This window comes from Anomaloglossus baeobatrachus, chromosome 5 (genome assembly GCF_048569485.1).
Source record: "Anomaloglossus baeobatrachus isolate aAnoBae1 chromosome 5, aAnoBae1.hap1, whole genome shotgun sequence".
Lineage (NCBI taxonomy): Eukaryota > Metazoa > Chordata > Amphibia > Anura > Aromobatidae > Anomaloglossus > Anomaloglossus baeobatrachus.
The window spans coordinates 293,957,190-294,101,368 of NC_134357.1; the positions used below are offsets into that span (position 1 = coordinate 293,957,190).

The window sequence follows — 144,179 nt, forward strand, 5'->3', positions numbered from 1 at the left end:
TATTAAATTACATTCTGACAACTAAAGAACTTTTAATATCGCCTGACAACCACATACATTTTGGTATGCTCTGTGCTGACAAAGGAGCAGACATGTAAATGTCTACAAAGGTGTACAGTATGCATAGTAGTAAATTTGCAAATGTATATACAACTGTGTATACAGCCTATGTGTAGATGTAGAGCTATATTTTCACACTGTACATACTGCTATAAGTCTGATAGACGCGTCTCTGTAGGCGACCATGATACTGATGTCTTGTGAATCCTTGTCCCTCCAGTATATCCATGTATAAGGGGGACCTGGGCAATAATCTACAGGGCTATGCTATTCACCGTGGTGTTTTCATGTATATTGTACATAGTATGCTATGTAAAGCTCTGCCAGGGTGAATCCGTTTACCAAGCTTGGCTTCCTTCTGTAGGAATTGACCTGTTCTAGGCAGTTTTCTGTATTTTACTTCTTCTTCTTTTAAATAACGTACAATAATATCATTTTGTGGACAATATTTTAATTTTAGGGTTTTTTTATGATTTAGTAAGGTTGAAAAAACGTGTACTCCAGGATTATAACTTGCGATTTGTTCCAGTGCTATGTTTTGGGGTATTTTGTTGCTGGTTCGGGTGAGGTTGTTGTGGTCGCATAAAGGATCATTCGCAGACACTTGTAAAATATGTGTTTTTCCGAAGTTGGATGCTACAGAAATTGTGTATGATTTTCCTGTTATGCAGGCCGTAGTGAAGGCACTACCACTTAGGACATATGGACACTATTGGGATATCATTAGACATTAAAAGGAGCTTGTCCAGGCGTGCAGAGAGTGTCTTGATTTTTTTTTCAGAAACAGCACCCCTCTTGTCCATGGTTGTGCCTGGTATTGCATTGCAGGCGTGTTCACTTGAATGAGGCTGAGATGTAATATCTTACTCATTCTCAGTCTTGATCATCAGTTGTGTATGTCGAGAAGGTATATCATGAATCCTGGACAGTCCCTTTAAACTCACAATACAAATTCCTTATTTGCTAGCTGATTCTGGTGGCATGCACCAGCTTTTGATATATGTGGGCAGATGCTCTCAATTGTTTTCAATGTACAGAGGATGAAAAGACGCGGCTGCAGTGCGGATCCTTCTTTGCCATGTAGGGAGATCTTGTACGTTGCACAGACTGGAAGAGCGGCCATGCGTGGGATATACCGTATGCATGCAATGGTGCGGGAATGACAGAGGTCATTTGATTTTTACACATAATTCCAGCCTATACATAAAATAACATCAGGGGAAAGCATGGATTATAATCTTCTACATTACACTGGGAATCTATGTTTTATTCACAAAGTATGTTCTAGCAGAGCTGCAGTGTAAAGCATGGGGGAGACACTGATGGAGAGCAACACCCTGAGCCTTTGATATCAATAGATAAGAGAGGGAAAAAAAATGAATTACACTGATTACTGTATCTGACCTGGAACAGAAAACCAGAGTTAAGATACCGTCACACTTAGCGATGCTCCAGCGATCCCACCAGCGATCTGACCTGGCAGGGATCGTTGGTGCGTCGCTACATGGTCGCTGGTGAGCTGTCAATCAGGCAGATCTCCACAGCGATCAGAGATCAGCCACCAGCAGCCCGTGTAACGACGCTGTGCTTTGTATCCATAGTACACATCGGGTTACTAAGCAAAGCACTTTGCTTATAGTTACCTGATGTGTACCTTGGCTACGTGTGCAGGGAGCCGGCTTCTAGAAGCTGCGGACGCTGGTAACCAAGGTAAATATCTGGTAACCAAGCAAGCTCTTTGCTTGGTTACCCAATGTGTACCTTGGTTACCAGCGTCCGCAGAAGCCGGCTCCCTGCACATTCAGATCGTTGCTCTCTCGCTATCAAACACAGCGATGTGTGCTTCACAGCGGGAGAGCAACGTCCAAAAAATGGTCCAGGACATTCAGCAACAACCAACGACCTCACAGCAGGGGCTAGGTCGTTGCTGGATGTCACACACAGTGACATCACTAGCAAGATCGCTGTTGCGTCACAAAAACCGTGACTCGGCAGCGATGGCGCTTAGTGAGACGTGGCCTTTACACTGCTGTTTAAAGGGAGTTTCTTATCTGTACAGGCCCCAGTGTATACATAGGGTCAGATGCAGTTTCCTGCACAGCTGGGTGACCTAGGTGCTGCACAAGGAAAACTTAGCAGAGGACATAGAGATAAATCAGCATGGCCGCCTTCTTCTTCTTAGGACCGGTGCAGGGTTCCACAGGCTCCGTCACAAAAGTGATTTGGACAACCTCTTTAAATGGGATATTGAGCATTTCTCCCTTCCATACTGGGAGGGTAGAGTGCTGGCTGCTCAGCAGGAATGGTGCACCCCCCTATTTATATTAATATGAGATCTGAAAGGTAGGCAGATGTCATGGCAGTAGCACCTCTCACCTCCTGATGCAATTACATGTTATGGTACATATTTACTATATGCATTACTATACACACACAAATAAAAGAATATTCCGGATTGTATAACTCCTTCTCTGGATGTGCCCCCCGCATCAGCTGATCCAGGAGAGCCTGTTTTATCCTCACTGCTAATGAAAAACTATATACAGTACACCTATAGATTTCAATAGGTAAATTGAGTTGCCCATGCACTGGCTCTGGCTAATTTAATCAATGAACACTGAAATCTGTACAATTCTGTGATCTGTAGAATATGAACGATTCCTGTGATCCTCTATAGAAGAAGACCAATATATAGGTTAAAAAAATAATGCTGATTCTGCTAGAAAATAGTTTAAAAGAACTGAAGTCCTCAGTGGTTGATACCTTTTTATTGGCTAACTGAAAAGATGGTAATAATTGCAAGCTTTCCAGACTACTCAGGTCTCTTCATCAGGCTCAATATCTATAACTATAACTATCTATATCAATATTGAGCCTGATGAAGAGACCTGAGTAGTCTGGAAAGCTTGCAATTATTACCATCTTTTCAGTTAGCCATTAAAAGGTATCAACCACTGAGGACTTCAGTTCTTTTAAACAATGTTCTATCTCTACTGGCTAACACGGGACAAAGATATATTTTGCTGATTCTGCTGTCATTTCTCCTGTGCTTGTCATAGAAGTGCCAACAGTGACACCTACTGTTTTTCCAGAGGTACTACATGGAATTGTAAATTGCATCTCGAATCACAAATGAACTGGATGTTTTCTTATTTGTTGCACATTGTATAGCCTTTATCTACATGCTGAGCATCATGGTATGCTGTCTACTTTGTAGCATTTTCTTTTTAATAAGATGAGTTATGTGAAAACTGTGTACTCATATTTTAGCTTCAGGCTAGAGAGCATTAAATACAAAAAAACTAAACTGGAAATGATGCAGCAAGTGCAATAGCCAAATAAAAGGAATAAATTCCGTATCCATTGTACAGTACCAGGCCCCATCATCAATGTCTTAAAGAAGCCATTCCCTTATATTTTGTTTTGTATTTGTTTTTTCATTAAATCAGTGTATATATGCATGTAATGTGGTGTCAGTGTGTTAATACAGTATACTCACCTACCGCCACCTTCTTCATGATCCAGCTCCGCTCTTCTTCTCGATGACGTCACTGCTCTTCAGACAATCCGGATCACTTTGCATGTGAGTCTCTTTTAGGCCACAGCTCCACTTGCGTTTTGTAGGGGTGAGTGCAATCCGATAAAACATTGGATTGCACTCTCGCACCAGTGCAAAACTAGGAGGCAGTGTCCATCTGCGATTTTTTTTCATGCCATATCAGCATGAGAAATGAAGCGCAGTATGCTGCATTTGGTAACCATTCTCGGCTCACACACCCATACTAGTCTATGGGTGCATGTGAAACATCCCACTGCACTCACATGTCATCTGATTGCAGTGCGATGTACAAAGAGACAGGCAGGGGAGGAGATGGGGAGAAAGTGTTCCCTCCCTCTCCGCAGCTGTGATACAATCGCAAGATCACATCACAGTCGCATGACCCTTGGCTCATACTGGCAGCAGAGGTTCATTGGCATATCGCTTCCGATGCTCTCACATCGAAAGCTATGCGCAAAGTGGTACCGAGGCCTCATTTTGACGTTCCATAGACTTACATTGTAAAATCCACTTCTGGGTCACGCAGAGAACAGTGTGACTCGGAGAGTCTGAAGAGTGGTGACATCACTAAGAAGAGGAGCAGAACGGCGCTGGACACTAGTGAGTATATTCATACACTTCCAAGTTACATATATACAAACCTAATTAAAAAAAAAAACTTAATGGGAGGGCTTCTTTAAGAGTATTGTAACGACTAGAGCTTTTCTCTATAAATTGCCCAAAATTAGAGAAAGGAGACTGGTTATTTGTTCTTCCTGAAAACCTCAATTGTGGGTTGTGTGTTATTGCAGCTCATCTGTATTAATTTCTTACCTGCAATACCAGACGCAGCCACTTGGACAAGAGTGGCGCTGGTTCTAAAGAACAAATAGACTCTTTTTGTAATTAGTGTGACAGCAAGCTAACGGGATAGTGAAGGTTACACATATGGCACATAGGATGGATTGAATCATAATGCCATAAATGTCCAGCCTAAAGAGACTTTCATCCTCCACATAACTGTGCATTCAGTGCTGCCAATGCATGGCTGGTACCCTGACAGTGGCGATAATGTGAGATTGATCACAGAACAGACAGAGTCTTTAGATTTGCTTAATAAAAAAGCCCATACAAGCCGAAGTTTAAGAAAGATATTAAATATTTTATTAAAGTGCTGTTGGGTACAAAAATACATAGATATACATATCCCCCGACGAAGCATACCTAAACGCGAAACATGTGTTGGGACGCCGGTCCCCCCGTGTTTATCCCGGTCTTTCAGTGATCTGAGTAGGTGAGTAGTGCTGCCCTTACTATATGGTGCATGGAAGGCTTTTTTCACTCTATGTGGATTCCTCCCTTTTAGGTTATGATGCAGCTCTGCTTATGGTATTTTAAGATCACGGCTGAGGAATAATCTTCCCATTCCACTCTCCGGGACACGTGGGGTTCTTTCCCCTTCAGCACCGTTTCCTCTGGTCCATATGTATATCTATGTATTTTTGTACTCAACAGCACTTTAATAAAATATTTAATATCTTTCTTAAACTTCGGCTTGTATGGGCTTTTTTATTAAGCAAATCTAAAGACTCTGTCTGTTCTGTGATCATTATTCATGAGTTGTTGCTTGAAATTTGTGATTTTTCTGTGACTTTTCTGTGCGTCCTGCATGTCTCAGATAATGTGAGATTGCTTTATAGCTGCCCCTGAAGATTTGGCCACAATTGGAAACCCAATAGCCAGCACCGGGAAGCTACGAATGGTCTGTAGTCATTGGGAGAAGGGGGGCTTGGAAGTGAAGATGTTTAGATGTCTGAGTGATGGGAAATCTGACCACGATGGGAATTGTTACAGATGAACTTTTCATTTTACTGCAGAATAAATGGCAATGCGAGATTTATTTTAATAAATATTACAATGTGTTACCAAAACTATAATGTGTCGTCATTTCTGGAATCGATAGTTCTTGATTTACAGATGCTGAAAATCGAGGATGACGACCTTCTCATATGGACCAGTAAAGAAGTAGTGATAAGCGAGTGTGTTCAGCACTACTCGATAGAGCACCGGGGTGCTTGGGCATGCTCGTTACTCGGACGCCTTGCTTGACTCCCCACCCCACATGTGGGGATTGCCTGCCATACACAATAAGGCTGTTGCCATGTTAGCTACTGGCATCACTGTAATTGGCCGGCCATATCGTATCATCGGGTCTTATATGATATCAGGTGTGCATTGCTCGGCATGCTGTCCTCTGGAAGCAGTTCAGGGAAATTTGATTTGGGATGGAGAGCTTAGATTAGAGCAGAGTTTGTACATTTGCTTTTTATGTGGCATTAAAGGGTGTTTTTAGCTTTGGAAAGAATTTTAAAAAATGGGTCCCCCAATTTTTGATAATTAGCTAAGGTAAAGCAGACAGCTGAGGGGTGAACGGCTGGGACGTTCCATGGACATTGACCTCTTTCCAGTCTAAAAATACCAGCGATGGAGCTGCCCCAGAATTGGCAAATTACATTATATGCGCCAATTCTGGCACTTTGCCCATCTCGTCTGACTGCCTTGGTACGGTTGCAATCGGGGTAATATTTTTGGAGTTGATGTCAGTAGTGTAATGTCAGCTGGCCTCAAACCCAGGCATCTATCAGACACCACATTACTAACCCAGTCATAAAAAAGACCCTCAAATAGCTTATTTCAATAAAGACTCCCTCAAACTATCCCTCATTCACTAATCTATTATCAAAAATGTTTCCACAAATCTCCTCCGTCGTAGTCCAGGATCCCCGAATGCAGCTCCAGCGACTATGGATAACAAAGTACAGCTATTTCCAGGCACCAGGTAGTAACATCAACTCTCCTCAGAGTCGCCGGATCAACGTTGCGCTCAGTGAGTCACTATCGGGTGCCTGGGAATAGCTGTACTTATTGTTATTCATAGTCACTGGAGCTGCATTCAGGGATTGTGGACTACGACAGGGGAGCTTTGTGGAAACATTTTAGATAATAGATTGGTGAATTAGGGATAGTTTGAGGGAGTCTTTATTGAAATAAACTATTTTTTCCATAAATGTCTAAAGCTCAACTCTAGTCATATTGGCAGAAGAAAAACTTACCCCCTCCTCTACGAGGAGTATAAGACATGAAAATAGACAAAACGGTGGTGCTAGACTGGGTTTTGCAGGACCAAACAGGAACAGATGGGACTGAAAGTGTGTCTGAGCATGTCCTCTATTGCTGAAAGATGCTGGAAGCTACAAGTGAATCTCAATAAATTAGAATATCATCAAAAAGTTAATTTTATTTCTGTAATTCTATACAAAAAGGGAAACACCCATATTATATAGAGTCATTACACACAGAGTGATCTATTTCAAGTGTTTATTTCTGTTAATGTTGGTGATTATGGCTTACAGCCAATGACAACTCAAAAGTCATTATCTCAGAAAATTAGAATCTATATATATAATTGCCTTATTCTGTCTGTCTGTCTGTCTTGCTCCAAAATTGTGTCCTTACGGTGACAAACAGCAGATTGGCCGCTGGGCTCGCCATGGCCCCGCCCCCCGCACGGATTGGCCGCTCGGCTCCGCCCCCTCGCACGGATTGGCCTCTCGCCCCGACCCCCTGCACGCATTGGCAACTCGGCCACGCCCCACCCCCCTCACGCATTGCACGCTCGCTCTGGCCCGGCCCCCCGCACGCATTTCCCGAACCGACTCCCAGGTGAGTGCTGTACCCCCGGGAGCCCACATCAGCGTACGCCGGTGTACGCTGGTGTGGGCTCCCGTGCGAGCAGGGGGCGGGGTACGCTGGTAACCATGGAACACCGAGTAATATTGTAGCATGGTTACCAGCGTACACCGGCTCCCAGGTGAGCGCATCAAGGTCCTGCGGCGGCGGAACACACACACACACACACACACACGCACACACATAAGAACAGACACACACACACACATCAGATCACACTCACTCTCACACACACCTCAGATCGCATCCACACACTCACAACATCCCGTGATATTGCTTGCTTCTCGGCGGCGACACTGTGCGTGCAGTGACCTTCCAGGACCTGCCGGAGGATCACATGGCCGGAAGCATGTGGTATCTCCGGATGTTGTGATTGTGTGAGCGCGTATGTGCGATATCGTCAGTGTGTGTGTGCGTGTATGCGATCGGATGTGTGTGAGTGTGTTCTGATGTGTGAGTGTATGCGATCGGATTTGTGAGTGTCGGCAGAGGAGCACGGCGTGCAGCACAGCTGCTGGGACCGCCCACCGGTGGGCACAGGGAGAAGTGGGGTGTGTGTGTGAGTGTATGCGATCAGATGTGTGCGTGTATACTGTCTGATGTGTGACTGTGGAGCACGATGGGGGGTGCACAGCATGGGGGATGGAGCACGATGGGGAGTGCGCAGCATGGGGGATGGAGCACGATGGGGAGTGCGCAGCATGGGGGATGGAGCACGATGGGGAGTGCGCAGCATGGGGATGGAGCACGTTTGGGAGTGCGCAGCATGGGGGATGGAGCACGATGGGGAATGCGCAGCATGGGGGATGGAGCACGATAGGGAGTGCGTAGCATGGGGGATGGAGCACGTTTGGGAGTGCGCAGCATGGGGGATGGAGCACGATAGGGAGTGCGTAGCATGGGGGATGGAGCACGATGGGGAGTGCGCAGCATGGGGGATGGAGCACGATGGGCAGTGCGCAGCATGGGGGATGGAGCACGATAGGGAGTGCGTAGCATGGGGGATGGAGCACGATGGGGAGTGCGCAGCATGGGGGATGGAGCACGATGGGCAGTGCGCAGCATGGGGGATGGAGCACGTTTGGGAGTGCGCAGCATGGGGGATGGAGCACGATGGGGGGTGCACAGCATGGGGGATGGAGCACGATGGGGAGTGCGCAGCATGGGGGATGGAGCACGATGGGGAGTGCGCAGCATGGGGGATGGAGCACGATGGGGAGTGCGCAGCATGGGGATGGAGCACGTTTGGGAGTGCGCAGCATGGGGGATGGAGCACGATGGGGAATGCGCAGCATGGGGGATGGAGCACGATAGGGAGTGCGTAGCATGGGGGATGGAGCACGTTTGGGAGTGCGCAGCATGGGGGATGGAGCACGATAGGGAGTGCGTAGCATGGGGGATGGAGCACGATGGGGAGTGCGCAGCATGGGGGATGGAGCACGATGGGCAGTGCGCAGCATGGGGGATGGAGCACGTTTGGGAGTGCGCAGCATGGGGGATGGAGCACGATAGGGAGTGCGTAGCATGGGGGATGGAGCACGATGGGGAGTGCGCAGCATGGGGGATGGAGCACGATGGGCAGTGCGCAGCATGGGGGATGGAGCACGATGGGGGGTGCGCAGCATGGGGGATGGAGCACGATGGGGGGTGTGCAGCATGGGGGATGGAGCACGATGGGGGGTGCACACCTTCCCCCCCCCCCCAAAACACACACACACACACACATACACCGCCACACACGCACTGCACAACACACCACACACACACTGGGAACCACAAACACTGCCCTACACAGACACCCACACACACAGACAACGCCCCACACACACAACACCCAACACACAAACACCGCGGCACACACAAATATACGCACATACCGCACAACACACACATTGCACAAAACATACCTCCCCCCAAAACACACACCCCACACCCACACAAACCGCGCAACACACACACACAACGCTACAGACACACAGCGCTCTACAAACAACGCAACACACAAACAACACCGCTCTCACCCCACCACACCCAGACAACACCCAGAACATGTACAGCGCCCTACACAAACACTTGGTAACTACACACAACAACATCTATATATATATATATATATATATATATATAACAAAAATCATACATTAACTACACAATACGTAAATTCTAGAATACCCGATGCGTAGAATCGGGCCACCTTCTAGCCTATATATATATATATATATATATATATATATATATATATATATAAATATAATTGCCTTATTCTGTCTGTCTGTCTGTCTTGCTCCAAAATTCTGTCGCTACTGCGACAAGCTTCTCATTGGCCGCTCGCCTCGCCTCGGCTCTTCCCCCCCCCCCCCGCACGGATTGGCCGCTCACCCAGGCTCCGCCCCCCACACGGATTGGCCTCTCGCCCTGGCCCCCTGCACGCATTGGCAACTCGACCACGCCCCGCCCCCCTCACGCATTGCATGCCTGCCCTGGCCCCGCCCCCCGCACGCATTCCCCGAACCGACACGGAGCCCCGACTCCCAGGTGAGTGCTGTACCCCCGGGAGCCCACACCAGCGTACGCCGGCGTACACTGGTGTGGGCTCCCGTGCGTGCGGGGGGCGGGGTACGCTGGTAACCATGGTACACATCGGGTAATATTGTGTAGCATGGTTACCAGCGTACACCGGCTCCCGGTACACATGTGCAGAAGAGAGAAGAAAGAAGACCCCCGATCATACTCACCAGAAGCCGACCGGGAGCAGGTGAGCGCATCAAGGTCCTGCAGCGGCGGAACACACACACACACATATAAGAACAGACACACACACATCAGATCACACTCATCAGATCACACTCACTCTCACACACACATCAGATCGCATCCACACACTCACAACATCCAGTGATATCGCTTGCTTCTAGGCGGCGATACTGTGCGTGCAGTGACCTTCCAGGACCTGCCGGAGGCATGTGGTATCTCCGGATGTTGTGAGTCTGTGAGTGCGTATGTGCGATATCATCAATGTGTGTGTGCGTGTATGCGATTGGATGTGTGCGTATATGCGATCGGATGTGTGCGTGTATGCGATCGGGTGTGTGCGTGTATGCGATCGGGTGTGTGCGTGTATGCGATCGGATGTGTGTGTGTATGCGATCGGATGTGTGCGTGTATGCGATCGGATGTGTGCGTGTATGCGATTGGATGTGTGTGTGTCGGTAGAAGGCAGAGGAGTACGGCGTGCAGCACAGCTGCTGGGACCGCCCACAGGAGGGCACAGGCAGAAGTGGGGTGTGAATGTATGCGATCAGATGTGTGCGTGTATACTGTCTGATGTGTGACTGTACAGCACGATGGGAGGTGCGCAGCATGGGGGATGGAGCACGATGGGGAGTGCGCAGCATGGGGGATGGAGCACGATGGGGAGTGTGCAGCATGGGGGATGGAGCACGATGGGGAGTGCGCAGCATGGGGGATGGAGCGCGACGGGGGGTGCGCAGCATGGGGGATGGAGCGCGACGGGGGGTGCGCAGCATGGGGGATGGAGCGAGACGGGGGGTGCGCAGCATGGGGGATGGAGCACGACGGGGGGTGCGCAGCATGGGGAATGGAGCGCGACGGGGGGTGCGCAGCATGGGGGATGGAGCGCGACGGGGGGTGCGCAGCATGGGGGATGGAGCGCGACGGGGGTGCGCAGCATGGGGGATGGAGCGCAACGGGGGGTGCGCAGCATCGGGGATGGAGCGAGACGGGGGGTGCGCAGCATGGGGGATGGAGCGAGACGGGGGGTGCGCAGCATGGGGGATGGAGCGAGACGGGGGGTGCGCAGCATGGGGGATGGAGCGAGACGGGGGGTGCGCAGCATGGGGGATGGAGCACGACGGGGGTGCGCAGCATGGGGGATGGAGCACGACGGGGGGTGCGCAGCATGGGGGATGGAGCACGACGGGGGGTGCGCAGCATGGGGGATGGAGCACGACGGGGGGTGCGCAGCATGGGGGATGGAGCACGACGGGGGGTGCGCAGCATGGGGGATGGAGCACGACGGGGAGTGCGCAGCATGGGGGATGGAGCACGACGGGGGGTGCGCAGCATGGGGGATGGAGCACGACGGGGGGTGCGCAGCATGGGGGATGGAGCACGACGGGGGGTGCGCAGCATGGGGGATGGAGCATGATGGGGGTGCGCAGCATGGGGGATGGAGCACGACGGGGGGTGCGCAGCATGGGGGATGGAGCACGACGGGGGGTGCGCAGCATGGGGGATGGAGCACTATGGGGGGTGCGCAGCATGGGGGATGGAGCACGATGGGGGTGCACACCTCCCCCCAAAACACACACACACACTGCCACACGCGCACTGCACAACACACCACACACACTGGGAACCACAAACACCGCCCTACACAGACACCCACACACACAGACAACGCCGCACACACACAACACCCAACACACAAACACCGCAGCATACACAAATATATGCACATACCGCGCAACACACACACATTGCACAAAACATACCTCCCCCCAAAACACACACACGCACCCCACACCCACACCAACCGCGCAACACACACACAGCACCACACACAGACAACACTGCAGACACACAGCGCTCCACAAACAACGCAACACACACACAGCGCTCCACACAAACAACACCGCTCTCACACATCCCCACCCAGACAACACCCAGAACATTTACAGCCCTAGACAAACACTTGGCAACTACACACAACAACATCTATATATATAACAAAAATCATACATTAACTACACAATAAATTCTAGAATACCCGATGCGTTAGAATCGGGCCACCTTCTAGTATTATATAAGACCAACTGAAAAAATTATTTTAAACTCAGAAATGTTGGACTGAAAACTCTGTACAGTAAATGCCTCAATACTTGGTCCAGGCTCCTTTTGCATGAATTACTGCATCAATACGGCGTGGCATGGAGGCGATCAGCCTGTGGCACTTCTGAGGTGTTATGGAAGCCCAGGGTGCTTTGATAGCAGCCTTCAGCTCATCTGCATTGTTGGGTCTGGTGTCTCTCATCTTCCTCTTGACAATACCCCATAGGTTCTCTATGGGGTTTAGGTCAGACGAGTTTGCTGGCCAATCAAGCGCAGTGATACTGTGGTTATTAAACCAGGTATTGGTACTTTTGGCAGTGTGGACAGGTGCGAAGTCCTGCTGTAAATCAAATTTTCATCTCCGAAAATCTTGTCGGCAGAGGGAAGCATGAAGTGCTCTAAAACAACCTGGTAGATGACTGCGCTGACTTTGGTCTTGATAAAACACAGTGGACCTACACCAGTAAATGACATGGCTCCACAAACCATCACTGATTATGGAAACTTCACACTAGACCTCAGCAGCTTGGATTGTGGCCTCCACTCTTCCTCCAGGCTCTGGGACCGCGATTTCCAAATGAAATGCAAACTTTCATCTAAAAACAACGCCTTGGACCACTGAGCAACAGTCCCGTTCTTTTTCTCCTTGGCCCAGGTAAGACGCTTCTGGCGTCATGAGTGGCTTGACACAAGGAATGCGACACTTGTAGCCCATGTCCTGGATACGTGTGTATGTGGTGGCTCTTGAAGCACTGACTCCAGCAGCAATCCACTCCTTGTGAATCTCCCCCAAATTTTTGAATGGCCTTTTCTTAACAATCCTATCAAGGCTGTGGTTATCCCGGTTGCTTGTGCACCTTTTTCTATCACACTTTTTTCCTTCCACTTAACTTGCCATTAATATGCTTAGATACAGTACTCTGTGAACAACCAGCTTCTTTAGAAATCACCTTTTGTGGCTTACCCTCCTTGTGGAGTGTGTCAGTGACTGTCTAATAGGACATCTGTCATGTCAGCAGTCTTCCCCATGATTGTGTAGCCTACTGAATCAGACTAAGGGACCATTTTAAACACTTAGGAAGCCTTTGCACGTGTTTGTGGTAATTATTCTAATTTTCTGAGAAAATGACTTTTGGGGTTTCATTGGCTGTAAGCCAGAATTATTAATATTAACAGAAATAACCACTTGAAATAGATCATTCTGTTTGTATTTGTAAAGACTCTATATAATATATGCGTTTCCCTTTTTGTATTGAATTACTGAAATAAATTAACTTTTTGATAATCTAATTTATTAAGATGCACTTGTATGTACCCGCTTTTTTGTGTATAAGGTTGTTGAGGGATTATTAAGGAAGGCTTTGTCATTTGAACTGAACTGATGATCTTCTTGGTGGATTGAGTCGTCATCCGGTGCTGTCCTGCCAAAGCTATCAGTATCGTGAGGTCTGCATGGGCGTACGGCCCACACTACACAAGTCCACCCATTGAAGCACACGGAGGTGCAAAACGGCCGTCGTCTATGGGGGCCTGCACCCACCTCTTTCCCCGCTATTTTAACTGTTCTATTTGAATGAAATAAAGCAGTTTGGAATATTAGATGGACTGTGCCACAGCTTTCTCTCTTTTTGGATTGGACTAGGATCATGTTTTTGATGTAGCATGTCAGGGAGGAACACCTCGCCCGCAACTATTGACCTACGCCACTCTACAAAGCCATGGACGGAGCAGCTCCGGAACTGAGTATTTCTGTCCGCCTGTTGTCTCTGCACCACACAGCTGATCGGTGGGGGTCTCAGGTGTCAGACCCCGGCGGATCAGACATTGATGACTTATCTCTGAGGCTAGGTTCACATTTCCGTTGTTTTAAATCCGTCAGGTCCGTCAACAACGGATCAGTTGTTTTTTAGATGTCAACTGACGCAACGGATGTGTTTTTCACAGGATTCCTTTCACAGGAATCCTGTGGAAAAAAACTGATCCGTCGCATCCGTTACATCCGCTGTGCGTCCGTTTTTTGACGGATCAGTCATGACCCCAGTGGGTGTGCCAAACATGCTGGGCATGCTCAGTAGAGCATGACGGAAACCAGCACCATAGACATACATTACAAGCGTGACGGACTGCGGCGGATTCCTTAACGGTGCGTTAATTTTGACAGCCTGAAAAACGTTACATTCTGCGTTGTTTCCACCCGGCGGTCAGTCCAAAAACGACTGACTGCAGCGGATTCAACGCAAAGTAATCAGTCGCATTCCGCCACTAATACAAGTCTATAGGACACAACGGAATCTGCTAAACGGATTGCGTTGTTTACCATAGCCGCGGATTGTGACTGATACATTTTAACGGAAATGTGAACCTAGCCTAAGGCCATCAATGTTAAAATAGTGGCCAACCTCTTTAAAATAATCATCCCTTCATCTTATTCGAGTGCCCAGTTTTGAATACTCTAATTTACAAGTTCCCCATAAGGCCTAAAATATAAAGTGAAACGGAAAAAAATAAAAACAATAAGCGCACGTTGTGTAGCTGCGTCAAGAAAAGTCGAATCTAGGAAAATCTAAAACTATTTGACCCAATAATGAATGCTGTAAAAAAAAAAGTTCTAAAATAAGCCCTCCAGTAGCTCCATGGACAAAAAGACTGAAAATAGTGACAAAGTTATTCACAAATGTCCCCAATATGTTTACAAGCTTCTTCCCACGTGCGACACTGTGGTCGGAGGTGTGGTCGGACAGGGCGGGGCTGTGGACAATTAGCCAATCAACTGTGCGGGAGACGCTGAGCCCCGCCTCTTTTCTGCTGCTCCAAAATAAACCAGAAACTTTTGCGCCGGTGGAATATTAGCTGCCCCGGGGCAGTATGGGAGCGTGCTCCGGAGCCATTGGAGCCGTATAGTGCATGTGGTCGGCAGGAGGTAGTCACACCTGTACTGCGCTTCTGTCACCCGGCTGTAGAGGGCGCCATGCACTGCGGGAGGTGGGAGAAGGTGTGGCGTCCTGCAAGGTGCGGAGTGCTCTCACCCCAGCAGCGCTCACAATCACATGTGCATGTGGAGGATGGAGCCGGGGAGGATCTGTCTGCAAGACTTGGCCAGACTGGCCATCGGGACTCCAGAAGTCGGGGCAGTGAATTTCACGGCACTGCACACTCTCCTTCATGCCATCATCAAGCACCTACAGATCCAGGATATTACCGTCCAGCTCCCAGGGGGCACCGGGCAGCACCCACCATCAGGAGTCATCCCGGAGAAGAAAGAGGAGAATGTGGACAGGATGGAGCGCAGGATCCTGCACATGGAGAAGCAGCTGGAGGCATTAAACACCTTGCCCTCTGGGTTACATCTTATTGAAAGGAGCAAATCTGGCCAGGAGGGGGGAAGCAGCGCTGTGGAGGACATGTGGCAGATAATGCAGCTGAAGAGGAGACTGGAGGTGAATGAGGAAGGAGTGAGCAAGGTAATGGATGTGCATCACCTCATTGGGTCCTGGATGAAGGTGGAATCTCTGTGTAATCATCAGTGTAGACCACACATCACTGATCAGGTCCTGGAGGTCCTAAATGAAGATGATACAGACCCAATTATGTCATCTCCATGTAATCCCCACTGTAGACCACACATCACTGATCAGGTCCCAGGGTCCAGTGTGAAGATGATGCAGACCCAAATATGTCATCTCCATGTAATCCCCACTGTAGACCACAAATCACTGATCAGGTCCTGGGGGTCCTGAAGGAAGAAGATGACACAGACCCAATTATGTCATCTCCATGTAATCCCCACTGTAGACCACACATCACTGATCAGGTCCCAGGGTCCAGTGTGAAGATGATGTAGACCCAAATATGTCATCTCCATGTATTCCCCACTGTAGACCACACATCACTGATCAGGTCCTGGAGGTCCTAAATGAAGATGATACAGACCCAATTATGTCATCTCCATGTAGTCCCCACTGTAGACCACACATCACTGATCAGGTACCAGGGTCCAGTGTGAAGATGATGCAGACCCAAATATGTCATCTCCATGTAATCCCCAGTGTAGACCACACATCGCTGATCAGGTCCCAGGGTCCAGTGTGAAGATGATGCAGACCCAAATATGTCATCTCCATGTAATCCCCACTGTAGACCACAAATCACTGATCAGGTCCTGAAGGAAGAAGATGACACAAACCCAAATATGTCATCTCTATGTAATCCCCAGTGTAGACCACACATCACTGATCAGGTCCCAGGGTCCAGTGTGAAGATGATGCAGACCCAAATATGTCATCTCCATGTAATCTCCAGTGTAGACCACACATCACTGATCAAGTCCTGGGGTCCTGAATGAAGAAGACAATTCTGATTATGTCATCTCCATGTAATCCCAAGTGTAGAAAACACATCACTGCTCAGGTTCCAGAATGAAGATTATATAGACCACCCAAATATGTAATCTCCATGTAATCACCCTAGATCACACATCACTGATCAGGTCCTGGAGGTCCAGTATGAAGAAGATGATATAGACCCAAATATGACATCTCCATGTAATCCCCAGTGTAGACCACATATCACTGATCAGGTCCTGAATGAAGAAGATAATATAGACCGGAATATGTCATCTCCATGTAATCCCCAGTGTAGACCACATATCACTGATCAGGTCCTATATGAAGAAAACAATACGGACCCAAATATGTCATCTCTATGTAATCCATATTGTGTAAACCACACATCACTGATCATGTCCTGTGGACCCTTTATGAAGAAGATGAGATAGACCCAAATTTGTCATCTTCATATAATCCCAGTGTAGACCACACATCACTGATCAGGTCCTGGGGGTCCTTTGTGAAGAAGATGATATAAATTTGAATATGTAATCTCCATGTAATCCCCAATGTAGACCACATATCACTGATAAGAGGAGAGCAGCGGCACTCACAGCTGAAGCACAAGCAATCAGACTGTACAGTCATAAAGTCCTCTAGGGACTAGATGGGACTAGTAAAGTAAATAAAAAATGTGAAAGTGTTTTAGATATTAAAAAACCTAAACGTTCAAATCACCTCCCTTTTGCCCCATTGGGAATCAAACAATAATAATACTAAAAAAAAAAATACATATTCGGTATCGCCACACTCAAAAATGCTCGATCTATCAAAATATAAAATCAATTGATCGGTAAAGAGCATAGTGAGAAAAAAAATCCAAACGCCAAAATTATTTTTTTGGGTCGTCACAACATTGCATTAAAATGCAATAACAGGTGATCAAATCATCGCATCTACGCAAAAGTGGTATAATTAAAAACATCAGCTTAAGATGCAAAACATAAGCCATCAATGAGCCCCAAATCCTGAAAAATTAGAACGCTACGGTCTCGGAAAATGGTGACAAAAGTGCAATTTTTTTTAAAAATTGTTTTTATAAACTTCTGGAATTTTTTTCACCAGTTAGATAAAGTAAAACGATACATGTTTGCGATTTACAAACTCGTACTCACCTGGAGAATCATATTACCAGGTCAGTTTTACCATATGGGGTTTATGTCCATATTTGGGAATTTCCTCTTCTGCATAACATGGAGTCCTTATCACGCAGCTGCGCAGATGAATCAGAGCTTGCAAAGATGTAGTCAGTCATCATTATTATCAATCTCTTCATTGTGTTTCCTTATATCAGACATCAGCTGCAGGCTTTTAGGCTCCATTTTGCTCCTCACATACAAAAGCTTGGTTATAGAAAAGCATATAGAAAAATATTTTTTATTCTCACATAGTGAATATACGGTAAATTAAAAACCCAAAAAACAATTGTGCAATTGCACTTTAATTTTGAAATTTGAAGGCACTTGGAATTTTTTTTCACATTTTTTTTAGTACACTATATGGTAAAACTAATGGTTTCATTCAAAAGTAAAACTCGTCCCACAAAACAACAGGCTCCCATATGGCAATATTAAAGGAAAAATAAAAAAGTTATGGATCTTGGAAGAAAGGGAGGAAAAATTAAAAAAAACCCCAAAAAACGGAAAATCGTCGAGGGGTGAAGGGGTTAACAAGCATGCAGCTTAAGAAAGTGAGAGCCATGATTTGGACAACTGTTCTTGGAAAAATCATGCTGGTTACTGGTGATTTTGCAGAATTTATAACTGCATTTTTCTCAGGAGCTGAGAGTGAGAAAAAGGGAACTAAGCAGCTAAGGGCACAGACACATCAGTGTTTTCCTGCCGCACTGCCGGATCCGGCACAAGGGCAGTACAGTACAATACAGTTCACAGACAGTGCGGAAAGCCCCGGTCACATGCTGTCACATGCTCCGGTCACATGACCGTATGTGCCCGGAGCTTGCCAGTGAACTGTATTGTACTGTACTGTCCTTGTGCCGGATCTGCGAGTGCGGCAGGAAAACGCTGATGTGAAACCAGCCTAACTGCTGTATAGAAATCAATGGGCTGGAGAGAGGTGGCTGGATCCTTGGAATCTTGGAATGTAACTACTGTGCACTCTGTTCAGTGGTTAAGGTCCATGGAAACCAGCTGTACAGCTTGAAAGATAAAGGTTTTCATTGCAGGAGAATGAAAGCAGATAGAAAAAGCAAGTCAATTGCAAACTTGCTTATTTTTTAAACTCCCTAATTAAAAAAATGTATTAACTTGAGAACAACCTTTTAACTGGTTATTGAAATGATACAGACCAGTATTGTCCAATGTAATAACCAGAGACCAGCATTATGATAATAGACCACATACCACTATAACAGATGAGTTCTGTTTGTCTGTTCATGCGACGGAACAAGCAAACGGTATTCTCAAAGGCAGATGTAAATCCAGCCAGCCTTAGGGTTAAGTCAGGCGATCTGTTTATGAGATGCTGGAGAATAGCAACTAAGCAACATTGTAATACAAGAATGAAGTGCAGCTATAAGTAGTAACACTGGCTCTTGTCATTCTTCATAGGAATGTAAAGCACCACTCCAGTGTTTTTGTTTGTCTTTTTATTTCACCGCTAGAGTGGTATCACTAATGTACAGTGGATACGGAAAGTATTCAGACCCCTTTACATTTTTCATTCTTTGTTTCATTGCAGCCATTTGGTAAATTCAAAAAAAGTTCATTTTTTTCCCATTAATGTCCACTCTGCACCCCATCTTGTCGGAAAAAACCCAGAAATGTAGACATTTTTGAAAATTTTTTAAACAAGAAAAACTGAAATATCACATGGTCATAAGTATTCACACCCTTTGCTCAGACATTCGTATTTTAATCATATGCTGTCCAGTTCCTTGTGATCCTCCTTGAGATGGTTCTTCTCCTTCATTGGAGTCCAGCTGTGTTTAATTAAACTGATAGGACTTGATTTGTAAAGGCACACACCTGTCTATATAAGACCTCACAACTCACAGTGCACGTCAGACCAAATGAGAATCATGAGGTCAGAAGGAACTGCCCAAGGAGCTCAGAGACAGAATTGTGTCAAGGCACAGATCTGGACAAGGTTATAAAAGAATTTCTGCAGTACTCAAGGTTCCTAAGGGCACAGTGGCCTCCATAAACCTTAAATGGAATAAGTTTGGTACCACTAGAACTCTTCATAGACCTGGCCGTCCAGCCAAACTGAGCAATAATGGGAGAAGAGCCTTGGTGAGAGAGGTAAAAAAGAACCCCAAGATCACTGTGGCTGAGTTCCAGAGATGCAGTAGGGAGATGGGAGAAAGTTCCACAAAGTCAACTATCACTGCAGCCATCCACCAGATGGGCCTTTATGGCAGAGTGGCCCGATGGAAGGCTCTCCTCAGTAAAAGGCATATGAAAGCCCGCATAGAGTTTGCAAAAATACACATGAAGGACTCCCAGGCTTTGAGACATAACATTCTCTGGTCTGAGATGAAGGTAGAACTTTTTGGTGATAATTCAAAGTGAAATGTATGGAGAAAACCAGGCACTGATTATCACCTGCCCAATACAATCCCAACAGTGAAACATGGTGGTGGCAGCATCATGTTATGGGGGTGTTTTTCAGCTGCAGGGACAGGATGACTGGTTGTAATTGAAGGAAAGATGAATACTGCCAAGTACAGAGATATCCTGGAAGAAGACCTCTTCCAGAGTGCTCTGGACCTCAGACTTGGCTGAAGGTTCACCTTCCAACAAGACAATGACCCTAAGCACACAGCTAAAATAACAAAGAAGTGGCTTCAGAACAACTCTGTGACCATTCTTGACTGGCCCAGCCAGAGCCCTGACCTAAACCAAATTGAGCATCTCTGGAGAGACCTGAAAATGGCTGTCCACCAACGTTCACCATCCAACCTGACGGAATTATAGAGGATCTGGAAGGAAGAATGGCAGAGGATCCCCAAATCCAGGTGTGAAAAACTTGTTGCCTCATTCCCAACAAGACTCATGGCTGTATTATCTCAAAAGGGTGCTTCTACTCAATACTGAGCAAAGGGTGTGAATACTTATGACCATGTGATGTTTCAGGTTTTCTTGTTTAATAACTTTGCAAAAATTTCTACATTTCTGTACGTTCCCTACATATTCAAACTTAAATGATCTGGGCTACTACCATTGGCCCAGGAATCTGAGGAGGCCCATGGCCAGATTGCCCTTGCTTTAATATTTTGTACTCCACCATCAGCAGCACACAGAAGCTGCTGTCAGAGGACAGCGGAACGGGACCGAGGCAGCGCCGCAAATAGTGATACTACTGTACTCCAGGGGTACAACAACATTTCACCAATGGAGTGGTTTTAATAACTCTGCTAGCAGAAAGCAGAAACCTCAGAATCTGCAGGTGCTGTTTATGGCAGCCTGTATTTTCTATTTGGGACACTCATCCACACATGGCAGCGGCCTATCAAACTTTCTATTCCCCAAGAGAGCAGGAGGGTCTATGGTCCCTTTGTTCTCAGGGTTGGAAGGCCCCAGTGGTTGGACCCCCATGAATCGAGCTGTTCTCGGTTATGAGGAGCTGTAGTGGAGCGTTCAGCTGTGTAGATGAATCCCTCATACTTCATATGTGGATTTTGCTGCTTAGAAACCAGGCAGGAAAAAAGGAGAGCATATAAAGGAATGTACTGGAGAGGAGATCTGAACCACAGGGACACTAGATAATAATTTACCAACCAGAACACTTTACATGGTAACAAGATTGTTGTCTGTGCCTCCGTAGACTTCCCTAGCACTCATAGTTGTCCCGTTTCAACTAACTTTAGTCAATAGGCTTAGTAATGGGTCAAAAAGGCAAATTGAGATATTTTCACCCTCCCCGGGTGCAGCACTGTGTCTCTTCCACTGCCTCTGTATTTTTTAATCGGCTGCAAAGATGACGTCAGTTTGACAACGCTGCAGCCAGTCACTGAGCTCAGCGATTCGTGCTGTTTACTTCTATGGGCTAGTTCCCCAATGCTTCCCCCCCCCCCCTTCCCCCCACTTCCCCAAAAAAAACCAATGCAGTATGTAATACTTGCCTCTGTCTTTCAGATGAGACAGGACATAGAATTCCAAGCGTGCGTAAAAAACATACCATACTAACTTCTAAAAGAATGTTTTTATATATATATATATATTATTATTATTATTATTATTATTGTGCTCCCACTATGTAATGACCGTGTCTGACCGTTCAGAAACATAGTCTGACCATACCACAGCTCCTGGGCAGGGGAGGAAAAAGAAATATTTACAGACAGGAAAGTATGGGATGGCAGCTTCTGCTTTCTGTGAGGTAAAACATTTCCTTCCTGATTTTTAAACCATGTTTTACCTCATAAAAAGAATTAGCTGCAAGCCCCTGCAGTGTCATCTGTAAATTCTGTTTCTTCAGGCTGTCACTAATTTAAGATCCCTGGATTTAGTCTTCTATTCACCAGCCACCGTCTCGCAAATCCAGTCTTCAACAGTTTGTGACCTGCTGGATCACTCCAATGTTTACTGGGTATCCAAAAGTCACATTTAAATGTAAATCTGTGAGAGACAGCTTGTGATCCTTGGCTGTAACATCTGGTCAGGCAGAAGTTAAAGTCATAAGATGGCAACGTGGACATATATGCCAGGATGGGAGACATATATAGCAGGATGGGCCCAAGATGAGGACATATATACCAGGATGGGCCCCGGATGAGGACATATATACCAGGATGGGCCCTGGTTGAGGACATATATACCAGGGTGGGGACATATATCCTCATCCGGGGCCCAGGGTAGAGACATAGATACTAGGATAGGGTACATACATACTAGGATGGGGACCATATATACCAGGATGGGGCCCAGAATGAGGACCATCTATACCAGGATGAGGACATATATACCAGGATGGGCCCAAGGCGAGGACTATATAAACCAGGAGGGGGCACTGGATGGTGAAAATATATACCAGGATAAGGACATATACGGTATAGAAGGATGGGTCCAGGATGAGGACATATATACCAGGATGGGGGACATATTTCCCAGGAAATGGCCCAGGATGGGGGGGGCATTAGTAAAGATGGGGGATATTACTACATAATGAAGGGGGGGCAACTCGTACAGTCATATGAAAAAGTTTGGGCACCCCTATTAATGTTAACCTTTTTTCTTTATAACAATTTGGGTTTTTGCAACAGCTATTTCAGTTTCATATATCTAATAACTGATGGACTGAGTAATATTTCTGGATTGAAATGAGGTTTATTGTACTAACAGAAAATGTGCAATCCGCATTTAAACAAAATTTGACCGGTGCAAAAGTATGGGCACCTCAACATAAAAGTGACATTAATATTTTGTAGATCCTCCTTTTGCAGAAATAACAGCCTCTAGTCGCTTCCTGTAGCTTTTAATGAGTTCCTGGATCCTGGATGAAGGTATATTTGACCATTCCTGTTTACAAAACAATTCCAGTTCAGTTAAGTTTGATGGTCGCCAAGCATGGACCGCACGCTTCAAATCATCCCACAGATTTTCAATGATATTCAGGTCTGGGGACTGGGATGGCCATTCCAGAACATTCTAATTGTTCCTCTGCATGAATGCCTGAGTAGATTTGGAGCGGTGTTTTGGATCATTGTCTTGCTGAAATATCCATCCCCTGTGTAACTTCAACTTCGTCACTGATTCTTGCACATTATTGTCAAGAATCTGCTGATACTGAGTTGAATCCATGCGACCCTCAACTTTAACAAGATTCCCGGTGCCGGCATTGGCCATACAGCCCCAAATCATGATGGAACCTCCACCAAATTTTACTGTGGGTAGCAAGTGCTTTTCTTGGAATGCCGTGTTTTTTTGCCTCCATTCATAATGCCTTTTTGTATGACCAAACAACTCAATCTTTGTTTCATCAGTCCACAGGACCTTCTTCCAAAATGTAACTGGCTTGTCCAAATGTGCTTTTGCATACCTCAGGCGACTGTTTGGCGTGCTTGCAGAAACGGCTTCTTTCGCATCATTCTCCCATACTGCTTCTCCTTGTGCAACGTGCGCTGTATTGTTGACCGATGCACATTGACACCATCTGCAGCAAGATGAAGCTGCAGGTCTTTGGAGGTGGTCTGTAGATTGTCCTTGACTGTTCTCACCATTCTTCTTCTCTGCCTTCTGATATTTTACTAGGCCTGCCACTTCTGGGCTTAAGAAGAACTGTACCTGTGTTCTTCCATTTCCTTACTATGTTCCTCACAGTGGAAACTGACAGTTTAAATCTCTGAGACAACTTTTTGTATCCTTCCCCTGAACAACTATGTTGAATAATCTTTGTTTTCAGATCATTTCAGAGTTGTTTTGAGGAGCCCATGATGCCACTCTTCATAGGAGATTCAAATAAGACAACAACTTGCAAGTGGCCACCTTAAATACCTTTTCTCATGATTGGATACACCTGCCTATGAAGTTCAAAGCTCAATGAGGTTACAAAACCAATTTAGTGCTTTAGTAAGTCAGTAAAAAGTAGTTAGGAGTGTTCAAATCAAGAAATTGATAAGGGTGCCCATACTTTTGCACCGGTCAAATTTTGTTGAAATGCAGATTGCACATTTTCTGTTAGTACAATATACCTCATTTCAATCCAGAAATATTACTCAGTCCATCAGTTATTAGATATATGAAACTGAAATAGCTGTTGCAAAAACCCAAATTGTTATAAAGAAAAAAGGTTACTAGGGGTGCCCAAACCTTTTCATATGACTGTATGCAGGGGCGTAACTAGAGTTTGATGGGCTCCGGTGCAAAGTTCAGACCTGGGCCCCCCCTCCACGTACATCGACATTTAGGGTACAGGATAATGACACTGACACTCGGGGTACAGGATAATGATGCTGACACTTGGCTCTTACCCACAGCACCCAGATTTCCCATGATCTGAAATCCCTCTATCAGCACCCAGCTTTCCTATGTTCTGATATCCATCTTGTCCTCGGCACACTGCTTCCCCATGCTCTGCTATACATCTTTCCCTCAGCACCCAGCTTTCCCATATCAGAGCATGGGAAAGCTGGGTGCTGAGACATGATGTATAGCAGAGCATGGGAAAGCTGGGTACTGAGGGAAAGAGCCTTTTTCCCTCAGCACAAAACGTTCCCATCTCCTGCTTGTATCTTTGTCCCCCCTTGTATATAGTTCTCCAAATACAATAATGGCACCCACATAGCCTTCCAAATAGTATAAAGGGTCCCACATAACCCTTCATATATTAGAATACACTTCCATAGTCCTCCATGTATTATAATGCATTTCCCATAGTTCTCCATGCATTATAATTCACCCCATAGTACTCAATATATAATACTGCACCACATAGTCCTCCATATATTATAATGCACCCCCATAATCCTCCATGTATTATCTTGAATTTCTCATAGTTCTCCATATATTATAATTCACCCCATAGTTCTCCATATATTATACTGCACCACATAGTCCCCAATGTTTTATAATGCACCCCCATAGTCCATGTATAAGGTAGCCTCCATACTCCTCCATATATTATAATGTAGCCCCCATAGTCCTATATGTATTATAACGCAACCCCATAAAACTTCATATTGCATTATGCAGCCCCATACTCCTCCATGCATAAGGCACCCCTATATTCCATGTATAAGGTGTCCTTCATTTTGTATTATGCAGCCCTCCCAGACCTCCATATATAATAATGCAGCCAGCCTCTCCAGGCCTCCATGTATAATAATGCAGCCAGCCTCCTCAGGCCTCCATGTATAATGTAGCAGCCAGCTTCTCCAGGCCTCCATGTATAACAATGCACCCAGCCTCCTCAGGCCTCCATATATAATGCAGTATCTCCAGGCCTCCATGTATAATGCAGTATCTCCAGGCCTCCATGTATAATAATGCAGCTTCCCCAGACCTCCATGTATAAAGCAGCCTCTTCAGGCCTCCATGTATAATAATGCAGCCACCCCAGACCTCCATATATAATGCAGCCTCCCCAGACCTCCATGTATAAAGCAGCCTCTACAGGCCTCCATGTATAAAGCAGCCTCTCCAGGTCTCCATATATAATGCAGCCTCCTCAGACCTCCATGTGTAAAGCAGCCTCTCCAGGCCTCCATGTATAATAATGCAGCTACCCCAGACCTCCACATATAATGCAGCCTCCTCAGACCTCCATGTATAAAGCAGCCTCTCCAGGCTTCCATGTACAATAATGCAGCTTCCCCAGAACTGCCTTCCCAAGCCTCTGGCCACCGTTTACTCACTTATATTAAAAAAAACCCAAGTACTCACCTTCTCTCTTCCTTCCACCGCTGCTGTCTTCCCCGCTGCTCGTTCTCCCGGTGCTGCGGTCGGCGTCCTCCCGTCCTGCACTCTGTGCACTCAGCACAGCAGTCGCTCGGGAGTGACGTCATCGCACAGGGGGAGAATGGTGATGCATAGCGCGGCACCGGCTGCGCTATGCTTCATCATTACTGTGCGCGGTGACGGGGGAGGCCCCGATGCCGTCGCTGACATCAGGCAGGGGGGCCCGGTGTCGGCGGCGGCAGCGGGTCAAAAAGCGGCCGCGAGGTCTGTGACAGATCAGCACAGCTCCTCTCACACTGACAAGAGCTGGCTGCTGATCTGCCTGGCGGCCGCCAGGCCCCTACCCTCCCAGGCCCGGTCGCGATCGCGACCGCGGTAGTTACGCCACTGACTGTATGTCTTTATAGGATTAAGAACTCCACACGGGCCCACACACCTGACCAACAAGCAATGGGGGGATTCCGGTCCAACTACTTACATTGTATGGCCACAGTAGACAAGGCTGGCCGCATCTGGCATTAATGACGTCAGACGCTGCTTGCCCACCCTTTGTTCCTAAGCTGCCGGCGCGCTCCAGGCCCATGCGGCATATGGCACATTATATGCAGGAGTTGAGAGCCCGAAGTGATGAGGTACATGCGCCTGTCCACTTACAGTGGGTAGTGTCACAGCTCACCTCTTCCCCCTTCCTGCATAATGACATCTGCTTGTCCCTAAACATGAGTACATGTATAGAAAACTCTTACAAGGCAATAGAGTCCCCTATAAAGACTTGTGATATATATACATGCATATGACCATTGTCCATATCGCCAAACAGGCAAGAGAGCAGTTTAGATACATTTTCAGAATATAATAATCTGTGATCAGAAATGCAGATTATAAAAAAAATTATCACAATCTGGTTTCAATTAGTTTAAAAAAATGTATGTGATACATTCCCTTATAGGAAAATAAAGAAAAATATACCTAAGAAGAGTATTGTGTATTTTAAGAATGTTTTTAATAGGTTAGAGTAGGGTCCTGTGAAAAGAGTCTGCCTTGTCGTGGTGGTTGGATAAAGCTGATGGCTCTGTATGTGACATGGCGTTCGATGGGAAATGGGAACTTTTAATGTTGATGGGTGAAAACATGGTGCAGAAGTGAAGTTTTTCCATGAGTGGGAATGGGACTGTGGAAGATTCGAGGGGTGGAGGCAGAGTGATGTCCAAATCTGCATTGCAGCTTCATTTTATGGTCCATCCTTCCCAACAGGAAGAATTGCCCAGTTTACTCCAAAGTTAGGAACAATATGAAAGATCTAAGAGGAATCCTAGAGGTCAGTGAGGCTCCTCTGAATGGAAACCATGCCAGAGATGAAATAATAAAAATTATATTTTAATATAAAAACATAAAAGGGGTTCTCCGGTGACAATTTATTGATTTGTTGGTGTTCGACCGCCAGGGTTGCCAACTTGACTTTTGATTTTTTTTTTTTCCTGAAAATGTATCAAAAAAATCGCAGACAGACAATATTTTTATGGACACATTAGAAAACAATGCTAAATTATTATTACGATTATAAGTAGAGCTGGGAGGACTCGCAGAAAACCGGGACCGGCGACTCCCTGTTCATTTTTTTTTTTAAAATCCGGTTGCATTCAGGAATCCGGTACCCATATATGTGTATGGGAACCAGAATCCGGAGATTAAAATAGTTGGTGGAAGGGATAGGAGCGCGCGCGTTGTACTCACCAAAGCTCCATGTCATGGCGGCAAGCTGCATCCAGGTCACACATTCACTTCCGGGGCTGCATGCACTAAATATAAAGGTAGATGCTAGAATGTATGGGCTTCTTTCAGGTATGATGTAATTTGTCACGTGATGGAGATGTTGCGGGCGGGGAGGACGCCGCTGCGCTCGCTAACGCTCAGGTCCGGCTCTGCTGCGATGGCTGCTCGGTGGCTCGAGCGGTGGGCCGGATCCGGGGACTCGAGTGGCGCTCCTCGCCCGTGAGTGAAAGGGGGGGGGCGTTGGTTTGGGGGAGTTAGTCCGTGATGCCACCCACGGGTTGTGGTGAAATTGGGCACCACCGCTGCTGGTGACGGGGATCTCGGGAGTGATGGTAGGGAGCAGCTGGGATGTTGTTGTCCCCCCTCCGTGGGTAGGGGTTGGTGGTCCCGGGGCCCGTTGAGGTGACGGGGAGGCAGGGCTGGCAAGGTGCAGGGTCGCCTGGACTGTGCAGCGCGGTGCCGGATGGCACGGTTGTACTCACTCAGCCACAAATGTACGCAAAGTCTCTGGTAAACCAAACGGCTGGATGGACGGGTCCTGCAGCCGGCTGCTGTGGTTTCTCCCGGACGGTTGGTGGTAGCTGCCTTTCCCTGCACCTTTTGTCTATGTTCGGTCCCGATGGCTTCCCAATGGTAACCCGCTCCCCAGCGTGTATATGTGCCGGAGGAGCCCTTTTGCCCGCAGGCTCTGACCCTTGGAACTCTAGCTGTGGCGGTAGCTGTATTTCCTTCTACTGGTTGGACGGTTGCCTTCTATTGGGTCTTGGCTGTTAGGAAACCCCTGTAGTTCCGGTCACTGACGGATTTGACCTCTTAACGGCGACTCCAAACCTGGTCGGGGTCCGCAGGCCCTGCCGGTGTGTGCTGGCTTCACTTCGCTCCCCGGTTCGGTACCGGCGGGCCACCGCCCGACCCCGGTCCTACGGTTCCGCGTTGATTTGCCTCTCCTGCAGACGGCCACAACCGTCTGCCAACCTTGCTCTTAGTGCCCGGGCCACACACCCGGACACGATCAGTTTACTCCTCCACCACTACTTCACTCCTCTCTCTTGCACTTCCCTAACTGATCTGCCTTCCTTTTCCCGCCTCCAGGACTGTGAACTCCTCAGTGGGTGGGGCCAACCGCCTGGCTCCACCCCACCTGGTGTGGACATCAGCCCCTGGAGGGAGGCAACAAGGATTTTGTGTCTGGCTGATGTGCCTGTCTCGGGGTGGGGGTGTGTGTTGCAGTACCTGTGACGACCTGGCTAGTCCAGGGCGCCACATTGGGCGTGTTCAAAATGCAGCCCGGTTTAGAATGAATATGGGGGGGCAGCGATGTGCCCCCCCATACCCACCCTGAGCCGCCTGCTTCATGCAGCAGGAAGCTCAGGATGAACTGTGCCTTCAATGTGCCCCTCTCTGCCCAGCCTGAGCCGCCTGCTTCATGCAGCAACAAGCTCAGGATGAGCTGCGCCAGCGATGTGCCCCCCACTGCCCAGTTTGAGCCGCCTGCTTTGTTGCAGACAGCTCAGGAGAAGTTGCATCCGCTATGTGCCCCCCCTCTGCCCAGCCTGAGCCGCCTGCTTCATGTAACAGGAAGCTCAGGATGAGCTGCGTTTGTGATGTGCCCTCCTCTGCCCAGCCTGAGCCTCCTGCTTCATACTTCATGCAGCAGGCAGCTTAAAATTAATTGCGCCCACGATGTGCCCCCCTCTGCCCAGCCTGAGCCATCTGCTTCATGCAGCAGGAAGCTCAGGATGGCAACCACTCACACGGGCTGGGGGCACATCTCAACCAATCACAGACACCAGGCTGGCAGGTGGTGGGGAAAGCATGGAAAGCCGTGTTTATGCAATGAGCAATGATGAGCAGCCCAGGGAGGCAGCAGGAGCAGCGTGTAGCCGCACAGGAGCAGTTTTCAGCTGCGCCGGACCCTTGGTAAGTATGACGTGCTCACTTCATTCTTATTTTCTTCGTTTTTTTTTTTTAATTTCTCGAGTACAGGATCTGGATCAAACACCCACAATCCCGGGCCAGGCACCCGGGCACTTTTGAAACCTCGCGGATCCGGACTTTTACAGTCAGAGTCTCCCAAGCCCTAATTATAAGTGATACTTGTATACCGTCCATAGTTCTGACATGAAGCCATCAGCTGCATTCACTGTAAAATGATGATAATTACAGTCAAAATAATCTGTATAAGTTTCTTCAGCTTAAAAATTTTTTGGATGCGTGAAATTTTTCTTACAGACGATAACAAAGTTCCGACCACCTGAAGCCACAATGATCAACAAAATGAGGAACTTTTATCCTTGAGGGGCACTTTTATCTTTGTGCCACTCCATTTATTCTTAATGTAGGTCTTGACCTCTGTTCTACAGAGAATGAATGGAGTGACGGTCGAGCATGTGCACTGCCGCTTCATTCTAACACAAAAAAGTGATCAGCGGGGGTCCCAGTGTTCGGGCCACCACGTTTTAATTACTCATCACTGGTAAATCCCTTTTAAGTGTGTGATCTTTTAATTTCTTGCAAAATTACCAGCATAGCCGGGGCATGTTTAGAGTTGTGGTTTTGCACTGGCTGGACACAGGTTGGGACCACTGATTTGGGTCAATACCAAATACATTTTAGATAAATACAAACTACCATTAAAATCAGTTGTGGAGCAAAAGCCATTCCAGTGTGAACCCAATCTAAAGGCCGCTTTACACGCTGCGATATCGTGACCGATATCGCTAGCGTGCGTACCCGCCCCCATCGGTTGTGCCACACGGGCCAATCGCTGCCCGTGGCGCACAACATCGCGCGGACCCGTCACACTACTTACGTGCCTAGCGACGTCGCTGTGACCGGCGAACCACCAGCTTTCTAAGGGGGCGGTTTGTTCAGCGTCACAGCAGCGTCACCGAACCGCCGCCCAATAGAAGCGGAGGGGTGGAGATGAGAGGGACGTAACACCCCGCCCACCTCCTTCCTTCCTCATTGCGGGTGGGACGCAGGTAAGGTGAGGTTCCTCGTTTCTGCGGTGTCGCACATAGCGATGTGTGCTGCCGCAGGAGCGACGAACTACTTCGTACACCGAGCAGCAGCGATATTCGAGAATAGGGGGGCATGTCACCGATGAGCGATTATGACCGTTTTTGCGACGATTCAAAATCGCACATAGGTGTCACATGCAACGACATCGCTAAAGCGGCCGGATGTGCGTAACAAATTCTGTAACCCCCAAAGAGATCGCTTGAGCGATGTCGCAGCGTGTAAAGCGGCCTTAAGGCTAGTATTTTTTAGTTGTTTTGTTTTAGTTTTTTTTTTTTCATGTCCACAGGCCATCATTATTTTCAGCCATTTTCTTCTGCAGTGTATGACTGTGTGTTTTCTTCTAGTATAACCTATATATAATTTCACGGGTACATTGTAACCTGACCGTCTCCACTGAAGGCATTTTCTTTCAGGACATGAAAGCTTCTCCCGTAGAGATGACGTCTCGTTAGCAGGCAGTAAGTGCAGGTTATACGGCCTCAGGAGACTGCCTGTTTTGTACAGGTTCTCCCCGTGGATGTCATTTGTCTGGTTAGAATTGTGTTTTGTAAAAACATTATAAATGTGTTAACGTGTATGTCCATACAGTGTAATGTCTGCACCCAGGACCTGGACCGGCAGCAGTTCAGGAGGCAGAGATTAGAGCTGTTTTTATGGCGCTTTTACTTCAGACTGACAAACCCTACATATAAATTATATTCACTATTAATTATATTATCAGGTACAGCTCAGTCACATAGACATTAAAGAGGTTGTCCATTGCTTTAACATTGATGGTCTATCTTTAGGATAACTTATCAATGTCTGCCCGGCCGGAGTCCAACACCTCGCACCCCCACCGATCAGCTGTTCTTGGTCCTGGCGATGGCAGCAGGCAGCCGGAAATGCTCAGTTCCGGAGCTGCTCTGTCTTCTGTTAGCGGCTGCAGTTGGATACTACACATCCGCCTCCTGCTCAGATCAATGGGAGGCCGATGTGCAGTATACGGCCAGTATCAGAAGACGGGGCAGCTCCAGAACTGAACATTACAGGCCACAGGCTGCTGCCGCCAGGACCGAGAACAGCTGATCAGCGGGGGTGCGGAGTGTTGGACCCCGGCTGATCTGACATTGATGACCTATCCTAAGGATAAGCCATCAGTGTTAAAGTAAAGGCCAACCTCTTTAAAGCCACGTGCACATGTTGAGTATTTTGTGAGTTTTTTTACGTTAGTATTTGTAAGCCAAAACCAGGAGTGGGTGAAAAATGCAAAATTGGTGCCTTTGTTTCTATTACGGTACGTGCCCACAATCGGGGCTATGTAGCATATGTTGTATTTTCGCTGTGTTTTCCCGCGCAGGAGACTCAAGCGTCTCCAGAGCAGAAATTGACACACTGCAAATTGGAAACCCGCACCGCAGGTCAGTTTACGAAGCATTAAAAAGTCGCATAGGGGCATGAGATTTCTATTAATCCCATTCACTATACCTGTACAGCACTGGGAAATGCTGGAGGCACCAAGAGCATTGGGGGAGGCTGGAGGCACGAGTCACCAAAAGTACTACTGGAGGCTGGAGACACCGAGGGCACTGAGAGTGCTGGAGGGCAGGGCACAGACAGACCTGGGGGAGGCTGAAGGCACAGGGAGGCTGTGGGCACAGAGAGCACTGTGGGAGGCTGGGATTACAGAGAGCGCTGAGAGAGGCTGGGAGTACAGACAGACCTGTGGGAGGCTTTTGGCACAGACAAACCTGGGGGAGGCTTTTGGCACAGACAAACCTGGGGGAGGCTTTTGGCACAGACAGACCTGGGGGAGGCTTGGGGCACAGACAGACCTGGGGGAGGCTTGGGGCACAGACAGACCTGGGGGAGGCTTGGGGCACAGACAGACCTGGGGGAGGCTTGGGGCACAAACAGACCTGGGGGAGACTGGGAGCACAGACAGACCTGGGGGAGACTGGGAGCACAGACAGACCTGGGGGAGGCTTTTGGCACAGACAAACCTGGGGGAGGCTTGGGGCACAGACAGACCTGGGGAGGTTTGGGGAACAGACAGACCTGGGGGAGGCTTGGGGCACAGACAGACCTGAGGGAGGTTTGGGGCACAGACAGACCTGGGGGAGGCTTGGGGCACAAACAGACCTGGGGGAGACTGGGAGCACAGACAGACCTGGGGGAGGCTTTTGGCACAGACAAACCTGGGGGAGGCTTGGGGCACAGACAAACCTGGGGGAGGCTTAGGGCACAGACAGACCTGGGGGAGGCTTGGGGCACAGACAGACCTGGGGGAGGCTTGGGGCACAGACAGACCTGGGGGAGGCTTGGGGCACAGACAGACCTGGGGGAGGCTTGGGGCACAGACAGACCTGGGGGAGGCTTGGGGCACAGACAGACCTGGGGGAGGCTTGGGGCACAGACAGACCTGGGGGAGGCTTGGGGCACAGACAGACCTGGGGGAGGCTTGGGGCACAGACAGACCTGGGGGAGGCTTGGGGCACAGACAGACCTGGGGGAGGCTTGGGGCACAGACAGACCTGGGGGAGGCTTGGGGCACAGACAGACCTGGGGGAGGCTTGGGGCACAGACAGACCTGGGGGAGGCTTGGGGCACAGACAGACCTGGGGGAGGCTTGGGGCACAGACAGACCTGGGGGAGGCTTGGGGCACAGACAGACCTGGGGGAGGCTTGGGGCACAGACAGACCTGGGGGAGGCTTGGGGCACAGACAGACCTGGGGGAGGCTTGGGGCACAGACAGACCTGGGGGAGGCTTGGGGCACAGACAGACCTGGGGGAGGCTTGGGGCACAGACAGACCTGGGGGAGGCTTGGGGCACAAACAGACCTGGGGGAGACTGGGAGCACAGACAGACCTGGGGGAGGCTTTTGGCACAGACAAACCTGGGGGAGACTGGGAGCACAGACAGACCTGGGGGAGGCTTTTGGCACAGACAAACCTGGGGGAGGCTTTTGGCACAGACAAACCTGGGGGAGGCTTTTGGCACAGACAAACCTGGGGGAGGCTTGGGGCACAGACAAACCTGGGGGAGGCTGGGGGCACAGACAGGCCTGGGGGAGGCTTGGGGCACAGACAGGCCTGGGGGAGGCTTGGGGCACAGACAGGCCTGGGGGAGGCTTGGGGCACAGACAGGCCTGGGGGAGGCTTGGGGCACAGACAGGCCTGGGGGAGGCTTGGGGCACAGACAGGCCTGGGGGAGGCTTGGGGCACAGACAGGCCTGGGGGAGGCTTGGGGCACAGACAGGCCTGGGGGAGGCTTGGGGCACAGACAGGCCTGGGGGAGGCTTGGGGCACAGACAGGCCTGGGGGAGGCTGGGGGCACAGACAGGCCTGGGGGAGGCTGGGGGCACAGACAGGCCTGGGGGAGGCTGGGGGCACAGACAGGCCTGGGGGAGGCTGGGGGCACAGACAGGCCTGGGGGAGGCTGGGAGCACAGACAGGCCTGGGGGTGGCTGAGGGCACAGAAAGACCTGGGGGCACTGAGAGCGCTGGGGTAGCCTAGGGGCACTGAGGGGGTTGGGGGAGACTGGGAGCACAGACAGACCTGCGGTAGCTGCTCCTCTTCTGTGGGATTGGAGCGCATCTTGTCTACCCCGCCCACAAAGTACGTCTTCACGCTGGCACTTTAAAAAATTCCGAATAAAGTTCCAAGTTTTATTATTACCGCATTGGTGCTGAGTCCCAAACGCTTCTTTTCTACATCTATTCTGAATTACGGACCGGCCTGTCCAGGGACTGCGGGCATCCGCCTTCGCCTTGAAGACTGCATATGGGTGAGCTGAAATTTCTACCATTTACTGGCCAGCATGAGTATGTAATCCTTTGGTGCAGGATCGCAGCGTAATGCTGCGTGCGAAGTTTACAGGGTCAGCAGCCAGCAAGATCGGTCTGCCGCCCCAGCACTGCGCTCCCTGGAAATCTGCCTGGGAGGTGCAGAAAAAGTAATTGCGAGCTGTATACGGCCTGCAGGCCGGAGGTTCCCCACCCCTGTTTTAAAGCCGTGCAGTAAAAAACATTTATGGCATATCCATAGGATGCACAGCTCCATAAATGGCTGGTGGAGGTCCAGCTTCTTGTACAAAGACAACAGGGCACTGCATCCATTATTGCTGCTCTAAAGCTGGGCCAGCATGGAATATGTGTCATTTTTCTATAGGCACAGATTTCTATATTTGTATTTTTCTTATGAAATTCCTATAGAATGTATAGACGTCTCCTGACTTCAGAGGAGCAGAAGGGAACATGGGACCTTCATTCTTCTAATTCATACCCCTTCTCTCATAGATATGCCAAAAATGTCATCAGATCTACAACTTTAATGTTTCGATTTATTCAATGGACAAGATTTCTGAAAAAAATAAAAGTGGAGTAGCTGCCCATAAAACTCATTGAAGTATAATGCAACCAATGAAATATAAAGTGCTGTCACTATAGGTAACTGATCTAATTTCCTTGCATTAGCTTTAATAAACTGGAGCAATTTTTTAGGCTGTCTTAAAAAGCATCTTGTCGCCATGAGCCGAGAGGCACTCAAAGAGCCACTCGAACTCTGTAGAGCCCAACATTTCCATGTATCACATACTCAGCCATTCATTTAAATAGATGGCTAGTGACATGACAAATAAATAAAATTTATGCCACAAAAGTGGTATATATTATGACAGAAATTCACGCCAGGCCATACATTTCTTGTGGCAGTGTACAGCAGCTGAAAGAGTCCAAATCCAGATGCACAACTATTAAAGGGAATCTGTCACCAGGTTTTTGCTATGAAATCTTAGCGTACCATGATGTAAGGAAAGAGAGCCTGATTTCTGTGATGTGTCAATTACTAGTCTGTGTTTTGTTGTTTCAATACAACTAGTGTTTTATTAGTAGAAAATTATAACAAAAGGACAAACTACCTCATGTCTGCTAGTCTAGCCTTGCTCCCAGCACTGATTAGCATCTCTCCGTCACTATACAATGTACACAGAAAACTATGGTGTGGGCGGGTTATACACAGCCCAACATCTTAGCTAGATCTGCAGCTGAGAAAACTGACTTTGTCATAACTGCTGCACCCAGTTAACTAAGGGTAGTGCTGCATCCCTGCACTCCTTACTCTCCCCTCCTGCAAGGACGCGCTGTCACTCACTGCCAAGGCCGTCTCTCTCTATGCTGCTCGGTGTCCCTGCGCTCCTCTACATGGGTACCTTCTTCTTTCCACCGCGCGGAGTCTGTGCGCATGTCACAGGACCTCCGGGAGCACTCCTAGGGAATCCACACGCTCCACTGCCCCTTTCTCAAAGGGCTAGTGCGCTAGAAAGTGCTTTGCACTGGGTATTAAAGGCACACTCCCAATATGGGAGGTGTCTGTTCAGCACCATCAGTTTAGTCAGTTGACTTCTGTCTAGTTAGTTGTCAGGTCACCCTGCCCGTCCTGTCTGGTACCGTCCTTTCCTTGCCTGCACCTGGTCCCAACCCGCCCTGCCCATTGGCACCTGGTTTTACTCCTATTCCTGTCTGTACCTGGTCTTAACCCGTCCTGTCTATTGGCACCTGGTTCCAGTCCGGTCCCTGCCTGTACCTGCTACTAGTCTGTCCTGTCCTGCTGGTGCTTGAGACTCTGCCTGTCCGTCTTGCCTGTGCTGTCTGCCTTGAACCACCCTGGTGGTCCCTGTCTGGTCCTGTGTCCGCCCCTGTCCTGGGGTCAGCTGCCATAGTTCCAGTCCTCTACCCATGTTAGGGTAGGCCCGGGGTTCCCCTGTGGTCCAGTGGGTCCACTTCAGCTCCCCAAATCACCATCCACCCCCGGGTGAGCGTTACACTAAGTGATAGATCACTGGAATCAGGGTCTCTGTCCCTACCGCATCCTGCTGTGAGATTACATAGCAAAAACCTTCTGACAGATTCCCTTTAATGAATTTGGTGCTTTTTACACTATATTAGCCTGAATATTGATGAATAATGAATGGCTTCACCCAGATGAGAAGTATGTATGAGATATGTTCTTTTCTCTATGCAATGAACGTTTCTTTATATTGCTTTTATATTGTTCATCATCCTGACGTTCCCTCTTCTAATTTCAGGCAATGGAAGTACTGCAGGATCTCATGCTGGAGGTCAACACCATAAAAAGTTCACAGCGTGGGATAGAAGATCAGGTAGAGGACATGGCTAGGACTGCAGCGTTGGTAAGTGGCACATGCAGTGGCAGAGGAGACATTAGCTAATGGGGAAGCAATAGATAAATGAACTCGACACATGATTCGAAGGCTTTTAGCTTGCAGTGATGAGAATATTTTATGGCCTATAGATCTTTCAGAAGTGCTGATCCCTCTTAGACTGTGCGTCATTATTCTCTATGAGCACCCATAGGGGATTTCTCTGTAGTACACCAATACAATGTGGGATTTCTTGGGAATATAACCCATTTTTAGTAATTGGGTCATGGTTTGTCCCAGCTCACAAAGGAGCACCCAGGTGTGACTGGTAAAAATCCTAATTATCATCCGATATCATTTTGGAAGCTCTCGGTGTGCACAGATTTACAGAAATACAGATTTAGGGGACAGAAAGTTACATGTCCTTCTCCCTTGGTTAATTATACTGTAATGTCGTCCTAGCAGACATTGGAGCAGAAGCACAACGATGGAGAAAACAAGTCGGAGAAGGAAAGCTTACCAGAAGAGCTGGAATTGTTGCAGAGTCAGATGGTGGGTACAAAGGTGGTGACACTAGGCCAATGTGACACCTATTTTATAATTGTAAAGATTTAACCATAGTCATGTAGGTAGATCCTACACACGGTGAAGATGGTCAGTGTATGGACTATTTTTTTAATTTCGTTTCATTGAAGGGTAGACAAATATACAAAAATACTTTGTGTCAAATATAAAAGAAACATAGGATTAAGTCATAGATATCAATCATTACAGTTTGAAAGAATACATATCAGAACATATACCGTATATCTTAATATACTCAAAACAAGTTAAATTGTTTGTCACAAACTCTTTAAACAGTCCCCGGAGTTCAAGTCAACTCAAGTGTCAACTTAAGGAAACCAGAGATAAACCCAACCTTAAAACTAGCTGGTGTGTGTAAGGGCCCAGATGTTCCCTGCTATCCACCCCCACACAGTATCCACAGCTGATGGACAGTCCACAGACACTGTCTTGGGGATAACAGTTGCTTTAATATAGCAGGAACAAAGCAAATCAATACGGAATATATGTTTCACAGTCTCTCGTGGGTAGGCCACGGCAAATACAGCTTGGAGTTGAATGCTGAAGTGCAATTAGGGTACTGGAGCTTTAAGTGCACGATTTGTTTCAGAATTAATACTGGTATGCTTTAGGTTCAGAGTCTCTTGAGTTTAGAGGGTAGATATGATAAAATTGTACAGACCTGGAGTCCTGGGGTTAATTTCACTGCTAGTTCAGACACGTGCAGTACTTGTAAGCAAATGAAGACAGTTGCCCAGCGTGCTACGGGGAGCGGACGGCTGGTGCGTGGACAATGGCATGAAAGCCACTAATATTGCAGTGGGGCGGGAGATCCTCAAACTTCCCCAATCTGCGTGCAGTAGGGTCTGGTATATAGTCAGTATGCCCTACTGTCTGAAGAGATGCACAATGTCAGGATAGGAAGCCTTCAGCATATTGGCTGTAAAAATCAGGAAATGATGAAATTCTAGGCCTCGGGCCTAGGAGGAGTCTTGTGGTGAAGAGATTCTCCACATAATGTCTTCCCTCAGAGGAGACTCAGCCAGAACCAGCTCATTCCAGTTGTTTCTAGACAGAGGCTGGAGAATAGCTCCACCTATTGAGCCATGTGACCAAGAACTAGCCAATAGGATAACACCCAATGAACACTTCAGATTCTTACAGTTTTCACCAGTAGATGGTGCTAGAATACAACAAATGAAAAATGCTTTACTTATAACATATAGCATAATATTACATATAAGTAAATGTACTTAAAGAAACAGACACAATCTGGACCGGGCCACTACATACTCCCCCTCTGAAGGTGAGCTGTCCTCGGCGATTGTGCGAGTGGAGGACTGCTAAGAAAGGAAGGAAATATATATTTAAGGCACAGTGACAATAAGGCAATGAACAAATGCAAAACATGAATGTGGTAGTGCCAATATGAGATATTCTCTTTCCGCAATATACTATCGTCCATATGAAAGGCTCTGGAAAGGCACTTTAGTGGTCCAGTCTATAAGTCCATGGCTGTATACAGAAAATTGTGCAAATAATAAACAAGGTGCTTGGTATTACTCAGGTGCAGAGGCTTAAACATTACTAAACTGACCATCCAGCTAAATAAATAAACACAAGATTATATACTCATGGAAGAGGATATGACCTTTTAGTCTCTGTAGCGGGCTGGAAGTGTTCCTTTTGTGCTTCGCTCTGAACGCCTCAACACTTGATCTTCCTCTTGAGCAGGAAAGATATTGTTTGCTGGCTCAGGTGAAGTTGGCAGAGGAGCAACAACTGGAGCAGGAACCGAGACTGGGACATATTGATAGCATGGAAGGATACATTGAGTGTTGTAGAGGGACTCTTCCACAGTAGGTTGTCTGGCTGGTGTTTCCATTGCAGGAATTGGTGTGTAGACCGGCAAGACTTGTGGAGGAGGTGATGACATCACCAGTAGATCCTCTTTGGTGCATAGCTTCATGCGGTTCCTGTGCACTGTCTGTGGGGCCATTCCGGGTTTATTCACTTCATAGACATATGACTCAGGATATGGGATAGCTGTAACTGTGTATGGCTCTGTTTCCCAGAGTGAGTCGAGTTTTCCTGTACGGTGGTACTTCTTTAGCCATACCTTGTCTCCAACTTGAAGTGGGGAAGCATTAGCTCTTTGATTGTAGCTCTCTTCTTGTTGACGGTGAGCTTCACCCATGCGGTAATCAACAATCTGTTGGGCTTCGTGTATTCTTCGCTGATACTCTGAGACCCAATCCGTTTTTGGCAGGGGATTGATCACGTCAGGGACTTGGATTCCAAGAGAACGATCTTTTGGGAGCTGACCTGGTCTTCCAAACATCAGATAATATGGCGAGTAGCCTGTAGAACAGTGGACAGTATTGTTGTAGATTTCCACTAACTCGTCAAGCAATTGAGGCCATTCATCCGCATCCCAATCCAATAGAAGCGTTGGCGTATGGTGGCTTCAGTTTTGTGCACGTCAAAGTGCCCAGACTGGTCGTGGTAGGCATCAAGAACAATTCTGGCATCTCGCCGTGGGATTAGAATCTGATGTAGCCTTTCACCTGAAACCGGGTCTAAGGTATTGCGCAGGATCAAGCCCTTTTGAATGAAGAGTCTTTTGCGCTGTCTCCAGAGACGATTAAGCTCAACATCAGGACATCTTCTGCGTCATCTGAAAGGTATTCTCCCAGTAGTCAGGTAATCATAGATCTCACCTAGGACACGAGACTCATTTTGAAGAGTTTTCCATCTCGATTGATCTTGGAATAGGTCAGGTTTCTGTGGAGAAACATCATCAGTTTGTGAAGCAGCAACAGCATTTTGTGTAGCAAACCTTTGATAGAAGTGAGGCATCTCAAAATCTTTACACAGATCTTCCTCAGGAGCGTCTTCTCCTTCGGGCAAACTGGATAAGATATCAGCATTGATGTTGATCTTGCCACTGCGATACTTAATATCAAAGCAGAAATTCGCTAATCTTGAAGCCCATCTCTGTTCAAGAGCACCTAGCCCTGCAGTATTGAAATGAGCGAGAGGATTATTGTCCGTGTAAACGGTGAAGGGTGTAGCAGTGAGGTAATCTTTGAACTTCTCTGTGACTGCCCACACAAGAGCTAGCAGCTCTAACTTGAACGAACTGTAATTGCTATCGTTTTTCTCTGCACCTCTCAAGCTTCGGCTGGCATATATGCAATGACTCTTTGTCACCCTGGACTTGTGATAGTACCGCTCCGAGGCCTTGGTGGCTGGCATCCGTGTAGACACGGAAAGGATGATGGTAGTCAGGGTATGCCAGAATTGGAGGTGAAGTCAATAGACTTTTCAACATCTGAAAGGCAGTTTCTTGTCGCTCAGACCAATTAATTGGAAGTCTTCTGTCGTAGTTTTCTCTAGGGCAACCTCGTAGGAGCTCTGTAAGGGGTTCTGCTATTTGCGCAAAATGAGGTATGAAGCGGCGGTAGTAGCCCGCAAAACCTAGGAAACTTCTGATTTCTTTGACGGTTCTTGGGGTGTTCCAGTTGTTCACAGCTGAGATCTTTTTAGAGTCAGGCTGGATACCTTCGGCACTTACAACATGACCCAGGTAGTTGACTTTCGACTTGAGCAGATGACACTTTGACGGTTTTAGTTTCAGGCCATGTTCAATAAGTACCTGGAATACTTCTGCAAGGTGGCATAGGTGGTCTTCATAGGTGTGAGAGTATACGACAACATCATCAAGATATAACAGAACGCTCTGGAAGTTGAGGTGACCAAGACATCTTTCCATGAGTCGCTGAAATGTAGCAGGGGCGTTGCATAACCCAAACGGCATACCGTTATTAAACTCAAAGAGTCCCATTGGGGTGGTGAAAGCTGTCTTCTCTCTATCCTCAGGAGCCATGGGTACTTGCCAGTAACCGCTGGTTAAATCAAGAGTGGAGAAGTATGCAGCTGAGCCAAGAGCGGTGATGGATTCTTCAATCCGTGGAAGAGGATAGGCATCTTTGTGTGTAACATTATTCAACTTTCGGTAGTCGACACAAAATCTGATGTAACCATCCTTTTTCTTCACCAGGACGATGGGTGCAGCCCATGGGCTTTGACTTTCTCGGATGACTTCAAAATCTTTCATCTCTTTTAACAGCTTTTTAACTTGTTGATAGTTAGCAGGAGGTACTGGACGATATCTTTCTTTGATAGGAGGATGATCACCTGTGTTTGATCTTGTGCTGGATCAGAGTAGTCTTGCCGAAGTCAAGGGGGTGTTTGCTGAAAGCTTGGCTGTGTCGCTTAGCAAGTTTAGTTACACCATTGATGTATTCGATAGGAGTGTTAGCATCTCCAACATTAAGTTCATTCCACCAGAAGGTAGTGGGTGTATTAGAGCCTTTGGGAGTGGCTTTTAGTGACTTTTGATGAGCAAGTGTCTCTTCATCTATGATGTCTTCTGGATCAAGACTATACAGTTGAGCAACTGAATTAAACTTGTATAGCTCGATAGGAATATCACTTAGGTTGACTAGCCGTACTGGTACTCTACCGTTTGAGACGGTGACAATACTTCTGGCAGCTTTTACCAGGGGCTGTCCTTCAATCTGGATGGAGTCAAGAAGAACTACATAGTCCTCATTGTCAATTCCTGGTCGAGCTCGACACCAGACTAGAGTTTCGCTGTTGGCTGAGAGGGTAACTGGTCGTGCGTCGGTGATTCGAACACGGCAGATCTCACCTTTACTGTTGGCAAACTTCTGTTGGGCGCAAAGCACTTTGATAGTCCGCTGAACAGCTTGCCTGTAAGGGGAAGAAGCAGAAAGGAGAGAAGCATGCAAGGCAGCGAGCAATTCAGTAAACACATGGCGAATGACATTCATGCCTAACACTACTGCTGTTGTATCTCCCTCAGCCTCAGTAACAATTACAGCTTGACCTGGTAACTTGCGATCACCAATTTGGATTGTGGGTTCCCAGTAGCCTAGCTGGGAAATAGGTTGACCATTACTTGCAATTAAGTCTAACTTTGCTTTACCCACTGGATTCAGAAGATCAAAGTCCCAATCCTTTTCAAAGGCTCGTCGCTCAATTGTGGTGACTTGTGAATCAGTGTCCACTAAAGCTTCTAGAGGTATACCATCGATCCATATGGTTATATACAGGCATTTGGAGATGAACCGGGAAATCCATTGTGATTGTCCCTTTGGGCCCTTGTATTCACCTCCAGAGGGATGGCCCTTGGCCTCGGGGGTGTTCCGTTTAACTTATAACATTGATACTTGTAGTGTCCAAGACGCTCACAATAAATACAGTACACACAATCACCAGATGGAGGCCTTCCAGGAGGGGGCCTATCAGGACTTTACCTACTAGAATGTGGCTCTTGAGACAATGTCCGATTTTACAGATGATTCACATGATGCAGGGGGTTGGCCTTTTAGCTCCTTTAAGGCTTGGCATACGGATTCAAGGACTTGGACAAGTGCATCCGTGGTAGAAGGTGCATGAATGAGAGTAGGGGCTTGCACAGACTGTGTGGCCTGCATAGGAGAAACAGGTGAAAGAGGAGATACAGTAGAAGTTCCAGCAGCAAGGTCTGAGGAACGAGGCGCAAGAGTATAGCTGGTACAAGGTGAGTCAGTACCCACTACTCGCAGGGCTAGAGCTTTAAAGTCTAAGAAAGTCATGTTTGGATTTTGTGCTGCTAGCATGTGGAGTTGACTTTGTACTAGCCTGGAGTTTACACCTTCTATGAATCTGTCGGTGATTATGTTTTCTGCAGCAGCAGGATCTATAGTGTCTATTTGCTGTAAGGCCCTGTATTCAGACTGAAGGGCTAGTGCGTAGTCCCTAAGAGTCTCACCTGGTCCCTGACGTCTGTTGTAAAATTTGAGACGAACCTCGGTGGGTGATTGGCGTTCATATTCTTTTCTCAGGTGGGTAAGGATCTGTTCTACATTGGTTTTCTCAGTAGATGGCCAGGAACGGACTTCCTCAGCAGCTGGTCCATCAAGCTGTCCCAGGAGAAGTTGCACCTGCTGATGGGGAGAAAGTGAGAAAAGCTCAAGAGTATGCATCATCTTTTCTTTGAACCCAGCAAGTGTATGAAGATCTCCTCTGTAGCTTGGGAGACTAGAGGTTCCAATGAAGAATGGCATGCTGGTAGCCATGACAGGGGCTGGAACTGGGTTGGCGGCATTAGCCCGTTCCACTGGAGCACTAGCTGATGAGGATGATGATACAGAGTTAACAGACTCTGCCTGGCCATTATGAAGAGGTTCAGACATTTTGGTGATGATGCAAGTACTGTCTCTTTAAGAATAATGATGACACTGTAGCTTTAAGGGATGCACTGTTATTCACCAACACAGTCTCTGAGATGGAAGGCTCCCCCTCTTGAAAATAGCACTGCGGTGAATGAGGATTTGCACTTATTTGAGTAACTTGAAAGGCAGCAGAGTAGAACAGCTGGTGCAGGTGCTGTTAACCCCAGCATGAAACAGGAAACAGTCTTTGGCAGTATTCACTGGCAAGATAGAGGTTAATGAGCAATTCTGAGACTTGTAGTGCAGTAAGAGAAGATAGGCACAGAGGAATGATGCTGTTCGTGATGCCAAATTCGACCTTTGTAAGGGCCCAGATGTTCCCTGCTATCCACCCCCACACAGTATCCACAGCTGATGGACAGTCCACAGACACGGTCTTGGGGAAAACAGTTGCTTTAATATAGCAGGAACAAAGCAAATCAATACGGAATATATGTTTCACAGTCTCTCGTGGGTAGGCCACGGCAAATACAGCTTTGAGTTGAATGCTGAAGTGCAATTAGGGTACTGGAGCTTTAAGTGCACGATTTGTTTCAGAATTAATACTGGTATGCTTTAGGTTCAGAGTCTCTTGAGTTTAGAGGGTAGATATGATAAAATTGTACAGACCTGGAGTCCTGAGGTTAATTTCACTGCTAGTTCAGACACGTGCAGTACTTGTAAGCAAATGAAGACAGTTGCCCAGCGTGCTATGGGGAGCGGACGGCTGGTGCGTGGACAATGGCATGAAAGCCACTAATATTGCAGTGGGGCGGGAGATCCTCAAACTTCCCCAATCTGCGTGTTGTAGGGTCTGGTATATAGTCAGTATGCCCTACTGTCTGAAGAGATGCACAATGTCAGGATAGGAAGCCTTCAGCATATTGGCTGTAAAAATCAGGAAATGATGAAATTCTAGGCCTCGGGCCTAGGAGGAGTCTTGTGGTGAAGAGATTCTCCACATAATGTCTTCCCTCAGAGGAGACTCAGCCAGAACCAGCTCATTCCAGTTGTTTCTAGACAGAGGCTGGAGAATAGCTCCACCTATTGAGCCATGTGACCAAGAACTAGCCAATAGGATAACACCCAATGAACACTTCAGATTCTTACAGTTTTCACCAGTAGATGGTGCTAGAACACAACAAATGAAAAATGCTTTACTTATAACATATAGCATAATATTACATATAAGTAAATGTACTTAAAGAAACAGACACAATATGGACCGGGCCACTACAGTGTGGACCACAGGGACACCATTACTAAATAACTATGAAGGATTCAGGGTGAAAATGCGATCATCATATCAAGGGCATATTAGGTCCCTCATCTGAGACCTGAAGCCCGATATAGTCCCCCCAGTCAGGGGTGAGTTCAGCCATCCTCCCCCTACCCTGTCAAACGTCTGCCTCTATTTTTGTAAATGAAATGTTCGAAGGACGATGTGATGTTAACTAGCTGTATCCAGTTAGATATGCTAGGAAGGAGTCTGTTCATCCATCTTAAGACTATTCCCTTACGTGCCAAGAATAGTGTCTTCTTCAAGAAAATATTATTATACCATGACCATTCCTCAGCATCAAGGATTCCAGAAATACATAATAAGGGGTCCAGAGGGACTTCGACATCCAGGATCTCTGATAAGAAGACTACCACCTCCCTCCAATACTGTTGAAGGTCTCTGCAGGCCCAAATCGGTCAGTGTATGGACTTAAGCCTGTGAAGGCAACTGTATTGTACTATTAATGTAAATGGTCATCATAGAAGGGAACCTTTACCCCCTTCCCCGCATCACCTCGAGGCCTCTCGGTGACAACCACTACTTGTGATGAGACAGCCCCATAAGCGTCAAATTAAAATCTTGAAGTGGTATTCGCAACTCAGACATTTATGTGATATCTCTTATGGCTATATTCACACAATGCCTTTTTAGTTGCGCGTTTCCAATAGTATGGTACAAATGCAGTGATTTTACCATGTTTTCATTCATTGTGCCTAAAAAATGCATCGCAAACTCATAGTGTGAACACGGCCTGTGTCTGATAGATGTAGAATCCACCTCGAGGACCTGCACGTATCTCTACAACTTGGATCCCTTGACCCTGGACCTCCTTCCTTGTTTCTGCATCCAGAGGTATATTGAATAAGATAGGTAGTGTATTCATCTAATCTAAACCACACCTATTCCCATCCTGCTCCGATGCGTGTTATAGCAGAACACATTCATGAGTCCTTTAAATTTGGATGAGGCTGTTAGCGAATGGATTGCAGATGTAATTTACTTGCCAGAAACACGTTGTTATTGTAGTCAAGTGTGTGTTTTGGTGTGAATTGTAGATTGATTACGCACTAAGGTAACTGGATGTGGCACCAATCAACTCAGTTTACATTCTCCGTGTGTAACCCAAACTGTTATAATTAATTGCATTGTGTGCTGCAATAGAATAGTCTCCTACTGTACTGTAGGTTTACTGATACTCGCAGGGACTTCTTGCTTTTAAGGGCGAGTGCCAAAGAAACCAGAATGATTGTGGGTGAAGATTCTGTGGCCCTGTTCTCACTATCATTGTGGCTTACGCCATATTCTTTAGGATGAACAGACTTGCCATGTTCATGGGTAACATTATGAGGTACAAACTTTGGGGTAAAACTTTTTGATTTCTTTTTGCTCTTGTTTTTGTAAGGCAAAATAAATAGAAAATAGCTCCCCTATGCATTTAAATAACATGTTAATTTTCAATTATAGGTCGTTGCAAGCAGCAATAACATATATGCTTAGTTTTTAGGGGGAACAAAGTCAGGTTATTTTATGTTTTAACTTTGGATTTAATTTTTTTTTTTTTAAATACTGTAGGTGCTGATTAAGGCATCTGAGTGGGAAATTGGCTGGGATTCAAAGAGTATGGGAAAAATTTAAGATCAGATCAAGTGGAGTTTAAAGGAATCTGGAGTAATAGAACTGTGGGAAAATGTGGTTGGACATTGGTCACCGCTAGTTCGGTGTGATGTAATATGGAACTGTGACATATCGTTCACCTTTTGGTTTTATTGTAGATGGAACTGGAAGAAACGTTTAAAGTTTTCCGTGAGACTTCAGCAAGAGGCGTAGAGATTAAGGTAACCATAGGGGGATATCACATGGAGAACCCTCCCGAGTGTCATGGTAGCATCGGACACTGCTCACACTGCAGATTCTGCACTCCACACTATGGTTTCTCTGGTGCTTCTGAGTTGCACAGTCAGACTATGGCGACGACCAGCTCTGTGTTCATTAATAGGTGGGCTAGCAAGAGTTCATTTCTGCTAGCCTGCTGGTTACCTCTAGGATCACAAGTTGTGGGAAACCTATCACAGTTTCTGGCTGCCTTTTTAAGTTGGTGGAATCTGTCTTCCCATGCCAACTATAGCTTCTGCTAAACTGGTCTGTGTGCTGTGTGTCCCAGTATGCCGGTGTTTATACTGCGTGCTGCTTGAGGTGTAGTGGAATTCTCTCGTTGTCTCATTGTTTCCTCCCTGCTCTTATTTTCCTCCTTATCACTTGTTGTCTAATACTTCTGTGTGAGCGTGCTGTGTGATCGAGTTTTGGTTTCCCCTGTTTGTCTATTTCCATGGGTTTAACCACTCCTGTCTTCCTGGGGAAGGGGAGAGGGAGTATTAGATCAGTGATGGCCAAAAGCAGCACCCGGAAGGCGGTCCAGACATCCTCACCTTCAGAGGTATCTCTGGGAACAGGGATAGTTAGTGCCCCCCAAGCCTGAGGGCCAGTCTAGTAGCCCTGGTCCCTGTTATCTCCATACCATCCATGACATAGGAAATGACCACAACAAACTGTGGGAGGTAGTAGTGGTTACTCATGACTCCCTTGTTCAAAAATCAAAAGTAGAACAGTCTGGTTTGGATATTGAGTTAATCCCATTGTACTTAACCAATGGTACATAAGGGGTTGTTTTCTTGTTCATGATTGGTGGGCACCTACACAATTTCTAAGAACGAAGGGGATACAATGGTGGTTTAGCACTGCAATCCACAGTGTGGCTCTATTCAAGGCAATAGAGCTAGCCAAAGTTCCCTACATAGTCGGGTGGCCAAGACATACTCAGAGTTGGACAGTTTTGAAGAAGAAAGAAAAAACAAAACTATTTTCAGTGGGTTTTTTTTTTTTTTTTTTAAATTGATATGTGCTCGATTTTGCATTTTTTCTTCAAAGCTGAAGGAGGTGGTGCAGATTACGGTCATTGTAATTATCATCATTTTACAGATAATAAAGTTAATAATACATTTTATTTATATAACGCCAACATATTCCGCAGCACTTTACAATTAAGCAGGAGCACTGTACAATTCACTTTAAGTGTTACAAATGTCTTCTAAAATAAATCGAAAAAATGGTCCAGCACATATGTTGGTATAAGTTGAATGTTTAGGTAACCGTCCTGCTTTGCCACTAGTCTATTTTAAGTATGGTCCAGAGGCGTCTAATGGACCATATGGCACTGAGAGCATACGATGTGGAACAATTGTAAAAGGCACACTCCTAGGTATGCAGGGCAGCTGGGCTCTTTTGAAGAGGTCGCTGTTAAGGATAAGTGAAAGGTGATGGATATAGGTCATGGAGAGAAAACCTGGTGACAGGTTCCTTTTGAAAGGGGTACTCTCAAGTTGCCTCTTGAGCAACTCACAACTATGTAGTCTCCTTAAAGGAAATCTGTCACCCATTAGTTTTTTTAGTTATTAATATGGGCATACAGGTAGCATAGTGGTAAAATTAGCCATACCTGTATGCCTCCTGGATGATGGGTCGTTTTGCTAAAATCCTTTTATATCTTCTATCTTCCGGGCTATGGGGCGTGCGCTGTCTGGAAGGAAAGATTGGCTCTGGACTTCATTATACGGGATTTCTCCTCCTCTTCTCTTCAGTGTCCCTGTGACATCAGGTGCGCGGCCAGAAGTCCCGTGCATGCGCGCATTCTGCCTGCTGTCTCTCCCCTGCACTGTGAAGTAGCAGTTACTCGCCGACATCTGTGCACATCAAAATTGAAGACTGTGCCCACACAAGGACCGAATAGTTCAGGGAGGGATGGCAGACAGAATGCGTAGGCACAAGTACACCAGGGAAGAGAAGGGGAGGAGGAATCCTGTATAATGAAGACTGGAGGCAGGCTTATCTTCTGGGCAAGGCACACCCCATAACCCAGAAGATATAAAAGATGATTTTTGCAAAACGAGCCCTCATCCAGGAGTAATACAGGTATGGCCAATTTCACCTCTATGCTACCTGTATGCCCAGATAAATAACTAAAAAAAACTAAAAATGTTGACAGATTCCCTTTAATTTTCTTACTTTTTGGTTTGTAGCAGGGTGGGCTCTTCTCCTTGAGTCACTGCTATGGTGAGTAGTTGAGCTTTAGCATTAGTTAAATTATAAAGCTCAGCACAGTCTTTGTGGTAATACATTCAGCTATCAATGGTTTATTCTGGAGTTTACACCACTATCACTGTATTGAAAATAGTGATAGCAAGGCATTTGAACAAGCACACAGCTCAGGAAAGTAAGGGTACCGTCACACTTTAGCGATGCTCCAGCGATCCCACCAGCGAGCTGACCTGGTCAGGATCGCTGGTGCGTTGCTACATGGTCGCTGGTGAGCTGTCATGCAGATCTCACCAGCGACCAGTGACCAGCCCCCAGCCAGCAGTGACGCGTGGAAGCGATGCTGCGCTTGGTAACTAAGGTAAATATCGGGTAACCAAGCGCTTGGTTACCCCATATTTACCTTGGTTACCAGCGCCCACCCTTAGCGCTGGCTCCCTGCACTCCTAGCCAGAGTACACATCGGGTTAATAAGCAAACCGCTTTGCTTATTTACCCAATGTGTACTCTAGCTACGTGTGCAGGGAGCCGCAACTGACAGCCTGAGAGCGGTGGACGCTAGTAACCAAGGTAAATATCGGGTAACCAAGCAAAGCACTTCGCTCGGTTACCCAATATTTACCTTGGTTACAGCTTACCGCAGGCTGCCAGACGCCGGCTCCCTGCTTCCTGCACATTCAGATCGTTGCTCTCTCGCTGTCAAACACAGCGATGTGTGCTTCACAGCGGGAGAGTAACGTCCAAAAAATGAACCAGCACTGTGTGTAACAGGCAGCTATTTCACAGCAGGGGCCAGATCGCTGCTCCGTGTCACACACAGCGAGATCGCTAATGAGGTCACTGGTGCGTCACAAAAACCGTGACTCAGCAGCGATCTCGCTATCGATCTCGCTATGTGAGAAGTACCCCTAAGAGCACAGATTAGCAGACCTGTTGTGAAACCTGCTAGGCTTGTGATTTATAAACGCATCTCTTCAGAAGATGAGAGGGGGAGTGCGGTGAGCAGCTAATGTTGTATAGAAATCAATGGATAGGGAGTACTGAACGTGATGTTAGACGTTAACTCTTTTTTTGGTGTGTAACTATGGTGTGTAACTGGGAAGGAGTCTTGCGAGGATAATTTGCATATTCCCAGTGCCTTCTGGGATAAGTGAAAAGTCACCGCGAGCTCAAGGAGAACCGGGTTTTGGCCGTTACAGCCGGAAGGAAGACTTCTGAAAACCGCGCGCCTAGCGGCGCGCGAATTTTAGCCTGTCTTCTTCATTGTGAGCGTGAGTGAGCAAAGTGTGAGCAAAAGTAAGTGTGAGTAGAATTGTTTGTATTTAGTTGTTTAATTACTTAACATTTGTTTAGTGCTATCCCCATTAGAAAATGTGCGCCACTATTGCTAATGCGATCCAGTGTACATCTTGTCTCATGTATGCAGTCCTTGAAAAGCCGTTCGAGGGTGCATACTGTTGTTCGAGATGTGAGCAAGTTGCACATTTGGAAGCCCAGATACTGGATCTAAATGAGCAGCTGGCAACTCTGAGATGCATTAGCAATATGGAAAGGAGTTTGCTGCTCACTGAGCAGCAGCTTGCTGGGTCAGATGTGGGGGGGGATCGTAGTAGGGAGCGGCAGGACGGTGAGGTAGGTAGCTGGGTGACAGTTAGAAAGGGGGGTAAAGGGAAAAGTGCTAGGAAGGCTAGTCCTGAACTGACACACCCCAATAGGTTTGCAAACTTGGCAGATGAGGGGGATGTCATTACAGGGGTAGCATTGCTGCAGCAAGGCATGACCTCTGAACGCCAGAGGAGTGTCTGCTCCAGTAAGGGGGGGAATAGGAGTGCAGGACAGGTACTGGTAGTGGGGGACTCAATTATTAGGGGGACAGATAGGGCAATCTGTCACAAAGACAGGGATCGCCGAACAGTGTGTTGTCTTTTTGGCGCTCGAGTTCGGCACATCGCTGATCGGGTTGACAGATTACTGGGAGGGGCTGGGGAGGACCCAGCGGTCATTGTACACATTGGCACAAATGACAAAGTTAGAGGTAGGTGGAAGGTCCTTAAAGATGATTTCAGGGAATTAGGTTGTAAGCTTAAAGCATGGACCTCAAAGGTGGTATTTTCGGAAATACTACCTGTGCCACGAGCCACACCAGAGAGGCAAAGAGAGATCAGGGAGGTTAACAGGTGGCTCAGGAATTGGTGTAGGAAAGAGGGTTTTGGGTTCCTGGAGAATTGGGCCGACTTTTCAGTTGGCTACAGATTCTATGCTAGGGATGGGCTGCATCTTAATGGGGAAGGTGCAGCTCTGCTGGGGCAGAAAATGGCTAGAAGGTTGGAGGAGTGTTTAAACTAGGAATGGGGGGCGAGGGTATTCACTTTATAGAAGGGGAATGTAGTGCAGATAGTGACAAGGGCACAAGTAATGAAATTGGGGGTGGTACGGGGGGAAGGGTTAGGACAGTTAATACAGTAAGCAGGAATACAGGTACAGAGTCATACGTAACGTGCATGTACACTAATGCTCGAAGCCTCACAAATAAGGTGGAGGAATTAGAATTAATATTGTTGGAAGAAAATTATGATATAGTGGGGATATCAGAGACATGGCTGGATGAGAGCTATGACTGGGCTGTTAATTTACAGGGTTATAGCCTATTCAGGAATGACCGTACAAATAAGCGAGGGGGAGGTGTGTGTCTATATGTAAAATCAGCCTTAAAACCCATCCTGCGTGACAACATATGTGAGGGTACTGAGAATGTAGAGTCCCTATGGGTGGAGATAAGGGGGGGGAGAATGAATAATAAAATACTGATAGGGGTGTGTTATAAGACGCCGAATATTATGGAAGAGGTAGAGAATCTCCTCATAAAGCAAATTGATAAAGCAGCGAGTCTCGGAGAGGTAATTATTATGGGGGACTTTAACTATCCTGATATAAATTGGGGAACAGAAACTTGCAGTTCCAGCAAAGGAAATAGATTTTTGATAACAATGAAAGATAATTACCTTTCACAAATGGTACAGGACCCCACAAGAGGGGGAGCACTACTAGACCTTGTACTAACCAATAGGCCAGACCGCATATCAAATATACAAGTTGGGGGTTACTTGGGGAATAGTGATCACAAAATAATAAGTTTTCATGTATTCTTTAGTAAGATGTCTAGTAGAGGGGCTACAAGGACACTAAACTTCAGGAAAGCAAATTTTAAACGGTTGAGAGATGATCTTAGTGCAATAAACTGGGATGATGTACTAAGTAATAAAAGTACACAAAGCAAATGGGAGACTTTTATGAGCATCCTGAATAGGGCTTGTGCAGAAAATATACCCTATGGGAACAAACATGCTAGAAATAGGAGGAAACCCCTATGGCTAAATAGAGCTGTAAGGGAAGCAATAAAAGAAAAACAGAAAGCCTTAAAAGAATTAAAGAGGGTAGGTAGTGATGAGGCATTATATAATTATAGAAAATTAAATAAAATATGTAAAGAGCAAATTAAGTTAGCTAAGTTTGAGACAGAGAGACTCATTGCGAGAGAAAGTAAAAATAATCCTAAAATATTCTTTAACTACATAAACAGTAAAAAACTGAAAAGCGATAGTGTTGGCCCCCTTAAAAATAGTCTTGGTGAAATGGTGGAAGGGGATGAGGGTAAAGCCAACCTGCTGAATGACTTTTTTTCTACGGTTTTTATACAAGAAAATGCCATGGCAGATGACATGACCAGTGATACCATAAATTCACCCTTGAATATTACCTGCTTAACCCAGCAGGAAGTACGCCGCCGCCTCGAAATCACTAAGGTTGACAAATCTCCGGGCCCGGATGGCATACACCCCAGAGTACTACAGGAATTGAGTTCTGTGATAGATAGACCATTATTTTTAATCTTCTCAGATTCCTTAATAACAGGGTCGGTACCGCAGGACTGGCGCATAGCAAATGTGGTGCCAATATTCAAAAAGGGGACAAAAACTGAGCCGGGAAATTATAGGCCGGTAAGTTTAACCTCTATGGTTGGTAAAATCCTTGAGGGTTTCTTGAGAGATGGTATACTGGAGTATCTCAAGAAAAATAACCTTATGACAGAGTATCAACATGGGTTTATGAGGGATCGATCCTGTCAAACTAATTTGATCAGCTTCTATGAAGAGGTAAGTTCAAGCCTGGACCAGGGAAATGCAGTGGATGTTGTGTATATGGACTTTTCAAAAGCTTTTGATACGGTGCCACACAAAAGGTTGGTACATAAAATGAGAATAATGGGGATAGGGGAAAATATGTGTAACTGGGTTAAAAACTGGCTCAGTGATAGGAAACAAAGGGTGGTTATTAATGGTACGTACTCGGACTGGGTCTCAGTTCATAGTGGGGTACCACAGGGGTCAGTATTGGGTCCGCTTCTTTTCAACATATTTATAAATGACCTTGTTGGGGGCATGCGGAGTAGAATTTCAATATTTGCAGATGATACTAAACTCTGCAGGGTAATCAATACAGAGGAGGATAATTTTATATTACAGGGAGATTTATGTAAATTGGAGGATTGGGCTGAGAAGTGGCAATTGAAGTTTAATGTAGATAAATGTAAGGTCATGCACTTGGGTAGAGGAAATAACATTTATGATTATGTACTTAATTGTAGAACACTGGGTAAAACAGACACAGAAAAAGACTTGGGTGTATGGGGGGATGGTAAACTTCACTTTAGTGGACAGTGTCAGGCAGCTGCTGCCAGGGCTAATAAAATAATGGGATGTATTAAAAGAGGTATAAGTGTTCATGAAAAAAATATAGTTCTACCTGTGTACAAGTCACTAGTGCGACCGCACTTAGAATACTGTGTACAATTCTGGTCACCGATATATAAGAAGGACATAGCTGAACTGGAGAGGGTGCAGAGAAGAGCGACCAAGATTATTAGAGGAATGGGTGGGCTGCAATACCAAGACAGGTTATTAAACTTGGGGTTATTTAGTCTGGAAAAACGAAGGCTTAGGGGGGATCTAATCACAATGTATAAATATGAGGGGACAGTACAGAGACCTTTCCAAAGATCTTTTTACACCTAGGCCTGCGACTGGAACACGGGGGCATCCGCTACGTCTTGAGGAAAGAAGGTTTAATCATAATCACAGACGAGGATTCTTTACTGAACGAGCAGTGAGACTATGGAACTCTCTGCCGCATGATGTTGTAATGAGTGATTCACTACTAACATTTAAGCATAGCCTGGATGCCTTTCTTGAAAAATTTAAAATTACCAGTTATGTATATTAGATTTTATGACAGGGTATTGATCCAGGGAACTAGTCTGATTGCCGGATGTGGAGTCAGGAAGGAAATTTTTTCCCCATTGGAACTTGTTTGCCACATTGGGGTTTTTTTTGCCTTCCTCTGGATCAACATGTTAGGCTATGGGTTGAACTAGATGGACTTAGAGTCTCCCTTCAACCTTAAAAACTATGATACTATTGTGCACTCTCAGCCTTGATCTGGAAGGCTGTCATTTGAGTAGAATGACCACAGATGGAAAAAGCAAGTTAGTTGCAAACTTACTTATTTTACTGCTATCTAACTAATTAAAACAATTTAATAAATTTATAAAATCCCTTTAACTCTGAAATTAAATCTGTAGAGGTATTAAAGATGTAGTTAGTAGTTGTTCAAACATGACATTCTTTCTTCTGGCTTTATTTACTTCACAGATAAGTGACGATGACAACAGTGGCATATATAAACCTATACAAGGTAGTGAATTATCACAAGATGGACCCATGTTGACCACTTCCCAAATGACTCTGACTCAAGGGTCCAGCCATGCTGAAGACTCAGGTCAGCAGCATGAGAGAGACCTAACCCATGCTGACCCTGCGGTCTCTACACCTCACATTACTGGGAATAACCATACGGTGATCAGCATGAATAGTACTGCTGTCCCTGGGTCACCTAGAGCCACATCCCAGGACTATACAATGCTTCATTCAAGAGTGGACGCACTGGAGAGAGACAAGGCGGACCGTAGTGAACTGGGACTTATACAGAAAAATACAGGTAATGCTTCTCAGGCACATTTCTGGAGCCACCTTATGTCTACTAGAAGTCTGTCATAGGCAGAAGTGAGTCCAACATAAGTTTAAGAACCCAAATACCATTCACAAGACATGCATTGAATCACCCTGAGAATGGGTTATAGAGCCTATAAACATGTGGCGCCTGAGACTGCATTATATGATCGACCTCGTGTAGTAACTTATTCTAAACCCTGATCAGGACATTAGCAGGAGGATGTCTAGACAATGAGGTAAAAGTTTGCAACACTGCATCATTTTTATTATGGGTTATATGAAATCTTGTTGAGATCGGAGAAGACGTCTAAAGCACCACTCCAGCATTTGTTTGTTTTTTCATTGCACCGCTGGAGTGGTGATTTAAATGTAAATCCCCTGCCCACTGTATTATTCTTCTTGTCTTCATCTTTTATCGTCGCCTCTTCGGTTGGTCTCCTGTACACGCCGCCTGCTTTGGGAGCGCCCTTAGGGCGCTCTTGTTTTAGTCTGCCTCTTTAAAGGGCAGCGTACTCAATTAGGTCATGCCTCCAGCCTATCGCTGGGAGTCATTATGTATTTAGGGCACCCTCCCCCTTAGAGAGGTGCCATTGCCACAAGGTTCCTGACCATGTACTACTGTTCTTTTACCTGTTCTTGTATCCTGTCCTGTATCCTCTACCCATGTCCTGTGCCGGTGCCCAGTACCAGTATCCATTGTTTGTGTCCTATGGCCGTTTCCACTTCCCTGCCGTCCTTCCTGTGTCGGTGCCTAGTACTAGTGTTTGTGTCCTATGGCTTATCCCGCTCCATGTCGTCCCTGTGCCTACACCTGTACCCAAACCAGTTCTGTTCTTGATCCAGAACTAGAACCTACCTAGCCTACTGTCGGTACCAGTAACCGACTCCTCTCCAGTCTGTGGTTCTGCTCTGCCTGCCTCCTGAATCCATACCAGCGTCCTTTACCCTTTAGTATCAGCTGCTATTGTACCGGGGACACCACTGGAGCGGCACCTGGCGGCTATCTGCAGCGGCAAGCCTATCCTCATCATCAGAGGCTCTAGTGAAGAACCTGGTAGCTGCTTCGTTACACCCCATCAGGGTGAGCCCGGCCCGGTCCTGTGGCGCAGTGGGTCTGCACCCAAGTGCGTGACAAGTATGATTACCTTACATAGTACCGTATGTTGTCTGCTCACACAGAATGAAGTACTCACAAAGTCAGCCACACTGTATGATGTCCTCACACAGGCCCTTAGTGCACAGTATGGGGTCTCCACAATGTAATGTGAATTGTAAAATAAATAAATAAAAGCTACTCACCTAATCCCATTCCCCTTTGCTCTGGTCTGCACTATGTACTGAGGCACAGCTGACATGTAGTGACGTATTTGCGGCCTGCTTCACTGTCACACGCACAGGCTCCAAGATGGAATACGGAGCTGAAGGTTCCCTGTTCCATCACGGTGTTCACCTGTATGTGCACCCGATCTTGCAGATACTAGTGAAAGTGAGACACTGGGCCGGCCTCGGCTGTGTGGTGCGGAACGCCACTGTATCCTACCCTTTGGCTGTCCCGGTTTGCAGATGGCACCGGAACAGCCATATGGTTGCATGTGGGCCGCACTTTGCCCAGGTCTGTTGTAGACTTTCCCGTTTTGCAGGGCTCACCCTCCACAGCCATTGAGCCCTCTGTGAAAAGTCTCTGCCACATTACTGCTCCACAGGTGAATACAGGCCTTTTCTTTAATGTGGACTTACTGCTTTTGCTATTTTTACCACATTTACAGTAAAATCAATAGAAAAAATAAAAAAATACACATGTATTTTTTCTGTGGTTGTAGTTTTACACTTGAGACATGAAATGTTTATTGCCTGGAAAAAGCACATTTAAGATTGGTAAAAATGCCCATTTTTTTTTAACCGCAACAGTTAAATATACCCTGATTCTATATTCCTGTGCTGCCACGTCTTGTAAATGGACACCCAGCTAATATAAGGGTTTCTAATTACTTATTGAGAAACCCTCTTGATAAATAGTCCGCCTTTTCAATGACCAGAGTCTGCTAGAATAGAACCCAAGTCATGCGAGCAATAAAGAAGCTGTTTTGTGGCTGTTGTGCATCACCCGATTGTGAAACAGTTTTCCGTTAGAAGTTTGAGTCACCCTTGGCTCTGTAACCGTATACATAACATGATGTTTCCCTCTTCTAGATGAGCTTGCTATGACTCTGCAGGACCTGCAGGAGAAGCTCAGCAACCTGAATGGAGAAATGCAGGACCTCAAAGCAGATGCTGATAAGGTAAGACAGGGCCCTTTTATGTCAGGTCAGTTGGTGGCTATACAGATGCAAGGCCAAAAGCACGTTTTTTAAGACAGGGCACATATTTGATGGTGCTCATGAAACGCACGCGCCGGGGCTTGCAGGGCTCGCACGGCCACCGGGCCGGTGGTATTCGGGGTCAGGCTGTGATTGGCCCGACCTGGCTTCCGTCACTCTGGCGGGTTTCAATAAAAGGGAAAAGTCCAACAGTCAGTCTGGTGTGACAAGGGAGGAAGGAAGGAGGGTGACTGGGTTCCTGGGGAGCACGCCATTGTTCACAGCGGCCACTGAGGTCTCGGCCTCCTCTGCCACCGCTCAGGAAACAGTATGGGGCGGGGATGGGGGATGCAAGCAGCACCACCCGTGGTATGCGGCCAGGTGTTCAGCCGCCGCTGCACAGTCTCTCTCCGGGGCAGGTGTTACAGGCAGCAAGATGGAATCGCTCCCCACGGGTGGAGTGGGGGAGCCCCGGGAGGTTAAGGAGACCCAGGGCAACAGTCCTCAGGGACACCGAGGGCGCAGGGCGGTGGCATTACTCACACCAGTCACAGAGTGCGGGTTCCAGTTTCTCTTTATTTTAAAGTCCGTTCCACATCGCACCCGGATGCTGGTCCTCGCCGCCTGTAGCCTCTGGTCGGTCCCGGGCAGGTAGGAGGAAGGGGTCCGGTGAGGTGATCTGGGGTTCCCTCTCATTCGGTGCGTTAGTGCCGTCCTTGTGGCATAGAGCATCTTGGGAACTCGCCGCCTCTCTGTCTCTCTCTTGCCCGGTAGCGTAAAAACCAACCGCCACCGGGTACAACACTCTCCAAAGATCCCCAGTCCTCAGCTCCATTCCCTTCCTCAGATGTTATCAGCCCTGGTCTCGTAGCATCTCCTCAGCAAGAGCTGTTCTGTGGAGGTCTGCACTCTCCTGCAGCCTCTGATGTTCTGCTAAACTTTCTGTGTGTTCTGCACTAAACTAACTCCTATTCAGGCCCCCCTCCCCTTGGGTTGTCATGGAAACCTGCCTGTGTGCAGCCACCTGCTCATTAAGGAGACAGGATGAGTCATGAGGCTCAAAACTACATGCTACAAAAGCTATTAACTCCTTCGTGCCAGTGTGATGTGAGTGTGTGTGTGGACTTCACTTCTCCTGTGCGGGAAAAAATGAGGTAACATTTAATACCCTGTAACGACCCAGTTGCAGGGGCTTTACACTCATGTATCAGGTAAGGGTTTACCAGTAACCTCTATGGTGCTCTTGGGTGGCAATGGGTTTGTTGGAGTTATGGTTGTGTTAGATGCCTAACATTCCCGGTGTTTTAGAGGATAACTGTATGATCTGCAATGATTTACGAAGTGATATTTTTAATTTTAGAACTTTTAATTTTACTATAATTATTCCAAATGATATTCTAGTTATTCTATGATAGTGTCATGAGTGTATATGGTGAGACCTCTGGCGAGTCTGGGATCAGAAGCTCACAACGCCTTATTGTCCGCAGATCTACAACTGGTATTTGAATGTATCTACTTTCTTTTAGTGCTGCAGGCGTTAAGGACTCTGTCCTGTCCGGCTGTTCTTTGTAGCCTTAATCTAAGGTGCATCTCTTTTGTGACCACTCACCTTCGCTATAATAACTCACATGTTTTATCATCTAATGCTGGTTATAGATTCTCATTCTATTGATGACCACTTTAGAAGGAGCCCGTCTATAGAAGAAGCTGAGGAGTCGTGACTACTTCAGCTGCAGTGTTTTGCTACATTGAAGAAACTTGGAGTTTTCCTCTTTATGTCTTTTTCCTTCTTTCTGTCTCCCTTACCGTTTTTATGTTGGATTATTTCAGTGGTGAGACTAGTGCTCTCGCCATCCTTCTCACTAGACAGGGTAAGTTTATAGCAAGTGAGGGCATAGGCACATGACTGTGACGGGGGGGGGAGAAAGGACCCATATAGGGACGTCAGGGAGCTTAGGGTACAGACTCGGTTGAGTTGCAGAAGGTGTCTTCTCTCCCCTTTCCCTATCGCCAGGGCCTTCCTTCTATACCATCCCCGTTGTCACCCTTGTGTTGCGCTGCATGATGAGCATTGGTATGCTCAAGCATGACAAATAGGCATGTAAAATTAATATTGGAGTTTGTTTCTTTGTAGGAAACAATGTTGCAATTTACTTTGTTAGTGGGAAAACAAGGGGTGAATTGAGTCTCGGAGTTTTTGCTTTGTTTCTCCATATGTCCAGTAACTCTAGTGGCAGGCATTGAGAAAAGCCGGACATGGGTGTTTTGTAGTCTCCTCTCAGTGCTATCATGCAATCTGTTACATTGTTGAAATTATAGAGCACAATGCTATAAAGAATTTATGAATTAAGTGTCTGCGTCTAATGAAAGCATATAAAAGCCTTCATAGTGTAAGCTCCTGGACAGTGATCACTGAACCCACATACTAAATGTCTGGATGCTATTGTCATGGGTGCCAGACAGTCTTGTGGTTTCTGGCCATAGAAGGTCACAGGGGTTTGCTGTACAAAATGCTCCCTGACTTTCCATTGTTTCTGCTGTTAGTATTCATTGGTATATGTAGCTTTCCTGCTGGATTCATCTCTCCCCTTTGAAACCAGCAGGAACTCACCTTCCACCCAGCTGCTGATCATCAGCATTCTCTTGGTGCTTAGATTCCCCTTCCTCAGTTCATACAAGCCTTGGTTGCAAGCAGGTGGCTTGTACTCTTTTGTGGTGTAGTTGCTGAAAACCTTGCTGAACTTCTACCTGTGTCATCTGTAGATAAGTAGTTCATGCATTTCCCCCCCTGTGTGTCCTCCTTGTATCATCTAGAGTGTTTAGTGGGGTTAACAAAGCTCATCTCATCTGTTCCCTACTTAGGGCCCAGCACTTAGGTTCTGCACCTATGCGCCGAGCCAGATACCTGACCCCAAGGTATCCTATCTAGGGTTGTGAGGGACCCAAGGGACCAGCAGTAGGTTTGGTCAGTGGTCACCATCTTCCCTTTCTTTAGACACAGGGTTTCCCTTCTTTTCCCTTTCGCTGTTCGGTTAGTAATTCCCCATACCTAGCATGACAACTACTCACATGGATGGTGTTGGTATTGTCATGTTACTGTATAATGGATGGACATCTGACGTGCAGAATTTAAGATGACTGTTAAGCAAATGCATGCTCTGAAAACTGCTATTCTTCCTGACTCCCCTATACCTATGCACGCTTGGCTTCTGTGTACTCAACATGGGGTACTTAACATGGGGTTTCAGGTAAGCCCCCACCATACATCACAGGCAGCAACTTATTTCCTTAGGAATATAATTGAGAATCATGAATCCTAACAGCTTTGATCCTTCTATTCCTGTCATCTGTTTTGGGCAAAAGTTGGGTCACTACAATACCTATTAGGTGGCCAGATGGTCTCCCCAAAATCAGTGTAAGAGCCTGCTGGAGCTTCAAAATCCTTATTTGTCTTTGCACACCCTTAAAGGGGTGGTTCACCCATATTTTTTATTGTCCAGATCGATATTATATTGAGAAACAATGTTTCTCTCAAATACCTTCTGTTGTCAATAGTGCCTGTGAGAGGCGCTATTGCAGACCGCTGCTCCCCGTCCAGTGACGTACCCGTCCAATGCTGCCACGTCACATCCATGCAGCCGGCTACAGTCTTCCAGATTCTGAGCTGTGAGCGGTGTTTCACTGCTGTCACAGCCCATCTGCTCCCTCCTCCTCCTCCTCCCTCCTAGCACGGCGCGTCTCCTGCTCCCCCCTCCCTCCTCCCTCCTCGCACAGCACGGCGCGTCTCCTGCTGCCCCCTCCCTCCTCCCTCCTCGCACAGCACGGCGCGTCTCCTGCTCCCCCCCCTCCCTCCTCCCTCCTCGCACAGCACGGCGCGTCTCCTGCTCCCCCCCCTCCCTCCTCCCTCCTCGCACAGCACGGCGCGTCTCCTGCTCCCCCCTCCCTCCTCCCTCCTCGCACAGCACGGCGCGTCTCCTGCTCCCCCCTCCCTCCTCCCTCCTCGCAGAACGCTGCAAGCAAGAGACGTGCTAGGAGGGAGGGGGGAGCAGGGAGCAGATGGGCTCAGAATGCAGCCGGCTGCACGGATGTGACGAGGCAGCATTGGACGGGTACGTCACTGGACGGGGAGCAGCGGTCTGCAATAGCGCCTCTCACAGGCACTATTGACAACAGAAGGTATTTGAGAGAAACATTGTTTCTCAATATAATATCGATCTAGACAATAAAAAATATGGGTGAACCACCCCTTTAATTCATCCTGTTTTCAATATGACTTACATTTCTCTTTCTGCCATGGAGCAGTATGCTACTAATCATCTTTTATTGTTAGCTGGACCAACTACAGAGAAGAAATGACCAGACAAGAACTTCAGACCAGACACTGGAGGACACTAGCCTTCGGTAAGTGAGCAGACTGCTTCATAATGAAGAAAAGGAGAGAAACATCAGAATAAGTGATCTACAATTGTTTCCTCTGAATGTCTCTTCTTTTTCCTAAGTACTACTATCCAAGAAATTGAAAATAAATTAAAGGAACTGAGTAAAATTCAGAAGCTGGAGGAAACCATCATGGAGCAGTCAGTGGGTGATAAAGCACTATACCTGCAAGACCAGGTTAGCGGATTGCAGAAATTGTGCAACATTTGTGTACTCATCTTCTATAGATAGATATACCCATAACCCAGATATCTTCTGCAGACTCTGTCCCTATGGACATAGGTGGAAGGTTAGTTCCACATTCATGTAAAGGTTTTTCTTGAGGTTATGGGGAAGTACCAAGCGAAAGCGGAAAGGAAGGGAAACCCTGTGTGTTGGGAAAGAGAAGATGGTGACACCTGACCAAACCTACCACTGGTCCCTGGAGTCCCTCAACACCCTAGATAGGTTCCACACCTATGCGCCGAGCCGAATACCTGACCCTAGGTATTCCTAATTCTGGTTCTTAAATAGGGAAAGGATGGGATGAGCTCTTCGTCAACTCCACTAGGCACTATAGACTACACAAGGAGAAAACACATGTGGGAAATGCATGAACTACTTATCTGCAGATGACACAAGTAGAAGTTCAGCAAAGTTTTTGGCAATGATACCACAGAGGAGTACAAGTTTAAATGAACTGAAAATATCACCTGCACCAGTCCAAGGAAAGAAGGGGTATTTAAGCAACAAGTTAATGCTGATGATCAGCAGCTGGGTGGAGTGTGAGCTCCTGGTGTGTCCAAAAGGGGGAGAGATAAATCCAGCAGGAAAGCTTCCGATACCAATGAATACTGACAGCAGTAACAATGGAAAGTCAGGCACCAGTCTGCGCAGCCAAACACTGTGACGCTCTATGGCCAGAGATGACATTACTGTCAGTCACCCGTGACAGGTTGTTAAAGTTAGTGAAAAACATAAAGAACCAATGCAGTAGCTTGAAATATAATGGTGTTGTACTGTCATCTGTCACTGGGCGTACATACGGATTTCCAGTGGAAAAGTAAGAAAATATGTACTGTTTGAAGAAAGGCAGAGAACAACCTAAATATGAGGAGGAAAACAGGTAAAGATGAAATAACTGCAGGATAGAAGTTGTGCTGAAGAATACAGGATACACACTGCTGAAATCCAGCCTGTATTACTGGGAGAGACACTCGCTGAAGATGAAAATCTGAAATGGATCAGGCTTTAAACTGCTTATCAGAGGTGTGAAAACGAATAAAGGAATGATGATTGCAGACTATAAAACTTAGTCCAATTAAATTAATTAAAGGTAATTACTTACATATTTGTAAAAATTATTATTTTTCATGTAAAAAATATCCATAGCCTCTAAGTATAAACCAAGATATTCAGTAAGTAACAATCATGGTAGTCAGTATAACGGTAGGTAGGCACCAAATCTCGCTGTAAAATCCACAAATGTTTGCACTCCAAGTGAAATGAATTTTATGGGTTTTTTGTTTTTTTTTCCATTTACATTTTAGAGAGAAATTGCTTGTTGCTCCTTTCACTTACTTTTATAAATGAGCAAGAAAAAGTGGTATTTATTGTGTAATTTGGGATATTTCTCATGTAGCCCAACCATATCCTTTTCCTGGTGTTTATCGGTTTCTGACAATGGTTCTGACTGTTATGCTCCTCTTTTAGGATGGAAAGCTGTTTGCTCACATCCAGAAAACCATGAAGCAGCTGCAGGAGGAGTGTGAGCGGCTGGACAGAACCACAGGGTCTTTACTTCAGGACCATGAGAAGAACCAGCAGCACATTGATGTGAGAACCACTGGGCTGCCTAATTGTCCTTCCATTCCAAACCAAACCTTGTAGCCATTTTCTACATTGTATTAAAGGTTGTCAGTAATTTTCTATTTCCCAGCTACCCAGTACCAAAATTGCTCTTTTCAGCAATACATAATATGGATATTAGAAAAACACAGCTACGTAGGACCAGAATAGCCTTCCCTGTTACAGAGGCAATGCCAACAAATTCCAGTCATGCAAATTAATTAAATCATTATTTTACTTTATATTGGTTAATTGCTAATGATACATATCCATAATTTAAAGTGGATTCAATACAAACCAATCACAGACAAACAACTGTTACATACCATCATAATGTGACTGTTGGATAACGAGGGATAAGGGCCCCTAGGCTGTCCCTCACGCTAGGGGGCTCTATGCTATCCCTAGCCTCAGGAATACTCCTAATGGTGGAGACACCTGAGTCCCCTTCCTGGCCCTGCTCCTGACCAGACCTCATCTGATATCCCCCCATGAGGAAAGGAGGGGCAGGAGTGTGATTTAAACCACAGATTAAGACGGACAAGAGAAAACCAAACCTCAGACACTGCACACATATGGGGATTAGACAATAAGAGATTCAGGAGGAAAACAAGAGAAGGAAGGTAGCTACAAAAGACAACAGGGGTAAACTTCACGACTGCACAAAGCAATAAGGACTACTTCCACCAGATATTATGGAACACCACACCTCAGCAGACCAACTAAGATAAACTATAGCTGACATACAGTGCCTTGCGAAAGTACTCGGCCCCCTTGAATTTTTCAACTTTTTCCCACATTTCAGGCTTCAAACATAAAGATAAATAATTTAAATTTTATGGTGAAGAATCAACAACAAGTGGGACACATTTGTGAAGTTGAACAAAATGTATTACTTATTTTAAACTTTTGTAAAAAATAATAAACTGAAAATTGGTGCGTGCAATATTATTCGTCCCCTTTACTTTCAGTGCAGCAAACTCACTCCAGAAGTTCATTGAGGATCTCTGAATGATCCAATGTTGTCCTAAATGATTGATGATGATAAATATAATCCACCTGTGTGTAATCAAGTCTCCGTATAAATGCACCTGCTCTGTGATAGTCTCAATGTTCTGTTTAAAGCGCAGAAAGCATCATGAAGACCAAGGAACACAACAGGCAGGTCCGTGATACTGTTGTGGAGACGTTTAAAGCCGGATTTGGTTACAAAAAGATTTCCACAATTTAAAACATCCCAAGAAGCACTGTGCAAGTGATCATATTGAAATGCAAGGAGTATCATACCACTGCAAATCTACCAAGACCTGGCCATCCCTCAAAAATTTCATCTCAAACAAGGAGAAGACTGATCAGAGCTGCAGCCAAGAGGCCCATGATCACTCTGGATGAACTGCAAAGATCTACAGCTGAGGAGGGAGAGTCTGTCCATAGGACAACAATCAGTCGTACACTGCACAAATCTGGCCTTTATGGAAGAATGGCAAGAACAAAGCCATTTCTCAAAGATATCCATAAAAAGTGTTGTTTAACGTTTGCCACAAGCCACCTGGGAGACACACCAAACGTGGAAGAAGGTGCTCTGGTCAGATGAAGCCAAAATCAAACTCTTTGGGCACAATGCCAAACGATATGTTTGGCGTAAAAGCAACACAGCTCATCACCCTGAACACACCATCCCTACTGTCAAACATGGTGGTGACAGCATCATGGTTTGGGCCTGCTTTTCTTCAGCAGGGATAGGGAAGATGGTTAAAATTGATGGGAAGATGGATGGAGCCAAATACAGGACCATTCTTGAAGAAAACCTGTTGGAGTCTGCAAAAGACCTGAGACTGGGACGGAGATTTGTCTTTCAACAAGACAATGATCCCAAACATAAAGCAAAATCTACAATGGAATGGTTCACAAATAAACGTAACCAGGTGTTAGAATGGCCAAGTCAAAGTCCAGACCTGAATCCAATCGAGAATCTGTGGAAAGAGCTGAAAACTGCTGTTCACAAACACTCTCCATCCAACCTCACTGAGCTCGAGCTATTTGCAAAGGAAGAATGGGCAAGAATTTTAGTCTCTCGATGTGCAAAAACTGATAGAGACATACCCCAAGCGACTTGCAGCTGTAATCGCAGCAAAAGGTGGCACTACAAAGTATTAACTTAAAGGGACCGAATAATATTGCACACCCCAATTTTCAGTTTATTATTTTTTATAAAAGTTAAAACTAAGCAATACATTTTGTTCAACTTCACAATTGTGTCCCTCTTGTTGTTGATTCTTCACCATAAAATTTTAATTTTTTATCTTTATGTTTGAAGCTTGAAATGTGGGAAAAGGTTGAAAAATTCAAGAAGGCCTAATACTTTTGCAAGGCACTGTAGGTGGAAGGATTCAGACAGCATAAATAGGAGGGGAGCAGATGTGATTGGCTTCCCCACAACATGTGATCAAAGGAGACTAACAAGCAAACTAGCAGAGATTAACTGACGTCGGCAAAGTTTGTGGAAATCTCCGTGTGACATACATTTACCCACCTTGCCCCCCCCCACCAAAAAACAAAACAGTTTGTCTATGATTGGTTTGTATTGAAACAATGTAAATGAGTATTAAACTTAAAAGAAAAAAAATTGCTATGGTCATGGGCTTTACTTGAATCTCCATTTGCACTACATTACTGTATTGATCACATTCCCTACAGGTCCTTTACCAGACAGTGGCAAACCTGGACAAGAGCAAATTAGACAAAGAACCCGTTGGACTGGAGATTGATATGGTGAGGTTGTAGTCACTGTATCTCTATGGGGTATTATTTTCTTATCTTCTTTGTTGATATGTCAGTTATATCACCACTCCATCTTGTTTGTTTTTTTTTATTTCACTTCTGGAGTGGTGCTTTAAATTTAAGTACCCTGCCCCCTGTCTTATACTCTCCTTCCGCCATCTTCATCTGCTTTCACTGATGCCCCCATTGGTGTCAGGCAGTTTGTTACCTGTCATCTGCTCCAGTATTTCATGGAGCGCGCCGGAGGTCACAACTCAATGTAACTCTATGAGATCCTCTTTCTGGCTCTCATACTCATCGCACTGCTAGAGATGAGGAAACAAAAGGCGCAAATAGGGTCTTACCCGGCAATAACCGTTTAGAAAGTAAAGATGAAACACTCACCTGATGAGGTTGTGCCAGTCACAACTCCTTGTAAAGCATGTGAGTGTCAGCGTGGTTCCAAGCAGCGGCCCCGTAATGATCGTGGTGAAGGGATTTTTTATATATGTATATACATATATGGGAAACGGGTTTAAGCCGCGCTAAAGAAACAATATTTCCAAGGTATTAAATTTAGATCTCTTTTTTATTACAGTTCCAACGCGTTTCAGAGACATAAACCGTCTCCTTCTTCAGGGAAAAGAGAAAATGTACACACAGTATGCAGACCAGTTGGTTATATAGGAGTCCATTAAAAGCCACGTTGATCACAGTGACGTCAATGCTCTCATGGTAACAGAATGACTCATGAGCACGTGAAGACTGCAACGAAATTGTGTTAGCTTTTTTTAAAAAAAAAAAAAAATATATAAAAAAGCTAACACAATTTCGTTGCAGTCTTCACGTGCTCATGAGTCATTCTGTTACCATGAGAGCATTGACGTCACTGTGATCAACGTGGCTTTTAATGGACTCCTATATAACCAACTGGTCTGCATACTGTGTGTACATTTTCTCTTTTCCCTGAAGAAGGAGACGGTTTATGTCTCTGAAACGCGTTGGAACTGTAATAAAAAAGAGATCTAAATTTAATACCTTGGAAATATTGTTTCTTTAGCGCGGCTTAAACCCGTTTCCCATATATGTATATACATCTATAAAAAATCCCTTCCATACTCATCGCACTGAAAGCTTGTGACATATCTTCTGACTTCCAACCAGTCAGAAGTTACAGTCACAAGAGGGTACTGAAAAAAGATGAAAATGTGTAGAAGAGTAGGGGCAGGGGACTTAGCCTTAAAGCACCTCCAGCGCTGAAAAAAAACAACCCTAAATGCTGGAATGGTGCTTTAATGTCTGCCACAGTTGTTTGATGATTTACCTTTGTTCTTCTACCACAATTTAATGATCTCTAACCTTTCACCTTTATAATACGTGGATTATTCCTTGCTATGGTTGAGCAGAAGGCAGACACATATGCACTAGAAAGTAAAGTGAGCCGCACACATTTTGATGCCACCACAGAACATCTGAGCAGAATGATACAGGAGCTGCTTGGCAAAATGAGCGCCAAGGAGCAAGACTGGCAGCGACTAATGGAGACAATCAATGTGGAGATGCAGAATAAAGTGAGTAGATTTATAGAAATATTTGATTTTTTTTTTTTAAATCAGATCTTTTTTTATTAAATCATTAGGGATCAATACAGAGAGTATTTCACTTTTCATATAACTGATAACAATAAACAGATAAACACATATGATTTATAAATCAGGTTCTTTCTCTGCATATATGTAAATATAATAATAGAGTTCTCAAATCATAATTATATTATATAACTTGAGCCTACAAACCTCGTGGCTCTACAAATAAACAAAACTTAAATTATGCAATAATGCCTCAGACTAACAGGAACACCTCCTCCATCAGCCGTGTCGCTCCACATCATATTGCTATACTCTCCTGCTCCTCCCTCTCCGCGCAGTCATCCATGAAACCATTCCAGTCCTCTCTCACCTCTTCATTCAAAGTCCATTTCGCCACAGAAAAAACTAGTTTTAATTCCCTTCCTCACACATGCCATCACTGCAGGCACAACAGTAACCGGTCCAGCATTGCATCCCGAACCAGTGCACTAGAGGGTAGGCCCGGCAACTCCATCCATGGCCGCCAAATGTTGTAAAACTTTTTCAATGTTTTTCTTTTTAAATAAACTCCCCTTTCCAATCTTATGACGTTATTTAATTTGTTTTTGAGCTCTGGTAATGTTGGTGGTAGAGGGTCTAACCAGTGATATGCAAGTAGCTTTCTTGCTTGGTACAAGATACGTGCTATTCCCAGGGCTGTTGGAGAATCCGGATCCACTTCTCCTTCCCATAGGCTCAACAGGCACAGGCGGGGCGACGGTTGTATTGTGATATGATATATTTGACCTATAAGTCCCAGGGTTTGGTTCCAGAAATCACCAATGTGTCCACACTCCCACATAACATGCATCAAATGGGCATCATCCTGTCCACACCTAACACACTGTGTGTTTGGTCTGAGTCCCATCTTAAATAGTAGACTGGGAGTTTTATATACCCTGTGGATGAGATATATTTGAGACAGCTTTTGGCACTCCGATACCGCCAGTTTAGGAACTTGTTCCAATATATCAGACCACTGGCCTTCCGTCAGGGGACCGACGTCTCGTTCCCATTTGCTTTTAACAAGCAATGGATGTGTTTCCAGATGGGCAGGTAGTAATTTTTTATATAGTTCCAAAATAAGACCCTTAGAGGCAGGGCCGTATTTACCATTAGGCACCCGTGGTCCGGTGCCTAGGGCGGCAGATTGTGAGGGGCGGCACCTTCTGGCAGCAAAAAAAAAAAAAAAAAAAAAAAAATTTTTTTTTTTTTTTTTTTTTTTTTTTTACATTTTTTTTTTTTTTTTTTGTGGCCGCCGAGCACAGGAAGCTGATTGACCCCGGAACTGCCGGCGCCTGCACTTCCGGGGTCACAGGCGCGCGCCAATCAGCTCCTTCCTCTGTGCTGCGTCCACTGCTGTGTGGACGTCACATGCAGAGCTCACAGCAGGACGCCGCGGAGGACGTGATGGAAGCCGGTGTCAGAAGAGGATACTCACGTGAGCCAGGAAGATGGCGGCGGGCACTGGAGCAGGTAAGTGGATTCATAAGGAGCGTGGGAGTGTCTCTAATGCAGACCGGAGATCTGCGCATGCGGGGGGGGGGGAGGCGGCAAAGGCAGATACTGGAGGGAGGCAGAGGCTGAGACTGGGGGGAGGCTGGAGGGAGGCAGAGGCTGAGACTGGGGGGAGGCTGGAGGGAGGCAGAGGCTGAGACTGGAGGGAGGCAGTGGCTGAGACTGGGGGGAGGCTGGAGGGAGGCAGAGGCTGAGACTGGAGAGAGGCAGAGGCTGAGACTAGGGGGAGGCTGGAGGGAGGCAGAGGCTGAGACTGGAGGGAGGCAGAGGCTGAGACTGTGGGGAGGCTGGAGGGAGGCAGAGGCTGAGACTGGGGGAGGCTGGATGGAGGCAGAGGCAGAGACTGGGGGGAGGCTGGAGGGAGGCAGAGACTGGGGGAGGCTGGAGGGAGGCAGAGACTGGGGGAGGCTGGAGGGAGGCAGAGGCTGAGACTGGGGGGAGGCTGGAGGGAGGCAGAGGCTGAGACTGGGGGGAGGCTGGAGAGAGGCAGAGGCAGAGACTGGGGGGAGGCTGGAGGGAGGCAGAGGAAGAGACTGGGGGAGGCTGGAGGGAGGCAGAGACTGGGGGGAGGCTGGAGGGAGGCAGAGGCAGAGACTGGGGGGAGGCTGGAGGGAGGCAGAGGCAGAGACTGGGGGGAGGCTGGAGGGAGGCAGAGACTGGGGGGAGGCTGGAGGGAGGCAGAGGCTGAGACTGGGGGGAGGTTGGAGGGAGGCAGAGGCTGAGACTGGAGGGAGGCAGAGGCTGAGACTGTGGGGAGGCTGGAGGGAGGCAGAGGCTGAGACTGGGGGAGGCTGGAGGGAGGCTGAGACTGGAGGGAGGCTGAGGCTGAGACTGGGGGGAGGCTGGAGGGAGGCAGAGGCAGAGACTGGGGGAGGCTGGAGGGAGGCAGAGGCAGAGACTGGGGGGAGGCTGGAGGGAGGCTGAGACTGGAGGGAGGCTGAGGCTGAGACTGGAGGGAGGCTGAGGCTGAGACTGGAGGGGGCTGAGGCTGAGACTGGAGGGGGCTGAGGCTGAGACTGGAGGGGGCTGAGGCTGAGACTGGAGGGAGGCTGAGGCCGAGACTGGAGGGAGGCTGAGGCGGAGACTGGGGCAGGCTGAGGCTGGGGGGAGGCAAAGGCTGAGACTGGGGAAGAGAGGCTGATGCTGAGGGAAGATAGAGGCTGATGCTGGGGGAGAGAGGCTGATGTTGGGGGAGTGGGAGAGAGGGGCTAATGCTAGAGACAGAGGACAAGGGATGAGGGATAGTGCAATGACAAAATCGATTGGGTGGGGGGAGTGTAAGGACTCAGAATAAGAGGGGGCAGCATTGGGAGCTCATTGTGAAGAAGGGGCAGCATGTGTGGGATCAGTATGGAGTGGAGCAATGTAGGGGAGTCAATATCAAGAGTGAGGTAGTGTGTGTGGGGGGGGTCTCAGCATAAGCGTTAGTGTGGTGGTCTTAGCATGAGTGGGGCAACATGAAGGTCTCATTATGGAAAAGAGGAAGGCAGCATTAGGAGCTCATGGAGAGGGACAGCATGCATGGGACATTGTGAGAAGGGGGCAGCATGCATGGGACACTGAGGAGGGGGCAGCATGCATGAGACATTGTGAGGAGGGGGCAGCATGCATGGGACATTGTGAGAAGGGGGCAGCATGCATGGGACACTGAGGAGGGGGCAGCATGCATGAGACATTGTGAGGAGGGAGCAGCATGCATGGGACATTGTGAGGAAGGAGCAGCATGCATGGGACATTGTGAGGAGGGAGCATCAAGCATGAGACATTGTGCGGAGGGAGCAGCATGCATGGGACATTGTGAGGAGGGAGCAGCATGCATGGGACATTGTGAGGCGGGAGCAGCATACATGAGACATTGTGAGGAGGGGGCAGCATGCATGAGACATTGTGAGGAGGGAGCAGCATTCATGTGACATTGTGAGGAGGGAGCAGCATGCATGGGACATTGTGAGGAGGGGCAGCATGCATGGGACATTGTGAGGAGGGAGCAGCATGCATGGGACATTGTGAAGAGGGGGCAGCATGCATGGGACATTGTGAGGAGAGAGAAGCATGCATGGGACATTGTGAGGAGGGGGCAGCATGCATGGGACATTGTGAGGAGGGGGCAGCATGCATGGGACATTGTGAGGAGGGGGCAGCATGCATGGGACATTGTGAGGAGGGGGCAGCATGCAAGGGACATTGTGAGGAGGGGGCAGCATGCAAGGGACATTGTGAGGAGGGAGCAGCATGCATGGGACATTGTGAGGAGGGGGCAGCATGCATGGGACATTGTGAGGAGGGGGCAGCATTCATGGGACATTGTGAGGAGGGGGCAGCATTCATGGGACATTGTGAGGAGGGGGCAGCATGCATGGGACATTGTGAGGAGGGGGCAGCAAGCATGGGACATTGTGAGGAGGGAGCAGCATGCATGGGACATTGTGACGAGGGAGCAGCATGCATGGGACATTGTGAGGAGGGAGCAGCATGCATGGGACATTGTGAGGAGGGGGCAGCATGCATGGGACATTGTGAGGAGGGAGCAGCATGCATGGGACATTGTGAGGAAGGAGCAGCATGCATGGGACATTGTGAGGAGGGAGCATCAAGCATGAGACATTGTGCGGAGGGAGCAGCATGCATGGGACATTGTGAGGAGGGAGCAGCATGCATGGGACATTGTGAGGCGGGAGCAGCATACATGAGACATTGTGAGGAGGGGGCAGCATGCATGAGACATTGTGAGGAGGGAGCAGCATTCATGGGACATTGTGAGGAGGGAGCAGCATGCATGGGACATTGTGAGGAGGGGCAGCATGCATGGGACATTGTGAGGAGGGAGCAGCATGCATGGGACATTGTGAAGAGGGGGCAGCATGCATGGGACATTGTGAGGAGGGGGCAGCATGCATGGGACATTGTGAGGAGGGGGCAGCATGCATGGGACATTGTGAGGAGGGGGCAGCATGCATGGGACATTGTGAGGAGGGGGCAGCATGCATGGGACATTGTGAGGAGGGGGCAGCATGCATGGGACATTGTGAGGAGGGGGCAGCATGCATGGGACATTGTGAGGAGGGGGCAGCATTCATGGGACATTGTGAGGAGGGGGCAGCATTCATGGGACATTGTGAGGAGGGGGCAGCATTCATGGGACATTGTGAGGAGGGGGCAGCATGCATGGGACATTGTGAGGAGGGGGCAGCAAGCATGGGACATTGTGAGGAGGGAGCAGCATGCATGGGACATTGTGACGAGGGAGCAGCATGCATGGGACATTGTGAGGAGGGGGCAGCATGCATGGGACATTGTGAGGAGGGGGCAGCATGCATGGGACATTGTGAGGAGGGGGCAGCATGCATGGGACATTGTCCTCACATCATGCTGCTCCCTCCTCACAATGTACAGATCATATTTCATAATCGAGGAAGGTGTGGTGCATATACAGTAGTTTATAAGGGAGGGCAGTGTGGTGTTTATTAGGGGCAGTGTCACAGTCACAGTATATAAGTGGGGACGGTGTGGTGGGAATATTTTATACTCATGCTATGTTTTGATGTGCCTGTGGTGATTCCCATGGGGGGGGGTTCGTTTCTTATTGATACTTTTTAAAGTGTTTTACAGAGTAGATCTGCCTTAAACAGATGTCGTGTGCGAAAACTCAGTTTTACGTTGTCACTAAGGGGCGCGACCACTTAAAGTGCCTAGGGCAGCATGAAGGCAAAATACAGCCCTGCTTAGAGGACTCAGATGTAAGCAGCCTATGTAATGTTTGATTATGTGTCACTGTGACCGGGTTTGTCCTCCCCTGTCTTTCCAGTGCGTGTCTCAGCTGCAAATACTGATAAAAGAAGACATGCGGAAGGTGAAACTCCGTTCTCAATTGTTCAAAGCTTTTAAGAGTATTATTTTGTAGTACTTGTGACACTAAATGGATCCCTTTATCCTCCCATCCTCTGAACCCTACTAATTTTTTAATTTCTGGCAAGTCGGGGTTCTGCCACAGTGGCCAGAGCTCTGTAGGTCCGCTTATCCCCAAAAGAGACTTACCCCTGTCCCACACCCGGAATATCATAGCCAGTGTGGGATATCGTGCCCCATTTATCTGTCTTTGTCCCACATCCAACCGGCAACCTGGGTACTTCCATACTGATCCCTCTCTCACTATATCACCACTGGTATCATACCCTCCTTCTTTGCCCCAACCCCTCAGATGTTGCATCTGGGAGGCTATATAGTATATATATGGGTTTGGTACCGCCAGTCCTCCCTCCTCCTTTCCCCGCTGTAGCACTTCCAGTCGAATCCTAGCTTGCTTTTTCTTCCAAATAAGTTCCCGGAATATTGTATTAATTTTTACAAAAAATTCCCTACATATCCACACTGGAGAATTATGTATAAGGTATAGTAATTGTGGCATCATTACCATTTTAATTAAATTGGATCTGCCGACATTTGATAGCGGCAAACGGCACCAGGTATGCACTTTTGCTCTGAATCGCTGTAACAGGGGTTCCAGATTTAGGGCCTGGAAATCCTTCGGGATTGGGCTGACAATTACTCCCAGATATTTAAACTCCCGGACCACAGGAACTGGAATCTGTAAGTCCGAAAAGTCCCCCGGAAGGGGGTCCAACGGCATTAAAGCCGACTTGGACCAGTTGATTAGTAGACCAGACCTCTGTCCAAATTCCCGAATGATATTCATTGCCGGCAAAATCGAGGAACGTACCCTGTCTAAATATAAGAGTAGATCGTCTGCGTATAATGATATCTTTTGTTCCACGGCTCCACACCGAAATCCCTCTACCTCCCTGGATTTCCGTATTGCCACTGCCAACGGCTCCACTGCAGTTGCGAATAGCAAGGGTGAAAGCGGGCACCCCTGTCTAGTACCTCTTCCAAGAGGAAAAGACTCGGAGACCCTGCCATTAACCCTAACCTTTGCCACCGGTGAGTCATATAGCAGTTTTACCCAATTTATGAATCTATGTCCAAAGCCCATTTTCCGAAGTACAGCCCACATATATTCCCATTCAAGGCTATCGAACGCCTTAGCGGCGTCTAATGACAAAATTGCCCTTTCCCCCGGTACCTCAGAACTATGTTGAATTCCCAAATATAATTTCCTGAGATTCATAGATGTGGCTCTGCATGGAATGAAGCCCGTCTGATCACTCTGCACTATAGATGAGATGACTCGGGACATCCTATTGGCGAGCACCTTGGCCAGCAATTTAATGTCTGTTTGTAGGAGAGAGATTGGGCGATACGAATCCGGGATCTCTGGATCTTTTCCAGGTTTTAATATTAAGACTATTAAGGCTTCCCTCATAGAGGGCGGGAGGACCCTCTGCCTTTCAGCCTCTTCAAATACCTTAAGTAGTTTGGGTAGCAGTAAGGGTGCATATGCTTTATAAAACTCTCCAGGCAGGCCATCCGTTCCCGGAGCTTTTTCATTTTGTGTCTGGCCAAGCGCTTCCTCCAGTTCTTCCAATGAGATGTCCCGGTCCAGCAATTCCCTGTTTACATCACTCAGTGAAGGAAGAGAGAGAGCATCCAAATACTGCTCAATCTCAGTCTCCGTGAGGTCACAGTCTGATGTGTATAGCCGCATATAATACCTCTTTATTTCTCTTATTATATCCTCGCTTTCTGTTACAAAGTCACCTGATTCCGTCTTTAACCTATTTATATAAGAAGATCCTTCCTGTGCTCTAATGACTGTGGCCAGTAGGTGTCCCACGCCCTCCCCTGCCATAAAATAATTTTGTTTAAGGAAATAGCGTTTATTTTCTGCCACCGACATGAGATTTTCTTTGAGTGACATCTGTGCCTTCTCTAGAGTGTTTTTAGTTTCTACTGTTGGGTTGAGCACCACCGCAGCCTCCGCATCAGATACCTCCTGAATCAGACTCTGGGTGTAACATTTGGTTTGATTTTTGCGTATGCATATTTCTCTAATATATATGCCCCTTACCACAGCTTTCATAGAGTCCCAAACTATGTGTGGCGGTGCAGAGCACTCATTAACATGGAAGTATTCTAGAATGTTATCATGTAAAGATCCCCCAATAAGCTGGATCCAGAAGGGATTAAGTTTCCAGATAGGCCTGGGCAGAGTGACGGGGTTTCCCCATGCAAGCGTAACATGTAATGGTGAGTGATCAGATACGCTTCTAGGTAGGTAGGCCACCTTTTGTGTATATGAGGCCATAAGTGCGTTTCCAATAGCCAGGTCTATCCGTGACATGGTGTGGTGGGAGCTAGAGTAACAGGAGAATTGTTTGGTTGTGGGGTGTTGGGCACGCCAAAGATCTACAAAACCCAGCTCCGTTAGCATTCTAGCAAATGAAGTCGGGGCGGCGTTCTCCGATATGTTTCCCGAGTGTAATTTATCTAGATAGGGATGTAAGTAATTATTAAAATCCCCTATCAAAAGCGTCGGCACAGATGGAAGGGAATCTAAAATAGACAATATCCTTTTTACCGGTTCGACTGAATATGGTGGAGGGATATATATCGCAACCAGAATAAATTGTATACTATACAGCGTGCAAAGCAAACATACAAATCTGCCCCCCGGGTCAATCACTGATTTGGTACATGAGAACGGGATGGATTTGTGCACCAACACACTCACACCCCGTGCATGGGTCGAGTATGTGGAATGATATTCATGCGCGATCCATCCCTTCCTCAGCCAATGAACATTATCCCTGACCATGTGGGTCTCGGAGAGACATAAAATAGCCGGTAAAAGTTTCTGTAGGTGAGTAAATATAGCACATCTTTTGTTCGCATCTCCGAGCCCTCTAACATTCCACGCTACAATATTTAAAGATGTCGCCATAAGCGTAGACTAAGATATGATCCGGACGGATACTTCATACCTGGAGGAGAGAGGCGTTCTCCACCGATTCTCAAAAACATTAGGTTGAGCGACACGACTGAGGCACACCACACTTCCCAAACAGATTGCATCATACAACAATAAACAAGAAAAACAAGGAGAGAGATAGGGCTCCGCACACCAGTGCGCAGTGCCCCTGCCCTCAAAATCAAGTGTATCTTACACATTTCTCCCAAATAGAGAGAATCAGGGCTAAAAACACGCCCCAAGTCCATGCAGGGAGAGGGGTCCACAACTCGCTAGTGCAGCGGGTGTCCACAATGAACCGGCCGTCTCCCAACCTGGATCCTAGATGAATTTAACTGTAATGAGCTCACCAGCATAGCGTCCCAAACAAAAACAACGCCTGGCGGCAGAAAGGGAAATCTCAGGTATTCTTCCTCCTCAGGGATCTCTCATTGATATCCAGCCAAGACAATGCCGCCCCAGCCGTATCAAAAAAATGAGTCTCTCCGTTCGCAGCAATCCGCAGCTTAGCAGGGTACATCATGGAGTATGGCACTTGCAGGTTGCGCAGTCGTTTTTTTATCTCAATAAATTGCACTCTTTTACGTTGCACTTCCATGGAGAAATCAGGAAATATTGATATCTTCCTCCCATCAATTGCAAGTTCTTTGATATCTCTGGCTCTGCGCAGGATAGTGTCCCTATCTTTATAGTGCAGTAGTTTAATCAGAATAGGACGTGGGGGTGCTCCCGGCTGTGGGGCACGCGCAGGGACCCTGTGCGCCCTTTCAATGGTGAAGAAAGGGGACAGTATGTCTTTTCCCATGGTGTCTTTAAGCCATTTTTCAAAGAAATTCAGTGGGTCATTGCCCTCTATCCTCTCTGGGACCCCCACCAGTCGCAAATTACTTCTGCGGGAGCGATTTTCTAAATCATCCACCTTGTTTAGCAGTGTGGAGATATTTTGCGTGGCCTTTCCCAGCTCTCGTGACATTGGGGGCAATTTATCCTCTGTTGTACTCACTCTTTCCTCCAACTCCCCCATTCTGACAGTCACCCCTTGCAGCTCACGTTTAATACAGGCCATATCTGAGGTGACAGTTCCCATCTGGCTGCTTAGAGTGGCCAATGTGGTATTGCAAGAGTTAATTGCTGCCAGAATGTCTCTCAGTATGGCCTCAGTGAAAACAGGTGTTGTTTGCTCCACATCTCCCCCTCCTCCCTCTGCCAGCACAGGCCTGTGTGTCTGCATACCTTGTGCTGCTGAACATGCAGGGCCCAGGGTACTCAGTCTCACTGTCGGGTATGTTTTCTCCCTGCTCCAGGGCCCGTTCAGCGCTGCCATCGGGTGCCTCGTTGCAGGTAGGCTCTGTGCCAGGGGCCACTCTGGCAAACCGCTCCAACCTGCTTGCTACTCCCACTGCTCCAGCTCGGGATGGTGTGGATGCCGGCGGCGCCATATTGGATTCTTCAGAGGCACGCTCCTGCGCGTCTCTGTCCCTTTTATTGCTACTGCGGGTCGGAATATCCTGGCTGTGCTCGCTTCCCTGGGTGTTATAAGTTGTGTTGCAGCCCTCCAGGGTCGGTAGTGCCTGTCAGCAAGGCCGGTGTGCAGGATAATTCAGGATCCAGGCAGGAGATCACCCACGCTGCTTCCTCTCTACATGAGGTCCAGGCCACACCCCCCAGAAATATTTGATTTACTCTCTGATTTCCACACATTGCCAACAGATGCTAAGAACCTATGGTATAATAAAAGAAAAATTAATATCCCAATGGTATCTCATTAATATTTAAGACAGCAACTTTGTCTGATTGGTGCGGATATGAATGCGGTAACTCATGGCAGTTACTATATTGGAGTTACAGTGACATTGGGAAGCTTCATCTCTGAACACGGAGGCTGGAAACCACTGAGATGATGAACTGGTACCAGCACCACTGTCATTTCTCATTAGTAATTGGTGTCTGGACCTCTTCTATTTGGACTATTAATTTTTATCCTGAAATGTTTCCTTTTATACAAAGTACTACCCTGTTTTTCCAAAAATAAGACCTCCCCCAAAAATAAGCCCTAGCAGGGATTTTCAGAATTTTCAGAGCAAGACTTAAATATAAGCCCTCCCCCGAAAAAAGCCATAGTCGCGGTTCAATAATGAAGTGTCCGTGCAGCTAAAAAATTTAGATACTGCAGGACACTTCATTATAGAGAGTGGACACCCCATAACCACACCCACCAGACGCCGAGCAGGATGACCTGCAGTGGATCACACACCCACGCACATCAGATTTCTCACACACAATCAGATCACACACACAAACATCAGATCACACACACAACGGCTCGCACACACTCCCCACATTCAGCGACACCGATTTCTTCTCGCTGGCAGAATCCTGAGAGGCTGCGCAGGGGAGCGCAAGGACCTGCCGCAATGCTAGCTTAAAGGACCTGTGGACACACGTGATTTCCTCCCATCATTCTCTGCAGCTGGAAGCATTCTTAAACTCTGGATGTGATGAATGTGTGTGTGTTTTGTGTGTGTGTTTTGTGTGATCTGCTATGTGTGAGTGTGTCAGCGATCTGTGTGCGTGCGTGTCAGCCAGAAGCAGGGGAGGACGGCGTGCAGCACCCACCGGAGATCACAGGGAGGACTTGGGAGCCACGCACATGTCCGGGTCTGATAAGTATGAGTCTCCTGGGAAGGGGGGGTCTGCTTTTTTGGGGGGTAAACTTACCCCCCAAACTGTGTTTCTCCAAGAATAAGACCTCCTCCAAGAATAAGCCCTAGTGCTTTTTCTGGGGTAAAAAAAGTATAAGACAGTGTCTTATTTTTGGAAAAACATGGTATAATGCGCAGGTGTGAGGAAAGTTCAAAAACCGCCCGCACATGCGCACAACAATATTTTGATCTGCCCTCAGCAAGACAGATAGAAGCGTGCCTGTACAGGACCACAATGGAAGCCTCTGTGTGGATGACATAGGATGCGTCATGCACACGGGGCTCAAAAGGAGGGTTGTCGCAGAAGAGAGGAGGCGCCAGACCCATGAGCAGCGACGCACATCAGACTGGACTGCCCCACATGGGTGTATAATAAAGCTGGGTTTTTTTTGTTATACAGAGCGGTCTGGGCTCTTATATACAGTATTCTAGAATGCAGTATATAAGAGCTTAGTGGTTGTGGCTGCAGCTTAGAAGGGACAAAACTGGTTCCCTTTCAAGGGCTTGCACCATAATTTTAAATTAATCACCTATGCTTTGCTGATCGCTGAGAATTTGTTATTCTCACAGAGTGAGCCCAGGATTAGCAGACCCATTAGACCACAGCATACAGAAAACCCAGAGGGGCTTGACTATGGAACCACACCTGGTGTTCCCCAGAGCGTCTAATGGTGAGGGTGTTGGGCTGCAAGTGTGAGACCGGGTGCCACTCTGGAAGACTGAAGCTGTGACAGCTGGGCCCAGGGGTACGAACATGGACAGTCCCAGATGATAGGAATAGCAGCAGCAGCCAGTGTCGTAGATTCGGCCATCATAGAAGGATGCGTTAGCAATGGTCAATGTGGATACTTGCAGCAGCGAATATCGTGGTAGCCAGCCAGCGTGAATCGTTGCAGCAGCGGACTTGTAATGCACTGAAATACAGATACGAATCAGAAGCAGAATACAGCACAATGACAACAGCACAAAGGAGCCTGAGAAGTAGCAACGTTAGGAACTCATTGCCCAGGCCCTTCCCTTAAGGGTTAGCTGCCTTAAATACCTGCAGCCTCTCAGTTGAGCTGAGAGGTCACTTCCGGGTCAGGGCATACTGGCCTTTTAAGAAAAGGGGTGTGTCCGTGAACGCACCCTACAGGCATTCCCAGGAGGCTTGTGCGGCATGCGCAGGCCCTAGGAGACAGCAGCATGGACTGGGCAGCCACCACAGGACAGCCGGGCAGTTGAGAGTACCGAAGTTCCTGCCGGGGGAGGCGGGCAGGACACTGCGGAGTCGCTGGTATGGGTGATACAGAATCCCACTGCTGAAACCCCCAAGATCGGTGCTCTAGAGTCTGCTATTTGAATGGAGTACCATAAACCATGAGTGGAGAGGCGGCGCTTTTGCGGAATTATTACTGCATTGGACCGGAGCACGTCCGAGCAACATTCTTTTCTATCAGAAACTTATTAGCTTCTATGTAGATAGGTGATACAGTAACATATATTTTTACAACTTCTTTAAGGCTGAATAAACAGACAGACTGGATTCTGTAGGAGAAGAGTTCTGCGATTGCTTTAGTATCATCTAACTCATTCTGCACGTTAAACATATTGCCAGAACAAGGGAAAGGCCTGAATTTTGCTGAAGTGTGACTGAATCACTGAGCAGCTGGGTGGCTCAGTGGTTAGCACTGCAGTCTTGCAGCGCTGGGGTCCTGGGTTCAAATCCCACCAAGGACACCATCTGCAAGGAGTTTGTGTGTTCTCTTTTTGTTTACATGGGTTTCCTCTAGATTGTGAGCCCCAATGGGGACAGTGATGCCAATGTATGTAAAGCGCTGTGGAATTAATGTTGCTATATAAATGAATAAATATTATTATAATCATACTGTACCCACATAGCATAATAAACACAATGGCTTGGGCTGAGGTCAGTAATATCGTAGTTCCTAACATGAGCACATCATTTACAGCTGGACCGTATAGAACTTGAGCCAATGAAGAACATCTTGGAACAATGCTGGAGAAACCTACGGCGACAACTGCAAGAACATCCACCACAGTATGAGGGTGATGAGGCTGCGGGTATCCGCAAGTAAGTGGAAAGAATCGGGCAAAAGAGCCTGCAAATAACAGCAATAACGCATCGTGTACCTAACATAGGACTGTACATGGGTATTAGGGAGCAGGATTTTAGGGGGAGGTATTTATTGTGGCTTCTGGCTCTTGGGGGGCATTGTATGTGATGCAAGGTGGCTGCAACTAAAATCCAAGGAGCATCTGGATAAGGTATACTGGGTAACACTGGGGCACTATGGGGGCATTGACGGAGGAATATCCAGGAATACATTTTGTCTTTACAACCTGTTCTATCCTTTCATTTAGCATGGCGCACACTGCATCTTAGCTTGATTGATGGTGCTCGCATCCCCAGAGCGAGCGCTGTCTTCACTGTATTGCATGTGTGCACTGACACTGCTGGAGCCCAGCAGCACACAGATGGTGTTTGCTCCTGACTGTGGTGAACATTCGTTACACTAATACACCCATCATTATAGCTAGTGGCCAGTGCTATGCCGACAACGTACGCAAGCGAGCGCTGGTACACCAGTTAGTGTAGTGAGCGGCCACTAGAGTCAGGGGCAAGCAAGGCGAGTGTGCATATGACTGTATTAGCAAATTTGGGAGTGACAGACTCCCTTAGGCTGCTTTCACACATCCGTTTTTGCCGTCGGGCACAATCCGGCGAAATGCGGATAAAACGGATCCGGTGCCGGATCCGTTTTATTCCCCATTGACTTGTATTAGCGCCGGATGGCCTTGCGTTGCTTGCGGCGTCCGCCGTATCCGGCAAAATGTCTTCATCCGGCTGCCGGAAAAGACGCAGCATGCAGCGTTTTTTGTCTCCGGCAAAAAAACGGACCATGCTGGCACCGTCCGGCATGTTGTATAATGGAAGCCTATGGGCGCTGGATCCGTCGTCATCCGGCAGATGACGGAATCCAACGACGGATGTGTTTTTTTGAACTGAGATGGATCCGTCAAAAAATGGAAGGAATGTATTGAAAAAACTGATGCGATGGAATCGTTTTTTCGCCGGATCCACCGCATGAGTTTTTTCCCCGGATCGTGCCTGATGGTGAAAAACAGATGTGTGAAACCAGCCTTAACGATATCATCATAGTAATAAAGTCTGGCCAGAACAGAAGCAGTGATATAAAGCTGCCAGCAGAGGGCACCAGTACTTTGTTTCTAAATTGTCATATAGAAATTCGTTTACTAAAATTGCCATCCTCCAGTCCTCACAGACCCATGACATCACATGTTTTCAGGGTTTCCCAAGTAAAGCACAGGTAATGGAATTATTATCAGAAGTTGCCACAGGTTCTCTCACCTGTATAATACTAAGGAAGTCCTGAAAATATAATCTGTCGAAGGCCGCGAGGACAGACGTTTGGGAAAGACTGGTTCCATGTACAATAGGTGTTTCTATTGTATGGATTCGGAATAATGATTATCTATAATTATCATTTACATTCAGGCAGCTGATACAGAGATTTCACTGCATCTCCTGTAACCGTATGGTGGATATGGTGGTGCCTGGGCCGTAAGTCGTGTTTTATTTGATAGTTTCGATCGCTAGTGTATCACAGTTTAGATCATTATGTGTTGTTCCTTTTGCTCTATTTTTTGTTTCTCAGGGAAATGTTGACCATCCCAAACATTCCTGGCCTACCACCACGTGGATCCAACCGACCGTACACTGTGTTTGAACTCGACCAAGTCCGTCAGCAGAGCCGCAGGTGAGCAAAAGTGGCACAGAATGAATGGGCAACTAGTGATGAGCGAGCACTACCATGCTTGGGTGCTTGGTCCTAGGGATGAGTGGACACTACTATGCTTGGGTGCTTTGAACTAGTAATGAGCGAGCACTACCATGCTTGGGTGCTTGGTACTAGTGATGAGTGGGCACTACCATGCTCAGGACTAGTGATGAGTGGGCACTTCCATATGCAGGACTACTGATGAGTGGGCACTACCATAGTCGGGACTACTGATGAGTGGGCATTATCATGGTTGGGTGCTTGGTACTAGTGATGAGCGAGCACTATCATGCTTTGGTACTCGATACTCGTAACCAGTAGTTGATGGGCTCATTCGAGCATCAACATCTCGTTATGAGTACTGAGCACCCAACCATGGTAGTGCTCGCTCATCACTAGTACCAAGCACCCAACCATGGTAGTGCTCAATCATTACTAGTACAAAGCACCCGAGCATGGTAGTGCTCACTCATCACTAGTACCAAGCACCCAACCATGATAGTGCTCGCTCATTGCAAGTACAAAGCACCCAAGCATGGTAGTGCTCGCTTATCACTAGTACCGAGACCCCGAGTATGATAGTGTTCACTCATCATTAGTGCCAAGCACCTGAGCATGTTAATGACCACTCCTTTCTAGTACTGAGCACCCGAGCATGGTAGTGTTCGGTTATCACTACTTGTTCCGAGTACCGAGCATGGTAGTGCTTGCTCATCACTATTCGTTATGAGCACCCGAGCATGGTAGTTGTCACTCATCACTATGAGCAATCCGTGACCCAAAGACTGAACTCTACACCAGCTAAAAGCTTCCAGAAATAAGAATTATAGTCCATTATGTTAAGACTTTTTTTTTTTTTTTTTACAAACAAGGGTGGAAAAATGTGCAAAAAGTCTCGTGTGCAAGCATGACTTGCTAAAAATGTGACTTTACGACAATACATTTGTAGCACCTAGCCTTCCATAACTTTCCTCCCTAATGCTGTTAAATTTAGTATAATTTCTGTACATAATCTCTACATAGATTGTGATGTGACGTCACATACCAATATTGCCTCATATAGTAACGAGCTTTCTATCACTGTCGTATGCAAGAAGGTGGGATCCAGTAGGATTGCACCATGATAAGGTGATCCCCTTGAGGGGATATTTCTAGCTGTTTTGTGGTTTGAGGAAGAAAGTCAGACTCGGCAATGGCATCAGAGATGGTTTAGGGATAGGGTGTCACCAGTTTAGACTCCAGAAGGTGATAATGGCGCAAACGTTGGGTTAAGGAGCTAAAACTCTGAATCTATGCTTGTTTCTTACTGAAAACATCAAAGAAATTGAGGCTGGGCCAGTACTGGAGACAGAAGAGAAATGTAGACTGGTTGAGCAAGATTACTTCTGACAGCAGGTATGAGTGTACTTAATAATGGCAGTGACTAGGTAGGAGCATGTCTTCTGAAGAAGAGAAACAGAACAACCCTGACATCCTAAACGTTACAGGGAAAGCAATCATTGGCCAAGACCTCATTCTCATCCAGGTAAAGCTGGCCACACCACTGAGGCTTCAGTCACCCATCTTTCAGTTTTCCATCTGTTCACCGTAGATTTGAATGGCCGAGTCTGATCCACAGTACGGATGAGAATAGGATATTCTGAGTCTCACTGATTGGACACTGTCATCCATGTTTCATACGGATGTATGTATGGATCAGTGTAACTCTATGGGTCCATGTTCTGCGAATGCCGTCTAAAGCTGGTCATGTATAATGGATTAAAGTTAGATTTCCACGGGATCCGCCAAAAATCTAATACGTATTAAGGCCGTGCCACAATCCAGAAGGTTTGGGCTTAAGACCAGACATTTTGAACTTCTATACCGTATATGTAATTCTGTGGTTTTCCCTGAAAGTTAGCTACTGCTAGAGACGGTCGGCAGCTCCTTATTCCCCTTTTTTAAAATAAATCTGCTTACTTGACCAATCTAAGAGTGTTTGTGTATAAGGGAATGAGGAAAGAAAAAGCTGTGCATGTTCAGCTAATGTGAATAGTCCGTTCAAGAGACCCTTTCTTAGGAACAAAAGAAGCAAAAAAGAGACAATATGCCACTGGGTAGGCCCCAGCGGCTGGAGGAAAGGCAAATTGGGGTCCTTACACAGGTATGGGAGAGTCAGTCACGGAGCTGGGCATGGAAGGTTTTACAGCTTTATCATCTTGAGACTCCAAGCGTAGATATATTTGGATCTCCACTGAGGCTATGAAAAGGAGTGTAGTGCAATTTGGTAGTTGTTGGCCATTTGCTTGCATGGATATTTTGCATGTCTGCTATATCTGCATGAATTGATTAAACCGGGCTTATTTTATATTCTCATCAGTGATCGCTTACCACAACTTAGTGATTTCGGATATATGTCTAGCTCCCGCAACTGTGGAGGAAGTCACACTCTGACCTTCCCTCAAAGACGTTATTCTAGGCTGCAGTCCAGTACCCCATGTACTGTGGAGAAGGAAGACTTTATGGGCGATTTAAAGGTAAGAAGAGTGAGACATACATAGAGCAAAAGAGGCAGAAATCATAAAGTAGTCAATAGTGGTGAATGTTTCTTCTATAAATTCCACCTACTGTGGAAACCTTCAAAAGGAACCTGAAGACTTACCTCTTCCAACAATCCTACAACCTGCAATAACCCTGAGTCCACTATACCGCTGCACAACCAGCTGTATCCTCACCTACTGTATCCTCACCTATCCTCCTCAGTCCACTATACCGCTGCACGACCAGCTGTACCCTCACCTACTGTATCCTCACCTTTCCTCCTCAGTCCACTATACCACTGCAAGACCAGCTCTACCCTCACCTACTGTATACTCACCTATCCTCAGTCCACTATACTGCTGCATGACCAGCTCTACCCTCACCTACTGTATCCTCACCCATCCCCCTCATTCCACTATACCGCTGTACCACTATACCACTGCAAGACCAGCTCTACCCTCACCTACTGTATACTCACCTATCCTCAGTCCACTATACTGCTGCATGATCAGCTGTACCCTCACCTACTGTATCCTCACCTTTCCTCCTCAGTCCACTATACCGCTGCAAGACCAGCTCTACCCTCACCTACTGTATCCTCACCTATCCTCCTCAGTCCACTATACTGCTGCACGACCAGCTCTACCCTCACCTACTGTATCCTCACCCATCCCCCTCAGTCCACTATACTGCTGCATGACCAGCACTACCCTCACCTACTGTATCCTCACCCATCCTCCTCAGTCCGCTATACTGCTGCATGACCAGCACTACCCTCACCTACTGTATCCTCACCCATCCTCCTCAGTCCACTGTGCCACTGCACGACCAGCTATACCCTCACCTACTGTATCCTCATCCATTCCCCTCAGTCCACAATACCGCTACGCAACCAGCTTTACCCTCACCAACTGTATTGTCACCCATCATCTGTAGACTGTGAGCCTTCGCAAGCCGAGTCCTCTCTAATTCTGTACCAGCCTGTGTCTTGTATTGTTCATGATTATTGTACTTGTACTTGTTTTTATTACATATACCCCTTTTCAATTCTAAAGCGCCATGGAATAAATGGCGCTATATTAACAATAATAAATTACATATTCGGTTCGGCAACATAACTTTATACACCTGCCCCATAAGGGGACATTTTTTTTTTTGTTTTTTTTCTTCATTTTATAAGTTGATCCGCTCTGAAATTTGCCTGAAGGAGCATCCTAAAAATGCTCAGAAGACTGAAAATATGCATTTCTATGTTAAAACCACATGCTGTTCATATTTTCAGGCTTCTGATCATCTTTTAACTGCTTAAGGTTTCAAAAAACACAATGTAATTAAAACAAGTGACCTGAGCATTCTTCTGGTGCTTTTAAGACGTCAGAATCTAAATAAAGAAGCCTATGGCCAAAAAGACAGACTGAAGTCGCCAGACGTCTCTTTGGAGTGTATTAAAAACACCTCAACATTGCCAGTGTTTGCTTAAAGGGGTTCCACTTTAACAAAAATAAATCAGCAGGTTCACTTACATCTAAAAGACATGGTGTGGTCATACTTAGAGCTGGTCGAACGTGCAGAAAACTGGGACCGGTGGGTCACTGCTCATTTTTTTCAAAAATCCGGATCTGGTCCGGAATCTGGTTCCCATAGACTTATTTAATCTGGAGATTAAAAATGTTGGTGGAAGGGATGTGGGTATAGGAGCACGTGCGTTGTACTCACCGATGCTCTGTGTCATGGCGGCAAGCTGCTTCCAGGTCGCACATTCACTTCCGGGGCTGCGTACATTAAAAATAAAGGTAGATGCTAGAATGTATGGGGTTCTTTCAGGTATGATGTAATTTGCCATGTGATCGGGGGCGTGCTCAAAATGCTGCCCGATTTAGAATGAAAATTAGGGGGGGCGCAATGTGCCCCCCTCTGCCCAGTCTGAGCCGTCTGCTTCACCCTTCATGCAGCAGGCAGCACAGGATGAACTGTGCCTACGATGTGCCCCCTCTGCCCAGCCTGGGACGCCTGCTTCATACTTCGTGCAGCAGGCAACTCAGGATGACAACCACTTACACGCTGTCACACAGGCTGGAGGCACGTCTCACTGCAACCAATTACAGACACCAGGCCGGCCGGTTGGTGGGGAAAGCCATTCTTACATAATTAGCACTGATGAGCAGCCCAGGGAGGCCGCAGGAGCAGTGTACAGCCGGCCAGAGCCTGGTCAAGTATGAAGCCTTCGCTTCATTCATATTTTCTTTATTTTTCCTTTATTTTTTTTTAAATTTCTCGAGTGCCAAATCCGGATCAAACACACGGAAGCCTGGGCCCAGGTCTGGCACCCGGGCACCTTTGAAACCGCGTGGATCCAGACTTTTACAGTCCGGGTCCGCCCAGCCCTGCTCATACTCTAAAAGAATGTTCCCTAGTACCTCACCATGTAAGTGAGTTTCTTATAAAGAACACCTCTCCCTCCAGTGCTCCCGCCAATAATAAATTAGTTAGTACGCGTTATCTATTTTTTTTGGGGCAGGGGGAATGATTTAATACTAAATTGAGATAAAGGCTTCATTTAGGGCTCAGTAAACTAACGTGGTCACGATTATGTGATACTCGTACTCCCGCCCAGAATCTGACTAGGTGGCCGCAGCCTCGCTCAATGCAAGTTTGGCTTTAGAAAAGTGGTGTAATACAGGTTTAAAAAACGTGTGCAATATATTTATTAATTTTTTTAACTTGTTTCTCTATACAGCTGTTACGCATGGAGTAGAATAGGTCTGTATATGACGCGCGACACACGCAATTAGGCCAACGGGCGACTGACACACTACCAAAAAACACCACAAAAAGGGGGAAACACCGGGGTCACGATACAACAGAGGTCCCTGCCGCTAGGGAGAGGGGTGATGGGGCATCTCCTGCACTCACCTCAAGCTGAATCCTGAGCTCCCTAGCATCCCTATACAGGTTCTTTCAACCTGTCAGTGAGCAGGATACCTAAAATTCATCATAGCAGACGGACTCTAATGTAGCAGGTGGATGGGCACATTAGAAATACCTCAGCAGATCCTTCCACCAGGCTGGCCAAAGTAGAAATGGATTCTAACAGCAGCAAGAACTGTTGGTTAAGCTCCAGTATTTAAACTTAAATGGGCTTGGGCCCAAAGCAACAACAGCTGCCCTGCTCAGAGCTGCTGGCAACAAAAATAAAGGAAACTTTGATTAAATGAGGAGACTAGATGGAGATGGGAGGCTCCAGTCCTAAGGCTGTCACTAGTGTCAAAACAGCAGGGAGACGATTGTGACAGTACCACCCATTTAACGAGAGGCCTCCGACCACTCAAGACTGGAACATCATCCACCTCCAATGTGAAAAGGCCCCTCTGGTTACCAGTTGGAGACACAACACACCTGTGGACTATGGCATGCGTGTTAAGAGCGGAGGGTCGCTCTAGCCATACAGCCATAGAGTTGAGGATGTCAATAACATTAAAGGGGCCAATGAACCTCGGGCCTAATGCCCCAGATGCACACTTTCACCTGGTGTTCTTAGTGGAGACACACATAGTCATTCTTAACCAGGTCTGGACCTGGACATTTATTTCCATGCATCCACTGGTACTAGAGGAAAAACTTCATACCAAACTGACAACCAGGGAATCTGACACCTTATGCTCCAGTACAGCGCACTTAGTGGGAACACTCCCCCGATCACCTCTACTGCGGATGCACTGAGGCCTACTCTTCCCCTATGGTGGGGGGGTAGCACACCATCTATTTTTTTAGATACCTTGGTAGATACTACTGGTGGGCAGGTGTGGCGCCCCTGAGGCTCTGGTTACCACAGGGTACTGCACCTCAATTAAGGTGCGATATCTATCTCAGGTAAGAGGGGGTTAATCACCGGTGTTCCACATTCACACACTACATACAGCTTAAAAGCCTTCACACAGAGTGGGATGGCTCAGGGTAGGCAGGGGGTGGCCATAACGATCATGGGACTTCCCAGTCACTGAAGCTAGCCACCTGGGGGGGCAATTTCCACTTGGGGTAAAAATAGGCGCAACACACTCACAGCAAGAGCAGGTCCGACAGGACCATAGTTCTGACAAGACATCTCTGGGAAAACTAGGACTTTACTAGGCCCGGGGCTTGGAGCGGGAGCTCAGCCAGGGTACCTAACTGCTGAGGGGGAAACCCTAGAAATAGTACTCTCTCTCTCTCCTTCCTTCTCAAAACACCGGTGGTGACCACTTACCGGTTCTGGGATCGACCTGAGTCTATCACGGCAGTGATCAGTGTGACCGGGCTAGCAGCTAAAGTTGGGAGTAAACTACACACAGAACCCGCAGAGACTGTGTTTGCTCGTCCTTACCGGCGCCGCCGCCCAGCGCTTAGGCGCCAATCGCCATTACAGTGTCTTGCGAAAGTATTTGGCCCCCTTGAATTTTTCAACCTTTTCCCACATTTCAGGCTTCAAACATAAAGATAAAAATGTTAAATTTTATGGTGGAGAATCAACAAGTGGGACACAATTGTGAAGGTGACCGATATTTATTGCTTATTTTAAATTTTTGTAAAAAATAAAAAACTGAAAATTGGGGCGTGCAACATTATTCGTCCCCTTTACTTTCAGTGCAGCAAACTCACTCCAGAAGTTCATTGAGGATCTCTGAATGATTCAATGTTGTCCTAAATGACTGATGATGATAAATATAAACCACCCGTGTGTAATTAAGTCTCCGTATAAATGTATCTGCTCTGTGATAGCCTCAGTGTTTTGTTTAAAGCACATAAAGCATCATGAAGACCAAGGAACACAACAGGCAGGTCCGTGATACTGTTGTGGAGTAGTTTAAAGCTGGATTTGGTTACAAAAAGATTTCCACAACTTTAAACATCCCAAGAAGCACTGTGCAAGCGATCATATTGAAATGGGAGGAGTATCATACCATTGCAAATCTACCAAGACCCGGCCGTCCCCCAAAAATTTCATGTCAAACAAGGAGAAGACTGATCAGAGATGCAGCCAAGAGGCCCATGATCTCTCTGGATGAACTGCAGACCTCTACAGCTGAGGTGGGAGAGTCTGTCCATAGGACAACATTCAGTCGTACACTGCACAAATTTGGCCTTTATGGAAGAGTGGCTAGAAGAAAGCCATTTCTCAAAGATATCCATAAAAAGTGTTGTTTAAAGTTTGCCACAAGCCACTTGGGAGACACAGCAAACATGTGGAAGAAGGTGCTCTGGTCAGATGAAACCAAAATCGAACTTTTTGGGTACAATGCCAAACAATATGTTTGGCGTAAAAGCAACACAGCTCACCACCCTAAACACCATCCCCACTGTCAAACATGGTGGTTGGCAGCATCATGGTTTGGGCCTGCTTTTCTTCAGCAGGGACAGGGAAGATGGTTAAAATTGACGGGAAGATGGATGGAGCCAAATACAAGACCATTCTTGAGGAAAACCTGTTGGAGTCTGGGACGGAGATTTATCTTCCAACAAGACAATGATCCCAAACATAAAGCAAAATCTACAATGGAATGGTTCACAAATAAACGTATCCAGGTGTTAGAATGGCCAAGTCAAAGTCCAGACCTGAATCCAATCAAGAATCTGTGGAAAGAGCTGAAAACTGCTGTTCACAAACGCTCTCCATCCAACCTCACTCAGCTCCAGCTGTTTGCAAAGGAAGAATGGGCGAGAATTTCAGTCTCTCGATGTGCAAAACTGATAGAGACATCCCCCAAGAGACTTGCAGCTGTAATCGCAGCAAAAGGTGGCGCTACAAAGTATTAACCTAAAGGGGACTAATAATATTGCACGCCCCAATTTTCAGTTATTTATTTCTTACAAAAATTTAAAATAAGCAAGAAATTTCATTCAACTTCACAATTGTGTCCACTTGTTGATTCTTCAACATTAAATTTAAAATTTTTATCTTTATGTTTGAAGCCTGAAATGTGGGAAAAGGTTGAAAAATGCAAGGGGGCCGAGTACTTTCGCAAGGCACTGTACCTTCCCTCTTTATCCACCCGGGGCCCGCTCCGCCTGTGGGGAGCGATACCATCCCGGCTGCCTTAACACCTGCCCTGGAGAGGAATCCTGCAGCGGCTACTCCCTGGCTGCATACCACATGTGGTGTCACTACAAAATTTCCCAAATACCCCGCTTCCCCCTCCATTTACTGTACGCCTCAGGGCAACGGAACCGGGCAAGGCCACCCCGTGACATCGCCTGACCCGACCCGAAACGGCCCGGTGACGAGTAGGTTAACCAACTGCCCCGTAGGGCGCTACACAGAGTGACAGTTTTTTAATAAGAACCGCAGAAATGGTTGCACTCAAGCATTTGTGTTCACAAAAACTCCCACTGACACACTTCTTTCATGTTTTCTGTCTTGCGCTGTACATCTTGTAATAGGGTCGATTTTATTGGGGGAGTTAAAGGGGTATTCCCATATCCAAGATCCTTATCCCAATAGGTAGTATATGTAATAATATTAGCAAATACCTCCTAATTAGAAATGTAGTGTAGTTCTCCTGATATAGCCATGTTTCTTACCTCATGTGAAGAGCATAGCAGCTTAGGTATCCATGGCTATGCGACGAACACCTAAGGCTATGTGCGCACGTTGCGTTCTATTATGCAGAGTAAAATAGTCGCTGCATGTGCATCTCAGAACGCAGCCGAAAAGCTGCGTTCTGAGACGCATTTGGCAGAACGCAACGTGCGCACATTCCTGCAAAATTCATGCATTCTGGATGCTTGCTCTGCCATGGGAAAAGCATCCAGAGCGCACATTTTTGACAGTGCGGTCCCACTCTGCTCTGCTGCATCCTCATAGACTTGCAGCAGAGCCGACTGGGACCGGAATGTCAAAAAGAGCACATGGCTGGCTGCGGGAGACAGCCGCGCGATCAGAATGAACTCGGGTGAACTTCACCCGACTTCATTGTGATCGCGTGGCTCTGTCCGTGTGCCGCGGCTTGATTTGCGGTCACAGGTGAAGGACTCACCTGTGACCGCAAATCTGAGTGACTGCAGTGAGTCACGCGATCGCTGGTGCCGTCACTCAGGTTACGAGTCCTGCACCCGAGACCTGTGGCCGCGGGTAACCTGAGAGACGTCCCCGCACACATCCCGACATTACCGCCAATGTCCCCGCACACATCCCGACATTCCCGCACACATCCTGACATTACCACCGACGTCCCCGCACACATCCTGACATTACCGCCTACATGCCCGCCGACATTCCCGCACACATCCCGACATTCCCGCACACATCCCGACATTCCCGCACACATCCCGACATTACCGCCTACATCCCCGCACACATCCCGACTTTCCCGCACACATCCTGACATTACCGCCTACATCCCCGCATACATCCCGACATTACCGCCGACATCCCCGCACACATCCCGACATTCCCGCACACATCCCGACATTACCGCCTACATCCCCGCACACATCCCGACTTTCCCGCACACATCCTGACATTACCGCTTACATCCCCGTACACATCCCGACTTTCCCGCACACATCCTGACATTCCCACACACATCCTGACATTACCGCCTACATCCCCCGCACACATCCCGACACTACAGCCCTCATCATCATCGCACACACACACTGGCATTACGTCAGTGACGTCCCCGCTGACAGCGTGACTCACTTCAGTTTCTGCATAGAGCGGACAGGAGAGGCAGTGTTGTACTGCCGCTCCGGTCAGCTTCATGTAGCAGAGCTGGATGTGTCACGGGACCTCGTGGATTAAGCCGGACCTGGAGGTGTGTTTGGGGATTTTAATAAAGTGGTGAAAGAGGGTGGGTTTTGTCTTTTATTTCAAATAAAGGATTTTTCGGGTGTATGTGTTTATTTACTTTCACCAGGATAATCATTGGGGGTGTCTCATAGACGCCTGCAACGATTAACTAGGACTTAGTGGCAGCTATGGGCTGCTGCCATTAACTCCTTATTACCCAGATTGCCACCGCACCAGGGCAGTTTTGGATGAGCCGGGTACAGTACCGGGACCGTCGCATCTAATCCATGCGGCAATTCCGGGCGGCTGCTGGCTGATATTTTTAGGCTGGGGGGCGCCGCATAACGTGGGGCTCCCAATCCTGAGAATACCAGCCTTCAGCCGTATGGCTTTATCTGGCTGGTATCAAAATTGGGGGGGACCGCACGCCGTTTGTTTTTTTTTTTTAAATTATTTATTTATTTTACTGCACTACATAGAGCCGCCCACCGGCGGCTGTGATTGGTTGCAGTGAGACAGCTGTCACTCAGCATGGGGGCATGTCTGACTGCAACCAATCATAGGCGCCGGTGGGCGGGGGAAGCAGGGAATACGAGATTGAATAATGGGCGGCTGGCATTTTCAAAAGCAGGAGAAGCCGCTGGAGCAGTGTGACAGCCGTGCAGCTGATCGGTGAGTATGAGAGAGGGGGGAGAGGGATAGACCGACAGAGAGAGAGACCGACCGACCGATAGGGAGACACAGAGACCGACATTACAACCAATACGCACAAAAGAAAGTGACATGTCACTTCTTAGAACGCGCGCTTCGGGCAGCAGCCGAAACGCTGCGCTCTAATACGCCACGTGCGCACGGCTCCTCCATAATCTTCATAGATTATGCTGGGGACGCAGGACGCATGCAGTTACGCTGCTGTGCAGATCGCAGCGTAACTGCATGTAAATACGCAACGTGCGCACATAGCCTAACTAACTAACTAACTTTCACTATTTGAGTGGTCGTAACCATGAATGTCCTGCAATGCCCTGAACATGAGGTAAGCGACATAGTTAATCAGGGGAACTATACTACATTTCTAATTGGAGGTATTTGCCAATATTATTATTAATACACCTAGTACATATTGGGATAGGATCTTGGAGATGGGAATACCCCTTTAAGGAAAATAACACATAATCATAGCGATGATCAATTCTTGGCAATCCCCAGTTGTACTCATAGACTACAGCTACATACATAATCCGCAGTTGTGGATGTCCACCTATTCCGGAATGCACCACGGCACTGTCAGTTGCGCAGCCGCAGTCCGAATGATGCTCCGGCTTCCAGGTCCTCACTGTACGCACGCACGCACGCACGCACGTGAGCTTATATACACACATAGCAGACACACATGGATACACCGAGCACGTGCACACACATAGCGGACATCCATGTATACACTGAACACAGACACACACACTGCTGTATACTCACCTGTCCGGGGCGACCACCGCCGCTTCTGCTGTCATCGCTTTACTGCAGCTGAATGCTTTGTGGCGCCATAAAGCATTCAACTGCAGTAAAGCCATAACAACATCCTGCAGTGGCCGCTCGGTACACCGGACACTATCATGGAGGGGTCTGTATGCTGCAGCTGGAGGCTTTGCGGGCACGGAGGACAGGTGAGATACGGCATAATAGGGGACAGAAGGGAACCAGCAGGAGCACATTACTAAACAATGGGCTCATTACTGCAGGGGACATCAGCCCTCCCCCCCCATCAGATCTGTATGCCACCAGCCCCCTCCCCCCCATCAGATCTGTATGCCACCAGCCCCCCCCCCCACACCAGATATGTATACCCCCAGCCCCCCTCATCAGATCTGTACGCCCCCAGCCCCCCTTACCAGATCTGTATGCCTACAGCCCCCACCAAATATCACCAAATCTGTATGCCCCCAGCCCCACTCACCACTGCTCCTGTCAGCACCACTAAGCATAGACACTAAGCATAGCCAGATGTTCATTTCACCGCACTCCTGATGCGATAGCATCGGGCCTATTTCTAGCACAAAATATAAGAGCCATTTTTTGTTCGATCAGCACTTTTATCTATTCAGATAATGAACCATTCAGTTTCATTGAGTCTGGTTTCCATTGTGTGTCTTGTTATCCACAGCGTGCCAAAGTCTATAATGAATCCATATTCCAGACAAGTTCTGTTACACTGCTCCCAGAATAGAACAGAGCATTAGTAGCTATTTTTTTTTTTTTTTTTTTTTTTTTTTTTTAAATGCATACAATTAATTAGGGTTTTTTTTTTCTATTACAGGAAGAGGTTTTTATTCTGGGCCAGGATGGGCACATCTATCGCGGCAGGAGGAACAAACATTTGCCATCCCTAGGTACTAAAGATGGCAAGAGATCTACAGTCGCTCATGATAAAGTTTGTGACTGTAACCTAAAAGGCAAAGAGAATTTGTTTGGCCGTTCTTCAGCCATGGTCTCCGATATTCATTACGGTAACAAGTAGTCTGCCGGAAGGTGTCTGTCCTCATAACAATAGTTATTAATGATGTGGGGCTGGACGCGCACACAGTTGATCTAGCAGTAAAGAGTATCAGCCTTTCCTTTCCCATTCGTATTGGATTCTCCAGAACTGCATATGAAACTGCAAGTGTGATTACAGCCTAATGGCCGCCGCGGCATTATTGTTCTAGCCATCAATGGTATATTCTTATACAATAATAGAATATTCTGTAATATTAGTACTAAAACAACCCAGTCACATCCAATATTCAATGCAAACTCTGCTGAAGAAGAATATTCTGGTTATGAGTCAATGGGTTTGGACATAAGAGAAAACAAAGGCATAAATTCATATGTAATTTCTCAGTAATAATCGGTGTCTGGCTACTTGGTTGCCAGGTTAAATGAACGAGAGCTTAGCTGATGACCAGGTATCAGACCCATGGTACTTAAATGTTTTTAGGAAACTAAAGACAGGTTCTAATAATGCACAAATAAAACAATGCCTGTTTACATGGCCCAATAATCTTCAAATACCTACCAGCAATTCTTCTCCAACCTTCATATTTGCATATAAAGTTCATTGAAATACATTAAGACCTAATGCTTTGAATTATACCAGTGTTTGACAGTGTCTTAAAGGGAACAAGTATTGCAAAAATAAAAACCAAAACAGTAGAGCCCCACTACTGGGAGAAAATTAACTTTATTTTTCAGGCCAGCCTCTGGCTTTCAGTCAGAGATGTGGCAGGTGCTGTTTCAGTCACTGTTCTATGCATAGTGAACTGCAGCTGTAACCATGCCCGCCACACTGACTGACAACCGGCTTAGGCGGGCTTCACATCAGCGGTATTCCGGCACAAATGCGTTTCATTTCAATGCATTTCCTATGGACTTGCGGCACATTCCGTTCACATGCGGTTGCGTGCGTCATACACAACCGCACGTGATGGGAATTTGCCGCGAGTCCATAGGAAATGCATTGAAGTGAAAAGCATTTGTGCCGGATCCGGCATTGTGGCTGAATACCGCTGATGTGAAGCCCGCCATAGCATTGCATCAGTATAGAGCAGGCTGTTAGTCAGTGCCTGGTGTGTGGTTACAGCCGCCTCTTACTATGCACAGGGCAGTGACTGAAACCTCCTCGGTTATATCTCTATGGCTGAAAGCACGAGGATGCCGGAAGGAGTAAATTAAATTTCCTCCCAGCAGCTGGACTCTTAAGGGTGCTTTACATGCTGCGACATCGCTAACGATATATCATCAGGGTCACGGTGTTTGTGACGCACATCCGGCGTCATTAGCGACATCACAGCGTGTGACAGGCTGGAGCGACCTAAAACGTTTGCAAAAAAGACAAAAATCGTTTGTTTTGGAGAGGTCGTTTAATTACAAAAAATCGTTGTCAGGTAAGTAGCGATGTTGTTCCTTGTTCCTGCAGCAGCACACATCGCTATGTGTGACACCGCAGAAACGCCTAACATCTCCTTACCTGCCTCTACCGGCAATGAGGAAGGAAGGAGGTGGGCGGGATGTTACATCCCGCTCATCTCCGCCTCTCCGCTTCTATTGGGCGGCCGCTTAGTGACGTAGCAGTGACGTTGCTATGACGCTGAACGCACCTCCCCCTTGAGGGAGGGATTATTCAGCAGTCACAGCGACGTCACTGACAAGGTATGTGCGTGTGACGCTGCCGTAGCAATAATGTTCGCTACGGCAGCGATCACCAAATATTGCACGGACAACGGGGGCAGGTGCTATCGCGCTCGACATCGCTAGCAAACGCTAGTGATGCCGCAGCGTGTAAAGCGACCTTTAGTGCAGTGACTGCACAGTGGCAGAAAACTATTACCTGCAGATTAACCCCATATCTGCAGCTTAAAGGGAATCTATCAACAGTATTTTTTTTGCTATGTAATCTGAAGATAGCATGCTGCAAGGGTTAAAGCTGGGTTTACACGCTGCAACATCGCAAAGGACATTGCTGTAACGTCACCGGTTTTGTGACGTAAGAGCGACCTCCCTAAGTCTCTGCTAAGTCGCTGGTGAGCAGTCAAACAGGCAAACCTGGCCAACAACGCAACAGTGATCCAGACCTGCAGAGCGACCTAGCTGGTTGTTGGGGACGTTGATAAGCAGCTTTTTGAAAGGGAAGTTGCTAACAAAGTCGCTGCAAAGTCTTTCACACACTGAAACTTTCCAGCGATGCTTGCTGCACAGCGGGAAACAAAGGAGCTAGGAATGGTCCTGAACGATTTGTAACGATTACAACTTCACAGCAGGGGCCGGGTCGCTGATAGGTTTCACACACTGCAACATCGCAAACAACATCGCTATTGCGTCACAAAACCGGTGACGTTACAGCGATGTCGTTTGAGATGTTGCAGTGTGTAAACCCAGCTTTACACAGAGAATTCAAGGCTGCCTGTCTTGTCAAGGTTTGTTCTGTTGTTTGCTCTGTTTGTTTAAGCAGCAGGACTTCTCATTGCTTGGACAACAATGTCACACACATGGCAGTCCTGCATGCTCTCTCCTCTGACACCTTACTGTCAATATACAATCTCTATACAGAACCTGGTGTGGGCAGGGACAGCTCTCTGCTCTGCTACATGACTGATTTTAAACATTCTGATTGTGTCAGAACAGCTGCACCCAGTAATCTAAGTGATACATTCTTAGTGGTACTTTTGCATGTTGCGACATCGCTAGCAGATGCTAGAGATGCCGAGCGCGATAGTCCCCGCCCCCATCGCACATGCGATATCTTGTGATAGCTGCTGTAGCGAACATTATCGCTACGGCAGCTTCACCCACACTTACCTGCCCTGCGACGTCACTCTGGCTGGCGACCCGCCTCCTTCCTAAGGGGGCGGGTCGTGCGGCGTCACAGCGATATCACACGGCAGGCGGCCAATAGAAGCGGAGGGGCAGAGATGAGTGGGACGTAAACATCCCGCCCACCTTCTTCCTTCCGCATAGCCGGTAGAGGCAGGTAAGGAGATGTTCCTCGCTCCTGCGGCTTCACACACAGCGATGTGTGCTGCCGCAGGAACGAGGAACAACATCGTAACTCCTATTGGTGCGACATTATGAAAATGTCCGATGCTACACAGATCACCGATTTCCGACGCTTTTGTGATCGTTTATTGGCGCATCTAGGCTTTACACGTTGCGACGTCTTTACTGTGGCCAGATGTGCGTCACTTTCGATTTGACCCCGATGATATCGCAGTAGCGATGTCGCAACGTGCAAAGTACCCCTTAGATTCAGGATCTATACCTACATCATGCTGCTCTTAGATGAGGTAGCAAAAATCTCTTGACAGATTCCCTTTAATAGCATTTTTTTTTTACCCAACAGATTTCCCTTTAAGCTGGAGATTAAAAACATTGTTCCTTCCATCCTATTTCTGACATATTGTCTCCTCCTGTTAAATTCATGCTTGTTTGCTTGTTTTTTAAGTGATCATCACTTGATATTTTATACCCCAAAGAATATCCATTGAAGTGTGGTGCTCAGTGATCCGTACTCTTGCAGATTTTCTTTTCTTGGTCATGGGCCGGGATCATGGTCATTCTGCACACGGAGATGTCGCCTGTGTAATTGCACCATCCTTGCTACACAGAAAGGGATATATACGTTAAGCCTTTCATTGAAGGAGCAGCTCAACACCCCTCTGTCTGGGTTACTCTATTGTGTAATAGGCACAGTTGAGCAATGACAGAGGAATTGCCCAATTTACCACCAAGGGTGATTTATTTATTTTTTTCAAAAGCCTTAGCAGTAGCCAGAAAAGGGAGACGGAAAATAGGAAACCCAAGTCAGTCTTATTATAATGGTTCTATCTGTCTCAATCTGATATCTATCTACACTGTATGGATAAATGTACTGGACACTCCTAATCACTGAAGTCAGGTTTTTCATTCAGTCCCATTGTAGAAAATCCAGCCTTTGGCTACGTAGTCTGCTTGTGCAAACATTTGTGAAATAATAGGAGGGCTCACTGAATTTGAGAAGGTAGCTGAAATAGAAGGCCACCATTGTAAAAGTCAGTTAGAGATTTCTTCTTTCCTAAATATTCCACGATCAGCTGTAAGTGATATTATTGAAAAGTGGAAGTGTTTAGGATCCACAGCAACTCAGCCATGAAGCTGTAAACCTTGTAACTTAAGAGAGCACCAAGTGTTGAGGCACAAGGTGCATAAAAGTCAACAACGTTCTGCTAGTAACCACCAAGTTCCAAATTCCAAACTTCCTCCGGAATTAATATCAGCACAAAATGTGTGCAGCGAGAGCTTCATGGCAAAGGGATTCAAGACTTTTGTCACCGCAGCTTATAAAAAAGCATACGAGGGCAAATCCAGCGGTACTCTCCAAAAACCAGATATTATGGATAAAACGAGTAGTCTTTATTAAGGCGAAATTAAAAATCCAGCCATAGTAGCAGTGACATCCCGGAGGATTAACCGGAGACTAGTTTCTGGTTGATCCTCCGGGATGTCACTGCTACTATGGCTGGATTTTTAATTTTGCCTTAGACTACTCGTTTTATCTATAATATCTGTTTTTTGGAGATTACCACCGGATTTGCCCTCATATGTTTTTTCATGTTTTTGGAGTGCTTCCTCCCGCAATCACGAGCGGGTCATGCCAGATGACGATTGCAATCCAGCAGCTGACATAGGGTAAGCAGGCTCCTCCATATTACATGTTTTTTCACCGCAGCTTATGGTCGCCAAATCCGGTGACAGGTTCCCTTTAATTCAAAAGTACTACTCGTCCCGCAAAAAAAACAAGCCCTCGTACAGCTATACTGATGGAAAGATAAAAAAAACTAAAAGTTATGGCCTTTGGAAGAAGAGGAGGAGGAAAAACCAAAACCAAAATATGGACAATGGCAGGGTCATAAAGGGATTAAGTGTCATTTTCACTATACTTGTTTATGAACACTTATGTATATGCACTATGTTTTAATCATATGAAATATCACTATTTTGTTATGAATCTGAAATTGTACTTTCAACAGACTTTTCATAAATAAATAATACAAGCAAATATAGCAAACTTTGTAATGTGTCTTATCAGAGAAATCTGCTTCTTTCTCCAATTATGTGCCACTTTTTTTTTTTTCTCCCAGCCTTCTGAGCTTACCATCCACTTTAAAAAATAGAAAGAAAAAAAAAAGCTCAGTATAAACACTCTACACAACCCTGTTAAAACATGTTTTTGTCATGTAAACATATATTCATACCAAGAATAATTCAAAACTTTCCAATTTTAATGTCCCTTATAATCTGTACAGTGCAATTGAGAAACAAACTGAAATCATTTTCATTATGAAATAAAAATAACAAAATTAAAATAATATGGTTGCATAAGGGTGAATACCCTCTTATAATTGGTTGCATTTCACAGCAAAAGCCATGGTCCTTAAACAGCTTACAACACAACAAAGGGATATCATTGTTGAAAGTTATCAATCAGGAGAAGGGCCCAAAAGTTTCCATAGCATAAGATATACAATGTAACACAGTGAAGACATCATCAACAAGGGACTTAAATGTCGCACCACAGAGATATTCCCTAGAACTTGACATCCCTCAAAAATTGATAAAAAGAAGAATGTGGTGCAGTTGCTGCCAAGAGGCCTACAGCAAGATTAAAGGAGCTACAGGAATTTCTGGGAAGTACTGGTTAAATACTGTATCTCAGGTATTATTTATATGTTTGGCCTATGAGATAGGGTGGCAAGACGAAGCCTTTTCTTACAAGGAAAAACATCAAGCCAGGCTGTGTTTTGGCAAAACCTACATCAGGTCTGCCAAAAGCATGCAAGAAAACATATCATGTGTGATGAGACTAATATTGAAATGTTTAACCATATTTCCAAAGGGTATGTTTGACACAAGATCAACATTGTTCTCACCATAACGCCATACCCAGAGTGAAGTATGGTGGAGGCAGCATTTGGCTTTGGGGCTGTTTTTCAACAGCTGAAATTGGGGAATTACTCAATGTGTTCCAAATATCAGTTAATTTAGCAGCAAAACCTTCATATAATTAGGAATTTTACTTTGACGCATGACAGCAAACATAAGCATACCTACAAATCAACAAAAGAATTTCTTCACCAGAAAAAGCTCAGCATTTTGGAATGGCTCAACCAGAGCCTAGATCTGAATCCAACTGAATATCTGTGGGTGACCTGGCGAGCTCCACACACAGGAGATATCCCCGCAATGACAGATTTGGATCTAATGCAAAGAAGAGAGGGCAAAATTGCCAATTCTTGGTCTGTTATGCTGACATTTTTCTTCTTGGTATGATTTTTTTTTTTTTACATAGCAAAACCTGGCATTTAACACACACCATAAAACAGCTTATTAGAAGTTGTTTTAAACCTATGGTTACCCTTAAATTGTTGAAACATTAGACATGCAAATATACCTGGACACTATGACATAATACGCTGCATGAGAAAGGCTCCATTGAGAAGATAGGTGAAGAAAGATCCACTTTATTTTTTCACTAATCTTGCAAGTGCTGTCTCAATTTATAGATTTATTGGATAAGGCCCTCTTTGCAGTCAGAATTGAAGTCCTGCTGTTTTTGGTTGTTTTTTTTATCTATCTACAGTGGTATGTAAAAGTTTGCACACCCTATGGTCAAAATTACTGTTATCGTGAACAGTTAAGCAAGTTGAAGATGAAATGTTCTCTAAAAGCCATAAAGTTAAAGATGAAACATATCCTTTGTATTTTAGGAGGAAAAAAAAAAATCACCTTTTACATCTTAAAACTAGCAAAAAATGAAAATAAGCTGAAGCAAAAGTTTGGGCACCCTGCATGGTTAGATCCTAAAGAAAAAACCCTATGTTCATTTATATGCACTATGCTTTTATTTAGTTACAGTAGGTTATATGTTCCTATTATTCTTATTTGGGTTTTCATGGCTGGAACCTAGTAGCACCCCCTTTGGCAAATATCCCAGATTTCAAACACTTTTTGTACCCAGCCAAGAGTCTTTCAATTCTTGTTTAAGTGATTTTCATCCATTCTTCCTTGGAAAAGTCTTCCCCTTCTGTGAGATTCCTGGATCGTCTTTCATGCATTGCTCTTTTGTTCTTTTGTTGTTGTTTGTTGTGTGCTCTAGCCACAGATTTTCAATGATGTTCAGATCAGGAGACTGTCAGGCCATTGTAAAACCTTCAGCTTGTGCCTTTTGAGGTAGGCTATTGTGCATTTTGACACATGATTAAGATCATTATCCATTTGTTGAAGCCATCCTCTTTTTAACTTCAGCTTTATTACAGATGCTGTTATGTTTGCTGCAAGAATTTGTTCAAATTTCATTGAATCCATTCTGCTCTTTCAATGTGAAATGTTCCCCGTGTCATTTGTCATTGGCTGCAACACAACCCCAAAGCATGATTGATCCACCCCCATGCTTAATAGTTGGCAAGATGTTCTTTTCCTGAAATGCTGTGCCTTTTTTATCCACACATACCTTTGATCATTGTGGCTAAAGAGCTCTATATTACCTTATCGGTCCACAGAACTTCTTTCCAAAATACATCAGGCTTGTTTAGATATTCTTTTGCATAATCCTGATTCTGAATTTTATGGTGAGAACGCAGGAGAGGTTTTCTTCTGATGACTCTTCCTTGAAGGCCATATTTGTTGAAGGTATCTTTGAACAGTAAAACAATTGTACCACAACTCCAGAGTCCGCTAAATCTTTCTAAAGGCCCCGTCACACACAACGAGATCGCTAACAAGATCGTTGCTGCATCACCGTTTTCGTGCAGCAGCAGCAATCTCGTTATGTGTGACACCTACCAGCGATCAGGACCCTGCTGTGAGATCGCTAGTCGTTGCTGCATGGTTGGGACCATTTTCTTCAAAGGTGATGTCCTGCTGGGCAGGACACATCGCTGTGTTTGACACCTACCAACAACCTCCTAACAGTCCCAACGTCCGCCGAGATCGTTATACAGGTCGCTGATCGTTACTGCGTCGTTGGTAAGATCTGACTGTGTGACAGCTCACCAGCGACCTCCCAGCGACTTACCAGCAATCCTTATCAGGTCACATAGTTTTCGGGATCGCTGGTAAGTCGTTAAATGTGACGGGGGTTTAAAGGGCTTTTGCAATCAAGCGGGGATTCTGATTTTCCTTTTCTAGAAGCAGCTCTCACATAAATTTTTCTTGGTCTTTCAGACCTTATCTTGACTTCCACTGTTCCTGTTAACAGCCATTTTTTAATTACATTTCGAACCATATCCTGCTTTGTGTGCCTCGACCATTTTCAGAGTGCCAGGCAGCTGCTTAGAAAAACCCATGGCTGCTGTTTTTTGGCACAAGGTTAGATAGAGGAGGCTGGGTTTTAATAAAGCTCTGAAATTTGAATCAGCTATCCTTTCAATGATAGTGAACAAGCCATAAGCATAACAGGCTAATTAAGATCTGAAACAGGGCCGGCGCCAGCACCCGGCAAACCCGGTCAAATGCCGGGGCCCTGAGCTGCCGGGGGGCCCACTCGCGGTGGCAGGAGTGGCGCACCGCTACTCAGGGGGGCCCGGTGGCCGCGCTGTCACCGCCCTCCGCCGAGGATTGCGCTTTCAATTGCATCGGCATCGCAGGTGCCGATACAATTGAGAGCAATGATGAGAGAGTGAGCGGCGCGCTCTCTCTTATCATTCTCCCCGCTGTGACTGTCGGCGTTCTGACAGCTCTGCAGAGGACCGCGGTGACGTCATCACTGCGCACCTGCTGAGAGGTCAGCGAGTGACAGCAATGGACGACGCGCCGAGGAGACCGGATCAGCGAGGGAACGAGGAAAAGTGAGCCGCCCCTCTACTGACACTGGGCTCCCCTAACTCACAGGCCGGCCACTGCACAGCGGCACTAGTACACATAGGGGCCCGGCAGCCGCTCTGCAGAGCCGGCTGCCGGGCCCCTATGTGCAGTGCCGCTGTGTAGTGGCCGACAATGCGACTGTCAGGGGAGCCCAGTGTCAGTAGAGGGGCCCCTGACCTGGAGAGGCCCACCAGCCGTTTCTGAGCAGCAGCACAGCAGGAGTGCTCCTGACCTGCACACCAGACGGAATAAGCCATCCTGCAGGACCTGCGATGATGTCACGCCCATGTGACTGTGTGGGAGGAGACACAGGATTGCCGGCAGAAAGCAAGAGATGCTGAATCCTGACGGAGATTTGGACACATGACTGGTAATAAGAAAAGAGGGGACATGAGGGGGAGGGGGGCTGCAGGGTGAGTGGCATATGAGGGCTGCAGACTGTGACAGAAGGATGTGAAGGGGTGCAGAGTGTTTGAGAGGGGTAAGTTGGGGGTACAGGCAGGGTGAGATATGTGGGCAGGGTGTGTGAGATATGGGGGAGTAGTGTGTGTGATCTGGGGGGTGCAGGCTGTGTGAGATGTGCGGGTGTAGTGTGTATGATATGGGGGTGCAGGCTGTATGGGGAGCAGGGTGTGTGAGATATGGGGGTGTAGTGTGTGTGATCTGGGGGGTGCAGGCTGTATGGGGAGCAGGGTGTGTGACATATGGGGGTGTAGTGTGTGTGATATGGGGGTGCAGGCTGTATGGGGAGCAGGGTGTGTGAGATATGGGGGCAGGGGAGTAACTACCGCGGTCGCAGGGGTCGGAAGGAGAAGAGAGGTACTTGTTTTTTTATTTTGCTGGCTGCAGGACACATGGAGGCCTGGGGGTGCTGGCTGCAGGACACATGGAGGTCTATGGGACTACATAATAAACATGAAGGACACCTTATACATGGACTAGGGGTGCATTATACATGGAGGAGTATGGGCCTGCATAATACAAAATGAAGGACACCTTATACATGGAATATAGGGGTACATTATACATGGAGGAGTATGGGGCTGCATAATACAATATGATGATTTATGGCGCTACATTATAATACATATAGGACTATGGGGGCTACATTATAATATATGGAGGCTACCTTATACATGGACTATGGGTGTGCGTTATAAAACTGGAGGCCTATGTGGTGCAATATAATATATGGAGGACTATGTGGTGCAGTATAATATATGGAGAACTATGGGGTGAATTATAATACATGGAGAACTTTGGGGAAATGCATTGTAATACATGGAGAACTATGGGGGTGCATTCTAATATATCAAGGGTTATGTGGGACCCTTTATATTATACGGAAGGCTATGTGGGGGCCATTATAGTATTTGGAGATCTATATACAAGGGGGGACAAAGACACAAGCATGGGATGGAAATGTTTTGTCCTGAGGGAAAAAGGCTCTTTCCCTCAGCACCCAACTTTCCCATGCTCTGCTGTACATCTCTCAGCACCCAGCTTTCCCATGCTCTGATATGGGAAAGCTGGGTGCTGAGGGAAAGATGTATAGCAGAGCATGGGGAAGCTGGGTGCCGAGGACAAGATGGATATCAGAACATGGGAAAGCAGGGTACTGATAGAGGGATTTCAGATCATGGGAAACCTGGGTGCTGAGGGTAAGAGCCAAGTGTCAGCGTCATTATCCTGTACCCCAAGTGTCATTGTCATTATTCCGTACCCTAAGTGTCGGTGTATGTGGAGGGGGGCCCAGGTCGAAATTTTGCACCAGGGCCCATCAAACTCTAGTTACGCCACTGAGTATTCATCACTGTATTCTACACGAGGGTGCCTACTGCTATCTGGCTCTGCACTGTGCTGTATACAGGCTGTGCTATGTTATATGGCACAGCCTGTATATAGCACAGTGCAGAGCCAGATGGCAATAGGCACCCTCATGTAGCATACAGCTTGTATATAGCCTATATACAAGCTGTATGCTACATGAGGGTGCCTATTGCTATCTGGCTCTGCACTGTGCTATATTCAGGCTGTGCTATATACAAGCTGTATGCTACATGAGGGTGCCTAATGCTATCTGGCTCTGCACTGTGGTATATAGGGGCTATATACTACATGAGGGTGCCTAATGCTATCTGGCTCTGCACTGTGGTATTTAGGGGCTGTATACTACATGAGGGTGCCTAATGCTATCTGACTCTGCAATGTACTATATAGGGGCTATATACTACATGAGGGTGCCTAATGCTATCTGACTCTGCAATGTACTATATAGGGGCTATATACTACATGAGGGTGCCTAATGCTATCTGGCTCTGCACTGTGGTATTTAGGGGCTGTATACTACATGAGGGTGCCTAATGCTATCTGACTCTGCAATGTACTATATAGGGGCTATATACTACATGAGGGTGTCTAATGCTATCTGGCTCTGCACTGTGGTATATAGGGGCTATATATACACTACATGAGGGTGCCTAATGCTATCTGGCTCTGCACTGTGGTATTTAGGGGCTGTATACTACATGAGGGTGTCTAATGCTATCTGGCTCTGCACTGTGGTATTTAGGGGCTGTATACTACATGAGGGTGCCTAATGCTATATGTGTCTGCATTGTGCTATATGTGGGCTGTATACTACATGAAGGTGCCTAATGCTATCTAGGTCTGCATTGTGCTATATGGGGGCTGCATAGTGCATATGGGAGCTACATAATACTATATGGAGGACAATGGGGGCTTCATAACACAATATGGGGGCTGCAAACTACTATACCCCCAGAGTTGTATGTCCCCTCCACCCAGGTGCTGTATACCTGCTCAGAGCTGTATGTCCCCCCCACCCCAGAGCTGTATACCCCCAGAGCTGCATGTCACCCCCCACCTCAGAGCTGTTTGTCCCCCCCACCTCAGTCACTGCCCTCCTCTAGAGCTGTATGCCCCCCATTGCTGTATACCCCTTTCCTCAGTAATATATATTCCCCCAGTAATGTGTTTGTCCCCAGCCTCTCTTGTGATGTATATACAGCAGTGTTAGTGTGCTCTATGTGTGGCCATGTCTGTTAGACAAGCCGGGAGGTGAGTGAGGCTGTTGCCGGCTTCCCAATATTAGAAATATATATACAGGATAAATATATAAAAATAATGTGTGTGTGTGTGTGTGTGTGTGTGTGTGCATGTATGCTGTGTATCTATGTATGTCAGTGTATATGACTGTGTCTAGATTTATGTCTATTTATGTGTTTTTGTGAATTTCTCTTTAAATAAGTATGCGTACGTATGCCTGTATGTATATGTATCTGTGCATGTCTATGTGAGGATGGGGCCCACTGAGACTCTTTCACCCAGGGCCCACAAAAACCTGGAGCCGGCCCTGATCTGAAACCTTGCTCAAAGTTATCCGAGCACACAAATCTCCAAGGAAGTCCAAACTTTGGATCGGTACATTTTCCTTTTTTGTAATTTTTCAATTGTAAAAGATTATATTTTTTTTTGCCTACAATACAAAGGAAATGTGTCATCTTTAAGTTGATGCCTTTTAGAGATCATTTCATCTTCAACTTACCGCCGCTCTCAGGCGGGGGAGAGAGAGACTGATCACACCAGGCTGGTTTCTGGGCATGCTCAGTAGAGCAAGCAGGATCCTGTCTATCAGCATGCCAGCGTTCACCTGCGTTTGCGTGCAGTATAGTCAGAATCCAAAACAGTATTTCGACGCAGCTCAAAAACGCTACAAGTAGCGTTTTTGAAAAAAGTCGCTGTCGCTGGATCCTCACTATAACGCACGCAAACTCATGTGAACGCATGTTAACGCAAGTCCATTGCAAATGCATTGAAATGAAAACGCATTTGCACTGGATCCGTTTTTGCGTTAAAAAAACGTTAATGACGCATGTTAAAAAAAACGTAGTGTGAAAGCAGCCTAACTTGTTAAATGCTCTCAGGCCCAGAGCACTTAATCCCTCCTTAGCATATGTATTAAAACACTGATTACTTAGGGTTGCAGCAACAGATGAAAGCTATAAAGGTGTCAATTAATTTACATATCAAAGAACTGCAACTTCATTTAAAAGAGTAAACACAGAAACCTACTGGGTTCAACTATGATGTACAATGATGAATGACAAGATACCCCTCACATAAGGTGGCGCAAAAGAAGTGCACATATATCGCCACATAATGTAGCTTCCTTTACTGTCCGCATATATGTGTGTGACGCCCTGGACTAGCCAGGTAGTCACAGATAGACCCCCGCACTACACCTGTCCCCCAAAAAGGTGTCATCAGCCAACCATTAAAATCTAGTCATCTCTTTCAGTGCTTGATGGACACACCAGGGGACGGAGCCAGGCGGTTGGCCACGCCCACCGAGGGGTTCAGAGACCCTGAGGCAGGAAAAGAGTTCAGTTTCAGTTGGAGTCGAGTTTGAGAGTGGAGTAGTGGCAGTCAGGCCGGTGTAACAGGCCTGTGACAGACTGACAGGTGCCGGGTTTGGAGCCCGGGCACCTTTTGGCTAGGAGGCAAACGGTGGCCTTAGCCTGCAGGAGCCGGAAAGACGGCTCGGTGGAACCGTGGTGGACTGGGACAGGGTAATGGCCCGCCGGTACCGACCCGGGGAACCGACTCGAAACCGGAGCACACAGGGAGGTACTCAGACCCTGAAACGAGGTCCAGAATCCACTGAACTGAGTTAATTAACTGATTGCGGTCTGGACTATAGGTCCTTTCCAACCCAAGTCCCGACTGAAGACAACAGCCCACCGAGGGGGATAGAAAGCCACCGCACAGGCAGAGAGACCCCACGGGCCAGCTTCTACGGGCAAAAGGGCTCTCCCGACATTCACAAAGCCGGGGAGCAGACTCCCATTGCTGCAGCACAGGCAGCCCAAGTACACAACACGGTGCAGGAGAAAGGCCAAGACCAGCGAACCGGGTGGGGGACCAGACGCAGCCGGCTGCGGGCACCGACCACCATCAACTTGGTTTACCAGAGACTTGTGTATGTCAATAACAGTGAGTACAACAGTGCCATCTGGCCGCGCACCGCCCAGCTATCCCCAACGGGCCCCGGGGCCACCATCCCTGCCCACGGAGGGGTTAACATCTTGCTGCACTACCATCTCTCCCAGGTGCCCCGTAACTGCAGCGGTGGGGTCTACACCTTCACCACATCCCGTGGGTGGCGTCATGAACTCAAGCGCTGCTCCGGCCGTGCACCTACCTAACTCCCACCAAAAGCGCCAGCATCCCCTTTCAGAGCGAAGTGACCCCGGGTCCGCGGGACGGTACATGTGCATCACCTATCTTTTAGGGTGCCACGTCCGCAGACCAAGGTCCCTTTAACTTGTATCCATATTGGGGTGCTGTATATAGAGTCATATGGAATTCGTTAGGGTGAAAATTACAGCCTCATCATGGACTCTAGTGGTATAAAATTGTGTCTAAATATTGTGTTGCTCTGATATCTTTAAAATGAAAGTCTTCTGCCCATAATCTCAGAAACATTACACATTTACTCTTGTCGGGATGTTCTGACTTTCTCAGTCGTTTTTAGAATGAGAAAAGGAAGTGGCCCTGTGTAAATTGTAATCGAAAGTGAAAAAGACTACACAGAAGAGCCATTGATGCGCTAGTAAACATGAGTAACAGCAGGGTTCATTGTGAGCGGAGTGCAGGGGAGTTACTGTGGTTTCGGTAGCACCCATGCCCTGGAGAGCCCTCTCTCTAAACTGAGGAAACCGATACAACAACTTGCATGTGATAAGTGCTGTCATGTTCTATCTTTTCCATTAAACAGATTGCTCCTGCCCATGTAGTAACGTTATATTCTGCACTACCTTTGGTATATACATTGTGATTGCAGTGTAGCGGCCGGAGGTGCCATTATGGGGAGCACAGGTTACTATGAGGAGGGCCCTGTAGCGGTTATTGTGCTGCCTTACCTTAACCTCTTATGACACAGCCCGTTTAGGACATTAGGATGCAGCTCCAGTTTTCAAATCTGGCATCTGTCACTTGTACACTGAGGCCGGTTCAGTTCTTTAGTGCCTTTTGAGAGGCCTGTGAATTAGAACCGAAAGCCAACCCCGATCACCACACTGCAAAAATTACACGCAATGTGGATTGAAACAAATGAAAAAAAAAAAAGATTCTCAAAAAGATTGTTGTGTCGGGACAAAATGTTTGATTATCACAAGGAGAAATAGGAGAAGCTGTCAAACAAAATGCTGAGTGACTTTTCTTCTAAGTACAACAATACCCATAGAGTCTCGAACCCTTGGCCGCGCCGCACTCTATGCGCAGCCGTGTCAGTGCCATCATGCACCGTGTCCGATGTTGCCGGCACTGCTAGAGAGGATCTCCAATGGATAGATAACCAGTAGATGAGTGTCACAGGTGTAGGTGAGTGCTCTGTGGTTGACTATGGGGCCATTATATTTTTACAATATAAAGGTCTCTTAGGGTTTTATTGTATAGTAGGAGCCTTGGACCATCATATTGTATATATAGGGGGACTGTGAGGGCCATCCTATTGTGTATAAAGGAGCCATTGGGCATTCCTATTATGTATAGAGTGGCCATGGGGTCAGCTTATTATGAACAGAGGATCCATGGGGCAAATCTAGAGTGCATAGAGGAGCCATGGGGCTTTCCTATTGTGTGTGTGTATAGGAGCTGTGGGGCCAGCCTATTATGCACATAGGGGCCCAGGGAATATCCTATTGTATATACAGGAGCCCTGGGCCATTCTATTGAGTATAGAGGAGCTGTGTGGGCAGCCTATTGTGTATATTAGAACTGTGGGGACATACTATTGTGTATAGTGGAGCTGTAGATTCATCCTATTTTTTTTTTTTTTATAGAGGAGCTGTGGGGGCATCCTATTGTGTAGGGGTGCTTTTTTTTACAGTAGTTTTTCAATATAATGGGCACATAGCTAAGGAGCTATGAGCCCATTTTATTGTAAAAATACGCAGTATTTATTGTATATTAGGAGCCATGGGTCATCATATCGTATTTAGAGATCTGTGTGGGCCATCCTATCAGAGGGTCCGTGGGGCCATACTATTGTGTACAGAGAATTAACGGGGCCATACTATATATATATATATATATATATATATATATATATATATATATATATATATATATATATATATATATATATATATACACACACACATGTATTGAGGAGCTAATAGGCTCTTCTATTGTGTATACAGGAGCCATAGGGCCATCCTTTTGTGTATATGGGAGCCCTGGGGCCATTCTTATTGTGTATAGAGGAACCGTGTGACCATCCTTTTGTGTATACTGGAGCTGTGAGGCCATCCTGTTGAGTAAACTGGAGCTGTATGGGCCATCATACCGTGTATAGAAGAGCTGTAGGGCCCCCATCCAAATATAATATTGCGGTCCACACCCTATCTGGCTCACACATGAAGGAATTTGACTTTTGTGGGAATGGCTATATTACATTTGCAGAGCCTATGAGGTACCAACCAGTACAAGTAAATTCCCTTCTTCCAGAAGTGACCTCATTTTGGAAATATAACCTCTCTAACCATTTATTAAGGGGTGTATTGACCCCAAAAGTGTGAAGAAATTGCATAGTAGACTGCAAAAAGTGAAAAATTAAAAAATTCCACTTTGGTTATTTTTTTTACAGCAACAAACATATAAAATTTTAATTTTATTCTTATTCTATGGGTCAGTAAGATTACAGCAATGCCGAATTTAGGTGCAGTAGTTTTATTTCTTATGTACTATATCAGCACAATAAAAATCTAAGAACAAAAACACGCCGGCATATTCTTTCGGAAATTGCTTTTTTATTTTCTGTAATGAGAGCTGCTGGGCTTATTTTTTTGTGCGTGAAGAGTAGACGACAATATATTCACAAGACACCACTTGTATATCTGGGAAATCTAGAAACATTTCAAAAGTACATAGTCTTCCATATGTCACCATTTCTACTAGTGGATTTAGTAAAATGGAAATTCCCCAATAACTACTTAGTAAAAAATGACTACAAGAGTCATAATTCCCCACAAATCCACTATACAGAAATAAATTACAATATTTATTAGTATGACATTAAAATTTGCAATAATTAAAAAAGATCCCATCTGAAAGAAATTCAGAGGTAGTGAGGTGGGGGCAGATAATGACCAATTACAAGAGAACAATCAGATTTTGGCAGATAAGTACATAGAGTATTGGCTCTATGCGATTGGGTACACATTCTAAATATAAAGTGACCCTGCACAACATGCACCAGCGACCAATCACAGGTATGGATCTGAATATACAGTATGTGCTTATCATATAGATCAGAATCTGTGTACTCCTCAGCCCCAACTTGCATCTTGATTTTTCAGGGAGTACAAGAGTACACAGTGACTCAGAATTGCTGTTTTTCATACTCTGCATGGGGCAATGTATTTTGGGCATATCATACGGTGTGTGGAGGAAGGGGGGGGGTTAATGCAGGTTGGGGAACTCGTACTCTGTTGATGGGTACTGGTACTGTGGGTACATCATATTGTGCATGTGTGTTTGTGGGCCACTATGCACTCTCAGGGCATCATACTGTGTTGCTGTCTATAGGGGTATCTTTGTGTGGGGGCACTGTGCATGCATCATATAAGGTTTTGGGGCACTGTGGGTGCATCATGCTCTGTATGTGGGGATCACTGTTGGGAGTGTAGAGTAGCGAGTGATTTACTCTGGATGCCCTGGACGCTACATTGAAAAGCTGGTTCTGGCTGGGTGTGTGGACTGGTGTCGTGTGGGCTGTGAACATGTGCAGGCCATATACTGCTGCTGGCTAGGACTGGGTGACGACTCACACTCACAAGGAGACCAACACTGTTTTAAACAACAGTCTTTACTCAACAGTTCACTCTCAGCAACAACTGTACAATTCACATGGTGGACACATATCTTCCAGTACGTTACAGTTCTGCAAGATCTATTCAGACAGTTCTAGTTCCCACTGGGTGGCTTCAGATCTTACTGGTCTGGTGAGTTCCAGCTCAACCCAGTTGAACGTTACAGTGCAACTCATGACAGTCACCTTCCCTAGCAGTGGCTGCACGTCCCGTCTCCTTACAGGGGTGAGGATCATGGGTCCCATGACCATGGTCAGAGTAAAGTCTTAGGGGCACTTTGCACACTACGACATCGCAAGTGCGATGTCGGTGGGGTCAAATCGAAAGTGACGCACATCCGGCGTTGCAGGCGATATCGTAGTGTGTAAAGCCTTTTTGACACGATTAACGAGCGCAAAAGCATCGTAATCATATCATCGGTGTAGCGTCACTCATTTCCATAATTTGGAAATGACCGATGTTACGATGTTATTACTCGTTCCAGTGGCAGCACACATCGCTGTGTGTGAAGCCACAGGAGCGAGGAACATCTCCTACCTGCGTCCTGCGGCTCACGCCGGCTATGCGGAAGGAAGGAGGTGGGTGGGATGTTTACGTCTCGCTCATCTCCGCCCCTCCACTTCTATTGGCCACCTGCCGTGTGACATCGCCATGACGCCGCACGACCCACCCCCTTAATAAGGAGGCGGGTCGCCGGCCAGAGCGACGTCGCAGGGCAGGTGAGTGCATGTGAAGCTGGCGTATCACCAGATATTGCAGCTGCGATGGGGGCGGGGACTATCGCGCTCGGCATCGCAAGCATCGGCTTGCGATGTCGTAGTGTGCAAAGTGCCCCTTACACTCTCAGATGCTCAGAGGGAAACTGTTCAGATAAGCCAACATCAGTCACACGCCAGTTAGGATAAACTCGTTACCTTGATGGCTAATGGTCTTCACCACTAGAGCCCTGTCATCAGGCCCCTATTGTCTGGGGCTGTTTTGTTCGAGGATGGGTCTCTCAATTCAACATTGTTCACACTGTGTGTCTCAGTCAGGTCTCAAGGTTTGCGCTCTCTTGTCTCCAGTCTCCTTCTTCCAGTTGCTGCCGCAAGCAACCCACGGTATGCGACCTCACGACCTACAGCCTATCCATCGGTAACTGTCATTCCCTAGATCTTCACTCCTCAAGTCAACTGACTCTTCTAGAATAAACCATCTCTTAGGCTAGGTTCACATTTCCGCCAAAATGTATCAGTCACAATCCGCGGCTCTGGTAAACAACGGAATCCGTTTGGCGGATTCCGTTGTTTCCCATAGACTTGTATTAGTGGCGGATTGCAACTAATGACCTTGTGTTGCATTCGCTGCGCGGCGGTCAGTCGTTTTTGGACTGACCGCCGGGCGGACACAACGGAGAATGTAACTTTTTTGGGCCGTCAAAATGAACGCACCGCGCAGGAATCCTTTGCAATCCGTCACGCTTGTAATGTTTGTCTATGGTGCTCGATTCCTTCGTAATCCGTCTTACGACGGAATCCAGCGCTGGATTCCGTCATGCTCTACTGAGCATGCCCAGCATGCTTGGCACACCCACTAGGCTGTCCCAAACACAAACGGATCATGACGGATCCGTCAAAAAACGGACGCACAGCGGATGTAACGGACGTAACGGATCAGTTTTTTCACAGGATTCCTGTGAACGGAATCCTGTGAAAAACACATCAGTTGCATCAGTTGACATCTAAAAAACGACGTATTCGTCGCTGATGGATTTAAAACAACGTAAATGTGAACCTAGCCTTACCCTATCAACTAACTCTTCCCATTGTAGGCTAGTCCTAACACTTAACTGTTGCTTACCCTATGGTCTGGTAACTCCCTACACAAGTGCTATGCCATACTTCACATTATAAATTATCAACAGTAAATAGCACAGGTGTAATGCTTACCACTGGTGTTGTTGAGGCAGTGGACAGACTGGACCACACGGGCAACCCGGGCTTACCCTTTAATGGGAGTGGCTTAGATAAGCGCCCACTGCGAGGCAGAACACCAGGCACCACTCACAGAGTAATGACCGGGATTGAGTGAGTCATTGTCCCTGCATGGACACTGATGCTACAACAGGTTATACTATACATTACACCAGACCTGGGCAAGGGTCCCATTAGATCAGAGTTGGAGACGTGGTGCTGCTTTTCCTGCAGGGCAGGAACTTTTCAAATGACACACCTCGCGCTGTACTGATGACATCAGGGCGCGCGTGTGTCACAGAAAACGCTGCCGGACAGGGAACAGAGAACAGATTCCTGCGTTCCGCTGCTACACTGTGCGGAGCTTCAGGATCGGTCCTCTGTTCCTTGCCCCGGCAGCTTTCTCTGTGACACACGCGCGCCCTGATGTCGGCAGTACAGCGCGCCGTGTCATTTGAAAAGTTCCCGCCCGGCAGGAGAAGCGGCACCAGCCGGTGCCTGGACAGAGAGACGCAGGGGCCGTACAAGAACAACAGCGGCGCAGCCAGGGCCAATAACAGGGAAGAAGCAGCTCAGCGGGGGACCCGTACGTAGGTGCCTGAGGAAGGAGAGGTGAGTGGTCACTAATAACCTGAGGGGGAGGGGAAGGGGAAGGGGGAGGAGGGGGGTAACGTGTAATATTTGGGTGTAGTGATGTAGTATATGGGAATGTAATGATGTAGTTTTACAGGTGCAGTATATAGTGCTGTAATGCATTACAGGTGCAGTATATAGTGCTGTAATGCATTACAGGTGCAGTATATAGTGCTGTAATGCATTACAGGTGCAGTATATAGTGCTGTAATGTATGAGGCTACTTTCACACATCAGTTTTTTTCCATCAGCTACAATCCGGAAAACAACGGGTTAAACGGATCCGGTACCACATCCGTTTTATCCCCATAGATTTGCATTGTTACCGGATTGAACCTGATGGCTTTGCGTTGCATCCGTTTTTTTCCGGATGCGGCAAAATTTATGAAAGCGGCGGCCGGAGGCAAAAACGGATGCAAACCGTATCCACCGGATCCGGTTTTGTACGCATCCGGCATAACGGATCCGTTAAAAACCGGTTTCGGTGGATACGGTTTTACATTTTTTGGCCGGATCCTTTGGATCAGGAAAAAAAAGGATTGTGCCTGAATGCAGAAAACTGATGTGTGAAATAAGAATTATTCTTACCGTTAATTCGGTTTCTAGGACCTTCCACGACAGCATAGGAGGTTGTCTCTCCACGCCCTAATTGGGACAGGAAGCACAAGAGAGGTTAAAAGGACCCTCCCACCTCCCATAGCCAGTGTCTTACAAAGAACCCATAGCATATGAGAAGTACAAACACATCCAGGAATATCGAGGACAAGGGAGGGTATTACGTGCTGTCGTGGAAGGTCCTAGAAACCGAATTAACGGTAAGAATAATTGTTATTTCTCTAGTCCCTTCCACAACAGCATAGGAGGAATACCAACGAATTGATACCTAGGGGGGGACCACAGCCTGCAGGACCTTCCTGCCAAAAGCCAAATCCCTGTTGGAATCCAGATCCAAACGATAATGCTCCGTGAAAGTATGGAGGGAAGACCACGTAGCCGCCTTGCAGATCTGCTCAGGAGAAGCCCCTGCCTGTTCAGCCCAGGAGACAGAGGTAGCCCTGGTGGAGTGTGCCGTAAATCCAGTAGGCGGAGACAGCTGCTGAGCGAGGTAGGCGTCTCTAATGGCCCGCACAATCCAGTTGGCGACGGTACTCTTAGCCACCTTCCTGCCCTTATTTCGACCAATGGGCTGGATAAATAGGTTATGATCAATACGCCAAGGTGCAGTAATATCTAGGTAGTGCAACACTGTCCGACGAACGTCCAAAGAATGGAACACTTCCTCCCCCGGAGTCCTAGGATGCTGACAGAAGGAAGGTAGGACGAATGACTGAGAACGGTGAAAATCAGAAAAACCACTTTGGGAAGAAAGGAAGGGTCCAGCTGAAAGACAATGCTGTCATCTCTGACGGTCAGGTAAGGCTCCCGAATAGACAACGCTTGAAGTTCCCCGACTCTCCGAGCGGACGTAATAGCCACGAGAAAGGCAGTCTTGTGAGAGAGAGAACGGATGTTACAGGAGGACAGAGGCTCAAAAGGCGACTGAGATAGTCCGGTAAGGACCACATTGAGATCCCAGCAAGGTGTCAGGACCCTCTGCCGCGGACAGAGCCTACTAGCGGACACAAAGAAACGGCGGATCCAGCGATGATCTGCCAGAGCCGTGTCAAAGACTGCACTGAGTGCCGAGACCTGCACCTTCAGGGTGCTGGGCCGAAGGCCTAAGTCCAATCCACTCTGGAGGAAGTCGAGAATCTGCGCAATGTTAGGCCGGAGCGGGTCAGGAGGCCGAGAACCACACCAGGAGGAAAATCTCATCCAGATTTTATTGTAAATACTATTAGTCACCGGTTTACGGTTGTTCTGTAGAGTAGCCACGACCTTGTCAGAAAGTCCTTGGGCCTTCAGTGCCCGGGCCTCAGAAGCCAGGCAGCCAACTTGAGTTTCTGAGGGTCCGGATGGAATATCGGACCCTGAGACAGTAAACTGGGGTCTGAACCCAGGAGGACCGGTCCGTCGATCCCGAGAGTCAGGATCAGGCTGTACCAACTCTGCCACGGCCACAGGGGAGCTACCAGGATAGTTGCGGCTCCGTCGTCTCTGATCTTCCTCAGGGTTCGTGCGAGAAGAGGAATTGGGGGGGAAAGGCGTAGGCGAGGCGAAAGGACCAATTGTGGCAGAAGGCGTCCACCCCCAACTCATTGTCCCGAGGGTTCAGGGAGAAAAATGTTGCGACCTTGCGATTTCCTGCTGAAGCAAAGAGGTCTACCTCTGGAGTACCCCACCTTGCCACCAGAGAGCAGAACACCGCTTGGTCCAGACTCCACTCCCCTGGGTGAACAACCTGATGACTCAGGAAATCTGCTTGAAGGTTTAGGGATCCCTTTAGATGGACTGCAGAAAGGGATAGCAGGGACCGTGCTGCCCAGTGGAAGATCCGGGAGGACACAGACTTCAGGGCGCTCGATCTTGTACTGCCCTGATGGCGGAGATGAGCCACTGTGGTTGTAATAACCTGCAGGTAACGGGATACGCAAGGACTGCACGGAACCACGGGGGTTAATCAATGCAAATTTAATGTATTGCACAACACAGGTAGAGGAAAAGTGTGGGAAGGGGAGAAAAGCAGGAATGTGCACAGCAGTAGAGATAATGCAATATATATACAACTACTTTGAATAACTTGTCAAGGATAGGAAGCCTCAGATTGTACTCCCAAAAGCAAAACACAGAAATCCTTATTAAACAAAAAACCGCAGAGTCCTTGTTACCTTACTCATATAACACAGTGCAGAGTCTTTTCCTATCTGTCCCTAACTAAAGTAGTGTGCACACTTAACTGCAGGTTTCAGCGTGGGGTACCTCGTCACCGTTGGGGCCCGTATTCTGCTGGCAGACACCTCTAAAGTTCAGTCTTTGTCCCGGGTCTGTAACTTGCACGTGCTGCCTGGCTCCTTGCTCCACATCCAGCCTCTTTGGATCTGTAATTTTGTAATTTGCACGTGCTGTCTGGCTCCTCGCTCCACATCCAGCCTCTTTGGATCTGTGTCTTGGGGGGGACACCACGCAACACTCTGAGGTACTTGGACCTCGGAAAAACAGGGCAGACTGAGGCCTTCTATCTTACAGCCCACTCCAGCACACTCCTCTCCGACAAACAGCCACATGTAGACTCCTCCTCCTCCTGTTCCAGACTCCATCAAGTCACTTGAGCAGGACTTTTTCCCGCTGTTCTCTGTTTTGACAGCAGGTGGCAGCATAACACAAGGAAGTCCACCAAACAGTCTTTTAACCTATATATATATATATATATATATATATATATAAATGTCAACAGGTCTTACATTTCCCCCCCTCTTTAACCTCGGCCGTCCCGGCCGATACACTCCTGAGGCACTCTGCAAAGGGGCACACGGTGGCAACTCCTGCCCTGCTTCACAACCTGTTGCTTGGGAGCCAATGTCGTAAAACAGGATTCAGTGACAGAACACACAAATTCATCTGCCAAGTACCGATCAGGGGGAATACCAGCATTAGCCCGCTCAGTCCGGCGTGGCACCACAGCTAACTCGCCAGACGTCGGCGCCGTATCAGGGAGTACAGTATTCCCGTCCCCATCTCTGGAGATTAGTGACTCCTGCTCTGCAGGGGTGGCACCTGTGTCTTGAACGGATGGGGGTGTGGATCTCTCCCAGTCTGCTGGGTTGGTCGGGGCCCGCCACCATTCTTCATCGTCAGAGCCCTCTTCGAAGGTAACAGGAACAGGCACCGTCTCCGAGGTACTTTGTCTGGTCCTGTCTTCTGAATAGCAGGGCCTCAGCATATTACGATGCAGGATGAGGGTGCCGCCTCTTTGCTCGCCTCTCACTTCGTATACTGATCCATGGGGAGAGATTCTTCTGATCACAATGTACGGCTCTGTTTTCCAGCGCTCGCTCAACTTGTGTCTCGGGTGTTTCTCTGCAACTAGTACTCTGTCTCCTGGTAAGAACGGGGTTTCACACACAGGTTTCCGCTGCGGGTGTGTCTTTTCTTGCAACCGCTTGGTGACAATTCGATGGATAGTCTCCAGCCGTCGACGGTGACAATCAACCCAGGAACCTACGCTCTGACCTTCACTGATCTCGGGGGGAGCTAGGTTCAGCTCTTCAATGCCTCTTCCGGCTCTTCCAAACAGTAGCACGTATGGGGTGTACCCAGTGGTGGAGTGGACACGATTATTGTACGCCCACACGAGTTCTGCGAGATAGCCGGGCCAGTGATTCTTACGATCATCCTCCAACGTGCGTAGCATTTGTAGGAGGGTCCGGTTAAATCTCTCGCAGGCTCCGTTGCCCTGTGGATGATAAGGCGTAGTCCTTGACTTCTGCATTCCGTAAATCCTTTGCAGCTCTCTCATGACACTGCCCTGAAAGCAAGCTCCTTGGTCAGAATGTATTCTTTTGGGGCAGCCGTACACCCGGATAAAGTCATCACTGATGGCTCGAGCAGCTGATTCAGCCGTCTGATCTCTGGTGGGCGTCACCACCGCAAATTTGGAGAAGTGATCTGTCATCACAAGGCAGAACTGATAGCCCCGGTGGGAGTGGCCAATCTTCAGATAATCGATCATGAGTACTTCCAACGGCTCTTTGGTTACAATAGTCTGTACTGGTGCTTGCTGTGGGGGAGCCTTACTTAACTCGCAGGAACGGCACAGTTTACAGGCCTTCTCTACTGCCCGAAGCATCTGAGGACAGTATACTATTCTTTGCAACCACTGGTAAGTCTTGTCCGGTCCGAAATGGGCTCCCTTCTCATGCGCCTCTCGGGCCAAATTATACTGCCATCTTCTGGGGTATCACTACTTGCCACCGTACTTCCAACTCTGTAGCTAGGTGCACCTTCCGATACAGCATCCCTTCTTGCACCGACAGCTTATCCCACTGGCTGAGAATCTGGAGGGCCACGTGCGACAGCGTGGCCCGTATTTCCTTTCTAGGCTTGCGCTGCTGGATCACCCACTCTTTCACTTGAAGCAGTTCTGGGTCAGATGACTGGATTTTCACCCATTCCTCTCTGGTTTGGCCAAGCAGGCGTGATGTCGTGCCCGACGTAATTTCCAGCATACGAGCCTCTACCACTTGAGCGGTGAATTTACTAAAGTCCGGAATTTCGTCTTCCTCCAACTGTTCATCTCTCTCCCCCACTGGGGCTTCGGTGGTAACACGAGAAAGGGCATCCGCATTCTGATTTTCATGCTTAGAGCGGTACTGCACATGATAATTGTATCTGGAGAGTCGTGCCAGCCACCTCTGTTCCATTGCTCCCAGTTTGGCGGTGGAGATGTGAGCCAGGGGGTTATTATCCGTATAGACTTCAATTTGAGCTCCCGTGAGATATTCCGAGAACCTTTCGGTTATTGCCCATACTAGTGCCAGTAACTCCAACCGAAAGGAACTGTAATTCTCGGGGTTGCGCTCGGCTTCTCGCAATGTCCGACTTCCATATGCAATCACCCGTTCAGTACCATTCTGTACCTGGGCCAGTACTGCACCCAGGCCGTAGAGGCTCGCGTCTGTATACAACCGAAAGGGGAGGTTATAGTCTGCATAGGCAAGCACAGGGGCGCTAACCAAGGCCTCTTTCAATCGGTGTAAGGCTTCTGCTTGTCTTGGTCCCCAGCAAATTTTCTGTGCTTTTGGTCCTTTCGCAGTGCCTCGGAGCAATTCGTGCAAAGGTTCTGCCTCCTTCGCGAAATCTTTGATAAAGCGACGGTAATAACCGGCTAGCCCCAGGAAAGCTCGAACCTCCCGCACTGTGCTGGGTGTGGGCCATTGTAGCACTGCTCTCACTTTCCCATCGGAGGGCTGTACGCCGGCTTCCGACACCTTGTGTCCGAGATATTCAATCTCTTCCTGAAAGATCCGACATTTTTTTGGTTTTAGTTTAAGCCCATGGGCCCGTAACCGCTGAAACACTTGGCCCAGGTTTTCTAGATGTTTCTCAAAGGTTGCAGAATACACTACTATGTCGTCCAGGTAAATCAATGTGGCCTCGAAGTTCATGTCTCCAAGGCAACTTTCCATGAGGCGCTGAAAAGTTCCTGGGGCATTATTTAGTCCAAACGGCATGCGATTGAACTCGAAGAGTCCCATGGGTACAATAAATGCGGTCTTGGCCTTGTCTTTCTCTGCCACAGGGACCTGCCAATATCCGCTGGCCAGATCGAGGGAGGAGAAGTAACGTGCCTTTCCCAACGCCGACAGGGACTCCTCTATCCGGGGCAGAGGGTAGGAATCACGAACCGTGCATCCATTAAGCTTGCGGTAGTCAGCACAGAAGCGGGTAGACCCATCCTTTTTCTTGACCAGCACGATTGGGGCAGCCCATGGACTCTGACTTTCTCTTACCACCCCGCTCTTCAGCATCTGCGCCAAAAGCTCTTTTACCTCTTGGTAGTACTTTGGGGGTATTTGCCTGTACCTTTCCCTGATCGGTGGGGCATCTCCTGTGGGTATTTCGTGCTGAATCTTGTCAGTACAGCCGAAATCTTCTGCGTGACGGGAGAACGTGGCTTGATTCTCCCAAATAAAGTCCTCTATGGCTTGGGCTTGCTCCGAATCGAAGGGGCTCAGGTCCACTCCCATCTGCCCTAAGATGACGCGACTGTTCCATTGATCAGTGGGTTTCTCTTTTCTTTCCATAGAAAGAGCCCAAGTCCAGGCTTCCCCTGCAATGGGCTGCAATTCAATCGATTCTGCAGCCGCCACCTCTTCAGGCGCCAGGTAGACATGGGCCAGAACAACTCCCGAGGTCAAGGTGTAGGCCTGATCACCGGTGTTCACGCAACGGAAAGGGACCCTTCCACTTCTTACTGTTGCTAAAGTGCGAGCCACCAACGGTTCGTCTCCGTTCTCTTCACCACGGTAAGGCTCCACCAACACCTCTATCCCCTCGAGTGTACGGTGGGCCCCGACTGGCAAGGTGAGGACTGTCTCACGATTTGGAGGTAGAGTAATTGTTGTCTGTCTTGGGACTCGAACCCTCCCCACCGGGTAGCGGCTCCCACCATTCTTCCACAGTCCTCGGGCACGGATAAGGTGTTGGAAGACCTTTTGGGCAGGCCTGTTAGCAACTGTCGTCTTCCAGTAATCACAGCCCCCCTTGTTGAAGAGCAACTGGTCTAATTCTTTCAGGACGTTCATGCCCACGATAGCTGGCACCTCTCTGTCGTACCGGCCCTCCGTTAACACAATCCCTTTTTTGCCTAAGTTCTGGCCACAGGCATGTATGTTCATCCACACGACCCCTACAACCGGAATGGGAAGATTGTTTGCAGCCCTCAGTTTGATATGTGCCCCTTTGTCAATGCATACAGTTTGTCCAAAATGTTGGTAGAAGAACTGTTCTGGCATGGTGGTCACTTGGGACCCAGTATCCATCAGGCATTTTACTTCTTTCCCTTCAAATTCGGCCGTGATCGTCGGCGTGCAGGCTGCTATATCTTCAGGGCGTTGGTTTTCTCTAAGCTCAGTTGGTCTCCCCACCATGTGCCCATCCATGGAGGGAGGCACTAGTTTAACGGCGGTCTTTCTTGCGACGTCTTCCTCTCCGGACAGTGTCGGAATAAATGGTTCCGATTTCCACAATTCCAACACTGGTACTCTCCAGCGGGTCTCGATCGTCTCTGCTCGATCTGTCCCCTCTCTTCTTGATAGGTATGCGTGCGGGTATTTGGCCGCGGTGCTGTAGTTCCTACTTCTGACGCCGGGGCTTGCATATTCTTCAGCAACTTTTGTAGAGCAGTAACAGTCTCTTGTAACTGATCCACTTTAGCCTCAAGCTGGCTCGGTTCTCGGTTTTTCTCACCCGGGACTATCCTATGCATACAAACTTCACCCCAGGCGTTCTGCGGGTCGCAATTTTCAGTTTGTGTGCGGGAGACTGCTTCTTCCAATATTTCCTGGAAAGTTAGTTTTTTTTCTACCCTGAGCCGTTCACGGAGGGCACCTTTGATCTTGGGGTTATGTAATCCGCGGAGGAATTGATCTCGCAGGGTACGGTCAGCATAACCGGGGGTTTGTGCTAGCTCTGGCTCTGCTGTAAGCATTTGTCTCATTATTCTCTGGAGTGCATTTGCATACTGTGGCAGACCTTCTTCTTCACCCTGCAGCCTGTAGAACAGTTGCACCTGTAAATCTCCTGCTTCTGGTTTCCCGCCATACACTCTCTCAAGAATCTTCACCACCTGCTCTAACGTCTTTCGTTCACTCTCAGGGCGCAATAAAATAGTCTCTTGAGCATGGCCTTCAAGGGCAATCAACAGTATCTCCCCTTGATTTTCTGCAGTCACTCCTGCTACTCTCAACATTCCCCTCACTCTCTGCGCCCAGTCATGGAGAGGTACATTGTTGCCAGTAAATTTTGGTATATGGGTCAGCATAGCCCCCAGGGACAGCTGCCTTGCTGGTATTCCCCCATCAGGTTGTATTAGTACACCTCCATCAGCGACACCCCCCTGTCCGTCCATTGTTCCGTACCAGCCTGCGTATCCTGCCGACTACGCCAAATGTAATAACCTGCAGGTAACGGGATACGCAAGGACTGCACGGAACCACGGGGGTTAATCAATGCAAATTTAATAATGTATTGCACAACACAGGTAGAGGAAAAGTGTGGGAAGGGGAGAAAAGCAGGAATGTGCACAGCAGTAGAGATAATGCAATATATATACAACTACTTTGAATAACTTGTCAAGGATAGGAAGCCTCAGATTGTACTCCCAAAAGCAAAACACAGAAATCCTTATTAAACAAAAAACCGCAGAGTCCTTGTTACCTTACTCATATAACACAGTGCAGAGTCTTTTCCTATCTGTCCCTAACTAAAGTAGTGTGCACACTTAACTGCAGGTTTCAGCGTGGGGTACCTCGTCACCGTTGGGGCCCGTATTCCGCTGGCAGACACCTCTAAAGTTCAGTCTTTGTCCCGGGTCTGTAACTTGCACGTGCTGCCTGGCTCCTTGCTCCACATCCAGCCTCTTTGGATCTGTAATTTTGTAATTTGCACGTGCTGTCTGGCTCCTCGCTCCACATCCAGCCTCTTTGGATCTGTGTCTTGGGGGGGACACCACGCAACACTCTGAGGTACTTGGACCTCGGAAAAACAGGGCAGACTGAGGCCTTCTATCTTACAGCACACTCCTCTCCGACAAACAGCCACATGTAGACTCCTCCTCCTCCTGTTCCAGACTCCATCAAGTCACTTGAGCAGGACTTTTTCCCGCTGTTCTCTGTTTTGACAGCAGGTGGCAGCATAACACAAGGAAGTCCACCAAACAGTCTTTTAACCTATATATATATATATATATATATATATATATATATATATATATATATATATAAATGTCAACAGACGTGAGAGTCCCGGACAAGATCCTGAGCAGCAAGGAGGGCTTCCCTGACCTCCCTGAGCTCCCGGTAGTTGGTGGATTGGGAGCTGACATAAGGACTCCAGACCCCCTGAAATGGGGAGTTTGCCACCATAGCCCCCCAACCCCGCAGGCTGGCATCGGTGGTTAGTGTAACCAGGGGCGTCCGATCCCAGGCAACCCCCACCTTCAGGTTGTGGAGACGCAGCCACCAGAGAAGGGAGGAGGAGACGGTCCCTGAGAGGCAAACCCGTTTGTTCAGGGAGGAAGGGAGTCTGTCCCAATGCGCCAGGATATGATCCTGTAGACAACGAGAGTGGGCCTGAGCCCACCTGACTGAGGGAATGCAGGACGTCATTGAACCTAGAGCCGACATAGCCGCTCGAAGGGTCGGGCGAGCCTGTCGGCGAAGCGATGAGATTTTGGTTAGCAGGGTCAACCTGTGGTCTCTCGGGAGAAAGGATGTCTGTCTGTTGGAGTCCAGCAGCACCCCGAGAAACTGCAGAGTGGAGGAAGGTTGCAGCTGGGACTTCTTGAGATTGGGGATCCAGCCAAAGGAACGAAGAATGTTTAATGACATCTCCACATGGCTCCGGAGGGTCTGAGCGGAGGGAGCCACGAGAAGAAAGTCATCCAAATACGGAACTAGACAGACACCTTGCAATCGTATGAAGGTGACCACCTCTGCCATGATCTTTGAAAAGATCCTTGGAGCCGAGGAGATCCCGAAGGGAAGTACGTTGAATTGGAAATGAAGCACCTCCTCCCCGTGCAGAACCGCGAACTTGAGGTATTGCCTGTGACACGGATGGATGGGCACATGGAAGTAGGCGTCCTTCAGGTCTATTGAGGCGATCTGGTGGTGCAGACCTATCAGTGGGATAGCCGATTTCACAGAGTCCATCTTGAAACGCCGGTATCTGACCTGCCGGTTGAGATGCTTCAGATTGATGATAATCCGGATGTCGCCAGACGGCTTTTTGACAAGGAAGAGACGGGAGTAGTGGCCTACCCCTCCTTCCTGACTCGGGACTGGGGAAACGACCCCCGAGTGCATTATCATAGTATCATAGTTCATAGTATCATAGTTTTTAAGGTTGAAGGGAGACTCTAAGTCCATCTAGTTCAACCCGTAGCCTAACATGTTGATCCAGAGGAAGGCAAAAAAAACCCAATGTGGCAAACAAGTTCCAATGGGGAAAAATTTCCTTCCTGACTCCACATCCGGCAATCAGACTAGTTCCCTGGATCAATACCCTGTCATAAAATCTAATATACATAACTGGTAATATTAAATTTTTCAAGAAAGGCGTCCAGGCTCTGCTTAAATGTTAGTAGTGAATCACTCATTACAACATCATGCGGCAGAGAGTTCCATAGTCTCACTGCTCGTACAGTAAAGAATCCTCGTCTGTGATTATGTTTAAACCTTCTTTCCTCAAGACGTAGCGGATGCCCCCGTGTTCCAGTCGCAGGCCTAGGTGTAAAAAGATCTTTGGAAAGGTCTCTGTACTGTCCCCTCATATATTTATACATTGTGATTAGATCCCCCCTAAGCCTTCGTTTTTCCAAACTAAATAACCCCAAGTTTAATAACCTGTCTTGGTATTGCAGCCCACCCATTCCTCTAATAATCTTGGTCGCTCTTCTCTGCACCCTCTCCAGTTCAGCTATATCCTTCTTATATATCGGTGACCAGAATTGTACACAGTATTCTAAGTGCGGTCGCACTAGTGACTTGTACAGAGGTAGAACTATATTTTTTTCATGAACACTTATACCTCTTTTAATACATCCCATTATTTTATTAGCCCTGGCAGCAGCTGCCTGACACTGTCCACTAAAGTGAAGTTTACCATCCACCCATGTCTTTTTCTGTGTCTGTTTTACCCAGTGCTCTACAATTAAGTACATAATTATAAATTTTATTTCCTCTACCCAAGTGCATGACCTTACATTTATCTACATTAAACTTCAATTGCCACTTCTCAGCCCAATCCTCCAATTTACATAAATCTCCCTGTAATATAAAATTATCCTCCTCTGTATTGATTACCCTGCAGAGTTTAGTATCATCTGCAAATATTGAAATTCTACTCCGCATGCCCCCAACAAGGTCATTTATAAATATGTTGAAAAGAAGCGGGCCCAATACTGACCCCTGTGGTACCCCACTATGAACTGAGACCCAGTCCGAGTACGTACCATTAATAACCACCCTTTGTTTCCTATCACTGAGCCAGTTTTTAACCCAGTTACACATATTTTCCCCTATCCCCATTATTCTCATTTTATGTACCAACCTTTTGTGTGGCACCGTATCAAAAGCTTTTGAAAAGTCCATATACACAACATCCACTGCATTTCCCTGGTCCAGACTTGAACTTACCTCTTCATAGAAGCTGATCAAATTAGTTTGACAGGATCGATCCCTCATAAACCCATGTTGATACTCTGTCATAAGGTTATTTTTCTTGAGATACTCCAGTATAGCATCTCTCAAGAAACCCTCAAGGATTTTACCAACCGTAGAGGTTAAACTTACCGGCCTATAATTTCCCGGCTCAGTTTTTGTCCCCTTTTTGAATATTGGCACCACATTTGCTATGCGCCAGTCCTGCGGTACCGACCCTGTTATTAAGGAATCTGAGAAGATTAAAAATAATGGTCTATCTATCACAGAACTCAATTCCTGTAGTACTCTGGGGTGTATGCCATCCAGGCCCGGAGATTTGTCAACCTTAGTGATTTCGAGGCGGCGGCGTACTTCCTGCTGGGTTAAGCAGGTAATATTCAAGGGTGAATTTATGGTATCACTGGTCATGTCATCTGCCATGGCATTTTCTTGTATAAAAACCGTAGAAAAAAAGTCATTCAGCAGGTTGGCTTTACCCTCATCCCCTTCCACCATTTCACCAAGACTATTTTTAAGGGGGCCAACACTATCGCTTTTCAGTTTTTTACTGTTTATGTAGTTAAAGAATATTTTAGGATTATTTTTACTTTCTCTCGCAATGAGTCTCTCTGTCTCAAACTTAGCTAACTTAATTTGCTTTTTACATATTTTATTTAATTTTCTATAATTATATAATGCCTCATCACTACCTACCCTCTTTAATTCTTTTAAGGCTTTCTGTTTTTCTTTTATTGCTTCCCTTACAGCTCTATTTAGCCACAGGGGTTTCCTCCTATTTCTAGCATGTTTGTTCCCATAGGGTATATTTTCTGCACAAGCCCTATTCAGGATGCTCATAAAAGTCTCCCATTTGCTTTGTGTACTTTTATTACTTAATACATCATCCCAGTTTATTGCACTAAGATCATCTCTCAACCGTTTAAAATTTGCTTTCCTGAAGTTTAGTGTCCTTGTAGCCCCTCTACTAGACATCTTACTAAAGAATACATGAAAACTTATTATTTTGTGATCACTATTCCCCAAGTAACCCCCAACTTGTATATTTGACATGCGGTCTGGCCTATTGGTTAGTACAAGATCTAGTAGTGCTCCCCCTCTTGTGGGGTCCTGTACCATTTGTGAAAGGTAATTATCTTTCATTGTTATCAAAAATCTATTTCCTTTGCTGGAACTGCAAGTTTCTGTTCCCCAATTTATATCAGGATAGTTAAAGTCCCCCATAATAATTACCTCTCCGAGACTCGCTGCTTTATCAATTTGCTTTATGAGGAGATTCTCTACCTCTTCCATAATATTCGGCGTCTTATAACACACCCCTATCAGTATTTTATTATTCATTCTCCCCCCCCTTATCTCCACCCATAGGGACTCTACATTCTCAGTACCCTCACATATGTTGTCACGCAGGATGGGTTTTAAGCTCCTGAATCTTTGAGTACAAGAGGGCCTGCGAACCCTGCGACGCCAGAGCCGTGACTCGGAGGCCCGGTAGAGGGGGGGAGATGAATTCTATTAATAGACCCTCTGAGACGATCTTCAGGACCCATTGGCAGGTGGTGATGGACCGCCACTGGGGAAGAAAGGCCGAGAGTCGTCCCCCTACCCGAGCCGAGTCACGGTTTGTCCTGCTGAGGACGTTGTTGATGGGAAGGGATGAGAATGTTTCTCTCTCTTCCCTTAGGATAGCTCCACCAGCCCGACTTCCCTTTCCCCTTGGGCTGGGAGGCCTAAGGCATCGAGGGACGAAAGGACCGCTTCCTGGAGGGTTTAGGATCCGGCAAGGCCTTACGATCATTCGCCTTGTCCAGAATGTCATCCAGGGCAGGCCCAAACACCAAATCCCCTTTAAACGGAAGGGAGCAAAGTCTCATTTTGGAGGTGGAGTCTCCAGAGGGCACGTCTGGCAGAGTTAGACAAGACCGAGGTCCTGGCAGCCAGGCGGACTGACTGCACCGAGGTATCCGCCAAAAAACTGGTAGCTTTCCTAAGTAAGGGAAGGGATTCCAGCAACTCATCCCAAGGGGTACCCTGGGAAATATGAGCCTCCAACTGGTCGAGCCACCTAAGTAGGGAACGGGAGACACAAGTGGAGGCAATATTGGCCTGAATGGTAGAAGACGATGCCTCCCAGGATCGCTTCATGAGGCCCTCGACCTTCCTATCCATCTGATCTCTAAGCTGGGAAGTATCTTCAAAGGGGAGCGCCATTTGTTTAGCGACCCTGGCCACCTGTACATCCACCTTGGGGACCTCCCAATGCAACCCAGAAGCCTCCAGGGGAAATCGGCGCCTGGGGTCACCCCGGAAACGCTTCTCAGGAAATTCCCATTCCTGAGAGACAATATCCAGAATATTGGCATGAACCGGAAACCCTAATTGTTTGACGGTTTTCAGGCCAGCGAACATCTCATCCTGGACCGAGGGAAGAACCTGCACTTCCTCTAACCCCATAGTGTTCCTAATTGCCCCAATAAGATCCCCCAAATCTTCTGAGGGGAAAAGGAAGGACTGGTCAGACCTCCCGGAGGAAGAACCTTCGTCGGGACCCTCCGAGGCGGAATCAGCATCCTCATGATCAGACGGGGCTGACTGGAGTTTCCTTTTCTTTGGGGGAGAAGGGCCAGGAGCAGGGAGGGAGGCTAGTGAGGCCTGAATCTCCTGTTTCATCATGGACCGCAGCTCGTCTACTAGGGACGGTTGTTCAGCCCTAATAACCTGGTCCGTACACTGTTGGCAAAGCTTCTTGTCCCAGACTGCAGGGAGCTTTTTTAAACAGACTGGACACTTTTTTTAATCTTTTCAGTCCTTTCATAGCGATCAGACTTCTCAGACTTCTCTGACTTGTCACATTTGTCAGATTTCTTAGCAGCCTTGTCCTCCTGGAAAAACACAGACCAGAAGGAGCCATAAATACCAGCCTGAGACCATGCATGAGGGACCACCCCCCTCCTTACTTACTGTGGCAGGGGGAACACTGGGCTCTGCAGATGCAGATGCAGGGGAAGACATGTCAGGGAGCACAGTAGAAGTCCTTACCATGATTCTGAAGTCTTCAGGGTGGCCTTTATGCAGAAGGGCCTGCCCCCCCAGTGACAGGGAACGTTCCCCGCCTCCCGCATCAGGTCCCTGACAGGCCGTGGAAGTGACGGCGTGTCCGTCACGCTGCCTCCGCGACCGGAAGCGCTCATACCGGAAGGTTGCGAGACCGGAAGTCCCGCCCGCGGTAGCACTTCCGGGTCGTACTGCAGCGCGCATACAGGAGGCGGCCGGCGGCTCAGGGAGGACGCCGGCCGGGGAGCTACACAGCCCGCATCACCCCGGAGGAGCTCCGGAAGGCTGGAGCAGCGGTCCCACACAGAGTGAGGGAACAGTATAGGAGGAGCGGCGAAGGCCCGACCAATACTGCCCGGCTAAGGTAGGGGGAAAAAAAAAAAAAATATATATACTGCAGTTCGCCGGCCACCACAGCATAGGAGAATAAACCTCTCCATGCCGCATGGGGACAGGAAAGACACTGGCTATGGGAGGTGGGGGGTCCTTTTAACCTCTCTTGTGCTTCCTGTCCCAATTAGGGCGTGGAGAGACAACCTCCTATGCTGTCGTGGAAGGGACTAGAGAAAGTAGCCTTATAGGGGCAGTATATAGTCCTGTCAAAATGTATTACAGGTGTAGTATATAGTGCTGTAATGCATTACAGGTGCAGTATATAGTCCTGTCAAAATGTATTACAGGTGTAGTATATAGTGCTGTAATGCATTACATATGCAGTATATAGTGCTGTAATGTATTACAGGTGCAGTATATACAGTCATATGAAAAAGTATGGGCACCCCTATTAATGTTAACCTTTTTTCTTCATAACAATTTGGGTTTTTGCAACAGCTATTTCAGTTTCATATATCTAATAACTGATGGACTGAGTAATATTTCTGGATTGAAATGAGGTTTATTGTACTAACAGAAAATGTGCAATCCGCATTTTAACAAAATTTGACCGGTGCAAAAGTATGGGCACCTCAACATAAAAGTGACATTAATATTTTGTAGATACTCCTTTTGCAAAAATAGCAGCCTGTAGTCGCTTCCTGTAGCTTTTAATGAGTTCCTGGATCCTGGATGAAGGTATATTTGACCATTCCTGTTTACAAAACAATTCCAGTTCAGTTAAGTTTGATGGTCGCCGAGCATGGACAGCATGCTTCAAATCATCCCACAGATGTTCAATGATATTCAGGTCTGGGGACTGGGATGGCCATTCCAGAACATTGTAATTGTTCCTCTGCATGAATGCCTGAGTAGATTTGGAGCGGTGTTTTGGATCATTGTCTTGCTGAAATATCCATCCCCTGCGTAACTTCAACTTCGTCACTGATTCTTGCACATTATTGTCAAGAATCTGCTGATACTGAGTTGAATCCATGCGACCCTCAACTTTAACAAGATTCCCGGTGCAGGCATTGGCCACACAGCCCCAAAGCATGATGGAACCTCCACCAAATTTTACTGTGGGTAGCAAGTGCTTTTCTTGGAATGCCGTGTTTTTTTGCCTCCATGCGTAACGTCTTTTTGTATGACCAAGCAACTCAATCTTTGTTTCATCAGTCCACAGGACCTTCTTCCAAAATGTAACTGGCTTGTCCAAATGTGCTTTTGCATACCTCAGGCGACTCTGGTTGTGGCGTGCTTGCAGAAACGGCTTCTTTTGCATCACTCTCCCATACAGCTTCTCCTTGTGCAACGTGCGCTGTATTGTTGACCGATGCACATTGACACCATCTGCAGCAAGATGAAGCTGCAGGTCTTTGGAGGTGGTCTGTGGATTGTCCTTGACTGTTCTCACCATTCTTCTTCTCTGCCTTTCTGATATTTTTCTTGGCCTGCCACTTCTGGGCTTAACAAGAACTGTACCTGTGTTCTTCCATTTCCTTACTATGTTCCTCACAGTGGAAACTGACAGTTTAAATCTCTGAGACAACTTTTTGTATCCTTCCCCTGAACAACTATGTTGAATAATCTTTGTTTTCAGATCATTTGAGAGTTGTTTTGAGGAGCCCATGATGCCACTCTTCATAGGAGATTCAAATAGGAGAACAACTTGCAAGTGGCCACCTTAAATACCTTTTCTCATGATTGGATACACCTGCCTATGAAGTTCAAAGCTCAATGAGGTTACAAAACCAATTTAGTGCTTTAGTAAGTCAGTAAAAAGTAGTTAGGAGTGTTCAAATCAAGAAATTGATAAGGGTGGCCATACTTTTGCACCGGTCAAATTTTGTTTAACTGCGGATTGCACTTTTTTTGTTAGTACAATAAACCTCATTTCAATCCAGAAATATTACTCAGTCCATCAGTTATTAGATATATGAAACTGAAATAGCTGTTGCAAAAACCCAATTTGTTTTAAAGAAAAAAGGTTAACATTAATAGGGGAGCCCAAACTTTTTCATATGACTGTAGTGCTGTAATGCATTACAGGTGCAGTATATAGTGCTGTAATGCATTACAGGTGCAGTATATAGTGCTGTAATGTATTACAGGGGCAGTATATAGTGCTGTAATGTATTACAGGTGCAGTATATAGTGATGTAATGTATTACAGGGGCAGTATATAGCGATGTAGTGTGTATATATTATATATACAGTTAGGTCCAGAAATATTTGGACAGTGACACAAGTTTTGTTATTTTAGCTGTTTACAAAAACATGTTCAGAAATACAATTATATATATATAATATGGGCTGACAGTGCACACTCCCAGCTGCAATATGAGAGTTTTCACATCCAAATCGGAGAAAGGGTTTAGGAATCATAGCTCTGTAATGCATAGCCTCCTCTTTTTCAAGGGACCAAAAGTAATTGGACAAGGGACTCTAAGGGTTGCAATTAACTCTGAAGGCGTCTCCCTCGTTAACCTGTAATCAATGAAGTAGTTAAAAGGTCTGGGGTTGATTACAGGTGTGTGGTTTTGCATTTGGAAGCTGTTGCTGTGACCAGACAACATGCGGTCTAAGGAACTCTCAATTGAGGTGAAGCAGAACATCCTGAGGCTGAAAAAAAAGAAAAAATCCATCAGAGAGATAGCAGACATGCTTGGAGTAGCACAATCAACAGTCGGGTACATTCTGAGAAAAAAGGAATTGACTGGTGAGCTTGGGAACGCAAAAAGGCCTGCGCGTCCACGGATGACAACAGTGGTGGATGATCGCCGCATACTTTCTTTGGTGAAGAAGAACCCGTTCACAACATCAACTGAAGTCCAGAACACTCTCAGGGAAGTAGGTGTATCTGTCTCTAAAGCTGGGTTTACACTCTGCAACATCGCAAAGGACATCGCTGTAACGTCACCGGTTTTGTGACGTAACAGCGACCTCCCTAAGTCTCTGCTAAGTCGCTGGTGAGCTGTCAAACAGGCAAACCTGGCCAACAACTCAACAGCGATCCGGACCTGCAGAGCGACCTAGCTGGTTGTTGGGGACGTTGATAAGCAGCCTTTTGAAAGGGAAGTTGCTAACAAAGTCTCTGCAAAGTCTTTCACACACTGAAACTTTCCAGCGATGTATGCTGCACAGCGGGAAACAAAGGACCTAGGAATGGTCCTGAACTATTTGTAACGATTACAACTTCACAGCAGGGGCCGGGTCGCTGATAGGTTTCACACACTGCAACATCGCAAACAACATCGCTATTGCGTCACAAAACCGGTGACGTTACAGCGATGTCGTTTGAGATGTTGCAGTGTGTAAACCCAGCTTAAGTCAACAGTAAAGAGAAGACTCCATGAAAGTAAATACAAAGGGTTCACATCTAGATGCAAACCATTCATCAATTCCAAAAATAGACAGGCCAGAGTTAAATTTGCTGAAAAACACCTCATGAAGCCAGCTCAGTTTTGGTAAAGTATTCTATGGACAGATGAGACAAAGATCAACCTGTACCAGAATGATGGGAAGAAAAAAGTTTGGAGAAGAAAGGGAACGGCACATGATCCAAGGCACACCACATCCTCTGTAAAACATGGTGGAGGCAACGTGATGGCATGGGCATGCATGGCTTTCAATGGCACTGGGTCACTTGTGTTTATTGATGACATAACAGCAGACAAGAGTAGCCGGATGAATTCTGAAGTGTACCGGGATATACTTTCAGCCCAGATTCAGCCAAATGCCGCAAAGTTGATCGGACGGCGCTTCATAGTACAGATGGACAATGACCCCAAGCATACAGCCAAAGCTACCCAGGAGTTCATGAGTGCAAAAAAGTGGAACATTCTGCAATGGCCAAGTCAATCACCAGATCTTAACCCAATTGAGCATGCATTTCACTTGCTCAAATCCAGACTTAAGACGGAAAGACCCACAAACAAGCAAGACCTATAAAAAGCTGACCAACAGCTCGCCCTCATAGCCTAACATTGGTCAGAGTGCAATGCGAGAATTTCTCGCATTGCACTCGTCCGATTTTCACGCTCGTGTGAGTGTACCCTTAGTCAAATAGCCCTTACACAGCCTGGAGGTGTGTTTGGGGTCATTGTCCTGTTGAAAAATAAATGATGGTCCAGCTAAACGCAAACCGGATGGAATAGCACACCGCTGCAAGATGCTGTGGTAGCCATGCTGGTTTAATATGCCTTCAATTTTGAATAAATCCCCAACAGTCTCACCAGCAAAGCACCCCCACACCATCACACTTCCTCCTCCATGCTTCACAGTGGGAACCAGCCATGTAGGGTCCATCCGTTCACCTTTTCTACAAAGACACGGTGGTTGGATCCAGAGATCTCAAATTTGGACTCATCAGACCAAAGCACAGATTTCCACTGGTCTAATGTCCATTCCTTGTGTTCTTTAGCCCAAACAAGTCTCTTCTGCTTGTTGCCTGTCCTTAGCAGTGGTTTCCTAGCAGCTATTTCACCATGAAGGTCTGCTGCACAAAGTCTCTTAACAGTTGTTCTAGAGATGAGTTGTGTCCAAACTTTTGGTCTGTACTGTGTGTATACACACATATATATATATATATATATATATATATATAAGTGTATTGTGACTGCAGCTCCACTACCTATAATGTAAATGGCCTGTTCAGTAAGTGGAGCGCTTCCTATCTAGATGCCCCACAGTACATTGCTGGAAGTCTACATTTTCACTGTACAATAACACAAATGGCAATGATGATGTCATCATTGAACACCTTGACGTCATGATGATATTATGGCTGTCAGATAGTTCACTTTGATGTCTTGTGTTTTTATTATTTAATGTGCAATTGCATTTTGTGATCCTTGAATACATTTATTTTGACACTCACGATAAGAAGATAAGAAGTATTTTTCATTTCATTTAGTTATCTGACATATAAATATCCATGTATAAATATTTCATTTCCAGATATGCTGACACCTAGTGGCCAAAGTTATACCAATCTGCAGCGAGCTTGAACAGTGGAATGCAGCAAACGGACTAAAAAAAAGAAAAAGAATGTGTATTTGTTGAAATTAGAATACCGCTTCAAGCCAAATTCACAAGTCAGGATTTCTGGTCAGTATTTGTAAGCCATATCCAGGAGTGGCTCGAAAACAGTGTCTCAGATTACACTAGCCATTTGTGTTCTGACTATTGAAGGTGCAGAATAAGGGGACAGATTTATTTAGGACTGGAGATGTCTCAAATTGAGGAGGTAGGGTCATTTATTGACGACAGGTGAGAATTTTGCCCTCTCACTTTCTGACAGTCAACCCCTTCACCACCAAGCAATTTTCGGTTTTCGTTTTCTCCTCCCCTTCCATAACTTTTTTATTTTTCCAGCAATATAGCCATATGATGGCTTGTTTTCTTGCAGGACATTCATTCTGCCCCATATTGTACTGTAGAACAGGAAAAAAAAATCCAAGGGCATTAAAATTGCAAATAAAGTGCAAATTCCACAATTTTTTTTTTTTTTACCACGTTTACTGTATGGTAAAACTGACCTGGCATTATGATTCCCCAATGACACACTACTCGTCTTCGAGCGTTAAATTCTGCTGGCAGAGATTGACAGCGGGATTTCACTGGTTAACAGGCACGGGTGGATCTCTAATCTACCCACGCCTGTTAGCTGCACATGTCAGCCGATCAGATCAGCTGAAATGTGCGTGAGAACAGGTGGGCTTGCTGCTCAAGCCTGCATTAAAGGGACAGACACGACCTATAATGTACCGCTACGTCATGGGTCATGAAGGGGTTAAGAAGGCCTGCTAACGTGAAAGAGAACCTGTCACTTGTCATAAATATGTAAGTGATGTTACCTGCTGTAAATGCCCCTGTACTCCTGAATTTGGCATTCCTGAGATTGTAAAGTGAAAGGACCCAGTCAACACAATCCCGCCATTGTTTCTACAGCGTCTATTTCGTGGTAAATGGGGCCTGGTAACAGGATTCTCCAAGTCAATTTGATTTTGACGATATCAAACTTGTCCGGGTTTTTTTTCTACTTATTTGCTGGTGAAAAATTTGTATTTTTACTTTTTATTCGGTCAACGGATCTGTGTGAGCTTGGTTTTTTTTACATCCTGGTCTTACATTTTTATTACTTTCATTTTAGAGGTAGATAGATATGGCACATTAAACTTTTATTTTTTTTTGTTTTGTTTGTTTTTTTTGGGGAGTGATACCAATGCCACTAAATGAGGATTATCTGGGTAGGAATAGTGTCACAAAGTGAGAGAGTGAGGAATATTTGTATAAAACATTAGCTTCTTCGCCTGGGTCTCCCATACACAGGAGTGCTCATTCGGCCAGGTGCTCCAGTCTTCTCTATGAAAGACGTCTCGTGGTGGTTGATCTCTGTGAGAACAAAAGGATTGGCAGTCCAAAATGAGATAAGCCGGATACTTATATTCCACAAAAATCAATTGTTCAGGACCCCCATACACATTTAGACTGTACCCATCTTTATTGACCAACATTAGTCTAATGAAGGGGTGTGCAATTTTTCCAAGGGGCAAAATAAGAAACCATGACAGTTGTAGAGGTCGAACCAATAGGCTAAAATTACTCCTGCTCAATATTATTAAAATAATAATTTATATTTGTATACCTTAATATTGAGCAGAATTATGTATGCTGACATCCGCCTATATACAGTATGAGAACACCCACAACATCCCCCTCTCATATACAGCATGAGCCCTCACACAGCCCCCTACATACAGAATGAGCCCTCACACAGCCCCCTACATACAGTATATGTAACATTGTGACTTTAGAATAGCAAGAGACAAGGGGCTCCTATGCAGTCCCTCATGTCAGCTTAGATTCCCCTATCACCTCCGGATTACCTCTGATGGTGGGGACGTCAGAGTCCCATGCTTTACTATACTATACTCCTGAGTAAAAGGTGATCTACCCCACCCCCTGGGAAGGAAGGGGCAGAAGTGTGATAGCAATACAGATGAAACAAACAACTCACAGGAATAAAACAGGGAGAAACTAAAAGGGAAAAGCAAGAGAAGTAACGTAACAAAAGGAGAACAAGGGATAAGACTACATTGGCTTACAACAATAATTTCACAACAACCAGTAAGCCTGGATAAATCCACTTCTCCAGGCCAGGTATACTTAAGCTATAGCTAGCACCAAAAAAACAGTGCAACCAGCATATGTAGGAAGATAATGTGCCCCTGAGGCTTCAGTCACCAGAGTATTGCATCTGTTTTAAGTTGTAATTCTCTCCGGGGTGTGAAGAGGTTAATCACTGGTTTCTGCCACTTTACACAAACATCTAGCATAAGTCACCACACACAGGAAGCTAGAGGCAGGTGGGCACCATAGCAACGGGTAATCCCCAGCACTGCCGAGTCATTCCTGAGGTGGGGGCTGCCTTCAGTGAGTAGAAAGACAGTTTCACTTTTAAACAGAGAACAACCAAGAACAGAGCAGACAGCCTTGAGAAAGCAGCGTCTAACAGGCTGGTCCTGGGATGGGAGATAGGTGGAGATAGTCCCAGGGGCCACAACACCGCACTGAGTCTGCATGAATGAGACTGAAAGAGGGCGAGAACAGAGGTGGAAATATTGGGACAAGAGGATATGGTAGCTGAGGTCAAGCCTAACCGTTCCCACAGTGCAAGTTGGGGTGCAGGACCCTCGGTTGGTGACACCTTCACAGACTCCAACAAATCTGCAGGGGGATGAGGATTTCATGTCCCATCATCCACTACCCACTTTCCCGGAGCACAATGACATAGGATCCGGGGTCAGGGCTACGGTCAGACCCCATGGCAATGACCCACGTCACCTGCATACAGGACAGGACACTTAACACCAACAGCGGGATCCCCAAATTTCTTCAGGCTACGGGGAACCATGTGTCAGCAATCACACCAGTCTCGCAGATTACCTGGAAACTGGGTAAGATGGGGAGTATATTAACCCACTTTCACAAGTCTAGGGCATACATATCACAGGAGTGCTTCAGTGCATTTTTTGTCTCATCTTCATATTATGTGCCAAATACATTACCTGGTCACATTATAGGTAATGTCTCCCCTCCCCATTCTTTTGAGCAAAAAAAAAAATAAAAAAATTTAGATTAACTCCTTCACGACCCATGACGGATATATCCGTCATGGATTGTGTGAGGGTAATCCCCGCCCCCTGCCGTTTTCAACAGCTGCTATGTGTGCCTGCATGTTACGAGTGGAATCACATTCCACCCGCAACATTTAACCCCTTACATCTTGCTGCCAAAGACTGGCAGCGAGATGTATATGCACGCGGCCATTAATTTCACTTATCACCGCCGCCCCCATCAGAAGTCACGTCTGTGATTACGTGACTTTCGGTGGTTGCCATGGTAGCACAGGGTCATGTGATGACGCCAGTAGCCAACATGAGCCACTTTCGGTTTCACTCGGCCCGGAGCAGAGTGAAGCAGAAAGTGAGCATATCTGCTGTTTACAGCTGTGTAGCTGTGATCAGCAGATAGGGCAGAGTGATCGGATTGTTGATCCATATAGCCCCCTAAGGGGACTAGTAAAAGTAAAAAATATACACATTTGGTATCGCTGCGTTCAGAAACGCCCGATCAAAATATAAAATAGATTAATCTGATTGGAAAATGGCGTAGCAGCAAAAAATCCAAACGCCAAAATTACGTTTTTTGGTCGCTGCAAGTTTTACGGAAAATGCAATAACAGGTGATCAAAACGTAGCATCTGCGTACCATTAAAAATGTCAGCTTGAGACGCAAAAAATAAGCCATCACTGAGCCATAGATCCCAAAAAATGGAACGCTACGGGTTTTGGAAAATGGCGCAAAACGTACACCAGTTTTATTGGACAAGCTTGTGAATTATTTTAACCCCTTATATACAAAGAAACCTATACATGTTTGGTGTCTACAAACTGGCACCGACCTCAGGCATCACACCCACACATCAGTTTTACCATATAGTAAACATGGTGAATAAAATATCCCAAAAACTATTATCAATCACACTTTTTTTGCAGTTGTTCAACACTTGGATTTTTTTTGCTGTTTTCCACTACACTATATGGTAAAACGTATGGTTTCATTTAAAAGTACAACTCGTCCCGCAAAAAACAAGCCCTCATATGGCAAGATTGACGGAAAAAAAAATAAAAAAAAAAAAAAAAAAGATACGGCTCTCGGAAGAAGGGGAGGAAAAAAACAAACAAACCAAAAAAACACCCGGAACAACGGAAAGCGCCCGGGGGCTGAAGGGGTTAAAGACTAAAACTACTGTTAGGTGAATGTTCTAAATTTCTTCAGTTTTTCCATTTGGATCGAAGATGGTGAAATAAGGGGTTAATAGACAGCCATCTGCTGACATTTGGCAAGCTGGTCAGTGGGCCATCATTAGGATGTGGTTATATTGTGCAGGAAGTTAGTAAAAGGAAATGTGTTCCCTCTTGCAACACAATTGCAGTAGTAAAAACACAGGGATGTCCCAAACCATTGCAGGAATCATTCAGGCTCTGCAGGCCGCAGCCACACAAACCGTGAAGACATTAGACATAATTACCACAGCAAGCATACACCACACATGATATATAGCGTAGTCATCACTTATTAGGGAAGGCCCTCGCCCCATTTATGTGTATGACATATCCTTAACCCACTCTTGGCTATAAATGACAATTTTGGCACGCTAATACAGCATCAGTCATTAAAGGGATCCAATGATCATAAAAATGCAGTCCAATCTGTAGACACAATGTTACATAGATACAGTACATAGCTTAAAGGGAACCTGTGAGGTGCGATATGCGTTGTGACCTACAAGCAGGGTGATGTGTGGCCTAGAAACCCCTAAGGCTACTTTCACACATCCGGTTTGAGCCGTGCGGCTCAATCCGGCTGTGAAGCCTATGCAACGGATGCGGTGAAAACACCGCATCCTTTGCATAAGTTTTTTACATGCGGCCAGTCCGGTTTTTGCCGCTTGCGGCATGCTACTGAGCATGCGCAGTGGCAAAAACCGCATGCGGCGGCCGGATGCGGTTTTTGCCGCATCGTGCCGCATCCGGCATCCATAGGGATGCATTGGGAAAAGCGTCGCATCGGCCGGATGCGGCGCGATGCGGTTTTTTTTTGCCGGAGCAAAAAACGTAGCAGGGAACGTTCCATCCGGCCGCCGCATCGGTTAAATCTGCCGCATGCGGCAAAAACCGGACCGAACGCAAGCCCATGCGGCACAATGCGGCACTAATTAAAGTCTATGCAGGAAAAACGCAACCGGCAGCAAAAAAAACCGGTTGCGGTTTTCCTGCAAAGTGCCGGATTGTGCCGCATTGCAAAAGCCGGAGGTGTGAAAGTAGCCTAACCATCCCTGTGTTGTTTTACTGTGTAAAATGAATTTTTAAAAAAAGGTTTATAGAATGTATGTTCCCTATGTAAACGAGCAGAGGGACTAGTCCTCAGGGCGTCGCTTCGCCACGTCTAGTTTGCCTTCTTTCCATGGTATCACGCTCCTGTGGGCGTGATACCATGGATTTACGTGAGCGACGTCCGTGTCAGCTCCTGGAGATCCCGCGTGTGTGCGCTTCTCATTCAAGCAGCCTTCCTAGCCGGGTGTTTGCTTGTCGGCTTCACAAGTGCACGGCACATGATCTGAAGACTCCTGCGCCTCCGACCATGCGCAGTGCGCCTCTAAAGCCGGCAAGCAAACACCCAGTTAAGAAGGCTGTGTGAATGAGAAGCGCGCACACGCGGGATCTCCAGGAGCAGACTGTGTCGCTCATGTAAATCCATGGTATCACGCCCACAGGGGCGGGATACCACAGAAAGAGGGCAAACTAGACGGGGTGAAGACGGGCCCTGGGTGACTACAGTAGACCCTCTGCTCATTTATGTAGGGAGCACACAAGCTATAAAACCTTTTTTTTATAAATTCATTTTACACAATATTACACACAGGGATGGGTAGGAATGGGTTTTTAGGCCACACATCACCCTGCTTGTATGTTACAAGGCATATGGGACCTGACCGGTTCCCTTTAAGAAAAAAAATTCAGTATAAGTGGTTTTGTCATTTAAAGAACGTCTCACCAGTTGTAGATGTTCAAGTGATCACAACATGGAATAGTTGTTCCAGAACTTAGTAAATCGTAGTTTTTAATTTTAATGCACCACGTCCGCAGAAGGCAAAAAGAACAGGCATTCCGTGAGACATGTAGCGATAGACAGTCCCGAGCTAGTCAGCTACTGTGTAGTGCAGGGCAGAGCGGAGTGTGATTAAAATTTCAGCTTTAATCCCCTGGCAGTCAGTGTGTGGAGGTGGGGAATACAGCAGATGTGTTTGTAATTACACTCTACAGCCCCTCTTACCACACTGACTGCCAGGAGAAGCCATTGCACTTATTAGCCAGGATGTCTGCACCTACGGTACAGTATAGAGTACTATATACACCTATCACTACTTTTGGCAGGAGGTGTGATCTTTCTACGGCATGATGTCTCCTGCTTATAATTGGGTAACGTGGGGAAAAAAACTAAAAAAAAACAAACACACACACACACACACACACACACACACCTGCTGATTGGACTGCATTTTTTCTTGTGGGGGTGGCAGATTCCCTTTAAATGGGAATCTGTGAGAATGTGTTTGCTATGTAATCTCTAAAGACAGTATGCTGTGGGGGTTAACATTTCAGCAAGGTGTCCCTTATCACGCTGTGTGCTGTATTTACCTGCAATGGTTTTTTTTTGTTTGCGAAGATAATCATTGCTGGACTAAGGGTACAGTCACACTTTAGAGACACTCCAGCGATCCCACCAGCGAGCTGACCTGGTCAGGATCGCTGGTGCGTCACTACATGGTAGCTAGTGAGCTGTCAATCAGGCAGATCTCACCAGCAACAAGCCCCCAGCAACGCGTGGAAGCGATGCTGCACTTGGTAACAAAGGTAAATATCGGGTAACCAAGCAAAGCCCTTCGCTTGGTTATCCAATATTTACCTTGGTTACCAGCGCACACCGCTTAGCGCTGGCTCCCTGCACTCGTAGCCAGGGTACATATCGGGTTAATGAGCAAACCGCTTTGCTTATTTACCCGATGTGTCCTCCGGCTACGTGTGCAGGGAGCCGGCACTGGCAGCGTGAGAGCTGCAGACGCTGGTAACGAAGGTAAATATCGGGTAACCACCTTGGTTACCCGATGTTTACCTTGGTTACAGCTTACCGCAGGCTGTCAGACGCCGGCTCCTGCTCCCTGCACATTCAGGATTGTTGCTCTCTGGCTGTCACACACAGCGATGTGTGCTTATCAGCGGGAGAGCAACAATAAAAAAACGAACCAGGGCTGTGTGTAACGAGCAGCGATCTCACAGCAGGGGCCAGATCGCTGCTCAGTGTCACACACAGCGAGATCGTTAATGAGGTCACTGCTGCGTCACAAAAACTGTGACTCAGCAGTGATCTCAGTAGCAATCTCGCTGTGTGTGAAATACCCCTTAAGGCCCCGTCACACTAAGCAACATCGCTAGCAACATCGCTGCTAACGAACAACTTTTGTGACGTAGCAGCGATGTTGCTAGCGATGTTGCTGTGTGTGACATCCAGCAACAACCTGGCCCCTGCTGTGAGGTCATTGGTTGTTGCTGAATGTCCTGGGCCATTTTTTAGTTGTTGCTGTCCCGCTGTGAAGCACACATCGCTGTGTGTGACAGCGAGACAGCAACAACTAAATGTGCAGGCAGCAGGAGCCGG

At 46.8% G+C, this 144,179-nt stretch overlaps 1 protein-coding gene across 1 annotated transcript; it reads left to right on the top strand.

The window, feature by feature from the left end:
* Positions 1-15,261: 15,261 nt before the first annotated feature.
* On the top strand, positions 15,262-96,524 carry QRICH2 (glutamine rich 2). Its single transcript, XM_075351735.1, has 16 exons — positions 15,262-15,660; positions 36,807-36,911; positions 37,344-37,433; positions 46,784-46,846; positions 54,809-55,154; positions 57,359-57,447; positions 61,796-61,866; positions 61,965-62,079; positions 63,595-63,717; positions 66,427-66,501; positions 67,896-68,060; positions 81,155-81,276; positions 82,723-82,788; positions 82,883-82,984; positions 85,365-85,521; positions 95,605-96,524. The coding sequence occupies exons 1-16, from the start codon at positions 15,262-15,264 to the stop codon at positions 95,803-95,805; spliced, it is 2,289 nt and encodes a 762-aa protein (XP_075207850.1). The 3' UTR covers positions 95,806-96,524.
* Positions 96,525-144,179: the final 47,655 nt, after the last annotated feature.

What these genes read in the sequence shown, in the direction of transcription:
- QRICH2 (XM_075351735.1), top strand. Translation starts at nt 15,262, where the DNA reads ATGGAGCCGGGGAGGATCTGTCTGCAAGACTTGGCCAGACTGGCCATC. An exon ending in CAAGAGGCGTAGAGATTAAG is followed by an intron (nt 46,847 to 54,808) that starts GTAACCATAGGG and finishes TTTACTTCACAG; the next exon opens with ATAAGTGACGATGACAACAG. An exon ending in GTCCGTCAGCAGAGCCGCAG is followed by an intron (nt 82,985 to 85,364) that starts GTGAGCAAAAGT and finishes TATTCTCATCAG; the next exon opens with TGATCGCTTACCACAACTTA.